Source organism: Haemaphysalis longicornis, unplaced genomic scaffold (genome assembly GCF_048455015.1).
Source record: "Haemaphysalis longicornis isolate Haplotype H1 unplaced genomic scaffold, Haemaphysalis longicornis Haplotype H1 scaffold_1, whole genome shotgun sequence".
NCBI lineage: Eukaryota > Metazoa > Arthropoda > Arachnida > Ixodida > Ixodidae > Haemaphysalis > Haemaphysalis longicornis.
This window is the reverse complement of record NW_027526203.1, coordinates 443,728,473-443,872,539: the sequence shown is the minus strand read 5'-3', so window position 1 is coordinate 443,872,539 and position 144,067 is coordinate 443,728,473. Positions and strand designations below refer to the sequence as shown.

The window sequence follows — 144,067 nt, the reverse complement described above, 5'->3', positions numbered from 1 at the left end:
CTTGCACAGATGAAACACCACTCTCATTTTATGAAAAGAAAACAAAGCTAGCACACAAGTAAAATTATTTTCTCTGCTATTCTAGACCAGCGGCAAAGGATGCTAAAGATTGTTTTGTGACTTGATGGTTATTTAAACTATTCCAATTCTGCACAGTTCAAGGGAAAAAAAAAATATTTGAAGCAATTATTGCGGGTACGGAATGGAGTTATTGTACGATCATGGCGTTGTCTAGTGGCGTAACCTGAAGAAAATTAAATAATTTTTCCAATATATATCTTGTAATGCCCATTAATTACTTGATATAGATATTTTAATCGGGATATGTGGTTTCTTTCTGAAAGTGAGGGTAAGTTAGCTCTTACTAACAGTTCAGTTACCGAGGTTCGTCCATAACTGTTATATATGAAGCGAACTGCTCTTCTTTCTATTTTTTCTACTTTATGAGTGTTAATTTGAGTAAATGGGTCCCAGATTACCGCGGCATAATCAAGTATGGGCAGGACTATCGATTTGTTAGCGAGAATACGGACGGATGGAGGTGAAAGTTTCAAAGTCCTTCGTAAAAAGAATAGTTTCTGATTAGCCTTGGAAGTTACTATGTCAATGTGTTTTGTCCAGTTAAGATCGCTTGTTATCAACAACCCAAGCTATTTGTAGGATTGAACCTCGGAAAGAATGGCATTGTTTGTAAAGTATTGAAAATTTAATTGGTTTTTCTTGTGAGAAATGGACATGTACACCGTTTTTTTTTTTCAAAATTGATTGACATTTGCCAAGCCTCGCACCAGGAAACAACCTTGTTTAGCGACTCGTTTAACAAAACTTGGTCCTTCGGGGATTCGATTTCAGAGTAAATAACGCAATCGTCCGCATATAGCCTAATATTTACAAGGATATCATTTACAATGTCGTTAATATACAAAATAAATAGAAGGGGACCCAGAACCGACCCTTGGGGACGCCAGAGTCACCGGCAACCCTGTGAGATAAATGATTGTTAAAAACTATAAATAGTTCCCTGTTTTTCAAGTAGGCCGATATCCATTAAATAAGTGGATCATTCCCGAGAATTTTTTCTAATTTGTATACTAATTTATTGCGCGAAACCTTGTCAAAAGCTTTTGAAAAATCCATAAAAATTGCGTCTGTCTGTTTGCCATTATTCATTGAAGTAGCGAATTCGTGTATTGTTGATACCAATTGTGTCGTTGTTGAAAATCCCTTCCTGAATCCATGCTGATGTTGATTTAAGATGTTATGTTCGTCCAGAAAATGTGAAATACTATGGTGGATAATGTGTTCGAGAAGCTTACAAACGGTTGAAGTTAGCGAGACAGGACGATAATTTTTGACACTCTGCTTGTTTCCTGATTTATGGATAGGCTTGACTCTGGCTGTTTTCCAGTCGTCCGGAACCTGGCCCTCGCGCAACGATTTTGTAAAAAAGAACATGGAGGTACTTCGACATCCATTCAGCGTATCTCTTTAAGAACGCGTTAGGGATATTGTCCGGTCCAGAAGATTTTCTGATGTCAAGGTTGACAAGCATTTCAATATGCGCTGTTCACTAACTACAATATCGGGCATTCGCGTCGAAATAGTTTCAAAGAGCGGTAATACAGAGTTATCACAAGAAAAAAAACGATTTGAAATGATCGTTGAAAGCATTTGCAATTCGAGCATTGTCGTGCGTGAGAATACCGCCGACATTAAAGACGTCACACTCTTTCGACGTGGGCGAAATGCTCCTCCAAAATTTCTCGGAACACGAGGTCAAGTAATTCGGCAAGGACTCCCCAAAATAACGCTGCTTATCTGTTTGAATGTGATTTTTCAGTTTTACTGAAAGCTTGGCGATTTGTTCTGAATACGTTACGTTCAGACTTCGTTTTTTTCTTTAGACGCTTTATTTGCCTTCTTAACCTCAGTGTCACCCGAGAAATCCACGGATTTTTTCGCTTCGGTTTTTTAGTTACCAGAGGCACAAATGATTCTATGCATTCCTTGACAATGTCCTTAAACCAGTTTCATAAATTATGTAGATCAGTTTCATTATTCGCAAAATCGTCAAAGTTGAATGAAAGGATATCTATAACAGTATCATCCGCACGATCGAAATTAGGGAAAGATAAAAATGTTAATTTCTTGTCGAAAACTGTGTCACTTAGAGTAAATAGCACAACATGATGATCGGAAATTCCAGGAAATATCTCAGTACTTGCTTTAGGTGTAATTGCCTGGTTAACGAAGAAAAGATCTAGGGTTGACTGAACGGTACCTTGAATTCTTGTGTAGCCTTCAACTAACTGAAGGAGGTCAAGACTGTAGCAAATATCAAGCATAGCTTCACCCGAAAGGTCGCCCTGCTTCAAGGCAGAACTTTTCCAATATACATTAGGTAAATTATCATCTCCTGTAATTATAATCCGGTCATCATGCTTAATATTCAACTTCAAATAATTTTGCAATTCGTTCAGCACGTCAACAGCAGCGTTTGGGGGCCTATAAACACCTCCTATAACGTAACGGACATCGTTGTGGTAAGCCTTACAAAAAAATACCTTCTACTCCTGGTATATATGCCATTCTACATATTTTAAGGTTTTCTTTAAAAAGTACACAAACACCGTCGCCTTTACTACCCCGGTCATTTCTGTATGCGCTGTAGCCAGACGGAACAAACTCACTATCGTAAACCGAGTCGCTTAGCCACGTTTCCGTCAAGACAGCAATAGCTGGATCATGAGAAAGTATTAATGCTTCTAATTCAGTGGCCTTATTAAGAACGCTCCTACAATTCACATTTAGTATTTTTAATGGGCCGGAGTGCTTGTTTTGTTGTCAATTCGGTTTTTTGTTCAGCCTGAAGCGTGACCCTTTTCCTTCATCCCATGCAAACAAGACGTCATCAACCTTGAGCTTATCATAAACTAGTCTGGCAGCCGCGCTGTCTTTCTTCCTCTGAACTTTTCCACAATTGCTTCCGTGTTTCTCGAACTCGTTTGGAAAAGTATTCAGACAGTGACAATGTGCTTCCCTTTTTTTAATGCACTCGACAAAACGTTAGTTTTTTCCCGGTAGTCAAGAAATTTTATGATCACAGGTCGTGGCCTGTCATTTGTTTTTTTGCCAAGCCTGTGACATCTTCAATGCCCGTTACCGTTATTTTTAATTTCTGTTGAAAAATATCTTCCTGTACTTTTGCTTTCAGATCCTCATACTTTTCTTCAGAGGGCTCCTCTAAACCGTAAATGATTAAGTTATTCCGGCGGCTTCTATTCTCAAGATCATCTACTTTGTCAATAAGCGTTGATACCTGTTTTTCAAGCTTCGATGTTGACAACTTCATATTCTTAACCTCAGTAGACAAACTGTTAAGTTCATTCAATTTCTGTTCGAGGCTGTCTATGCGATCAGCTACACCTGAAATTCTTTCAATCTTTACTTGCGATTCCTGAACGCATTCAACGACAGAAGTAAGCTTTTTTTGGCCTTCCAACAGTTCCTTCAAAATATCTTCGTTAGGAGGCCCTGGGTTTGATTCGATATCCCCACATGCCAAAACATCCCTTGATAACAGAACAACGCTGTTAAGAAAGCAATGAACACACAGTGGGCAGGGCAGCAGTACCAAAATTCGGTCGTCACTACATATACAGTAAGCAAGATGGTGACGACTAACCTGAAGCACAAAGCAAAAAGGATTGCTCAGCATGTTGCCTGCTGTGCTGCAGCCATGCCCACTGGCGAACGACGGGACCGGAGGTGCTCTTATAGCCCTTGAATACGGCACGTGATGTGATGTCACAGCAGTAGATAGCCACGCTGGAACGATGAAGTGAAGTTCAGCCGTGTCGCACGTGGTGTTCTTGATAGGCGCCGTCAATTGCAGAGCAGGCCCCGGTCCGTGTTCCGCGCACGTCCCTTGAAGATAGTCCAGTGCCAGATGGATGCCCATAAAAACCTGAAGCACAAAGCAAAAAGGATTGCTCAGCATGTTGCCTGTTGTGCTGCAGCCATGCCCACTGTACTGCAGTCAACAGAAAGTCAATTATTCAATTTTCGTTAATTGGGATGCTGACAGAGCTAATTATCATCTCACTTTGTGTATCCCTGGCCACATAACTTATTTGCACATGTGGGCTTGACGTGCCTCCCAGTACGTAATTTTAAGAAAACCATAAGGCTAAATTTTGAACACCCGGTATAACAGATAGCCTCCTCACGACGCCACCCTGCATACTCAACACGATTTTTTTAATGGCAAATATCACCTGACGTGAGTGTAGCTTGCCAGGATCGCGGGGATTGGCGAAACGGTGATGTGAAGGCATTTCTTACTTATTAAATGCGTTGGGTGAGACCTCCGGTGCCTGAGAGTGACCGCACGCATGCATCCCACCAGAGCAAGCCGCGGCCAAACTTTTGTCGATCGTCGCCACCTTCCTGAAAGCCTGTTCTCTGGCTATCACTTTCGTCGTGAATTTTGGAAGCCAGTCAGAAAGGCTCTCCCTCGCACCATCTTTGCATGAAAGTCGGCCATGAAGCCCCGCTCATGTATGCCGCCACTCTAGAAATTTGCCACCAACTTTGCCAACTTGTCAACTTTGTCAACTGGATGAGTATGCGCGAAATAATGTGTTCGCAACGATGAATAAAAAAAATCGCAGCCAACTAGCATCAAGACCACACTCGCAGCTCACCCAAGCTCTTGCGTAAACACAGGGTACATGTTAGTCGAATTTCCAAATGTGTGCCTAAGGCAGACGTCATATATTGTGCAGCGAAGGAACGCGCCATGCTGTCGGCCTCGCTTTCCGAAAGCGAGGAGCAGACCGTCAGCATTATCCCACATCGCCTTGCTTTGCCCAACTGACTGTAAAACAAAGGAGGCTTAATTTTGAATTCTTTCCGGCCTTCCGGCCATTTAGGTATACGGCGATAGCTTGCCGCGTAATGCCGCGATAGCTTGCCGCGGCGATAGCTTGCCGCGCATTTTTTTAACCGGAGAAAGGAAATATGCAGACACCTACGCAATCAATCTCACGCAATTACATTGCCTATTTGCCTAGTTACAGGGCGCGGAGACCCCAAAGAATGCAGCGTGATTGAAAAAAAAAAAGGCGTGCTAAAATTTCTCGGAGCACTAAAGTCTGCTTACGCGCTTCGAAGGCGAAAGCCTGGTGTGCTATTGGGACGGGTACCTTCGACATACACGTACCATTCTTAATCAGTCTTAATTCATTTTATTCCACATGAATGGACCCTAATCCATCTTAATCCAACTTAATCCCACTTTAATTCATTCTTTTTTTTTAATTCGCATTTTTGCCATGCGGCATATAAAGAAAAGATGAGACATTAGGTAGAATAAAAATACCGGGTACAAAAGCACAGGTAGTCAGGAAATTGATGACCCTGTACAAGTCTAAAGGTAGGCATGGAGTCCAGTCTCGTGTAAAAAGTTCAGCAGCGACCTGCATTAGCGGTCTTCGTGCACCCACCGGTTGAAGTCCCCCGGTTTATCCCACCGAAGACCAACCACTCTTAGCGCACTGTCCCGAGCTGTTCATGGTTCCTGTGCACGTCCACAAAAGATGATTGACATCAGCTTCAGCCGCCGAAGCCAGACACTTGGGACATGTTCCTGGGTCTTCTGGTGCGGGTCTCCAAGTCCAGGTGACTGAAGGTGTGAGAGCCACCCCAGCCCGAAGCCTCCTCAGAGAAACTTCCTCCACCCGGGAAAGATTAGGGGGGAGGGAGCAGACACACGGGGGAATTAGGGCACGTGTGTCCCTTCTCAGAAGAGATTTCATGGCTAAAAGGCGGGAGCGTGGATCACTAGGAAGAGGGCTAGGGGCGGATTCAGATTCAGGTGGGGCCGGAGAGTGCGAAAGATTGTCCGCTAATTGGTTGAAAAAATTGTTACCGTGCCCCTGCACCCAATGTACGCGTACCATTAGCTGTGCTGTCATTTGGAGGCTGTGAATGTGCTGGCAAATCAGGGGAGTCTTTTTAACTTGCTTTAGGTGCTTCACAGCACTGAGCGAGTCTGTGTATATATGCGCCTCTTTGATGTTAGGGAGGGCACTTGCAGCTTTGATTGCGTCATATACAGCCTGGAGTTCCAGTAGCAGCGGGTCTGGCGTGTCGGTGGAATAACAGCGCGAGCCTTTCAGTGCTGAGTGTGTAGAACTGACGAAAGCGGTCCGTCCTCCGTGCGGGAGAAGGGCTGCGTCTGTGTACAATACACGAACTGTGGTATCTGAGGTTGGCGCTGGCTGTTCACGGCGACAAAGCTTCGTTGTCTTGTTGGTTGTTATTGCTGTATAGCGCCATGGTGGAAGGTCGTCTATGGTTGAAGTCACGGGAGGCTCTTTACAGAAATACGAATGGAGCGCTCCGACCATAGGTATGTAAAAACGCTTGAGCTTTCTTGCTTCTTCACGCTGATTTACAAGCTCCGTGATAGTATTGAGCTGAGCGTGCTCCTGTAAGATAGGAATCGGAGTGAGTCGAGGAAGTGCCGTGATGGTTCGCATGGCCTCTCTGTTGATAGCCTCAAGCCTCGCCCATTGTTGTGCTGTCAGTCTGTGAAACTGCGCCTGGTAGAGTAAGCGCGGCTGTAGAACAGCGCGTACAAGTCGCCGAGCCACCTCCGTGCGCGCTCCTCCACTCCGCGTGGCAGTCCTGCGGATCAAGTGCAAGGTCGTCGAGGAGTCTTTCCGTGCCTTTCGGAGCCAATGGATACCTGAACCCGACTGGTGGATCTGAAGTCCCAGCACCCGCAGCTCTTCCTTGGCTGGTATTGCGGCTGAACCAATCTTAAGTTGACAGTTAGCCTTGGAGGCTAACTTCCTCCCCGCCTTATTAGCCACTTGTACATAGCCAGACTTCTCAGCGGAAATTTCCAGGCCGGCTGATTGAGCAAAGGCATGGAAAACATCCAGGGCTTGCTGCAGATGACGACACTGCAAGCCGAGGTCTCGGTTTGTAGACCACAGTGTGACATCGTCAGCGTAGATGAGAAATTTAACACAAGGGATGTCTTGTAGCTTCCATGCCAATGGTGCAAACGCGATGTTGAACAGTAGAGGCGCTAGCACGGAACCTTGCGGTACCCCTCGGTTCGATTCGAACAGGCCAACAGGCTTTCCGTCCACTCGTACTGAAAACGTCCTTGAGCATAAGAAGGAGTGTACCACTTTGGTGACATGAAGTGGAACCCCCAAAAACTCCATGTTTCTAAGCATTATTTTGTGTTCCACGTTGTCATAAGCCTTGGAAATGTCGGTAGCCACCACAGTTCGCACAAGGTGGCTGTGGGGTGAAACATGCAAAATATCGTCAGCCAGAACAGACAGGCCGTCCTCAGTACCCAGGTGCTGTCTGAATCCGATCTGAGCGGGATGATATTTTCTATTGTGCTCCAGCCACCAGGATAACCGAGTGGCCACTATTCGTTCAAATATCTTGCATATTGTAGGTGTCAAGGAAATCGGGCGAAGTGCACTAATACCAGTGGGAGGTTTTCCCGGCTTGGGCATTGGCACTACCACTGAGTGTTTCCACTCGGGTGGAATGACACCTTTAGCCCATACATCATTCAATGAGTAGAGTAGTGCTTCCAAGGCCTCCCCCTCCAAGTTCTTGAACAGCTCATATGGGATTTCATCATACCCTGGAGAAGAGTGCGCCTTGGATTCTTCAATGGCCGCGATGAGCTCGGCCATCGTAAATGGGTCGGTTATTCCTGAGACGTCCGATACATCAACACAGGGAGGGGCGGCTGGAGGTTGTCGGTAGTTCGGAAAGAAACTGACGGCCGCTCTGTCCGCAAACTCCTCTGGGCTGATGTTGAGAGCCAGGCGAATGCTAGCTGATGGATCCATCACGCTGCCACCCCGCTCCATGGCGTGGAAGGTTCGCCATAAGGCCTTGTTTCCAGTACCAGAGCCAAGACCAGCGCACCAGTCATTCCACCGGCGTCGTGACAACTGCTTCTCGTAGCGTCGAGCTTGTGCTGCGATACGGTTTGCCGTGACACGAGCGTAGAGTTGCTTCGGGTGGCGATTAGCATGGAGCTCTGCTCGGCGGCGCTCTGCCCAGAGTTTAAGGAGGTGCATATCGGGCGTCGGCTGATCCTCATTCACTGTTGTGCAGTATGTGAGGACGGACTGCAGCGTAGAAATGAGGTTCTCCGCAGTTAGCGAAAAAGCTCGTTCATCAGAGCGGACTTTGTCCCAATGAACAATTCTTACCTGGCGACGAAGCTTTTGCAACTTTTTCGCGTGCAGGCCAACCAAAATGGGCGAATGGTCGCTTGCCCAAGCATCTGGCTCCGGATTCCAGGAAGGGTTCCCGGGGCCAAGCCACCACGTAAGGTCCGGTGCATGAGACCGAGTTGAAGGGATGGTAGGTGCGGTAGAGTTAAGCAAGGAAAAGTTCATGTCCGTGAAGGTGTCGTGAACCTGTACTCCTCTTTTAATGTCGTGCTCGTATCCAGACAAAGTGTGTGGCGCGTTAAAGTCCCCTCCTACGAGTATGGGAGTGCCTGGGTACGTTGCCCTAAGGTGATGGAGCCAACCTAGGTTAAGGCGTGCTCTGCCTGGCCTTCCATAAAAGGACACAAGAAGGAGGGGTGTTTTGGCTGTGCGTGTTAAAACCGCAACCACCTCCTGATGTTGGTTACACCATTTCTGAAGGTTGATTGGTGTTTGAGGAACACTTCTAACGATGTATACTGTCGCTTTTCCAGGTGCATCACCACTGCGGTTATCCGGGATGGTAGGAGTATGATAACCGATGAAGTGGGGGAGAGGGCATAGTTTGTTTGACTCCTGTAAAAGGAGTGCCCACACTTGGAGTTTACCGGAGTGAATTTTGGTTTTTAGCTCTCCTAATTTGTTCGAAAGACCTCTACAGTTCCATTGTAGGATGACCGGTTGACGGCTGGACGGACACTTAGCCATGGCATAAGCTAGCTTGTATTAGTTTGGTTAGCTTGGATAGGGTTTCAAGTATAACGGTCCAGATAGCTGGATCATAAAGGCACATTTTGCGTTCCTTACAGTGAACGCGCTTCAGCGCGCTATTTCCGGAGAGCTGCTACGCGTGTCTTCCTTTGCCGCAGTGCCTCAAGCTGTTTCGATAGGTAGGCTATTTGAGTATCCAGGTCTTCGTCAACCGAAACAGCTTCATTCAACTCCCAGGAGTCTTTTGGCGTTTTCTTTGGAGGTCTGTGATTTTTAGAATCGGACCCCTTGAGAACGTCCGAATACAAACCACCTGTTGCATCGGGTTCCCCAGGCTCTTCTACTGCAGAACCCTCAATGGGTTCCAGGACCTGGAATCGATTGTACAGTGTAGCCCTTGCTGAACTGGTTTCCCGACAGCGAGCGCGGGCTGTGGCGCGCTGTTTAGTGGGGCACTTTGCCGATGTTATTTCATGGTCATCCGTCTCGCAAAGCCCGCAACGATAGCGTGGCTTGCCGTCGGAGTTTATTCTCTCTGTGTCCACAGTTGCCAACGGACAGTAGTTTTGCTGGTGACCTTGTTTAAAACAACGGTAGCAGTACATGGCTTGTGGCCGGAAAGGCTTTGGGTGCAGTACACAGCCATTGTAATAAAACCTTTCCGGTGTGGTAGAAGAACCTCGTACGGTGACTAGGTAAGTCCTGCTCTTACCCATACGTCGGAAAGCCAGCACCTCGTGTGCGGGGGACCGTAACTCACGTAGAATGGTCGCAGGGGAGTCATTTTCATCAAGGTCATACAGGACGCAGCGCTGCACATTGGGCCCAGAGGCAAAGTAAGAGTGCACTGTCACGGTACCATCGCTGGAGATCGGAATGATATACCACAGACCTTGTAAGCGTCATCCAGGCTGGCAAGGTGGACGGTTATTGTATTGGACACCTTATGAACCATGAACCCCTGATAACCCTGGGTGCCTAGGCACCGGTCTATCACTTGTTGAACTAATTTGACGGGGATAGTGGTGACGTCAAACCTGGTGGTCGGTTTAATGTGAACCCGGAATGAGCGGTCGGGGGGTGGGGTTGGGTAAATAGCGGTACGAGAACTGCTGCAAGGAGGAGCGGGTGCGGTGGAAGCATCTGGGGTGACCCTCACCTTCTTAGTGGGCGGCGTATCCTGTGCGGGGACCGTTTACTCCACCTTTATCCATCTCAAACCACCTTAACCCTACCTCCTACCTGTCTTTACACGATCATGTCTTTACACGACTAGCATGCTTTTGTTCGCTTCTGCAATGACAAGTCATACAGGTTTATTTCTTTAATTTTCTTCTCCATGGCCGTGGTACTGGAATCGCGAGAGAAGTCTCATCAGGCAAAACGGGCTACGCGTTTTGGATTGATCCGAGAGAGAATGAAAGAGACTTGGGAAGGGTCAGCCAAGGCCAGCTGTGCACCCCTCGCGTACGTGTTTCTCTTACACCGGCGGTGGGGTATGCGCATTGAAGTTTCGAACATACCACTGAGTCAGGCGGGCACACACGCAAAAAACCGACAGATAAATCAGGCTGCCATTAGAAAAACCAGAGCTAAAAACAAAATACCTTCAATTCGTCATATGAAAGCCGAGATAATTGTACGACTCGAGACATGATAAGTATATGTCGCTTACGATACAAGCCTGCGTGTTACCGGTGTTAGGGTGATGAGCAATTATCATCTATTAACATTTCTCAAATCTAAGCCACGTAAGCTATTTTCTACACCAAATAGGTTGTCAAGGTAGTTTAAGAGTTGAAAGGGGTCTGTAGGATATCCAGATATAATTCACAGTATCTGCGAAGTCATGCAGTCGGGACGATCGCTGATGCAAACGAGAAACAGCAACTTTTCCAGCACTGGCCTTTGCGCACCCTCGTAATTACAGCATGAGAAGGGTAATGAGCCGTAATTAGGGGTTGAATGTTGGGTTCGGTTAGAAAGGAAGTCTCAAATCCACAGGGGCACATCTTGATTGATGTTTACTTTGCTAAGCTTCATGGTTACCAAGTCGTAAGACAGTATTAACGGCCTTGGCGAAATCCCTGTGCCGCGTACATTAAGCGTAGTTGCGATGCGGCTGGTGAACGCAGCTCCCCATTCCCTTATCAGTCTGGTGTCGAACCTTCGCTTTTATACCTACTGCCTTGGAGCTTGTGTCCCTGGTTTGCCGGCGGCTCCTCGATGCTCAGTAAGCCGGCGCCGAGTCCTTCGTCGTTCGCCGCGCTCTCCCTTGCCCGCTACTCGCTGGCTCTTGCAGACACCGCTTCTCCGATTACTCGCTCGCCGCTGCATGGCTAGGCGCGTCCGCTACGAATGAACACGGAAGCGTTCTTACAGCTCTGGATCTCCCTGGGTCGGTGTCGTTTTTACGGCGCTGAAAACCCCTTTATCGGTGTTTTGCACTGCGGGAGCCAGCTGAGGGTACGCGTCCCTTCATCGGCGCCCTTGCTGCGCTCTACGCGTCTTCTACGTCCATGATGTATTCAGTCATTCTGCCTTCCTTCTCCGGCATGCCAACGTTGGCATAGGCACGGACGCACCGGCTCTTATCTTGTACAAAGAGGCACCGGCCACAGACGCCTCCCTGGAAAAAAAAGAAAAATAATCGACGAGGATGGGATTCGAACCCACGCGGGCAGAGCCCAATGGATTAGCAGTCCATCGCCTTAACCTCTCGGCCACCTCGTCTGAACGAACAGGTGCTTTCGCTGCAGGACGCCAGCCACGTAAGTTTGCTCCTTTGTGTTTACTTCCACCCGTTGCAGCGTCGAACCACACAATTAATTATTCGACACACATTAAAGATTCGGCGGAAAGCCCAGCTCTTCATCATCCCTGAAACCTTTCCTTTTATTTCGGAAGTTTTACGCACCGGAGTTAAAATGAGCCATGCGGAGAGCTGCGGCTTAGTTTTTACCACCAGGGTATCATCAAGCGGCGCCGAAATGCCTACAAACAGGTGCTTGTATTTCTTTCCCCAGCGGCGTAGTGGGGAATGCCAACTTGCAATCGTCCTCAGCCCACTGAAGGTTTATTTTATAAATTGGGCAAAATAAAAGATGCAAAACAGCCACGACGAGGATGGGATTCGAACACACGCGGGCTGAGTGCAAAGAAATAGAAGTCCATCGCCTTAACCTCTCGGCCACCTCGTCTTTTTTTCCCTTATTGCCTGCTTCGGCACATACAAAACACTAAAGTCACGAAAAAAAAAAAAAAAAAACACACAGTCACACGTATTCATAAAAGCCGCCAACCTGACTTTGGCTGACGTCATGCGGGTAAAAGCTTCTTAGGCGTACCAAGGATTCCCCGCCTGCAAGACATTCGGGAGGATTCAACACATATTTTTGATTTTCCACGTATGCACTCATAACCTCACTGAAACACGGTCTCGGGCTTCGGGCATCGATGTTCGAGTACCTCGCGGCCATTCTTGCCTTCCAAATGTATTCAACCCAACAAGCATGATCAGGTCGTAACGCATGTCATCCTCTCTTTCTACAGGCAAGTACCGTATGCCTTGAGTATCCACAGACAGACACTTTTTCAGGGTCCGTTGGAGCACATCCCACACGAACACATGCAACATTCCAACAATCGATGAATACATGCTGAACAAGTTTTTTTTTTTTTGACCAAAACATGTTTATTTGCATAATCCATATTCAGTATATAAAGAAAGGACACATGACTGTGCATACCGCCCGCCCTGCGGAAATGTTACTCTTTTTTTTTTTTTCTTGATAGGTATTTAGCTTGGGTAAACGAGCATAGCCTCAACTTAATTCTTGGCGGCGACATTACGTAAACCTTCTCGAACCTTCCTCAATTCATAAAGAACTATGCCTAAATATATAAAGCAACGCTTGTGTAAGTGTGATACGTGAACCTTCTCGTATCGCAGGAAACACAGCAACACTGCTCGACACATTTATCACCAACGCAAAAGAAATCCAGGCGTGTGGCACCATAGCCGCTCATATTGGCGATCATCTTCCCATATACTTATTAATGAATAATTTAACGCCGAAGACGAAGCAGTTGTTACCTAAACGTGTGAGGAATATCAATGAATGTACGCTACGAAACTTTAAGAGCAAACTTGAGCAAGTTGCGGGGGACGACTTATAGGCACAGTTAAACCAAGATGAGTCATGTGCAGCCTTTTATGAGACATTTGAAAAAGTATACAGAGACTGCTTTCCATAAGACAAAAGAAAGCAACCATCAAAGGCACGGAAACCATGGATAGAGAAATAATGATTAAAAGCAATAAGAGCTAAAGACGCAATGTAAAACAATTTCCAAAAAAAACTAGAAAACCATATGACCTCAGAAAATTTAAAACCTGCAGGAACAAGGCTAAATCAATTACACGCAGCGCTAAGAGAGCGTATACATGCACACCTTATTCAACGATGAAGTCATTTAAAAAACAGACGTTGTCTGGAAACGCCTAAGCAATTTAATAAACCCCAACCATAACCCTAATGGCGATGAGGGAAGTGTAAATGGCAACATTATAGAAGGTACAGAGTTAGCGTACACTTTCAATGACTTCTTTTTGCATACTCCGAACATACCTCATTCCCGCAGCTGTACGGATTATATGGGACGGAAAGACATTAATAGCGCATTTTTAAGCCCGTCACAAGCGAGGAAGTGCGTAAAACGCTCCAACTACCTAACAAAAGCAAAAGCTCTGATATTGATGAGCTGCAAATACAACCTGTGAAGCATGTATCCGGTATAATTGCTTCTCCGTTGGAATATATCATAAACCTAATCTTTTCATGTTGTATATTTCCAAAAAAAAACTTCAGATCGCAAAAGTCACTACTAGTTTTAAAGGCTGCGATAAAAATAAATTATCTAACTACAGGCCTCTATCTATCTATATATATATATATATATATATATATATATATAGTTCCAATTTTTCCAAATGTATTTAAAAGCTATTACAGTCGAACACGGATATATCGAACACGGGTATATCGAATTATTGTCTATATCGAACTCATAAATTATCCCCTTGAAAATTCTGTGTAAAAGTATAGGAATACGTACGTTTATATCGAACCGTAGTTTTCCCGACATCGGGTATATCGAACGCCGCGGGAGCTGGTAGGTGCTCTTCGGCGGTCGCTGCACCCCCGATTGAGGTTGAGGGGGATGTGGACGAATGCGCGGGCATGGCGAAGGTCGGGTACAGGAGGCGACTCCTCGATAGGCTTTTGATGAACCTCCGCGTGGGCACCGAACTTAAGGTTGACCTGTTGGGAGCCATACGTATGATGACAAGCGCTTGGAACCGCGTGAAGAAGGAGACCGTGGCCAACTGCTTCCGGAAGGCAGGCTTTGTGACGGCCGAACTTTCAGAAGCTTGGGAAGACGGCGACGACGACGACGAGAGCATGGGCGACACGTTTCGTGAGTTGTCGTCCTTTTTCCCGGCTGCTGTTCCAGCCGGAGTGTCTGCCGACGACTTCGTGAACGCTGACACCAATGTTCAGGCTGTTTCGAGCCTCGGTGACGAGGATATTGTAGCTGCGGTCGTACGAACCCAGGCCGATAGCTCTAGTGGTGAAGATCGTCCGGACGAGGAGGCGGCTACACGATCGTACTCCGCGGGTAAAGTGGCCGCTGCGTTCAGCTTGATTCCCCGTTGTTGCGGCGGCATGGAAGGAACTGGGCTGTCGCACCTGGACGGCCTCGAGAATATTGAGACCAGCGTCTTTAATTTCATTTCCAGGACTAAGAAGCAGGCCAATATCAGCGATTTTTTTTTCACGGAAATAAAGCGTCCTGTTGCGTCGTGAGTGCGGAATTAGTTGTCATTCTAGAATGCGCCCATCGGTAAGTGATCGTTCGCCATAGGTGACGTCTCAGAGCCCATCTTTTTTATATCGAATTTTTCATATATCGAACTATTTCGCGACCCCCTTGGAGTTCGATATATCCGTGTTCGACTGTACATATTAGGATGACTAGTTTCTTGAACAATCATGATATAATAACACCTTTCCAGTTCGGCTTCAAGAAAGGCAAGTCTACCGAATCAGCACTGTTAACTCAAAAAGACCTAATTTTAAACTCGTTTGAGGAACGTTGTTATACATCGTAATATTTACGGATTATTCAAAAGCGTTCGACTGCATTAATCATGAAACTTTATGCTTAAAGCTGGAGCATTACGACTTTCAGGGGTGCTTTCTGAAACTTTCAGCCATATTTAGAGCACCGGCCACAACAGGTTGTAGTTAAGGGCAACCACTCCGATACAACGCCCATTCGTTCAGGTGTGCCACAGGGCACTATACTTGGCCAATTCCTATTCACCGTTTATATTAACGATGTTGTCCGCATTGACGGAAACGCCAAATTTGTTATATATGCTGACGATTTAACCCTACTTTTTGTGGCCCAAATATTCCAGATATAACAAAAAACGCCGACAAAACTCTTGCGTGATTATATTCCTGGAGAAACAATTCTTCCTTAAAAATTAATATTAATAAAACAAAGGCTGTATTCTTCAGAGCCCAAAATAAAGCCTTGTGCTCATCCAAACTTATGCTTGATGCAGAATGCATTGAAGTTGTTCAATCGGTAAAAAGCCTAGGTGTAATATTTCAAGAAAACATGGTATGGGACTGCATCAGATCCGATTACGGCACCTTCGTGCAACCGGACTCCACCCTGGCCGCCCTCCAGACCTGCAGCGCTGGGTTCATGGACCATTTCATCGGCACCTTCTTGACTGTATACGAGAAGAACACTTGTTCGTGTACCTGTGAATCGTGAACCGTTATGCCGCAGGGCAAACTTTCGAATTGAAAAAAAAATTGCATGTTAACAGGCATGGTATCTAGGATTCGCTTTTTCGTACCACCCTCAGTTAAGATGATCATTTACAACTCTTTATTTCTATCCAACATTTCGTATTGCCACCTGCTGTGGGGTACCACTGCCGACTCAAACGCATCAAAACTGATGCTAGTACAAAAAAAGGTACTCCCCATAGCGGCAGATGCCCCTACGATGCGCACACAGCCCGAATTTTTAGGCCCTTATCAATTACACCTGTAAATGATCTCTATAGGATGCAACTACTCCGCCGGTACAGAACATGTCTGAAAAATAAAAACACGTACCTGAATACAATAGCGGATTTAAGTTTAAAAAAGAAAAACTACCCTACACGTAATAATGATATTTGGAATGTCCCCCACTGCTACACCAATTACGGCCTCCAGATGTTGCGGTACCAGCTTCCTCAATTACCGAACACGTCAGGTGTTCAATAACAAAGTTTAAAAACGTTGTTAAACAATTCCAGGTTCATAACCGTTTTCCTTTTTTTTCGTTTTTTTTTTCCTTTGTTTGCGCAAACCTACGCACAGATTGATTGTTGCTGACTATTTATTTTTTGCATAAATTAAACGTGAATGTGGCGGTGTACTTCTGTGTATCTGCATGGTACATTTATTTGCACTGTTGTGAGAAATTTACTTAGTTGTGTGTAATTTGCATAGTTGTGTGAAACTTACACGAATTTATGTGTCTCATGTGTTTGCTATTTTTTGCCTTGTATACGGGCCACTCTCCCAGTCAAGCCCATCCACGGCTCTTTGATTATGCCCCCCAGCATCGAGAACTCTTGTAGTTGTTGATGTTGGGATAAATATTTGAAAGATTTGATACCCGCTGTAGAAAATCGCTGTTAACGTAGAAACGATCCAGCAGAGTCTGGAACGAGCGGGGCGCGCCCCAGTCGCAGTCCCACGCCACATCAATTAAGTCGCTCTCTCGTAAGACTCACGTCGAAGTGCGAGCCGAGGCGTCGGCTTTGCCACGGCTCCCCGCCCTGTCGCCTAGCACTTTAACCTCCGCAAAAAACACCCGCCGCGGTGGCTCAGTGGCTAAGGCATTGCGCAGCTGAGCACAAGGTCGCGAGTTCGATTCCCGGCCGTGGCGGCCGCATTTCTGATGGAAGCGAAAAGCAAAAACTCCCGTGTGTACGATATTTCGGCGCACGATAAAGATCCTCAGGTGGTCAAAATTAATCCGGAGCCCTCCACTGCGGCGCGGCTCATCGCCTGCGTTGCGTCGGCGCGTTAAACCATTCGATCAATCTCCTCAAAAAACGGAATTTCATCGTTCAGGACGCCGGTCGCGGAAGTTCACTCGTTTGTATTTTTCTTACTTTTCTCCAAACTTTGAAGCGCCGAATCACATAAATATTCAATAAAAATTCTACCTTCAGGGGAAAGCGTAGCTCTTCTTCATCACAGGTCTTTAATTTTGGTGTTTTTTTTTTTTTGTTCTGGAGCAGTACGGAAGATAATTTTATGTAGGTTTAAAACTGGCAAATAAATGATTTTGCTAAAACCATGAAAATACCTTTTATTAGTTATCAGCGAACTACCACTTAGGCTTGGAAAAATTACAGTGCCTGTGCTTATGAGGTGCGCCGTATTGCTAATGGCTAGAGGTTCATTTTGACTAGACGTTCATTTTGACATCTTCCATTCCCGCACCGGAACGTCTACACGAAGACGTTCTTAATTATTCGCCCATAGGCGAAATCGTAAGCGAAGAGAACTTGCCCTCTTCAAGCAAACTAGAACAGGGCGCGAAAAACGAGGCGAAAGATTAGAAACACGAGGGGACAGAGACGGGCGCTGACCGCGAAAGTTGTTTGCGTTCCTTGAATAAATTTTTGGAAATTGCAGCAACAAAGCTCAGTTGATGTCTGCGCCTGCCTCGCATTCCTCGTGTCCGTCATTGAACTGAGCCCTTTGAGATTATTTACACAACGGACACATTTAACGTCAGATATATCTTTATAGAAAAGAGCCACGTAGCGCTCAGGAGGAAAATGTCGGTTACAGGCGTCCATAGAGAAATATGTAGGTGCTAGCATACATCATTATTTGCATATTCGTAGATTGCTAGCTTTGCTTTAATAAAATTGAAGGGCCATTCTGCCCTTCAGAAACGGGTGGAAAGCAAAGGTTCTACATGTACCATGTCCAACAAACAATAACATCAATGGACATAAAGGAATGCGCGCTAGAAGAGTTTTATTTTGTTCGAAGTGTGACAAGAATGACCGGGTAGTGAACGTCTGCACCGTGGTTTCAACCTTCACAGGAGCATTGATGACTTGCTTTATTCCAACATGCCGACCGCCGAGTGTGCAACGGCGAATGTTCATGAACCGATGTCGCAGCGCAACCAAACGCCTTCAAGAAGAATCGGGTTTTCGTATTTCAGGCAACGTTTTTCTAATCTAAGACGCTGGTTTCAGATGCTCACGTGCACGTTCTCCCGGCAGACCAAATGGGAAGGCGTCCCGTGCGTGGCTGCAGTGCAGCGTCCATTCTTTCCTGAAAAAAAAAAAATTGTTCATTCTTTGTTTTCTTTCATGCTCTCCACGGGCACGTGAGCGACGGATTGGTCACGCTCCTTCTCTTCGTTTCCACCTCCCTTTTTTGTTTTGTATTCTTGCTCTACGAGGGCACGGTAGCGGTCGCGTTCATTCTCTTCGCTTGCGCCTCCTCTCTGCAGCCGGAGGCCCGCGAAGAGGTTCGAAAAATGAGAATAAGGGTTTACCAGCCTCGCTGTAATATGGCTCGGCTTAATAATGTTGCGCCTATGTACGCAGCTTGGCCGTAAACCCATTCGACGCTCCGCGATGCCGGTGGCCATCCTGTCCTCCGCAAGAGGTGCGCCTCGCGCCTCGCGGAGTTTACGATGCCTGTTTTTTTTTTTGTTTTTTTTTTCTGTCTGCCTCGTGGACAGACGTGCAGAGAATCGGAAAACGAACTCTATATATCCGCGCTATAAACTTTTAAATTAGTTTTTTTTTTGTCGCTTCTTAAAAAGAACTTGATGTTTTGATAATCTGCTCACCATGGACGTCATCATCGTGGTTGTTGAGAGCCTCCTCATCGTAGTGACTATCATCATCATTGCCTTAGGCCATTGCCACGCGTAGGAGTGCACGAGACTGCTTCTCTTTGTTTTTCTTTTTTAGAACCGCTTTGTTCTTTTGCGCACAAGTGCTTTTTGAGAAAGCAGTGTCGCAGCGTGTTCCACACTTCAGCGTGTTCCACCACGGCTTCCCGCATCCAGAGTCTCACTCCACTGCCATTATCCGGGTGACAGCAGAGGCCGACTGTCGTCAAGATTGCCTCCATGGAGCCGCCTTGTCCCGACGACACACTCCAGAATATGAGGGGTGACCTCCAGGAATCCGCCATTACGGAAACGGCTGCCCCGGTAGGCACTCCCAATACTCAACAGTCGGATGCAGCGGCGGGCGTCGCGTCGCCGATATATCCTCCGAACTCGATGGGAAACTCTGCGGCGACCATAGCGCAGGCAAACGTAGCTGGGCAGCCCGGTTTGCGACGTCCGCGGCATGAGACTCTGTCAGCGGCAGCTTGTTCGGAGGATGACGGTGAGCAAGAGGACAGCGAGAGTCCCGGCCGCAAGAGGGCGAGGCTGTCGCCCGGTGCAACCGAGGTGGAGGCTGCGCCGAGCACTATGGACGAAGGCGCACCTCGTGAGCCTGAGGTCCAGGCGCATCTCCAAGGCGCTGAACAGGCGTTCACCGCAACACCCTCGCCGAGCGTCGATGCAGTCGAGCTTCGTAACAATTTTTACGCCATTGCTGACGTGCTCGAGGCAGCTCTCGAAGCACTGCTTCTCCCTGAGCTTGAAAGCCTCGGAGCATACGTAGACCCGGAGGCGAGCGGCTCGCTTCGTCCTGAGCTTCTTCAGAGCCTCGGGGCATACTACTTCGATCCTGAGGCGAGCGGCTCGACTGGAAGGACGTGTGCGGACTGCCAGCACCACTTTGAAGCACAAGAACTTGTTGTTGTGCTTCCCTGTGGCCACGAGTTCCACGCGTGGTGTGTTTGCAGGTTCGTCGTGGACGACCACACGTGTCCCCTGTGCCGCGAGGACGCCTCGGGAGAACAGCTGTGACCGCGTGCAAGCTTACGTAAGGCTACCCCCGGGCACACCTATACCACTCCGGGACGCCGGCGCATCAACAGCGGTGACTGCTTGAACGAACTCTTCGTTCCACACTTAGAGCCATTAAGGGGAGAGGAAAATAAAATTGTACTGAGGCTTTTCAACTACGCCTACTGTATTTTTATGGCGCCTGAAAAAGCGTCAATTCTTTGTCGCCGCTCAGCACCTTGAAGTTGTTCAACCGTCCCTACTAAGCCTGGCCAGGAAGAACACACACGTCTTACCCCCCCCCCCCCCCCCCCCCTTCTCCCCGTTTTCATTCAGGTGAAGCCGATTTACTCGGTGCCACTCAGGGGCGCCTCGTCGTCACAGCCGACCCCTATTTCACAACTGTTTTGTAGCGTGAGCTACACTGGCCGAGGTTGAGCAGTTTCGCGTGGCTCCTGGAGAGCCGTGCTGCGCATGCGCGAGGAGCAGTGACGTCACACGGCGCACTGAACGTTGCTCGCTGCCCGGCGTCTCTCACACACCCCACGCGCCCAGCGTCTTCGCCGACCTCCGTTCCGCACGTGGCGGCCCGGTCCACTTCATCATGCGAGGGGTGACCGGGTGTGGAACCGATGGTGCGTATACCGCGCGCGCGCGCGTGCGCGCGTGCGTGCGTGCGTGCGTGCGTGCGTGTGCGTGTGTGTGTGTGTGTGCGTGTGCGTGCGCGTGTGTGCGCCTGTGCGTGCGCGTGTGTGTGTGTGTGTGTGTGTGTGTGCGCGCGCGCGTGTGTGTGTGTGTGTGCGTGTGTGTGTGTGTGTGTGTGCGTGTGTGCGTGTGTGTGCGCGCGTGTGTGTGCGCGCGCGAGTGTGTGCGCGTGTGCGTGTGTGTGCGCGTGTGCGTGTGCGTGTGCGTGCGCGCGCGGGGGGTGGGGGGGTGTGGGTGTGTGGAGCCACTGCTAATTTTTTCCTTCGCCACCACCGATACGCCTCTCTCAAGTTGCGCAATCGGCTGACAGCGGCGGTAGCGCCGTAATCAGGTGATTGCGGAGAATCAATAGTAGCGCGAATAGGCGTCAAAGCGACCGAAAGCCGCCGCTGCCGTTGCTTCCTCAAATTCCACATCGCCAGTAGCTGGGAATCCTTCCGCTTGAAGAGCAACGTGCCCGGTTGGAGCTCCGGAGGCAGCCCAAAATTCTTCTTCAGATTGAAAGGCTTTCCAAACGGCATTTTCACCGGTGTTTTCATGCCTAAGTGTGCGCCCATCACCAGTTGCCGATTTCTGTGTGCCTGGGTTGGGGCTGGAAGGGCGGGGGCGTGAATGCACCGCTGGGCTTCATGCCGGTGGCATACACAACATGTGCTGGTGTGATATTTAAACATGGAAGTTTCATGGCTCAATGCGCCCTGTCAGCTGTACTACGTAGTTGAGCGGTTTGGATCTGGGTTGGGGTGTTACACAGTCAGTAAGATGCCTAGACGGAGACGGGAAACGGGCAGCCACATATTTGTCCGCTAGAATACTGCTCGAGGCCTTCCAGGTTTTAACTCGCTATGGGACGGAGGCATATGTAGCTCGCTTGGAGAAAGAAGAGCTAGAATTGAAGGAACATCGGCCAGAACAGAAGCGCGAATGGACGCGAAAACAACGGAAAGCCCCTGCCGCCGCCATTAACCGCCTCAAGTACCAGCTCTTCGAGTAGCTGCGATTCCCTCCCGGTAGAACAGCAACTTCTCCGCTTGGAACGCTGACGTGACCCAATATTATATACTTGCTCAGCTTAAAGGGATTTCGGAGCGGCATTATCGACCGTGTCTTTCACCTCTAAGCGTGGGCACATAGCCGGTTGCCGGTTTATGTGCGCACGAATTGCGAGTAGAGAAAAGGGGGGAGGGGGCGTGCACGCGCAGCTATAGGTTTCATGCCCTTACTGATGACATGCCCATTGTGATGGCGGGAGGTTTAAACGTGGGTGTCAGATGGCCCAATGCGGCCTTTTCGGTGTCGTCAGTAGTCGAGGGGATTGGGTTGGTGTGTTGCACAAACAGTAAGATGCCTATACCGAGGGAGGGAAACACAGCATAGCTAGAACAGCGCTAAGATGACACAAAGTGAAGAGCGACAAACACGGACGCTGAATCAGAACTGTTTATTTTTGGAAAGACAGAATATTTATGGGGGAAGAAAACCAGCATGGCTATCTGTGTGCCATTACGGCAAGCGGAAAACAAAAAACAGGCTGTGAAAGCTGGTATATTGATTGGTTATGAGGTTTAACGAGCCGACGTTACACAGGCGATGAGGCGCGCCGTAGTGGAGGGCTCCGGATTACTTGAACACACGGGTGTTTTCGCTCTTCGCCTCCATCAGAAAAGCGGCCGCCGCGGTCGGGGAAAGCTCGTATCTAACACGTGAAACATGAACTATTTCCTATATCGCCAAATAAAGTATTTCTTTATCGAGCAGGGCCATGGACGGCGTGCTTATGACGATCGTCTGCTATGGATGGAGAATGCCTCGTATATCTCACAAGTGCGCTGGCCTCTGCTTAACAGATAGCTCCATGTTTTTCAGCTAGAATAAAGCTATAGGGTCCTCCCAAGTTTCAATCAGCCAATTGGCTAGGAAGTATGCTCAATCGCATACCACACACACACAAAAAAAAAACGTATCTTCTTTCGTGCATTCCGTGGACTGCGTCCACTGCAGCTTCGCAGGTCATCCGTCTTCACAGAGGGGAAGGGCACTAGTTTTTTTCTCTCTCGTTGCTGTCTCATTTCAAGAACCTTTTCCGAGAGTTTTAAGATGTTGTTTGTGTTATAAGCTGGCTAGCTTCTCCATAATTCGCGGCGGAATCACAATGACATTAAATAGAGCTAATTTCTACGCTGAGTTTCGTTGCAGAGCACCAGCGCTGTTTCACCAGTATTGCAAGCTGCGCCGATTTATTGTTCCCTAAACCATATTTCCGTCATTCGTTTTTCCTCCAGGCCCCGACGGCATGTTGTGTACAGAGCCCGCACATTTTATTCGTGAAACATTTTTTGGGGTTGCTAAAAGTTCTCCCCATATATTTTACTTAAATATTTTATTGGTTTTCAAATAAATCCTTCAGTTGTCAGTCCCCATACGGTGTTTTGCCTCCTCCGTCCAGTTAAAAGGGTGGTTTACGTTTTACAAAATCACGTCCCAACAAGTCCCCCTCGGTCTCTAGCGTCGTGCTGGTACGTAAAGGTGAAGTGGAACCACAGTGAACTCTTGGGGAGGGGGGAATGGAATTTTTTCTACTTCCTGGGGTGGCTTTCGATGGGTTGTTGTTAGGTCATAGCACCGCTGCGAGGGTTGCAGACAATTCAGCGAACGCCGTTATGTAGAGCGCCACTTCATAGAGGCCGTTTTCTCGAACCCAGTTTCATCGAATGCCGTTTGGTAGAAGGATGTTTCATCGAGGACGTTCTATCGAATTTGGTCGTATACAGTATAGAGCAGAGCCTATAGCTAGGGCGCATGGAGAGAAATAAATGAGACTGCTATTTCTTTTGCGCTGTTATTCCATCACAAAGAACTTTGGCACGTGAATAAGCATTGATGAGTTCGCTAGATACTGGCATCTATATAAGTCTTTCAGGTAACGGTATTTCAAAATCGCGTAATAATGTAATTGACAACTACCGCTCGTGGGAAGCCAAAGCTCTGTCTTGATGTTACGCATACATCGTCGACAAAAAGAGAGAGAGAGAAAGAGAGAATAGTCTTTAATGATACTGGTGAGGTTAGCCTGGCCAAGGCGCCTAGCTTGCTACACCAGATGTATGAAAAAATGAAATGAATGAACAGATGATGATAATGACTGTGATGAAGATGACGCGCTCTATAAGAGAGTCCTGTTTAAAGAGTCTGATCAAGTCCTGTGCTTCGCAGGAAAGACAATAGAGCTTTTGTCGCTCGAGATGCTCGTTTAGAGTTCGACCAAGGGCCTAGCACGTCACTAAGAGTTAGTCCTCTAGAAAGCGGACGACCCAAGGACACTAAAAGGGACGTTCTATAGCTGCTCTATACCGCGTACACTCCCATAATACGTGGTCCAAGTCCTCACGCACGTCACAAAGTGCAGAAGGGGGAAGCGGCCTGTTTCATCTTGAATCGAAAATAACTTGTGTAAGCGACATTTAGCCGCACGTGGTGAAGAACCGCTTCGGCATGCTTGGAAAGTCCGTCAGGCATCCTAAAGGTCCCGTGCGGGTCTATGGAGTGAAGCGGTGCGTAATGTTGCGGCGCAACAGCCCACATGGATCGCTGAAATCTCCAGGCAGCCTTGGACGCTAGGGCAGAAGCATCTTTTCTGGAGAACGGTCGAATGTAGAGCGTATTGGAAGTGCCGAGTCGTGCGGTCACCATTCAAGAAGGGCAAGCCGGCCCAGAAGTATAACCATGCTCCTGAAAGCACATGGGAGGAGGTCTTGCCTGTGAATGAAGCATTAACACGGATTGCTACTCACACTACTAGAGCTTCTGTAGAGATCGTCCAGGTAACTGCCGACATTCTGTAGCCATTTTCATGTGCTGGGCATCTCGGCGTATCCTTCTTTTTTTTTTTTTTTTTTTTTTTTGCTACGCAGCATGTGTCCGGTTCCCTGGGCACTGCAAGCCGAAAAATGGCCGAAAAATGGCCCATGAAGATTCTTTAAGCGCTGTTCCGATTGGCGCCCATCGCCTAAGCTCCTGTTCACGCGTTTTATAGTTGGTTGACGACATTTTTTTTTTCTATTTGTACGTACACAGCAGCAACCATGTACATCCCGTTCAGCAACCTGCGGTCCACGGGTAAGTATAATGCGGCTCCCGGCACGACGTCAGAACCCCCTATACTTGTCACTTCCTATATATATCTGAAACCTGACATGGCACTGCCCTCAAATCGGGTTAGACTGGAACAAAGCAAGATCGCTTCCAGTTGGAATCGCCACACCCATACTCTTACTTAAGACCGATAACGTCTTCACTTCCTTTCTTTGCAGTGTAAGAGGGAGGGAAAAGGTGGAAATGGGTTGTGGAGGGAAGCTCGCAGAAAGAGTGATAGCGGGTATCCGGTGCGAAACATTGAAGGCAGAGAGGCGAAGAGTAGAGAATGGGGTTGATGCAGTGAAGGATAGTTCGGCAGGAGGTTGTGTGGTTTAGAGTAGGTGCACTGCCAGTTGTGAGTGGCCTCGTGGGTGAGGAAAGGCTGTGGGGGAGGACGTATCCTGCGGAGGCGGTGTAAGTGTTGGGTAATGTCCCGGTACGAAACTAGAGTGTCTCGGAAGCTGGGGTGCCAAGGGGCGAACCAAAAGAAGGGCCTGCTCGGTTGACAAGAGCTCGAGCTGTACGGTGGGCCGCTTCACCTGCTTCTGCGCCTGCGTGGGCTGGGGTCCACAGCAGAGCCACGCGGTGTGGGACAATGTTCTACGAGAGGTGATTTTGAGGGCGATTGGGGGAAGTAGTCCAGAGAAGTTTCGAATTGAAGATTGATGAGTCCGAAAGGACGACTCTGGGTGCGGGCGACTGCAATGGGGTGAGGAGGGTGATGGCCGCTTAATCGCGTTCATGAACACAGGAGGCCATCCGTTCATCGCTCGCTCCGCGCGGGTACGGAACGCCTCTACCAGCGTAGTGGGCGCTTGAAGGTCAGCTTGGGCCCGTCTCTCGAGGGACAGACATTGTTAACAATGCGGGACCGTATGCACATAGTCAAGGCCAGTGGCAATGTCCGATCGTCACACCAGTCGCAACGCCTACCCTTTGACCCCCGCCTGGGAAGCTGCCCTCCTACGACTCGATCCTCACCAAAGGCCCGTCTTCCCTAGACCTTCCTGGGTTCCCCGACAACATGCACAGACTGCGGTACTTTAACTAGACAGCCCGTCTAAGCCGTTTTCAAACGAATGCAACGTGCCTCCCTCGCTAAGTCGGAAGAGAGCAGAATGAACTTTGATTTCGCGACACAACATGACAACATCGGGTGGGAGTGGGATTTGCCGCAGAGGGTGGGGCATTTCTGGGAGCGCAACGCATTCGGAAATTGAAGCTCTATGCAATAAGCGCAAAGGACTAACTAGCGTGAGCCAGCGCGAAGAAACAAAAGACTACCGAAGAGAGTGTTCGTGTGTCTTGTTTTTTCGCGCCGTTTCACGGTTTCACCGTTTTACGGTTTTACTGTAGTTTTACTGGTTTCACGGGCCTGCATGCAATCCGTGTTGTAGGTCAACTTTTCTTGCCCCTATATTTGTAGAGAAATTGATGTTAAAGAGATTTCGCTTGTCACCGTCAAAGAGCAACCAAGCATTAGAGAAAATTTTCAGAAATAAAAACCCTAAACAAACCGAGAAACAACTTTCGAATCGTTCAAAGCAATCCAATCCACTAGCCATCGAAACAAGTGCCAAGGCGCCAAGCAAGGCCATCCTCCCTGTTCTGTGGCAAGGCGCTTGCATCAACGTTGCTTCGAGCAATCTGAAACGTCTTGACCGCTTCATAATTGCCTCCACATCAGGAAAGCACGCTCACATTGCACTCGATGGACAGTGCAGTAAGCGTCATCTTGCCAGCAGCAGGAAATGGCGAGAGAATGAACTTAGAAACGCCCAAGCAGTTTTGCGAAGTGCAAGGAAAAGCAATTATGTGTCACACAGTTGACGCGTTTCTGCAACACGACTGGATAACAGAGATCGTCGTAGTGTATCCCCCAGATAAACACGAAATGATGGTCGATACATTACGCTCCGCTTCCTTGCTGGAAAAAGTTACCCTCGTGCCTGGGGGTACGACGCGACATAGGTCGATATTCAACGGCATGGAGCACTTGGCTCAAGATCCTCCTGACATTGTAGTCATTCACGACGCCGTCCGACCCATCGTTCCAAAAAAGGCGAGTACGAACGCGCGCTTTTCCGTAAATATTTTTTGTAGCGCTGTGGAGCTTTATATAACTGCTCTTTTCGCAGGTTTTAGAGGAAGTGGTGCGCGAAGCGAAACTCCACGGCGGAGCAGGACCTGTTGTGCCCCTTGTGTCGACAGTTCTGAAGATCGGTAGCAAGGGATTTCTGGAAGAGTCACTGGATCGATCCAAATATGTTGCGAGTGAAACGCCGCAAGCATTTCAATACCCGTTGCTGCTGAAAGCGTATCAAAAGTGCACCGAGGAAGAATACAGCAGCGGCACCGAGTGCCTCGCGCTTTTGCAGAGGCACTGCGCAGTGGCGCCCAAACTAGTTCCGGGGACCAGCGACCTGTTTAAAGTTACCTACCAGAGAGACCTGTACGCCGCAGCTGGCGTAATTCAGAACATGTAGGACAACTCTGCTGCTCTAATTTTGCAGCGCCATTCGCATGGTCCCTTTGCACATGCCAGATGGCGAAAGCTACATGTTACATAGCCATGCAGCAGCTGCGCATTACTACATAAAAGGTGGTTGGTGAGGGTGGCAAGGTGATTACACTCAAACCTCGTTATAACGAAGTTCAAGGGGAGCCGTAATTATTTCGTTGTATCCATTATTTCGTTATATGAATTTTAAAAGTTTACGGCAATGTATGCTCATTTGGGCGCACAACTATAAGCATGCAAAGAAGGAAACCTCCTCGCAGCCTGCTGTACCGCTACTCGAGAACACTAGCGAAGGAAATTGAATAGAAGACAAATATTTTCCTTGCTGATTGCGCACACTGCCTATGTTATTCGGCAGCTAGAAAAAAGTCCATGATGCTGCTTTGTTTGGGACATCGGAAGCGAAAGACTTCCTTATCAGCGGTGGCCACCTCGTTGAAACGACGTAGAAGGTCAACCGCATCGAATGCCTGCGATGAAGCTGGCACGTCTAATGCGTGGGCATGGTAGACCACGGAGTCTTCGGCGTCGCTTGCGTTGGTTTGTGGTTTGTCGGGCGACATCTGCGACAATAGCATCGTCGGTGAGCTCCTTCGTAGTGACCGCGTCGGAACGCTGAGAGAGCCCATCTTCCTCGCCCCGCTACTCTGGTTGAGCCAGGAGGTTCGCTTGCTCGGCTGCACGTGGCGTGGCTGCACATGGCTATGAGGTCGACACGGAGTTTTAAAACAGCCAGGCCGAACTAGTGTCGAACTCCATGGAATACTTCACGCACCGTGGTAGGGTTTTTTTCCGTTTGGGAGACTAATATAGTTCGTTATATCGATTGACGGGTCAATTTTACTTCATTACAACAAGGTGTCAAATGCATGGTTTTCTATGGCAATTCAAAGGGGAATTGAATTTACTTCGTTACATCCATTATTTTGTTATATCCCGTTACGTTATAACGAGGCTTGAGTATACTATCAAAGCTACTGTGGCATATCGATTTTCGTTACAATAAATTTAATTGTCAGTTAGTATACACAAAAGGATGTTTGGCGAATTGGGGCCATTCCAACTTGATATTACTTTATTAGGTGCCCTAATTTTATTTCAGCTACAGTGGATGCTTGTTAAATGAAAGTTGCGGGACTGTTAAACAGCCTTTGCGGTGGCACAGTGGCTAAGGCGTAGTGTTTCCAAGCTCGTGGGTTCATTACCTATCTGCAGTAGCTGGTATGGGCGGACAAACCAAAATGTGCGCATGTGCAAGATTTTGCTGCACATTGAAGATCTGCAGGTGAACTAAATTAATCTGTAGCCGTCCACTGTGGGGCACCTCGTAGCACGGGAGCAGCATCGGTGTATAAAAGCAAAATTTGAACATTCTTTTTGCTTTGCTTGGCTTTTTTGACAAAACCTGTTGGGAAATAAAAATGTCACTAAACCGAGCTCCTGATAAATAAAACAGATATTACTGGCTTCTGGCACACTTTAGCGAAGTTGCCGTTTTAGCAATTGACAGCAGCATAAAAATGCGCAGTATAAAAAAAGCAAGTGGAAGTGACTGTTTTGCTATGACTCTTGCTTTCTCTTTTCAAAGGAGGCAAAAACCCTACTCATATACTTACTGCTTGGTGAAATCATGTGGGGTGACCAAACATCTCGGTTCCGAACATGTCCTGGGCGAAAAAAGGCTGAAATTGACGAAATCTTTCACTGAAGTCGAGTAGCTCTGCTTTTTGGCACACAGATTGGATTTTTGCAAGTGATATTTATGTTGGTTTTGTTTCCTCTTTAGGTATAAGCACCCTTGCAATTTACCGGATGTATAAAAATTTTGAAAGGCACCTCGGACCGCTCATGTGTTGTAATGTGAAAGCATTACATTAAATGTTGAGCAGTGTGGTGTTGGCAGTAGTGAATTGAGGTCGATTAAGAGGACCACTGGCTTATGCTCAGCAAAATAGCTTGAGAAGTAATTGTGTTCTCGTTATCGTCATAATCCTCTTTCCTTTGTGTCGTTTTCTCATATGTGGTAAATTATTGAGGTATGATAATCACCCCAGTTAGCCCAATGTAGGCATTGTAAGCGTAAACATGCTCTCTCACCTTTTTAGTTGGCATGCACAGGCTATTAGTGTATGTAGGCCTCAATACATATGCCTAACATGATTCTAAGCAAAGGCCACAACAATTAACCAGGTCCACCTTTCGTCAGCTGCAACCAAGGAGTGGCAATGGTGCATTGGGCAACCTCACCTTTCTCTTGTGATCTTTTACACTGTTGATCTGTGAAGTGTTGTGTATTGTCAAAGCCAGGAAATAATAATAGTAAAAAAAATTGGCTCTGGTGCAGAGGATGTGTGCTAAATTCGCATTCTGAAGGCTCAGAGTTTGAATCCCAGACCACAAAAGTTTCTTCCCTTGAATGTTATTCCACTTGCACTGTCTGCCATGTTTTTTAGGACCATTTTTTAGTCATGCTGACACCAGCCGAAACCCAGTGGGTAAAAGGACTAAACAGTAAAATAAAGTATGAAAATATTGCGTTACCACTTGCTTTTTCAGTGCATCATTGTTCTTACCCGCCGCAGTGGCTCAGTAGCTAAGGCGTTGCGCTGCTGTTGAGCACGAAGATGCAGGTTTGATTGCCGCGGCAGCCGCTTTTCTGATGAAGGCGTAAAGCCAAAACGCCCGTGTGTACGAGATTTCGGCGCACGTTAACGATCACCAGGTGTTCAAAATCAACCTGCAGCCCTCCACTATGGCGTGCCTCATCGCCTGTGTTTTGTCGGCGCGTTGAACCCTACAGTCAATCAATCAATCAGCAGCACTGTTCTTACATGTTCCCATATTTGCAAGCATTCTTTCAAATCAGCATGTTTAGTAATTTGCAGTTCATTCATTGTTATCGTGACCCATACAGCTTTTCTTAGTGCCTCATTTGTCTCACCCCTGCGATAACCTCAGTAATGTGATTAACATGAGGTTGCACATGAATGTGCTCGTGTACTATCGTGATTAATTGAAATACGAACGGTGCACGTAGTTCCGCATTCTAAGCAAGGGGCTGTGCCTGCACAGTAAGAATAAGTTGCCAGAGGGCTTTCCCTACCTTATGCTTGCTGTGCATACAAGGCCTGTTGCCAGGGGGTGCAACATGTACCGAAAACCCATGCACCGTTGTTCGTATTTAAATTTATCAGAGTAGTACCTGGAGTCAACACCACGAGTGACATTGGCAGAAGGCCAAGTTGAGCAAAATTTCACTTCAAATTTATCCTGAATGTGCAGCATGTACTTTCAAACAAACTGTGACATGACAGGTAGCTTCGTGAAATTCCTATCTAATCAATTGTTGACATTTGATTAATATGGCTCCGTAGCAGGCAACGTTACATTTGTTGGCATATGTGCAAACAGACATCTACTAGAAGTCACCTCACAGTGGCCGGCCAGCACAGAGAACCAGTCCAGCTCCACTCTACGCGTGCACAAATTGCACGCACAGCAGCTAGCTGGGTCTGTTCACATCACCCGCTTGATTGGCTGCAGCACCACTTCTACCTGACCATAATGGTTGTGCCGTTCGCAGTTTTATTTTGTGATTATCAGTTTGTGCTGGTTGCTCGCAGTGTGTCTGTGCATATTCAGGCATGACGTGGTGAACCTTGCAGTCCTTCCAGTGAAACCGTACAGAAGCGGTGTTTGCAGGAATTTGATATTTTCGGTGCAGTTGCCCTTTAACAGCAGACCGTCCAGAGCACAAAGTAGTCCGTTAGTGGTTGCAGTCATACTCTTTATTACATTGATTTGTTCTGCATTCCCATTGCAACCAGAACTGGCCATACACTTTGAAGCACAAGAGCACAACATGTGTTTAATACTAGTATTGCATCTGAGGGAATCCCCCCATACAGGAATGCAGAATGACAAGACATTGCCTACAGGCTTGCGAGCCAGGATTACAATATAAACTCTATGCACAAATAAAGCTCTGAAAACACCTGCACAAAAGTGTAAAGTCATAGTTAAAAATGTCCACAACAACTAGACAGTACGCTGACATTTCTATTCTCTACAGAGAAGACTACTCTTAAGGAGGGGGCCATACACATGCTTAAAATTCCTTTACGGTCACAAGTATAAACATATAAAAAACAATCACTTCACATGTGAGCCACAAAGTTTCTGTAAGAAAGCCGACACATTTCTTTTACGACAACACCCCTCCGCAATAGTGTTAAGTTGTTTTTAAGTTCGTTCCTATGCTCGTCCACATTCATGGCAGTAAGCTGATTATGCCTACAAATATTTACAGAAGTTATCCACAGCTCTACCTCCACTAAATTGTGGCAACTGCAAGCAGTCAAGCAAAGCTGATTGATGATTAAAGTTAGGATGCTGTAAAAATGGTACATGCACAATAAGTACGGCTCTACCTTATATAGCGCGGCAAAGCGTGAGCTTGAGCAAATACGCAGCGATATGTGCCAGGACACAAATGGTACTAGTACAGCACAATTGCATGCACAACCGCAGTTCAGTGTTTAAAAGGGCATGAACAAGCAATAGCACTCATCAAGCATTGGCACATACAGAGATCAGAGCTGGCATACATTCACACCGCTAGGCTCACAGTCACATGTCTCTTGCACCACTTGTTATGCAAAAGCAGCATAGCAGCAACTTTCCTGAACACAATTTAGTGTGCTAAAATAAACACGTCGTTAAATTCGAGACTACATAAAGTTGCCACTTGTGTACTTCGTAAAGATGCTTCATGCTGTAGCATGGGTGTCGGCAGGATTTTGTCTTGAGGGGGGCAACCCCGTTGCATTGTGGGGGAAGAGGGAGAAGGTGGGGGGAGACGGGGGGAAGTGCTGGTGGGGCACCACCTTGCCGACACCCGCGTAATGTAGTCTTGCCACTGTGCACACGTTGCGGAAAATGGCCGCACAGTGGACCCCCTAGTTACCGGTCCCCCAACCCAACACATTTCTTTCTTTCCGTGCATAGCTATGGCAGCTCCGGTATGAGGAGAGACCTTGCCTCTGCACAATCTGGGATGCTGCAGTTGTGTGCCAACAAACAGCATTCCCATGCACCAGACTCTGAATTAAAGAGTGCGCCTGAGGGGCGTCTCTCCCAGAAGCTCCCAGCCTCGCAGAGATCAACCTTCTGTGGCCTCAGATGCACTTCGTGTCATTTTTTTAGCAACCTCCTGGGGGAAACTCAAATTGCGGTTTGTAGGTGGCCGTTCAGGTTTCTTGGGCAATACTGGGGTTCCCTCTTTGCTGCCTTCCTTGACGGGGAGAGGGGGTTGTGGCTGGAACAAAAATGAAAGCTCTTTAGTGCATCTTGATGTTAGCTTATACCTTTCACACTTATGCCGTTGTGCTGCTGCATGCTGAGCTTCTTGAGTGCACACAAGAATTTGCCAGGCCTCGGCAATAAGGCTGCACAATGGTGGAAACATATCAGATACTATGGGGAAATTCTACGTGCACTAGACCATTACGGAGAAGGGCAAAGGTGAGATAGAGCAGCCTAGAAAAGATGTGCCCAAAAAAGAATAGGCAACTGCATCATGTACCAATGACCAATCTATCCCCTTTGAAAAATGCAAGCGAAGGATGGTTGATAGATGGGCAGAAGTAACACAAGGTAATAGTGTTAGTGTTTGCCACTTTAAAGGGCGTTAGAGTGGTAAACACCCTAAAAATGCGTGAAGTAAGGTACTGGACACACCGGCCACTAGCATGCCTAGCCTCCTTTCTATGACCGGAGGGGCTGCAGTCAGACAAATTACTTTCCGCATTCACAACAAGTTGAGGGGCCTGCGTCAATTCATGGAAATTTATACCACATTATTTTCTACTGCTTCACTACCTGTTTTATGTATTTTTATTTTTTAGTACCATATAATTATCAGGCACTCGGACATGAACACTCGGATGCTTTTTTTGTAGGCATGTTTCAGAAGCTCAATACACACTAAACCGAGGTCATTTGTGTTTGAAAATACACAGCTTGATGTGCAGTCAGTTTTTACTACTCATATTTATAACACAGTTCCAAATTAGATATTTGCACAGTTCTAGTAATGGGGACCTAATGCTCTCATACTACAATCTTCCACGCATCGCAGGCCATTTATCCTTCAGCCAGGGTATTCTGGTGAGGAAAGGAAACGAAGTGTGTAGCGAGTCCCCTCAAAGTTACGCACACAGCCAAATTAGGCAGGGCAGGAGAGGAACACTCGGGAGCTCACTCGATTCTTGGTCATGCCAGGAATGCTTAGGGAGGGCTTGCGGGCTGGCAGGGCCGGAGTGTCGTCAGTGAGGTTTGTGTAGTCGGCATACGCTTGCTTCTGGGGAAGGGGTGGCGGCCTGTCCACCTCTGGGGGCTCCGGGGAGCAGCTGAACGGGAACGAGGGGAAGCTCATGGCTGTGGCCAGGCTGGGGGTCGTTGCCCCTCCTGCAACAGGCATGGTCACGGGCATTTTTAAAATACACTGTCCACTCGTTATCTAAAGGAGCGCATCCAAGCTGCTTCAAAACTTGGACTCACGCCGCACAGCAGCGTGACTTCCCCAATCTACCGTCAACACAAGAATAACCAGAATTTGGCCACTGAATAATGCATTTGGAAGACCCAGAAAACTGTCATGATTGCCTGGCCTGTTACCTAGCCTGACTATTATTTTATTGGATTGTTTGACGAGTTGTTCTGCACATTAAACCGAAGGCCAATAAAAAAAAAATGCAAGAACAAATGCGCTAAAAAAAAAAGTGAAATGTCTAAGACTGAAAAAATAGATTCTCAAATGCAAGAACAAATGCGCTAAAAAAAAAGTGAAATGTCTAAGACTGAAAAAATAGATTCTCAACGCTAGGAATCCCTTGGGGTAGCGAAACGTATTCATATCCTAAATTTCATCATGAAGAATGAACTAAGCAAGCAGAAATATGCACAGAAAATGCAAATTTGCGTCCCTTGGGTGCACCTGCAGAAGTCCGTTACATGTTCTGTGTCTTAAAAAAAACACCCACCAACAATGCACAATGATTCCTCCACTCCTCGCGCAAGCTGCACAATAAAAGCAGTTTTTTCATCCACAATACTGACTATAGGCGGCTTTCCACGCGCCAGACCCGATTTGACTGCAAGTCACTTACTGTCCCGCAAGTGGTGCTGCCAACTTTGGTCTCTAATATGCTGAGTTATGCCACCTTCCTTGCAAGCCCACCCTCATCGCTGAAATATCACGCTGAACTGCATTGAGCAGATAAACGGCGCCACAGCCTGTTATGTGAAATCACTTCTCTGCACTTCCGACAGCTTTCACGTTAAGTGTTCCGGAACGTCTTTAATTTTTTTTATATAGATACGTTTCCAACGTAAGAAACATCTGGACGAGCGTGCGACGTTCGTTTCTTTTTGCAGTGGATCCCCAAGTGTCAGTACTGGAGAGTGGCCATCTAAGGTTGTGGAAGTAATGTTCTTGCGCCAGTCCCGTTTTTTTTTTTAAATATTCTCTAGTTTGTAGAAGAGAAGGGCGGCTGTCCTGCGATATCTGTCGTATCCTACTGCTCCAGCAGATAACAAGTGGCTTCTCCATACCACAAACCATAACTGCAGGATGTACTGAGATAGCAGCTAAGATGAAGCTGCATTAAATGACTCAAGTTCTGTGTGGGAGTGTGACTGCCATTTTGTGCCTTACACTGCTTTTACCTGCAATTTTTTTCAGTGTTTTGCAACAAAAGCTGCCAAGCTGACACCCCTCTTGCAAAATAATGGCACGCTAACACTAAAATAATCATCGTTACAGCTAACGTCATCACTTCAACCAAGAAGCTAAATGTGAACAATCACGACTGTCGCAATTGTCTTTGTTGATGCAGGGACAGTCAGCGCCATTGCACAGTATTCCCTTTATGGGTTGTGCAGAGTCACATCGGCTCTGATCTGGATAGTGGGGCCCACATGCGGGCAGTGCTTGTATGGTATCCATATAGCAAAACTTCACTTCTGGCCACAAACAACTCGCACAAAAACTTTGCAAAAGCAAAGAGGAAAGCACCACACGGTGACACCATGCTCATTAAGCATGCAGTGCCAAAAGTTGCCACCCAGAATCACCTTGAGATGGCGGTGTTGAAGGTGGGAGTCTGAACTGGCCACTGGATGGTCTGCTGTGCCTTTTCTCGGCCTCGGACCTCAAAGGCCGGTGGGGAGTGAGCTGGGCAGAGCACAAGCGAAAACACTCTTAAAATAAGGCACTACCTCAGAGGCCTCAAGGCTGCCTGCAAGTTTATCAAAGTAATATCATCAATGTGCACTGCAAAAAACTGGCAGTTATTGAGTGTATCCACAGCTCACATTGCCAACACCGTTTCTCATTTAACCTGAGATGCCATCTTGATTTTATTCGTGTTGCCTGTGGCAGAAAACTCAGAATGCGTGGCCATGCGCCTGCGAGAGACCGAGCCCACATTTAACCTACAGACGAGTCACTTTAACCAGAAAGCTCCTGGCACATCCCCTCCTACGGCCAAGAGAAATGTAAAGCCAAAACAAAAACAACTTTATAGAAAAAGCCGGCAATGTACATGATGACCCGGGAGGGGTAGGTTTTCTCGACTGAGTGCGGTGATGTTTTTTCAGTGCGTCTGACTTCCCGGTGCTGGTAGTTTTCTCCTAAAACGGAAGTACAAGAACTCCACAGTGGGATCGTGTAACAGAGACGCCAGTCTTAACACTAGGCTATTCTGCTACAAGGCTCCCGTTCGCCAGTGCGCTCGCCGTGCGCTGTGAACTCAATGCGCGAACCGCCTTGTTGGCTGTCATCCACTGCTTGAACTCCGAGGTAGGCACTCGCTGCACGGAGGTGGGGGGTGAACTCCCCGTCGTTTTAAACCTGGTCGTACTAGTAGGAATGGAAAAGTTGGGGCGTTGTTGTTAGAAGAAGTAGCCTTTGCAAGTTTTATTCTTGCATGACATGTTTTGAGAGCATCTGCACCGAAAGCTGTGCAGACAAGGAAGACACCTGATGGTGCTGGCTCATTAGGTGCAAGGGGGCCTCACAGAATTGTTCACAAAGAAATGTCATACCCAAAAGTGACTTCATCATCGATAGCGTTGCCGAAGGCGATCTGAAGGGAAATCTGCAGGGGTGGATGCCTGGACCTGTTGCAATTTACGACTCTGTTGCAACCTAACTTTCAGTCCATTAAAGGATGTGCTAATTGGTTTTTTTCTTACAAAAAATCAGAATGGCTGAAATTAAATTTTTCTTTAGTTTTCTCTTTTGTGTAACCAATAAATATATATTTTCCCTCGCATTTAATGACACATTAATTTTTCTGCCTGCACAGCAAAAGGTTACTGGCACAGATGTGCAAATATGCGAAACCTTGAGTACTTCACAAACAGTGCTTGCTATTCGATTCGCAGCGCAGTTTTACATACAGTTTGAAGTATTTGAAGTTTACGAACATTTGAGAATAATGAATAAGAAAGCATAAGTTGGCTCTGCCGCATGACCTGCAAACTTTCAAGCTTCACTGCATAGCATGCCCTTTGGAATTGGCTTTTTCGTACAACGTCAAAGCTGCACAAGAACGCCTAACACGTGTAAACCTTGTGTGAAACGAGTGTGTGCTTACGCTCTGGTGCATGCATGTTATAAGCCCATAAGAAATTCCCTGTCAATATAGCGGCATGAGTGAGAAATCAAGAGTTATTCAAGTTGAAAATTTAAAATTTGGGGGTTTAATGCACCGAAGCTACAGCTGGGCTTTGAATTGCTCCGCAGTGGAAGGTTCCAGATTAATGTTGGCCACCTGGGGATCTTTAGTGCACACCGAAATCTCGATTCATGGGCATTTTCGCTTTTCACCTCGTCTGAAAGGCAGCCATCATGGCTGGAACTTGTACATGAACACTTGGATGTGGTAAGTCCTGACTGTTTTTTTTTTTGTAGCTATGTTTTAGAAGCTCTATACACACTAAAGCAAAAATATCCATATTCAAAAATATTAGATTCAATTCACAATCAGTTGTTACCAATTGTGTTTCAAAATTTTCGATTCGATTTGCAGTCAGTTTTTGCTATCAGTTTTTGCACACCGCTACTCTGTGGGGAATAAAAACATAAATATATATAAAATAGACTGTTTTCGCCTAACTACATAACAAATTGCATATTGTGGAGTGCCACTGCAATGCACTAAAGCACTTCCATAGGGTGTCTTTGCCTACACCACTGCTACCACAACTACGTACCGTATTTTTGCGCGTATAACCTGCACCAAAAATGCGAAAATTTTAAGGATAAAGCAGAGGTGCGGATTGTATGCGAGGCATTGTCCTCAGTGAAGCTTCACAGCAATGCGCGTTGTGCCGTGCACCCCCTACAACAGCAATAGCGACTAAGCCAAAGCCACTCTTATCCCACTCACATTGTTAATTTTTCACACACAGCGCAACAATATAACCACCTGACAAAGAATATTGGGCAAGTCAGTTAAGGTTTTCCGTAAAGGAAAAGCGCCGCTCAAGAGTGTGAGTGCCAATACTCAAAAATACCATGAAAACACCGCTCCATACTATGATGATGACAGGTATGAGTTGGATTTTGTTTAGACTGAGGTGGTGGCTTTCGCCACCACACTGGATTTTTAGTGCCTAATTTAATGCAAACTGTTTTCAGGCCGCGTCCATAGGCCTGATGTTGCGGAGTGTCGAAGCGCAGCACATGACGAGGGCAGAAACACAGAAGACAACACACAAAGCGCTAACTTCCAACTTTAATGACAAAAAACCCAACCACCACATATATAGTGCACTTATCAGCCAACATGCCTCATTTGAATCAATCAGGATGTAGATGTAGACAACTGGACTGCTGACCTGTCGAGGATGCTATTGACAGTTTTGGTCTGTGCCCTTCCAGAACGATGCCGGTGTGTTGTGTGAAGGCCTTAGAACTACCGAGTTTTTACCTTAGGTCTACCTTCATTGATTGGGAAGGCAGGCCATACTTAAAAAGAAACAGGATCAACGTTGGCTCGTGCATAGCACCCATACTCGGTGATATTTGTACTTAGCTAAACTGGATACCAGCATAGCAAACTCCCTGGCAGGCACAAAAATCAGAAAGGTATTAGATTACCTGTTCCTCCGAGAGTCCACTGTTTATGAGCTCCAATCAGGTGTTGACAAAATTCTGGCTATGGTTTAGACAAAACTAGCACCCCTCGAAATTGCGTTTGAGCTACCTGTCCAGAATAGAATCCGCTTCCTTGACATTTGTTTTTCTTTTCATGGCAATCAGCTACGAACCTGGGGAGTGATAGGAAGCTGTTGCTTCCCTCTCACTCTGTCCATTCGAAACTTGTTAAAAGAGTTATCTGTGCTTTACCAATGCCCTTAAGTCTCGCGGGCATGAAATGGGCCCAAGCTTTGCAAAGCAGATGATCCGCTTCGTAGAAGCAGGGTACCCAACTCATGTCATGGTATTGGTGGCTGAGAGCATACTGGAAGTCACGCATGAAAGAACCTGCTGATGCGCAACTGCCAACGGAAAAATGCCAGGTGGCGGTGATCCCGTACCTGCATCGCTTGTCCCATAACCTCAAAAAGATGGCTTCTCGCTCCAACATAGAAGTTTTTTCTGCTCCCGAGAAGATAGGAAAGCTCAGCCGATTGACAAAGCCTAATAGCTCTGCGAAGTCTCATGCAAGACAAAAAACAGGAATAAATTTGTTGAGTGCACTGAGCGTGTTGTGCACCAGATACCGCTAGGTTGCAGCAAGTTTTTTGTGGGACAATCAGGCAGATGCCTGAACGAATGCTTAAATAGCTACAATTTTTGTAATCAGAATGGGGGCTTCTTTCTTGATTTACACTGCAAAACGTGTGGCGGTTCTCTTCCCCTCTTTGAGAAGTGTGCTGTTTTGGCCAAGCACTGTCATCCCCTTACACGTGAAATTTTGGAAGCGAAAACCATTGCTGACCTGGGTGAACGTTGCGTTTTGAAACCGTCGGTGGCTCTTGGGGCCAAAGAGTTAGGTTTTTTAAGGTCAAACCTGTGATTTTTTGTCTGGAGTGTCTGTATTTGGCGCATGCATTTCCTGCTTGCCCTTGCATGCCTCTGGCAACTTTCTGTCTGTGAAGGTTTTTATTGGTGTACTCGTATTCTGATACTTTTATCGTTTTATGACAATGTTATACTTTACACAGTTCTATTTGTGTCGTCGTGATATTGACTACGTCCTGGTTGGTTCAAATGAGGCATGTTGGCTGATAAGTGCACTGTATATGTGGTGGTTGGGTTTTTTGTCATTAACTTTGGAAGTTAGCGCTCTGTGTGTTGTCTTCTGTGTTTCTGTCCCTCGTCTTGTGCTGTGCTTCGACACTTCGCTATGTACTACCGTATTTACTCGCATAATCCTCGCATTTTTTTTTCGGAAAAGTCAATGCGAAGTTAGGGGTGCGAGAATTACGCGGGGAAAAAAAATACGGTGCACAGTGTTGCCAATTTGCCTTCTGCCAATTCCGCTAAATGCACCGGTCGTTTTTTGTATATGTAAGCTCAGTGTTGCCAACAGCAATTTCTTTTTATTTTATAATTTACAACGTAAACAGTATCCCGTCGATCAGTGATCCTTTGCTTTCTGGCGCGCGCCCTACCTCGTCGTCGTCATGTGCGTGCCCTACTTGTGAAGCTCGACAGTAACGCACGTTGAAGTCGGTGACGCCGAAGTGCCTGCCTGTGGCGCGGTTGCCGTGTTCGATCGCGTACTCTATCGCTTTCAATTTGAAAGCGGCAGTGTAGCTGGCGTTCTTCCCCATGGCAAAGCGGCACCAAGCACAAAACAAAGAGATCAAAAAGTTCTCAAAATGGCAGCGAGCTATCCACCACTGACGCAAGTGACTCACTCACTGCTGCTGCTCAACGACGGCGACACGACGACACGACAGCGGGCTGCGCGAACGTAGTCTAGTTGCGCGCACGCGAAACCGGCTCAAGTACAGTGTGAGTAGCGTGTTGGGGCGCCTGTTAAGGAGTAGCCATGCAGGTTGTTAGGGCGCCTGGATGGCCTTGGATACACTGCGCTCACCGCCGAACGGAGAGGCGGCGGGAGAGGGCGCGCGTTGGAGAGCACGTGCACCATGCGGGCTTCGCGAGCAGGCAACTTTCGCCGCTGCAAAGTTGGGAGTGCGAGGATTATGCGAGGAACCAAAAAATCCAAGTTTTGGTGGCTCACATTAGGGGTGCGAGGATTACGCGAGTAAATACGGTAACTCGCCCAAACCAATACTCTCTTGATGTTGCACAGTTTTATAAGTGGATTGTCAAGGCATGAAAGGCAATTCAGATGAGACGGTTCGCCAGAGTTTCCAGAAATGCTGCATTACAAACAGCACGGAAGAAACTGAAGAGGATATTGTTTATGACAGTGATGACTGCACCCCAAGTGGTATCTTTAGCGAGAGCAGTGACAATTAGTGATTGTGGCTTAGGCCATGCAGAAAATGTATTCAATATGCAAAATAAAGGTAGATTTTAAGCGTCAACAAACGTCATGTTGCTTTAGTAGCTTTTTTCCAGCCTTTCCTGTATAAAATGTGTGAGCAATACGCAGGGATATTTATTTTTTTCTATTTGGGGAGTGAAAGTGGGGGTGCGGATTATACGTGCGAAAATATGGCATGACCACTGCTGCTCCAATCTCTGCCATTACCACTACTGCTACCGCCGCTACCCTACTAGTACTGCTACTGTTACTATTACCACCAACATTAAGGCTAACACCACTGCTATATTCAAAATTAAAAGTGAGCTTTAGCCCACCACAGCAAACACCCTTGGCTATTAAGCGTGCCGTAGTGAAGGGCTACGGATTAATTTAGACCACCTGGGGATCTTTGATCAGTGCTGAAATTTCAACACATGAACTTTTGTTTTTCGCCTCCTTTGTAAAGACAGCTGCCACAGCAGAGAATCGAACCAACGATTTTGTGTTTAAAAGTGCAGTGCCTTAGCCACTGAACCACCATGGCAAGTGGGGCCGCTTTACCGTTACTCTGCACCTTGCTGCGAATTTCTGTAATGAAGACATTGTAAGTTTGCATATTTTGTGCCATTACCTTTCACTCAGTTAATAAAATGCCAGTTTAAAGCGGTGCATCGTGAGAGGGTGGCTGAAAAGTAAGTTGTTATATTCCCCCCCCCCCTTCCCCCCCCCCAAAAGGAAGGGGGGGGGGGGGGGGCAAGTTTTTGTGGGTTTCGTGTTCAAACCCCCCCCCCCCCCCCCCCCCCCCCTTTCCATGCAGCCTCTTGTCACCACACAACCGGCTGTGTTTTTAGCAAAAGATAGCAGCCTTAACATCTCCACCAAGGGTTGCGTGTGGATTTATACAAAGGTTAGCCCCTTTGTGTAACTCATGTTTTGAAAAAGTGTTTTTAAAGACAATAAGAAAACTCTTGACTAGAATGTCGCAACCAATGCACTGCAAAAAGTTCACCCTTGTTCATATCTGCATGAAGCTCGGAGGAAGTTCGTGAAAACAGGGCATGCAGTGGCGGTGACAGTGGGCCCACGCTTGCCTGTTCATTCAGCTCAATGATGGGTGCCTCCGAGCCGCCTTTGTCCGTGGCCAGCGGCAGGTCGTACCACTGCGACTGCGACTTCTCCTCGTGCTGGGAGCTGAGCGATGCGGCCGAGTTGCGCCGCAGGGTGAGCCCCGTGCTGTCGCGGCTTTTCTTGCCCCCCTTGAGGGGCGAGACAACCGAGTTCTGCTTCACGAAAGACGGCATCAGTGGCCTAGGTGCGTTCTGGGGCTTCCCAGGCACACTTGGCAAGCTGAAAAAGGCCCAGGCAGCAACAGTGAAGTGCTTGCATGGCTGGCACATGCCAACATGGAAGCTCACGAAGAAATAGCTGGCTGGTCTAAATGAATAATAAAGTGTGCAACCAAACACAAACACGTTGACTGTTGCAATGAACTACCAGCATGGAGTCGTCTTTACTGAAATTGAAAGACTGCAGCCTCTCATGCCAATGCTCGTGTCAATTTGAATGCTAATTTATTCAAATAAGTCGTCTAATGAGGAAAACAGGAGAAAGAGCGTTGATTCACCAACTACTTCCCCACACTTGTGCATAATGCATACAACTTGCACGACTGGCCAATGCCAACCAAATTAACTGACTGGAAGCTGCTGTGTTTAAAATTTAAACTGACATTGCAGTGTGGTGATACGGTGATTACCAAATGGCTGCAGTGCAATAACGTGGGGAAACAAACCGGAACGAGACGTGAACACTACCAGCAGCATAACAAGCAGCGGGGATGCCGCGCATCTCTTGAGTGGCTCTTGTAACAGTGTGAAAGCTTTTGTAATCGAAACAATTATGATTACGAACAAATCTCGCAAGCCGTTTTTATCATAAGGAACTGGGGGTTCAGGTGAGCTTAGGTCACCCAATTCTAGTTACTTTCAATGCCTAAAGCAAGAACAAAGCCGATGGCTACGCCTACGTGACACACTGATATGCCCTACTAGGCTTTACTAGCTTTGATAAGTGACTCAAAAGTTTCATTTTCTTCACTGCCTGTTTCTGACTATTCCCCCAAGTATCTAACAAGGCATTATTATAGCAGAATAAGCAGGTAATTCAAAATCCACCTCTTTAAACACTAAGTCCTGAGTGATGGCAGCAATGTTTCCCATTAAACAAATTTTGTAGTGAGGTATGAGCTGCCAGATCTTCAGAATGAAACAAGGTTGTATGTTGTCTTCATGGAACCTCTGGTAGCTTTAGAGTACCCATTTTAAGGCACCAGGCACCAATTTATGGCCTCTTTCATGTAGTTCATGTAGCATTAAGATTGTTAGACTGGCACATGCTTGCATTATTACTCTAGGTCAGGGGTCAGCAACCTGCGGCCCGCGGGGCACTATTGTGCGGCCCCAAGCACACTGTCATAACTTTCCCGCCCTCCCTCTGTCGCTTCCCTTCTGAAGGCCGACACGCCAGTTTTGACCTCAAATGGGGTTAGATGGAAGACAAGAACGGAGGATTGATCGCGTCCAGTTAGCATTGCCCCCCATCTTCACACTTGGCCAGATCCTGCAAAGCTCCCCTCCCCACCCTCACCTGATTTGCCATCTGGCGCTCCGTCGTATCAGCTACATCTCAAAAGGTTCTCTCCCCCCCCCAGTACCACATAAAATGCAACACACTACACAATTCCACTACTCCTGCACTACTGTTTTATTTAAACATCCCGTATCACTTGAGCAAAACAAGGAAACTACTGAATAAAAGAGGCCCAGAAGCTTTGTTTGCAAGCTTCAGCAAGTTTGACACTTTCGATACATGTGAAGAATACTTTTACAAGTTACAATGGCAACAAACCCCTAAAAAGCGATCTAGATATTTCGATATCACCTACTGAATTTGCAAGACCAGGGCACCTAAATATATGAAAATATATTTCAGGAAAATAGTTACCATTAAGTGTTCACATACTAATTGTTTACAACTACGCAACACTTTTCTGATGGAGGCGAAAAGCAAAAACGCCCGTGTGTACGAGATTTCGGCGCACGTAAAAGATCCCCAGGTGGTCAAAATTAATCCGTAGCCTTCCACTACGGCGCGCTTCATTGCCTGCATTGAGTCGGCACGTTAAACCCTACAATCAAACAACAACCATGCAACAGAATAAAATCCCATTTGCACTGGTTAAAAGGTGATCTGGAGAAACTGTTTGACTTCTAAATACACAGACATCATTGTCAGGTGCAAACAATTATTGCGAACAATATTCCTGCTGCAGGTATATAAATACATTATGTACCATCTGGCATAGAGCCTAAGATCTGGCGTCAGAACACATAACTGTAGTGACAAATGTTGTGGCCAGTTACTAACTTTTGTGCCATGCTGTACATACCACGTTGCACACTTTTGAAATCAATAAGTTTTCCATTAACCATAGCTTATGTCAGTATTACGAAGCTTAAAGTTTTATCTTCATGCACAAGCACCACAACACTCAGCAACACTTTAGCAGTGCAATCACATCTGCAAAAGCATAACAGTAGGTATCCTCAAGTCACAATACGTGAAACTTGCATGGGCCAAGTGAACAATCTAAACACACTGGCCTTTTCAAATTGCGTGCAGCAGCTTATGTCACCTAGACATCACCCACCGTTTCTACCAGCTAAACTCCTGTAGATGCTCAGCTTTACCTCAGCTACAGCATCAAAGCTAACTTAAAAATTCTGGGTCAACTGCTTATGCATGCAAACTGCATAGCAAGCCTTGCATGATTGCCTTCGCATTACTGGATAGATGTTTAAAAACACTACCCAATACCCACTACATAAAGTCACATCTGAGAGTGGTCTTGCACAGAGAACACTGGATTCTGCCAAAAAAAGAAAGAGGTAAATGAGCAATACCTGGACACAGAGGCCGTCTTTTTGTTACTGCTATAAACAAAAAGAGGGGGAGGGTCGGGGGCAAGAAATGTGTTAGTGAAGTTTAAGGCAGCACAGTTTTTTGTTAAAAGTGCACATAATAATGCCAGCTCCCCTGCCCCGTGAACGACACTTATGCATCTAGGCAGAAATGTTATAGTCAACAAACTTCTCAACAAGAAATGTGCCAGCAGGTATCAAGCACTGTGACGAGCACTATGTTATATAGCTGTGAGCTTGCATGTTTGGGCCTGTGTGCGAGTATGTGGCAGACACAGCGAATAAGTGAGGTCATGGTGTCACCTACTGCCGGGCTGAAGCTGCTGTCGGTGGATGGAGGGAAGTAATGTTCACATCACACACACTGCGCTGCCACCACCACTCCAGCATGTGGCTACACTTCCACACAACAAAAAAGACAACCAAGAAAATGATAATGAAATGTCACCTGTTGATTGAAGTTATGGCTGCGTGCTCGCAGAAATTCATCCTTCCTAAATATGGCACACTTATGCCCTTAGGTATCGTCATCGGAGCGTGCTACAAAAGGTGCTGGTGGCACTCACACTGCTGCGCTCACCCATCTTTAGTATCCTCTTAGATGTCACACACACAAGAAACTCTATCAGGCATCTCGAGTAAAACTAAACCTCGAGTTTGAAGAAGGCTGGCATATGTGTTTTAAAGTAGTATGTTGTAATAACAGGTGTCTTGAAAAGGCTATCCTCTTTTCTTTTTTTTTTAAGTTTGCAGCTATATGCTTACACTTTATTCACTTGACACCCAATCTTTACGCCCCAAAAAATGATAAAAGCGGGTGTGCATGCTACATTGGTCACAACTGTGCCCACTTGATGCATAGTGATCTGTTTATGCAAAACTTGGATGTGCTTGACTGCCCGCCTTTTAGCTTGAGCAGAGCAGCTGCCTGAATCAAGTGTTTTGGCATCTAGACTACAGGTTGCACTATCCCCGCATGACAAATTTCTATTCAAACAGCCGAAAATTTGAAATGCTCTTAATGCCTCCTTTTGGCAGCAGCAAGCCAAAGGTCCCATCAGATGATGCTACTCTGCTATTACTATTCCTAGTGCATGCAGCGAAAGCTGCGTACCATGCGGATGTGTACCATGTGTACCATGTGGCTGTCTGTCTGTGTGTAAAGAAGGGGGCCTTTCATAATTGCAGCCCCCTATTCCCAAGAAGGCAAAGCACCGTTTTACTGGGCACGCAACATAAAGACGCTTTTCCATATTGCAATCTTCTTCCCTGCTGGCAAAAAACATTCCCTTTCATAAAAATAACTGGGCGACTAGACTAGGCAGCCTGCCGGCCAAACTGGTTGCTTTAATGCTTAAAGGAGCCATGAAGAGAAAACACAAGTTTGGTTCACTCAAAAGATTGCCTCGTTAGAATCATACTGACACCACTTTTAACGTAAACTTCGGTCAAATAAGCTACATAATTATGAAAAAAGGAAATGGCCATGCGACCCACCAGCTCATTTCCCGCAACTGAACCTATGATGTCACATGAGCTCAGCTCTGCGATTGGCGGAGGCCGGCAGAAGCAGACGCAAATTAGGTAGAGCTTACTAACTAGCCGAACGAGCGATTTGCGCGTAAATTTAGGGCGCATTCTTTACAAAGGAATAAGAATGATGGGACAAACAGTGGAAGTTACGAAAGCACATGTAAACATAGAAGTACTGATGCGTACTGCTGTTCGTACTGCGCACAGCATGCTTGATTTAGCTGCACAGCACTACGGGGCTTGGGGTTGTCTCAGACGACACTGGCCGATTGACGCAAGCAACGGTGTCTTACGTGACCACATTTATCGAGCGAGCACTGTTTCAGGGAACGAATATTTTCTCCCAGAACAAAAATAAGCCACGTTTAAATACGGGCAAAAACAAACCAAACGCTTGCCACGGTATGGTGGCGCCATCTATGTTCGGGAAACGTAAAGAAACGCGGGAACAAACCAACACCGCTATACAGGGTGGAGACAACCTTTCAACGGTCCCGTGCCGCCGCGATTGGGCCAACGTGCTCATTGCGTTGTTCTTTTCGTTTCCCACGAGACCTAGCAACGCGAAACAGGCAATATGATTCAAAATTCTTTAGTAAACCGCTTTGCGGCGATAATTTTAGAGCGGTTTTGACACAATGACTTGCTTCGGCGGCGAGCGAGCGACCCAAAATGGCGGCGCCAGCGTATACTTGTCTCGACCCTGTACGGCGGATGCGTGAATGAAGGTATTCTAGGCTGCAGAGCGGTCGGTTCCTGTGATGTCATTGCAGACCCCGAACACAAACGATTTAGCGGGAAAATCAAAATTTTAACCTAAATTGTTTAATTTCTCAGTGAATAAAGCATCGTTTGTATCCGGCCAAGCGCTGGGGGCACTATAAAACACGAAATCTTTCGAATAAAACCAACTTGCATTTTCTCTTCATGGCTCCTTTAATACATCTTGATACGCAGCGCTACATTTCAGTATGGTTGCGAGCTGTGATGCCCGTTTGAAAGTCCCACCAAGTAAATTCCCCCCAAATTTGAGCAGGTTTATGCTGTGAAGCGCTGCTCTTTACACACCAGGAAATAGGTGACCAGGCAAAGGTCACCAGGCAATAGGTGACCTTTGTGTTATCAGTATCTGAGAAAATCTGCGACTGTCTATGCCTTACAAGTTCTTTCACCAACAGAAACCTAATTGTAAGCAAGAAAGAAAGGCCAGATAGCTTATTCGATAAAGAATCTTGAGAACCGAGACGCATCAGTAGAACAAAATTATGTTTTGATTCCAGAACTTGCCTTTGAATTCGGCACAAAAGTGGAAAAATATAGTACTTGGAAACATATGGTAAAACCAGCTTGAAGGGTTTTTTAAAATCAAGACGTCAGGTAACACTGTGCCAAGCACAAAGTTTGATTGAATAAAATAAGCAAACTAAGCGATAAAAACACTCTCAATAACCCTGAACTACTATAATGCAATATAAAACGATAACTATTTAGTGCAACCTTTCAGAATAAACGCCAACTAGCCACTTTTCTTGCTATACTTTGCCTTTTTAAATGAAGTGCCTCGAAACTGCATGCTTGCCTGGAAAACACTTTGTTCCTCGTACATCATGCCTTTTTAAAACCATGACAAGGTTTTAGTGTACAATACCAGACAAAATTTATGTTTCCTAATAAGCACTACATATTCCTGCAAATTCTTACATGCAGTACATCACTGGCAGAATTAAAAAAAAAAAGGGCCCATCTCCCCGCGAGGGGGACTCGAGTAAATGCGTCGCACAGGGGGTGGGTGTATTGCGTTAACGTTTAATGTTTGGGGAGTTGGTGGTAGTGAATGCGTTGTATCAGCAGCTTCTTGACGTAGTTTGAATGAGTCAAGGATATAAGGCGCGTTCGTAGCCTTTCATTCTGTGTCAGTTTTGTGGCGCAGTGGGAAGAGCACCATGTACCCCGTGTTCCGCCCACAGGTGGTGAATGCGTTGTATCAGCAGCTTCTTGACGTAGTTTGAATGAGTCAAGGATATAAGGCGCGTTCGTAGCCTTCCATTCTGTGTCGGCTTTGTGGCGCAGTGGGTAGAGCACCATGTACCTTGCGTTCCGCCTGTAGGGTCGTGGGATCGAAACCAGGCGCCGGTAAGTATTATTTTTTTATATAGTGTAGGGGGAGGGGTGCGGACCTGTTGTTGAGAGCGAGGAGGGTAGCGTGATGCGAGAGAGGAGGAGTGGGGGAGAGGGCGCACCTGGAACGGCTGTTGCGGACGCCGAGGCACGCCGACAATGCCGGGTGACATTGTGAGTTAAAGAAATGCTCTGCATTTAAAAATTGTAGGTATTTCAGACTGCGAAATTAATTGTCTGATAGCCCATAAGCATTGTTTTCAGGGGCTCGTCTCTTCGCATACACCTCTACATATGTTTGCCATACAGACCCTAGGGCCTTTTGTTAAATAACCCATACGGCCTATGTCTACCTTTGAAGCGCACCGTGTCACGCATTGTGGAACGGCAGACAGATTCCTGGAGGATTCACCAAAGAATGCTTAAGCATAGCATTAAAAATAGAAAAAAAGAAAGACAAAGTGCGAATGACATAGCTAGTCTGGGGCATGTGAACATCAGCAGCAAAATCAGAAACCTGCCCTGTTTGGGCCCTTCTTACCTGTCTGGTGCAAAGACAGAGCTGTCAGTACGCTCTGTTCGTGAGGCTGGAGTAAGCGGGGGCATAACCTTGTACCGCCTGATAAGGATAGGGTGTTCATTGAGCTCTGGAGGAGGGGCCTGGGGGAGGGGTGAAAAGGACAAGCATCAGTCGGCAAACTTCCATGGACAAAAGCATTCAATCTAAGAACCATTTACTTTGTACCTTGGGTACACAGTGCCTTGCACAGTGTGTCGCCATAATTAGGTGTTCCAGGGGCAGTGCTGAAAGTACCTAAAGGGCAACCACGTAACCACAATGCCTGGTCACATCTCAGGCATGTGAGCGACCCATAAAACCATATTGGGAATTCCGTAGCTGCTCCTGCGCTTCGACTTCCCCCTGACACAGACTATGACAACTTCGTTCATTTTAAAAGTCCCCTGGTGGCCGTATGGTTTCAGCCAAAGCATTGCTACAGCATGTGTTTGCTGATGGTTACAAACAGTCTTAGAGAGTTTGCTTTGTTTAGCATTGTTCAAGCTGGGACAGTACTGCACCACTTTTGACTGCCAAGCAGTATACCTTTACCACCCAAGAGATCTGTTGTGACCGTCGGTGTCAATAGAAAACTCCCGTGAACAAATAAAACAAATTACTGGCCCCGCCAGGAATAGAACCTGGACCCGTAACGAAGCGACAGCCCGGTGTCTTACCGAATAAGCTAAGCCCCACACGAGTAGACGGGAAGACAGACAGTGCACTCAAACAAGCACAGCGGCGGGTCTACCACCTGTGCTCGTTCAAGGCCCTCGTGTTAAAGTGCACACAGCGTAATGTACGATAACACTGTTTATGCCGTTTGGATTAGCGGCGGACGTAACAGCGTCTGGGGAGGGGTGACGGTAATGCATGAAACAAGAGTGAGGGGGAGGCAGTGAAAGAGAATACAATAGCCGTGCGTGCCGCCCTCCTCCTCATACTTCGCGAGACACTCCTCTCCGCTTTCTTTCTGCCATCGCTGTTTCTTTCTGCCATCGCTGTTGCGCTCGGTCGCCTCCGGTTTCACTCTTTCTAAAACCGCATGCGTGAATTCAAATGACGTAGCATGGGCAATCACTGCGGGTGTCGTTTACAGCTTCGCAGTCCCACCTACAAGCTTGAAATGGAGCCAATTTTTTTTACTGAGGCACAATTTTTAAATGCCACTCTCCCTATAGCTGCAACTTGCTGTTTTGATTGAGCACAACAGCACAAATTTTTAGTGTTTTAATGAATACACGAGGAAATACCTCTGGCAAATCAGGACACTCAAACCTGTCAGAATGACTGAGATTTTTAAATAAATTCTGTTAAAACATAATAAGTACTCACCCCTAAAAGAATTTTCACACTTCAAATTGAGCCAAAACAATCCAAACATCGATATGTTCAGAAACTAAAAACTCCAACGTTTGGGATGTCAGAAATAAAAAAAGTTGGAGATATCCGGCCATGTTGCAAAATTTGTTTTATTTGGCTTCTATTCTTTCCCCTAATGCTTCAGAAGTGCCTAGAATGTTTGACTCTTAACAAGTGCATTTTTAATCTTCTTGCGCAACAGCATATGCATGACACTTCCCAGCTAGAATTACAATTCTTTCCATGTTGCAGTGCAGGCAAATTTCGGAACCTGTAGCACTGTAAAAATTGAATGCTCGGTTCAACATGGTCCTTTACTTCAAGTTCACTGGATCTCCCAACTTTTTTGTGTCCAGTTGAAAAGATTGATTGATTGTAGGGTTTAACGCGCTGACGCAATTCAGGCGATGAGGCGCGCTGTAGTGGAGGGCTCCGGGTTAATTTTGACCACCTGGGGATCTTTAACGTGCGCCGAAATCTCGCACACACGGGTGTTCTTGCTTTTCGCCTCCATCAGAAAAGTGGCCGCCGCGGCCGGGAATCTCCAGTTAAAAAGAAAAAGAGAGAAGAAATGAATGGGGTGTGTGATGTTAGATGTACACCTGGTCAATGAAAAGATGAAACCAGTGATCAATTCCTTCACGAATGTTAAACTCACACAATACGACGTGGTTCTGTGACGATACTTTCCTTTCATCTATCTTTTAAAGTGAGATTCTCGTAAATTACGATAATAAAAATCAGGAAATCTAAGTGGTTTGTGCGTCTTATCAAAGAAGCCCCCCCAAAAAAAAGGCTCAATTAGGTGGCGACAAACAACTCTTTTGTCTTATGTTCTCCAGTTCTCAAAACCTCCTGAAAGCAGAAATATTTGGGTGACAAACAAGGTTGGTTCTATGAGAACTCATGTTTAGTTGAGCTTCTATGGTTCTCTATTTTCATGACTGGATGCAACAGCCAAGTTCAAATTTTCGTTATTCCTAGTCCCCGCTAATGAAATTGCATGTGCATGAGCCAACCAATAAGCAACAACTGCAAATGTGGCAGGCCTTCGTATTCTTATGGCTACACAATGCCGGAAGCTTTACATAGTGTGTTTGCGATAAGGTGTCTTTTCATATGTGGGTTTTGCAGACAATTTTGCCGACGACAGGCTCGCGACGATAAATATACCGAATGGATTCCCAACCATACAGACAAACCCCAACGCCAACAATACCTATTCAAACGGCATATTAGATACAACGATGCAAAAGTTTGGTATGGTCAACTTCACCATGGTTTCTTTAGCAAAATAAAACCACTCATTACAACGATTTTATTGCCTGTTATTGGTTATAAAAATTTGGTACAACTAGAGTGCGCGAATTTGAAAGGGAAAGAATGCACGAAACTAGAGAAATATTCGACTTCGTTATGACTCAAACTTCTCAGTGCATTCATCATGCTTGTGCTTCGAAAGACCCCATTTTTCTGGATTGTAGCAAACAAAACTTACTGCTTTTTATTTTATCTTCACTATAACACAGAGTATGTTTGAATATACACTGTTATTTGCTGTATCATTAATTAAATCACTTTATGCTTGTGGGGACCCTTGTTTCCCTATGCCTCGCCTGCACATGTTTTTGCGAGCTGGGAGCCGCCATTTTGGGCAGCCGGCGCGTCACGTCAGTCGTGACCTCTTCGTGACCCCGTGTGCGCGCCGAACCGGCTCGCCGCGAACGTGTGCACTAGGGCGCGGGGGAAGGAGGACCAGTTTGCCACCTTCCTTCGCGCCACCCTCTCCCCGACCTGGGGAAGATCTCCTCTCCCCTCCGAGCTGACCTGCGGGACGAACGGGCGCTCCGCCGGGGAGTCGACTGGGCGATTTGGTCGGAGTCGGCTGGCTCGGCAGTGCCTACGCTGAATGCCCCGATGACGGTGAACCCAGTTGGCTCCACGGACTCTGCCGAGAGATTCTGCCCTGATCGGTCGCCACGGGATGCCTCCCCTGCTCCCGCGGCCGTGACGACAGGTCTGAGTCCAGCGGCTTGAGCGAGCGACAGGAGCCACTGTCTCCCCGCGAGCGATAGTCGTGTTGTCTGGTATATGCCCTGTATCTGCCAGGCAATAAAGCCTCATTTTGGATTGCTGGAGCCTGTCTACCGCATGTGAGTACCCGAACCCGTGCGTGAGTCTTCGGATTCCGCAGGGCTAGTGTACGGCGCGTAGCGTTCTCTAGCGAAGCTAGCCGGGGTCCTCTGCTATCCCGTACGTCAGCCCACAATGCTTACCTTGGCTTTTTCTACTAAGTTCATTAAAATAATTATTGGCACAATATTGTAATGTATTTTTCTGTCAGTTCAGCATTAGCAATGTCAAATCAGCTCATACATAATATGCACGCTACGAATTCTTGATAAGTAGCCAATAAATTACTTTATAGGTAAAACTATTCCAGCAAGCAGTGGTTTGTGTGCAACCAGCCTAGACACTCATCTAAAGCCAGCCATACAGAGAAACCAGCCTCCTTGCCCTCCGTGTATAAAGTTGCTGTCCAAATACAAGAGCAAGTTATGTGACCATGCAACAGATCAAAGGCAATCCAAAACATACAAATACATACTTCCAACTAATTGATCGAAGATAGTAGCAGGGTTTAAACAAGCCGCAAAAAGCCTGCTTACTGCTTTGCCATAGGTTTCTTCAATGTGAGCCTTGAGCTTTAGATATTTCTCTTGCATGTGCGAGTGATACGGCTGAAGGCTCTCAGGGGCTTTGTCTCTGTGAATTTCTATGCCGGCTTCCAAAATTGGTATCTGCAAGAAAAACAAAAATTCAGTGCAAACATCCGTGAACCTGCACACGTAAAAATTGTCAGAAGTGGTGATTCGCTAACCATTTTATCATATTTGTTGGTTAACCTCTTCAATTAAAAATATAAAAGGCTGTAAGTCCAGATTTCTACCACATCAGACCACAGCAACATGTGGTTGCAACATGAAAAAGGCTGGCAGCATGTTCTCCCAGATGTTATCTGCACGGTTACGCAGAAGGCATGACACGCTGGCTTTTGTCCTTTTAACAGCAGAGCTGCTTAGGCCGACACAAATTCGTCCGGCGTACCCAAAAACCTCGAAGCCACAAGAAAAATTGTGGTTTCGGGAGGTCCCAGGAATCAAACGCGGGACCTTTACATCGTGACACTGGCAACCTAACCACTGGGCCACCCCAAAGGCCTGAGGAGTATGAGGTTAGCAGTGGGGGAAAACAATAACATGTGCAGCCAATTGGAAGGGAAAAAAAAAATTGCTTCCTGTGGTCAGAATTGAACCTGGGTCCCTCATGTCATGAAACCGGTGTCTATCCAATTGAGCTATCATCGCACTGCAGGCGCACAGCTTTTCCTCTGGGTTAGTAGCATGGGTGTTGGCTTCAGACTTGGCCGTGGGTTCTAGCGCATGCTAACATGGTCCACTTTGGGAAAGATGTGAAAGCCTGCGGACGAAACAATCCGGGCCTGCCAGTCATGAAGAACTTTCAGCGGCACGTTCGGGAATAAATGTGAAGTGATGACATATGGAGCGGAAATATGGTGCCTTACTAAGCAACTTGAAAGCAAACTTAACTTGGCTCAACAGCCATGGAACAAATAATGATCGGAGTAACACTTAGACACAGGAAACGAGCTTCCTGGATCAGCGAACAAACTAGAGTAGAAGATATCATAGTTCAAATAGTAACGAAAAAGAAATGGACTTAGGCGAAATGACAACCGGTGGACTACCAGGGTGACAGAGCGGGCACTGCAAGACTGGTCTAGAAGAAGGGGCAGGCCGATTACTCGATGAAGGGATGAAATAAGGAATTTCAGAGGCAAAGAATGGGCTCGAGCAGCACGGGACAAAAGCGGTTGGAGGTCGATGGGAGAGGCCTTCGTCCTGCAGTGGACCTAGCGGGCTGCTGCTGATGACAATGATGCAACAGCGGGGCCCATACGAGGGGAGAGGGGTCGCCAGGGGTGCCGAGGGCTGCTGTTTCTCCAGCCTAGCATCACTAGTGCAAGCTACACCAATTTTTCGTACTCTCTCCACTTTTGTGTAACAGCCAACAATGTTCTTTTTGCCAAGAAATAAATAATTTAGGCTGGCATTTCTCCCTGCCATTCCCATTTCATTTTTCCATTACATTCAAGCACCCGCCACAAACTGCCTAGAGCAAGCCGGTGCCCGACTTCAATCGATCGCTGCTGCCTTCCTGAAAGCCTGTTCTCATCAGGTTTCACTTGTGTCGCAAAAATCGGAAGCCAACTGTATGTGAACCTCAAGCTTCCAAGCAAGTGCTAGCAGCTGTCAGGCAGGATGCGTAGAAAGTACATGTGCGAGTTTGTGGCCGCCACGTTCTGGTAACCACCCCACTGCGTTACTAATCTCTGACTTCAGCTGCTGGCTGTTGTACTACACACATACATATAAATGCTAGAACCTATGGACGTGTGCCCTTCCTTGGAAAAAGTTTTGCGGACCCCCACGCGGAGACTCTCACGTCCACACACATGCACCTTCTCTGCACTTGTTCCACAAGGTGAGGTATTTCAACAACACCAAAACTGAAACAAAACCTGCTGTCCACGATGACGCTCTTATTTCAGTCATAAAGTTCACAAGCTGAGGTTTGTTTATTTAAAAAAAATGCATGACCAGCAAAAGTTCCTGCTTAAATTTACGTGTCCCTGCTGCCTTAGTGTGTATCAGAAAAAAAACACTTAGGCGAGCTCCACCAATCCCATTTCGCCACGCATTTGCGATTTGTGAAGTCAGAAATTGTAGTGCGGGAAAGTGTATGCTGCGTCAACACCTGTTTTTATGCTTTTGGCATTTTTTAAGTTTAAAAGCAACTTCTGCTGCTGTGAGTGGTAAACTTGTATTCATGATACTCTAACCTACCCAAATAGCCAACTTGGTAGAGTGCCTTTTAAAGTACCTCGCTACATATTCAGAGACACAAAATATTTCGGAAGAATTCCCATCTTACCTGACACGCAATCAGCTCTTTCAGCCTGCTGATCCCATCAGACTCCGATCTGTTTGCCTCTAGGAATTCAGGAGTGAAGAATGCCTGAAAACAAATTCATGTAGGACATTGCTTCATTTAGTCAACCATCAGAAAATCGATTTCACACATGGCTCAATAGTAGTATAACAATACACGACTCCTAGGGCAGTGAGAATATAATACCCATGTGAATAACACAATATTCAATTCAGCTATGAATCGAATAGCACTACTAAAATATTCTGAATAAATTTTTGAAATAGTATTTTGAATTTCAAAAACATGCATTGGCACTCTCTGCTGTGGGCGGCAGGCTTTCCCACCCTGCTCCAGTGACGTGCAGCTAAACGGCAAGAACAAGGTGCTTCTGAGCAGCGACTCTTATCTCCTACTTGGCATCAGGCCAACTCCACTCTCCGGCTTCTCTTTTTGCATCCTGATAACGTGGTGGCGCTCAAGCTGTCCCAGTAAACGCTTTCTATATAAGAAAGCACAGCTTCGTATTGTCATAGTCCGCCAGCCCCCGGTTTTCTGATTGAATGATATGTAATGGTTCTCTCTTTTTTTTTTTTTCATACGGGAAATAAGAAAAACAATGAATTTGTCTAGCTTTGCACTTCTAGTCCCCAAGATAAAGCTTTCTTGACCATGCACATTTTTTATTATGCACTTGCATTTGTAATCATGCACTTGCTTTGCTTTTAGTATCAACTCTTTTTTTTTTTACCAATATATTAGGCATGACATGCCCTTTTTGGAATCCATATTGAAAATACTTGTGGGTGCGTGCAAATACATGCGCGGCACAAGTGCTTTTCAAAAGCAAAATTTATGACTTGTTAGTACTGGGAAACAAAGCCGTGAGCAAGTGGAAAGGGGGGTGATAACACCATGCCATGAAGGTTTGCTGAGGAGGGTTTACGAATCACGCTAATTTTCATGCCTTTCGTTGCCCCATATACTCGGATATTTTTTAGTGCTGATTTGAAGGTTCATGAAACTGCCATTTGCATTTTTTTGTTCATAAGGGAATGGTGCTAATCATACAGCTGGTCCAAATACAGTCTAACCCATTTACAACAATACTGAAGTGCCACAAGAGTTATCCAGTAATTTTTTATAACCGGGATGGCAGAAAAAGTTCCCTTCGTAACCATCTGGTGGTTTTCACCCAATATTAACAAAGAAGGGAAATGCAACTGCATGGCCGGCCACCCAGACTAAGCCATCCGCTTCAAATCTTTGAATTTCTTTTTTAACAATTGGCAGGTTGCATATCACCAAAGTGGCACCGTTTTCTCTCTTTTTTAACATCAGTAATCAACAGTAGCCTAGATGATCCCCTTTAGTGAATCATCAGTTGTATTGCATGAGAAATAATGTTTTTTTGGAACGGTCGCTGCAATAAGGTGTTCCAGTGGCAAGAAGGGTGTGTTGTCAACTGTGGAGTGTTTCGGTGGTATTAAGTATGTCATTGGCTGCCGTGGGCACGTGGTGTGGGGGAGGGCGATTCTGTGCATGTATATGTAGCTAAGACATCTCTCCATTAAAACGAGTTGAAAGACGGCGCTTGTCCTGTTCCCTTCCTTCTTTGTGTACCTGTTATTTCGCGCTGTACCCCAAGGTGCAGGTGCACCAACTAGCCCAACTCGCCACCTTGCTACAAAATATTCTGCCTTCTCCTCAGTAAGCTACAGCTCACCTTTAGCTAGCAAGTCAGTAGATAAACAAGCAGATATGTATCATAGAAGAATATGAAAAGATTAACTTTTTTTTTTTTCCAAAATTGCCCTTAAAACTTTATTACTGAAAGGTTAGGGTATGCAGAAGAACCATATCAAGCCCTACAGGAAATGAAACCTGAGAACTACACACAAAACGGTATTACTGCTAACGTCCGACTGATCCCAGTGACGCAAGTGCTGGCTCTCCTCTACTTTTCAAGCCGAGCTCAGCTGCCGCTTCATCAGAGGGCTAATGTTACCTTCTCGTAGTTGCCGATTCCCCCGTTGACAGCAGCGTCCACAATGCCCCCCAGCAGCATGCTGAGCGGGTTCAGGGGCAGGCTCGGGTCGGCCCTGTACTGGAGCACGGTGTCCCGGATCTTGGTGTTGGTGGCCTCCATTGTCTCGATGGCGTTCTGCAGCGGGCTCACTTCCACCGTGTGGGTCTTGATGACGGCGAACCAGCGCAGGATGCCCGGCAGCATGTAGGCCGTCTCCAAGGTGGTTCGCTCGAGCCAGATGTTGCCAATGTCACTGTCCGAGTCCTTCTCACCTCGCCGCAGGGGTCGCGAGTACGTGAACTTGCTCACCTCGTTCACCTGCAAGCATGCGTGCCATGTCAGCCCTTGTTTCAGTTGCACGCCACGGAATCACATCTAATGAACTCAAAGAACAGCGCGGATAAATGATAAACAGGCCAGAACACAGCTACATGCCTAACTTCTTAAATACTTCCGGCGACTTATCTGAGTAGCAAGCCCGTTTTTTTTTTTTTTTTTTGAGAAGCAGTGTCACGCGATAATTTTGTCCAATTTTCACATGCACTCAGGTGATACCAATTTGCATCAGAAATCACAATTTTGTGACACAAATGAAAAAACAAAACTGGTTCTGAAAGGGCATTTCCTGAGCTGACCCCCAAATGGCTTTACCTGTCTTGGAAATGCCTTGAACACAATACTGACATTGTCGTTCAAATTGTACTATTTTGAATGGGTAGGACGGCTAACAAAAGAGTACATTGTTTTTACAGGGAATTTGGAGGGACCAAGGTGATCTGTCGTAAGAAGCGAATCAGGGTTCCACTCTAATAATTGCAACTTTATGATATCAAATTAACATTTGCGAACCCACCTCACAAAACAATGTTTTTCTCTCAATTTCTATGCTGCTTGTCTAAGCTGGAGGCAGCACACTACAAATATGATAGATTTTGTTTGTTGTTGTTAAAACTCAATGGCTTATCGTGATGAACTATAGCAGCAACATGCAAGTGCTTGCCACTCCTGCCCACTTGGTTTGTTCAGCATCCAGCAGCAGGCTCACCCTGTAGTACTTGAGGATCTGCTCATGCACAGGCTTGTTCTGGAAGCGCTGCGGGTTGTTCATCACAGGGTCCACCTTGTTGATCTGCAGGTACTGGGACTGCGACTCGGTGACGTCCTTGCCCGGAATGGTCAGCTTGGTCAGCAGCATGGCGTTGGGGAACTGGTTCAGCAGCCGGGTGCTGAAGTCGCTCAGCCGCTCGTACTCTTTTCCCCTGTACACAAACACCTGCAATGCCCAGCACTCGGGGCATCAATATGCCAGCACTAAGAAGTTACACGACTACAGATTTAAACAATTAATCTCTCAGACCACTGCGCTCAGGAATACGTACTATTGAGAAGAAAAGTTCATTTCTTCGTTATCTGGCAGCCAAGCATCCACTACACTCTGAGGTGTGACATATCGCTTATGAACATACCCCATTGTTCTGCAACCAGGCATTGGAAAAATAAACTTTGGGAACTGAGAACAAATTCTTCATTGCTTGGCAGCCAAGCATCTGTTATGTTCCTAAGGACGAAACTCTGACGTGTGACATATCGCTTACAAACCCCACCAAGTGGAGAAATCAACTCTGATGGTTGAAAACGCACTTTGCAGATCCAATGTAGACTCCTTTGCAGACTATTTGTACCAAATGTGAGATTAATTTCTGAGCCTGTAATTTCTTAAAACAGGCAGACACGAGAAGTATCAGGTAAGTAGGCACAAGCTTCCAATTGCAAAAATGCCCATGACATAGAAAAATGAATAAGCAAGTCCCTGTCTACATTCAGCGTGAGAAATTCCTTCGCCGTCATGCTAATCTCGCACCAGAGGAAAATAAGCTCATTCGATGAAGCTTACCCAAGGTTCAACAACAAATAAAACAAATTCAAATGCGTCACTTAGACTAGAAAACAGTAGTTCGACGTCACAGGGAAACAGAAAACCAAGGAGGGCAATGCAATTCTCTTGAGAAGAAATTTCAGTGAAAGTTGAAAGAAAAAGTTTCAGAAGAAAAGAGCTGTGAACAAAAAAATTGCACATATCACGAGATCATTTTACGCCTACATATAGGGACCGGGCAGCTGGACGGGTGGCGCCACCACTCGGCGCTCCCCTCGTCAGTGGAATGAGCCGGTGCATTGGACTACACAGCCTCCCGTTGTTTTTGTCGTGTTTGCTTCGGTGCTTTGTATGTTTTGGTGGCGTTGTGAGCAGACATGTGAGATGAAACGAAGCCTAGACAGATGTATTGGGTTCTTAGATGCAGTAATGACTACGTAAACTTGTCGGACGCGTCTAAAGTTGGGTATCGGCTGCAATGGCATGAGCGCTTTTTGCAGCGATCTGCGCTTGGCTTCACTCGTTTTCAGTACGAATAAAACTACTATTATTAGTATTATTTTCTTCTTAAATGCACTAACAGCTACGCAAACTTATTGGGTGCTTGTAAGGTTGGGGAAGGGCCACATTGACATGAGCGCTTTTTGCAGCGCTCTGCGCCTGGCTCCGCACGATCTGAGTAGGAATAAAACTATTAGCAATATTAGAATTTATTTTTACCACTTTAAATTATCTTCACCGCCACCTGCATACGAGATGAATTACCGTGTAGCCGTAGAAATGTTGCGGTTACACTTTCTGTAACCGTGAGCTTTGTACCTTCGGTTTTGGTGAGCGACACTGTGACAGCATGGGGGCCTGAAATGCCTGAAAGCCGAAGTGGAAATCCCACGTTTGTGGTGGTCATTTTTTGTGGTGATCAAGTTATTCACCAACTCAACCGCCCAAGCTACAAACCACCCCTCCTCCTCTTCCCGTTTTACCCCCTGCGTAGAATAAAGGCTGGCAGCGATAGTTAAAAAATGTGGCAGTGTTAACGTCAGCCGGTGTTTTTTAATGCTGAAGTATTCTTTATAGAGTACCTCAAAATATCGTGTAATGCCTGGTGAAGACACCAAAAACGCGCGATTAGTTGCCTCAAATATGAGTGGATGAGCCTGAGTCCTCCACCACAGATACATTTCCGACACGCTGAAAAAAGTTTAGATTTGGAGAGGGGGCATGGAAGTTCAAAATTAAACAGCAAAATCATCTAGCCCTCCGTCTAATGATTATGATGCTTGAACACAAAGCTTTCTTCGTGCGAAATCGAATGGGAAATGGTCAAAGTCAAAGACACTGCGATCAAAAGACCAAACTGCGTGCTGGTCAAATTCGACACTTAACTAGTCAAAGTTTAAATCCAGAAGGCAACCAAGGAAACCCATACGATAGCGCTTTGCGATAAACCATTATCGTCGTTAGACAGAGGTGTGCATGATTTTTCAAGCGTAGGTGGCAGCTTGTAAACCGACCGCACTGGTCATTCAGTTGTGAAGCTGAGTACAGGTTTCGGGCACCCTCCTTTCATCTCTCGTGTATATTGTAAGAAACTCTATGGCCGCAACCACTAGCAGCAGTGACGCGTATTCGAGGTGCGCGGTGATTGGACGATGGCCGAGATAAACCAGGTTTGGTTTCGTTTCCGCGCAGCAACGGCTGGCACACGGCCTCATCGTTGGTTGGGCATTCTTGATACCTCAGGAATCGGCATACTGCGATTCTGCCATGTTGCTCCTGTCTTTCGTCCTTCAGCCACGCAGGAATTGGTTTTTGAAAAACCATTTACCAACTAGCCAGCAACCATTACAATTCTTGTGAAGCAATGCTTCTCCACGACAAGCAATAACGTTCTACTGTCATGCGGTATTTATTCCATCAACGATTCCCGATGACTGTAGTAAGAGCATTTCTGTGAAATTAAACACGTTTCAGCCGTAGGTAATGAAGTTACGGAAGCGTCATCCGTCACAATTTTTGTTTTGAGGTAAATCTTCGAAGACACAGCCCAACTTTGTCTTTCGCCTGTGCACGACGTCGACGCCGTATCGTCATCAACTGACAAAGGCCAGCGCCGCAGCATTCCTAGATCGGTTGCACACACCGGCTTTGTGGGAGCATTTAGCGGCAATATACTCCTCGATTCACGAAACTGCATGCAGGCAAGAAAAAATTGCACGAAGCAACGAACTTTCACTTCCAGCTTGACTTCCAGCTTGGCGCATTGAGCGTCGTCTGCTATTTGTAAATACTGAGTATGGGCGTAAATAACACACATGGCATGCCTCGTAAACGTCACATCCGCGCTCAAGATTTACCGATCTCAAAAACGAACGTGGGGTTACGTACGCTTTGCAAGCTGTACCGCAGAAAAACGACAGGAAGCCATGCACAACTACGCTGCGCTGACCGCCACCGGCATTCCACTGACGAGCGGTTCGCCACGGGTGGCGCTGTTCGCTGAAACGACGGTGGTGCCATACAACGGCCGCCCGGTCCCTATAGGGACCGGGCGGCAATTGCATTGCACTGGGTGGAGCTGCCGTTTCGGCGAACAGCGCCACTCGTGGCAAACTGCTCGTCAGTGGAATGCCAATGGCGGTCAGCGCAGCGTTCGTATGCACGTCTTTCCATCGTTCAGCTGGTGCGGCGAGCAAAGCTAGGATAACTACAAGGACCTTTTTGGGATCGGTGAACCTTGAGTAGAGACCACCTTTACGAGGCATGCCATGTGTATGATTTACACAACCGAAAACGATGCTAAATGTGCCAAGCGTCAATGTCGAGCTGGAAGTGCAAGTTCATTTATCACGTATTCGTTGTAATACACACAGCACATTTTTCATGCCGTATTGTTGCCTGCATGCTGCTGGGCACATCGAGGAATATCTTGCAGTGAAATGCTCATGCAAAGCAGGTGTAGGCAGCCAATCCACGCATGCTGCGGTGCTGGAACTCGCAGTTGATGAAGAAACAGTGTCATACACAAACAGAAAATTTAGTTGGGGGTACTTTCCCAGATTAGCCCCGACAAAAAGCTGTGCTCAAGAAACTATGCTACATACCACCATTGTTTACGATAGAAACACGGTTAATTTTACGGCAATACATTTACAAAAGCCACTGTGATGCGTTAGCAAAATAAATACCGCATGACATTAGAAAGTCATAGCGCCATGTGGAAAAGCAATGCTTTATGCCTTTACTAAGACTGGGTTGCTGGCTACTTGGTTCGTGCCCTTCGAAAAAACAATTACTGCATGGCTGAACGAGAACAGAGACAAGACGGTGCCTAACAGCTGCCATTAGTTTCATATCCCAATGCTGTGGTTATGTTTTACCAGATGTTTCTACCACCTACGCTTGAATAAACTGAAACAGCATCACTTGCGCTGCACTGAAACCGTTACCACTAGTTGTAGGTGCAAGTGAAAACCCCACCATAAAAAAAAAATTTGCAGAAATTTTGAGAATTGTCTATTAACGCATAAAAATTCTTATTCCATGTTCCCGTTTGTTTCACCTACCGAGCGTTTGCTCGGCGGCATGAATTTCTCAACCCAGACAGCTACTTTTTTTTAGTTATTCCCGTCAGGGTGCTGGAATTTCGTCCGTCTTTGATTTTGCCCGTTCGTTGTTTTTTCTTCTTTTTTTTTTTTGTTTTTAGATAGACACATGAAAGCCCACGATTAGGTTCGTTTGCTGCATTTTCAGTATACCTTTTTAATTTTATTTCTAGCTACCTGCAACAGCCGGTGGTTGCTAATTTTACTATCAGTAGCCCAACTGGGCGACTTGTTTTGCTTATTATATTTTTTTTCTTCCCAATACCCTCCCGCTCAGATAAATGTCTACTCCACCTCTTCTTGCAGTGTTTTACATTTCCACTTTTATAACGATTAAATGTCTTGACACGGCATTAGACGGTTCGCACTGATGTACTTGGCACAGAATGTTTGCGCATTAAAAACCAAATGTTGATGTTAATTTACACACCTTGTCACATTTTCTAACAGCTTAGCAGTCTATCGGTGCTAGCCTTTATTTCAAACAGGAGGGGAAATGGGAGGTGGCGGAAAAGGGCTTGTAGCTTGAGCTGTTGGATGGTTGAATTACATCGACCCTCAATGAAATGACCACTACAAACAATCGCAAGCTCCTATGCTGTCACTTTTCGGAAATTGAAGGCATCAAGCTTACAGAAAAAAAAAGTTGTAAACTGCTGCAACATTTCCACGACCACACGGTAATAGAAGTTGTACGCAAGTGCCTGTGCCCGAAACCGCTGTGACCAAAATGGGTAGAAATATTTCAAACCGGTTAGAAATTAATACGTTTGCTGTTACTCCAAACGGGTTGCACAAGGCGTACAGGGCAGCAAAAAGCAGAACTGTGCATACCAATGAGGTTTGCATACCCCACCTTAGAAGCGTCCAACTAGTTTACGTAGCTGTTACTGCATCCAGAAACGCAACCCAACTGCCTAGACTTAGCTTTAGCGGGCATATGAGCTCACGACAACACCTAAATGTTAAAAGCACCAAAGCAAACATGACAAACCCAACAGAAGAATGCGCACTCAAATGCAGCGGCCCGTTCCAGTAACGAGGGGAGTGCCGAGCGGTGGTGCCACCCGTCCAGCTGTCCAGTCCCCATTTTGGGGATCGCGGAGACCTGGAAGAGGCCTCGCTCATTCCGATAGATTGGTGGTGACTAGCAGGCAACGTGCTTAGCATGGTGGTGCCTTGCGGCGAACTGAAAATTTTCATAATACTGACAATGCAAATGTCCACGAATAAAGGCTTGTAAGAAACTTAAAAAATTTACTCGCCTTGTTCTGCAGAAAGGCGGGGAAGTTTCGTCCGTAATAGGCGACGCGGAAGTACTCGGGCTCTGGGCGCAGCTGGCGCATGATGTTCTCATAGAAAGTGGCCACGCGGGCGTGCAGGCTGCTCAGCCGGGCGTAGTCGAAGGTCTCGCACTCGTACTGGGCGAGCAGCTCCTTGGCCAGGGTGACGCCGGCCTCCCAGAGCTTTCCCTTGTCGAAGTGGTCCAGGATGTCGTGGTAGAGGCGCTCCTTGAGCTCACGCTGCGTCTCACACTGTGGGTACTTGGCGCTGCGCAGCAGGCTGGGCAGGCCCTCGTCCGACCAGCGCAGCAGCTTGGCGTGCAGCTGCAGCGTGAAGGCCGCCTCGATGTAGTTGTCGCACTCCAGGTGCAGGTCACACAGCTTGTGCAGGTACCGGATGTACATCTCCTGACGGTTGATCTCGTGGTAGAACTCCTGTCCAGGAACGAGGAGGGAGGAACGAGGGGAGGGTTACCCGGGCATTACCCCCCCTTCCCCCACCAGCAGCACTGTGCCCACCCCCCACTCACCAGCAGGTTCACCGTGCAGCTCATGCGGTTCTCCTTGTTCTCGTCGGTGATGATGGTGCGGTACTCCAGGAGACGCTTCATCAGCCGCACAACTGTCTGGATGAACTTGATCCCCGCATCGTGAAGGGCAGCGTGGTTCTCGCACAGGTCATACAGGCTGAAAAGGTGCAAAATCAACACTCGTAAGCAGTGCGCTGGCAGCAAAAGCCGCCACTGCAGTTAAAATGAAGGTGCGGTGCCCGCCAAGGGTAAACGCACATTTGCTGAAGGAAGTCCTGGTACTGTTGGTCTCCTCGGCCACCTTCGACTAGAACGTCCAGCTTTGTGATCATTTCATTCTCGAACTGCGACGAAAAAAGGGAAATTGAGACATTTAAACCAACCTTTGCTTCCACACAAAACAATGAACTCCAATATTTCTGCCCCGCCCTTCCAACGAATGGCCAAAATTCACAAAGTTAAGAGAGACTTTAAGAGAGACTTCCCAGTGGAACATTTTTATTTACGAAAAAAAAGCAAAAAAAGCTGAGCTGCCATTCTAAACTAAGGCCTGTACTAAAAAAAAAATGTTTCTGTTAAAACGAAAAATTGCATCAGGCTGGAATTCAAATTTTAGTTGTTTTACGTGCCTAAACTACACCCGGGCTATGAGGTGTGCCACAATGCAGGGCTCTGGATTAATTTTGACCAGGTGGGGATCTTTAACATGCATTGAAATCTCAGCACACGGACATTTTACCTTTTTGCCATGACATAAGGAATGAAAGCTGCCTCTGGGGAGGACTTTTTCACAAGTTTAACGGTGTTATTTTAACTGAGGTTGTCCGGGAATAATTACAATTTGGCACGTTGAGACAGTTGAGCCACTAAAAATAATTTTTCTGCCTTAAAAAAGTATAGGCCTGGGGATCCCTACAATATTTTTTGTGACATCATAAAGATGGCAGAGACAGCACACAAAAACAAAAGAAAAACACCAAAAAGGATTTATCTCAGTCAAAAGCTTAGACTCGCTTTTGTGATGGTACTGCAATAATGTTGGCACAGTCATTTAAGAGGATTTGGCAAGGAAATGGTGCGGGTGACCCATTTAGCTTTGTCGTTTTCAGTAGATGTCAGTTGTTGCTCTGAACTTGTGTTCACTGCTTCTTGTCCTGCTTTGTCTTACAGCAGAGCAATTATGATTTCAATACAATGGCAAATAAAATGACTGATCTGTACGGTTTTATGAAACTTGCTGAAATTAATACGTGTTAAATTAAACCAAAGCATAAAAACAACAAAAAGAAAGGCCAAATTGAGTCAAAAGAATAGAAACGAAAATTGAAGGTAAACTCTGATGTAAAGTTCATTCTGAGAACTTTCCATGGCTGCCCTGAAAGTATATTAACGAATATTAGTTTTGAATTAAGTTTGTGCGTTTTATTTTTTATTGTTCTGAAACTATGTGGCAAGTCCTTCATTAGATTCAAATTTGATTAGGTTTGGTTTTTCAGATCACCTTGTGTGCACTTCGATTTAAAAGGCATTTAAAAGTAGACGGCACAACAATAGTATAAATGCCAGAAAAATATTTTTGGGCTACAGATAGCCAAACTAAAAAGCAGCTTTTGCCGTCATCTGTGGCAGGCATTCCCACAAAGTACCCTAGGCACTCCATTCCGAGAAATCTGCATATTTTACGTGCAAGTTTTCAACTGAGTCCTCAAGAAGTAATCAGTAGCCCTTGATGAGCTTATCGATAATAAACACTGCCTACCTTTCTCGTTTTTGAATTTTGTAACTATTTGCACAACCTCAATGAAGGTGCTGTCCTAGTGCACCTCACAGTGCACTCATAAATGAACAGTCCCCTCACAATAACACCAGAGATGGGCACAGGCAGATCACAACAACTGTAATGGGGGGAACGCACCTCCTGAAAGTTCCCCTTGATCTCCAGGTTGTGCACATAACAGTCATCTTGGTGGAACGAGACCGCCTTGCGCGGCGAGTAGAACTCGCATTGCATCATGTCAAAGAAGATGGGGATGGTGGCCTTGCGCAGCTCCCCCTCCGGAATCATGGTCATCTCAAGGAACGGACCCACCATGCCGGGCACAAAGTGGATCTTGTTCTGGCCTGGGGACATTTAGCGGAATCATGATACGTTTAAACACTGCCTGGATGCTGTGGGTACACTGCAGGCATAACAGCACTTCGTGTGGACGAGGACACTTAAGGCACTGCCAGTGCACCAAGTGTTGCTGTTCGTAAGGTCCACGTTGCTGCTAATAGGATCTTCACATGAATCAACAAGCAAAAGGATGGTGCCAGATAACAAAACTCTAGGACACTGATAAATCATTACCTCACTCATTAATAGCGCAACGAGTGGTGCATCAGGCAAACAATGCATGTTTTATCTTTACTACAGGTCCAGTCGAAGCAACTTATTGACAGTGGGCCTTCTGCAATACTGGCAGTTTGCTGTGATAAAGTAGAAAGAATGCTATCACAGGTGTCACAATTTCCTGCCAAAGTTACAGCTCGGTTAGTGAACCCAAAAGAAAATTCCACCCCACAGATACAGATCCAAGCAGCAACAACATAAAGCCACAGGAGCTCAGGAATAGAACACTGCTCAGCAAAGTGTAAACCACAGTGGCTTTAACTCTTACATCATTACAAAACTTGAAAGAATTGTCTTAAACTCAATATCGGAGAATCGCACTATAGTCCGTAGCATTCATTGTTGAATCGTCTCTGTCACACTTTATTTCAGGCAACCAGGTGGAGTTGACCAGATTTTTGTGGTTGGAACCAGCTGATTGCAGTTAAAAGTGCTGGTTTCTTTGTTTTGTTTCTGTTGTGTTTGGCACTCCACAATATGCCAAGAAAACTTACATAACACAACAACACTTCAGCATGCCGACAAGATAGGTTTTGCCGCAATACACGGAAGCAATGTGGGAAAGCTAACATTACAGTACTTTGTAGTTCTTTACGTAGTTCTTCATGGTGGGCTTGACTGAGTTACACCAAGCCACTTTAAGGTCGGCTTCACTACTACACACAGATGAATTGCTAGGAAAACATTTTTTCATAGGCAATATAAGCAGCCTTGTGTGAACATAACGTGAAAATCCTATGTATTAAACTTCAAAAAAGACCCCATGTAACCCTACAGAGCACAACGCACTATGCTACAAATGGACGCACAATTTTTGATATGCATCCTTAGGATGCTGTGCATCAAAATTAAAATGTTTGTTCCCTATTTGTTTGAGATATTTTTGAATTTGGCTTTTTAATGAGAGCTTGCTTCCCTCACATATTTATAGAATGAGTTCTGTTTTCAGTAATATTAAATCATTTGCAGAAGGGGCACTTAGTTCCAACACTTCACACTTTGAACTATTTTAGATTAACATTGACTGTGCAATTAAAAAAAAAAGCATAAATTCACTAATATTTCTGCTTGTAATAACTTTTTGTAAATGAAATCTACATTTTCTGAAGCACTAACCTTTTTGCCTCCAAAGTTCCCACAGCACTGTCTCTTACACTGAGCATCGTCATAAACAACGGTGCTTGCATGGTCCAGAATAAACAAGATTCCAGAGCTAGAAGCCCACAAGCAACAACCCAGTAGTGTATCCAACACAACATGTATGGTAGCTGAGGTGCAGTTTCACTGCTCTGAGATTCTTTCTAATTGGTAACAAAGCAGGCACTATCGTTAAGAGCAATGCTTTTCTGATAGTAAAATAAGTCTGGGTGCATAAAGTCTTTTCAAAGAGACTGTCCCTTGTAGTCTAAGAAAATGACCAACATTCTGCAAGATAATAGAAGCAATAACTTACCAAGATTGAACCACATCTTGCGTATCTCAAAACCAGTCTCCTGTCTCATGTCTTTGTACCTGGACAAAAAAAAAAAAAAAAAAAGGGGGGGGGGGGGGGGGCAATAAACGCGCAAATCTAGAAAACGCTTCAAGGCAGCCCTTGGGGCCCATAGAAAAATGGCAGTGAACTGACACCAACCTTGCAATTATCTTGTTTCGCTTGTTGTGAGAGAAGTTCTCGAGCTGCAGTGCATCTTGTGTGAGAAAGGCTATGGCACAGTGAAAGTAGTTGTTCCACACCTGTTGCAGTAATAAAATTGAGGATGTGTTATCCTTCCATACTTAAGGTATTGCTCCTATAAGAACAGCAACAAACCTGGTAATCAAAGGGGTTTGTGAACCGGTCTCGGATGGTGTGTGAAAAGTGGCGCAGCGCCTTCAGCATAACACTGTATTGCAGAAAAGAGTAACAATGCGGGTAAGAAAATGCAGAATAAAGCAGTTTTCCCATTTCGTTTAAATGGCACGAACAGAGAAGAGCAGTGCAAGTACCTGTTCTGCAGCATTATCATGTCATTCCAATCCTTTGGGTAGACATTCTTGCTCACTAAATCCTTAAAGACTAGCAGAATTTCCATTAGAAAGTCAAGAAGGTCCGTGGTTGTGGGAAAGCGGTCTAGGTAGGTCTGGTAGTGGTACTTGGACATCTGTCTCAGCACTGCAATCATGAGGGCTACAATGTTGCCCTAAAAGAGAAACATTTATCAGGACATCCACACGCCAAATGCGGACACAGACATTTTTCAAAATCCCGAGGACGTACCACAATGGGCAGAGATCGGTTGGTCCTGATAACAGTCTGGATCACAGTCCTCAGCACAGAGTTCATGACCACCGAGATGTCTTCGACGGTCTGTGTCCGGTCGTGGCCGTGAAGCACCACCATGATGTCGCTCAAAATCTTAACGCACAGCTCCAGCTCCTCCCCTTTCTCCATGAGGAGTTGCACGTGTTGGTTGATCACAGGCAGCAGAATGGCACGGCACTCTGACAGGCACAGAGTGCAGTGTTACACAGCCATTTCAGATGCGCCACAAAGACTACACCAAACTCGTCCTTTTAAGTACAAAGACTATGCAGTGTAGAGAGACAGTGGAGACAGCTGAGAAACTTGTTTACGTAGATAGTTTCTGCAGATTGTTTACATAGCTAGCTAAGCACGATGCACCTGGGAGCAGCAATTTGTTTTCTGTATCAAACATGCTCAACTCAGGTACTTAACGATATTCACGCAAAATAACTTTCTGATAACAACTCGACATTAGGGTTGCCACCCGCCCGGTTTTGGACCGGCCTGACCGGTTTTTTAAACAGCGGGCCGGTTGCCGGTCCATACTTAAAACCGGCTTTGGTACTTAAAACTAAAAACTTTGGCCCTTGTGCCGTGGCTATGTTCATTTTGATGTTTTATAAGTGTCAATTCAACAACTAAAACGACAAACATGTGTCGACAAGCTGCGCAGACACGCGAGCAGAGAAAATACGCGGGCGAGCGCGCTGCCTGGGATGGAAGGGGACCTAGGGGAGAAACAAAACAATGAAATGCTGCCGCCTGAGTGAAGCACATACAGAGCAATAACCAAGCTCTCGGTCACTTTCAGTAAAAATGTTATGTTGATTTCTCTCTAAGAAAACGCTACAATAAATGGCATTGCCTGTCAAAGACATGACGTCTTTTTTGCAACACAAATTAAATTTTCAAAAATCACGCCCCCCCCCCCCCTTCCCCCCCCCCCCCCCCCGAAGGGCCGGTTTTTTTCTTTGGGAAAGGTGGCAACCCTACTCAACATTAGACACATCAAATTCTGAGCATCTACTGCCACTGCCAGTGCCATAAAGTTGCCTGCTTGCAGCGCACGTCACATTATGGGTGCTGACTTTTCTTTTCTTTTTGTTTTCTTTGTGTTTTGTCGTTTGGGTGATTCTGAGTAGCTAATGCAGTTTAAGTTTAATACTTGATTATTTGCAAGGCAGTGGGCGACAAAAGCTGCAGTGTTGATGCCGCTGGCATCGACAAGTGGACATATGAAAAAAGGGGGAGAAGTACAAACTTCAGAAGAATGACAAAAAGTGGACCAGCAGAATAACAAAATGACTGCCAAGAGACAGCACTACAAGTAGGTGAAGACAGAAACTTATAGACGGAATGAGATGAGCAAATTCGGGCGCGAAGAAGGGATATTTGTTATAAACCAATAATTGTTGTAAATGGGTTGTGAAAAAAAAAAAAAAAAGACAAAGCAGAGATTAGAACATTTTATTTGCATGCAAGCAAGGTCGTACTACTATTATTTGCAAAGAAGAAGCCATGGTCGGTCAACTTTGTTTGCTTTATGCGAAACTGGCGCACATACTTTTCAAAAGCATCTATAGGTGCTCCACCTAGCTGAGCGAAAGGTCCTGGGAAAAAACAAAGTCCCTGAGAAACTGTATCATGCATTCGGCCTCCTGCAAAGATACTAGGTATTTGACTAGGCTGCTCAACCACGTCATCAGAGTCGTCCCTCACCGCTGTCCACAGCGCACGTCCACGCAACAATCACATCTTTAGTGAGGCATTCGGACATTTCCAAAACATCAGCCCTGACGCCCCTTCCGCGGAAAAATGGAGGGACAGTTGAAGAGGCACCCAGTCAAATTCAAAGCGGCGCGCACGAAACACAACAGGTGAACGAGCGAGCAAGCGGTTCGAGCTCGTCATGGGGCTCGTGAGCGGGTGCGGGGACGATGCTAAAGCGGCGGCGCTAGGAGGAGTGTTCAGAAGGAAAACTGCTCTTCTCCTCCTCTTGCTTCCTCATAAGCGGTGCAATCGACTTGTTTGCAAAGGTGGAAAAATAATGTCTGCAATATGAAAATTTATCAAGCTAGATAGTTAGCGATGAAAGCTGAGCTGGGAACGACCAAAGCTCTGTTGTGTTCTGTGCTTTTGTATCCTGAATCCACAGGATGAAACCAATGGAGGAGGTTTAACACAGTGCAAAAGAGACAAAGCTCCCTCATCACTATATTCAACTCGGGGTATAACTGCAACATCCTAAAATGTAGACGCAAATGCTTTTCCATGTCTTCAATGTTGTTCAATGTCAATAAAACTTCAAAAGACCCCAGCTTACCTGGAAACTTGAACAGCTCACTATGAACTATGTCGTTCACACACATCATCTTTTGTTTTGTCAGCCTTTCAGGTGGCAAGTTGTTGAGCAGCTCGGTAACAATATGACTGGAAAATGAGAACGCAAATAATGTCAGCTCATAAAAGCAGTTGTCCCATGCGCCAAGTGTCACCCACCTTAGTTGCTCTGCACTGAAAACGTGCAGGATGTCAGGTATTGTGGCCGGAAAGTATTTCAGGCAGGCACCCTGAATGAGCAGAACAGTGTCAGCCTTGTACAGCATCATGCCGGTAATGGACTTAAGTAGTTGCTCCAGAGAGAGCTCAAACTGTTGGGTGCCTTTGCCCTCGTTCAGACTGAAAAACAGGCAAACATGGGCATTAGCCAAAGGCCTGGCCACCTTTTAGGCTAGCCTCAGTCACTAAAAATTGCCAAAACAGAGAGAAAATGCTAGCACTAAAGGGTTATGCACAAAGTTAGTTTAAGTGAGCTTCTAGAATATATTTAAATACACGGGTGTTGCTAATTATGTTTGTTCACAAAACCTTGCCCCACTTAAATTAAACCTATGAGCTCCGTATTGCTGCAGCAGATGCTGACAGATATCAATCAATGTTTAGTTACTAAGTGCACACCAAATTCTGACCATACTAAAATGAACAAACAAATATTATCAGCTTTGGGTAAACAATCAGTCACACATAACTTCTGTATAAACAGTAATAATACAGTGACATCTGAACAATAAAATCCTGGCTAATACGAATTTAGGAATGATATGAACATTAAAAATTTCTTGGTGGAACTGTATTCTATACAATTGGCCAAATTCTAGCTACTACGAATGCATTTTAGAGCTGTGATGGACGATACGAGTGAGTGAACATTTCCACAGCAAAAATCCCGGGCCATCTCTACTAACGTGAAACCTGGGGAGGGGCGAAGCATGCAGTGTATAAGTGTATTCCTGGAGCCTTGGCGTTTTTGCTAACGGAGATGAAACCGTTAGAGGGTAGAGGTATACAGCTTTGCTGTAAATGTCTTTTGGCTTTGAAGCACGAAACTCTCCAGCGCGAGGCATAAACAAGTGTCCCGGTGTTTTTTTAGTACGCGTTACGAAGCGCTCTAGCGCGAGGTGTACACGAGTGTCCCGGTGTTGTTTTAGCACGCGGTACGTTCTAGCATGAGGCACAAATGAGTTTCCCGGTGTTTTAGTACCATGACTACATGAGACGAAGACTACGACGACGACGACAGGAGACGCCAACAGCCCCAGCCCCTAAGGGGCTTCACCCCTAATAATATTGTTCCAGAAAACAGCTGTGATTCACGGCCTAACTCAATCATTTCAAAAACTGCACTATTTTTTAGTGCTAGGAGAACTGTGAGAACATGCAGAGTTTCGTTTCATTCACTATCACACATAATTACCAATCAGTTTTAAAATGTATCACAAGGCCGCCACTACTGTAGCCATTCAGGGGCCGGAAGGGGTGTGAGAAAATGGCTGCAAAAACAAGATGCGATGTCAATTCTCTATACCTTACAACAGCACACATGCCTGCTATCATAAAATGATAGCGTTGGCAAGTTTTCTTACGCTCCCTAACTTAGAAACATGCTAGATAAATGTTTGAAAACGATTGTATTCACACTTATTTGGTCTCGCCTACGACGGCATCCTGACGGCTTCAGCCACATTTCATGGAGATGGCACAGCTGTTACTGCGACGCTTTTATGCAACAGGGGCAGGTATGTGAATTTTACGAAGACTCCAATAACAAATGGAGTTAATATTTTTGACTAAAAAAAAAACATAGGCGGAAGTCTCGTTTATGAAAGAATTCTGCTCCATTTGCTTGCTGACACACCCCTCTGACTGCTTTTGCCTTTGACACAACTCAGCACGGCCTTTGAGTGGCAAGGGCAGGCTTATGATGAAGACCATGCAACTCTGTATATTAGAAACCAATGTTGCATTCCGTCCTCAATCTACAAGAGCCCGTTGATTCACAAAATCACTAATTATTACAACGTTGACTACTATACCTCGGCTGCACATACGGTGCTAACGTAGCCACAGTTATTTTTATTTTGAGGACGGAAAGTTGGGCTAGTTGGTTAGACGATAATGGGTGCATTTTACTAGCGCAAAAGACTAGGGGTGTGCGAATATTCGAAACTTCGAATATTCGATTCGAATTTTTTGGTATTCGATTCGATTCGAATGACACTTTTATGGTTCGAAATATTCGAACCACCCAAAACTAAAAAAAAAAATCAGAGCGTGTCTCAGCAGCAAAGTGGCGAAGCATATACACGGCGAACGGTACGTGCTTTCGCAGACTGTATCGGTGTTTTCTGCTCGCGAAAACGCTCTGCGCACGCCCAACGCGCGCTGACACCGGCGACGCTGCGCGCGGCGCGGCCGGCGGCATCAACATGGCGTCGGCTCCAGCCGCGAAGTGGCGCAGGCACTCGAGCGACCGTTTCTAACCGCTCTTTAAAATGCGGCTCAAGGGAGACACGAAGTTGCTTGTGCGGTAAAGGAGCTGATAATGCATGCGAAAACGGTACTATAAAACATCACCCGCGCCGCTAGAAAGCGCCCGTAAAATATTTGCCGGGGTGCTAAGCCTAACCGTCTCCGGCGGAGCCAAGCCGGCTGTCGCAAGTAGTCAGGCTCCTCCATTCTGCCGCGCCCGTCATGCGTCATTTTCTGACCGAGGTAGGCGCTACCGCGGGCGCGAAATCGTCGATGCGGGCGTGAAAATACAGCGCTCGAAGAGCCGAGGCGAGCGAATCGCGTGCAAAAACGCACCATGCGGTTCACGCTTGACTGTTGCGGCGTGTAGCGAGCTTGGGCACAGCGAGTGAGGAGACGAGCGCGGAGCTCTACGTGCTCCAGAAAGGACTGCTTTGCGACATGGGGGTTAAAAAAAGCAGAAAAAATCACGAATTTCTTCACGCGAAAGTAAGAGAAGAAATAAACGAAAACTTTTTTCAGCGCTCAATTTTTTGGTCTGTGTTGGTTCATACGAATTTCGGATGATACGAATATTTTTCGCGGTCCCGCAAGATTAGTATCATCGAGATTTTACTGTATCAGCGCGCGGCAATGTGCACGGGCTCGGGCATGCCAGCCATTAGTGTCTCAAGTGAGCGGCTACTTTCGGTATCTGGTGGAGTTGTGACGAGCAGGAGGTTGTCACTGCTCCCCGAACATGTCGAACAGTTAACTTTTCTCCATGTTAACATTTAAGTGAGTTCAGACCTTAACCTGTTGAGTGCAATGGTATTGTGTAATTTCTAATTTTACTTTGTATGATTTGTTGTGCAATAAAGTTGCAGTTTTTGTGTCTCTAGATGGTGAAAACTTTAATTTTACAAAAAACAATAAGTATTCGCATTCGAAAAATATTCGAAAAATATTCGATTCGATTCGAACTTTGTTTTTATTATTCGAATTCGCTTCGAAATTAAAAAATTGATATTCGCACACCCCTACAAAAGACGGACCACACGAGAAGGAAAAACACAGGACGAACGCTAGACATCAACTGATGTCTAGCATTCGTCCTGTGTTTTTCCTACTCACATGGTCCGTCTTTTGCGCTATTAAATGCACCCATTATTTTTATTTGTTTGCACTCAATGCACAAGCTTCTCCCAATGTGTTCTTGGTGGTGTGTCCCTCTTCACCTGTAAACAAGCTAAATTCTTCACATGGTAAAAAGCTCACATCCTCCACTGAAATAATCATTTTTCTCTATTTTAGTTCCTTTACTGGATGCTTGGACCAACCGACAACAAGTACAGATTATTCCCAAATGTTGGCCATGTAGAATTTTCTAAGTCATCAAGGACTCAGAAGACGCGATGACTGAACCCTTTAAGAATTCATCCATGCGGCACTAATTCGAAGTCATAAAAACTCCCAGGAATGCAGCAGTTTACCCACCTGAAGCCAGGACTTTTCAAAAATCTACTCAAACTAACAAAGATATTATTGGGAAGCATAACTTGGCTGCATACTTATTTAAAGCCTTTCATTTATTGCATACAGCAGACTATCACAGTTGTTCTGCTGCCTGAACCTCACAAAAGCTTCACCATATTATGTTTTGATAAATCAAGATCTACTGCATACAAACTATTTATTTATTTGCGATTTTTGATTTCACCCACCATACCTGCATCACCTCCATATGTACCTCTACTATAATGGCATTGTGTGCAACAATGAAAACAATTTTTTTTTTCTGCTGAAGTCACATTCATCAAGTGTGCAGGTCAACAAGGAATCAAAACTTTCTACCCACTATACAAGTGGTGCACTTACTGAGCAAAAAGTTTCCTGGAATGAACGATGAATTTGAAGATGTACTCTATGCTCTTCATTGCTCGAAACAACAGGCTTCCCTCAGTCTCTTGAGTGTTGGTGTTGATGTTGTCAATGTAGTACTTCAAGACTACAATGAGTTTGCTGAAAAGAAAGACGAGTCAGTGTTTAGGACAGGGAAGTGCACCAAACGGCAGGACAAGAAGAAAAGAGTGGGCAGGGAAAACAGTAAGTGCTCAGAATTCAACCAGTCCACTAATTTTATGGAATAAACTAAATGTGCCACACTAACATCTACTTTCTCGCATGCGGAACTTCTTTTTAGCGATCAGATTGATTCGGAAGAGCGGCGACAAGCTGTTGCTACTGTGGTCTGCGCCGGTTCGAGCCGCAGCGATATTAAAAGACTAGGGTGGCCACAACTCATCTGAGTCTGACAATTCCAACATGTCGACTGCGCGGGCAAGTGCAGACCATGTGCCATCATAGCAGACGATGCGACAAATGTCCCTGACATCATGGGTTTTTGACTGACACTAGCACCAGCAGTTTTTGCGGCCATATAACTTTGACACAACGCTGTCCGGCCTGCATTTGATTGGCCATTTGGCGCGAGACGACCGAATTTGAAACTGATTAGAATAAATGTGTTATAATTAATTCTATACTGGCGGCTCACCACTTTTGGTTCGATTTTCATAATTACTGGGCCAACAGGTATTCTTTACAGCATAAAAACAGAAAGCGAGAAATTTAGTGTCAGTACTCCTTTAACGGGAACGAGGCACTTGTATGTGGCAGGTTGTTGCAATATATCTGATTTATCATAAAAGTATTTCACTTCTGAGCTGCAAATAAATTTTGCAAATGTATCTAATACAGAAATACAGATGCTCAAAAGTACCTCTACTATCAATACTTTTAATACCTGCCAGCCCGGTCTACACCATGCTGCCTCACTTGATTGTTTAGAGGGACCATTGAGACAACATACAACTTTGCTTTATTCAAAAGATTTGGCAGTTCACAGACCCCTACAATTCTGTTTGGGATGTAACAATGTTTTTAATTGGGCTATCACCGTATATATAGCCTTCGAAACTAAGCAGAGCCTACCAACAGTACAACAGTGCAGTCATAAGTTCTGGGCAAGCTTAAAGCGATGAATTTTGTATCATATTTAACCAGAATAAAACAAACTAAGCCCAATTGAACTCTCCATGTTCCAATGAGAAAACAGTGGCCTGTGTTCTCAATATTTATTCGGATTCTGACAGCGCATGGCCAGACTAGAGCGAACAGGCAGGTCTTCGGGTTGCTTTGTTATGGCAACACGTCCTTGTCTTCAGCTGATACTTATGACTGCTTTTAACTACACCTGCCAATCCGCACAAGCTGGTCTGTCAATACGCCTGGGGACAACAATTAAAACGTGAAGGCAATGCCTTAAGAAGTTACCACGGCCATCTTCGTCTTTATCAATAACCTCACTTATTTAAATGCAGTGTGCGTTAAACTTGACACATTTGTCATTACAACGTGGCTAACTCTTGACTTAGGCAAAGTTGTATGCTGTCTTCACAGTCCCTCTAAGTAAAATGAAGTGTCACGAAATGCTGCAAGGAAAATGAGAAAAGAAAGCTGGTTTTCTAATTGGCAATTCAAAGTGATTAGGGCATATTTTGCTGCAAATCTTTGCAGAGGGCCAATGAATGCCAGTGTTTTAATCTCAAACTAGGAAACTAGTTATCCTTAGTGTCCTTTCACACATACAGTCGAACACAGATACATCAAATTATGGTCTATATCGAACAGTCCGAACATCCCCTTGGAAATCTCACGCAAAATTATAGCGCTGTTGTACGCGTGTATCGAACTCCCGATCATGGGCACAGCCAATATATCAAATGCTGCACCGCCAAGTGCCTCTGCAAGTGCGCTTCTACTGACGGGTGGATGTGATGATGATGACTCCTCAAGGGCGCTGACCCGCTCGGTGAGAAGGAGGCGGCGACGTGGCGTTTCGATGGCCTTCAACACCTGCTTGCACGCTAGCGTGGGGGCAGCCGCATGGCAGCGAGAACGCGGGGAGTGATTGGTTGCCAAATGCAATAGAGGAGGGGAAACCAACCTGAAGCGCAAGGTTTCTGGCATTTATTGTGTGTTTGTGCGGTTACCAGTGCAGGCTCGCCCAGGGGGATTGATAGGGCGTGGTGAGAATTTGTTTTGTCCGCGGCACATGTTTCGGAGCCATAGTAACGATAAAAACAGAAGAATTTGGATTTAGCGACGATAGCGGACATTACAGTTAAACCTCAATGTAACGAAGTCGGTAAAATTCGTAATTTACTTCGTTACATTGAAATTTTGCTACATTGAAATTCGCGGTAAGTGTTCATCCTGTGAAGCGTTTCCTGCAAAAGAAAACGTGGCGCGCATACACGGCTGGCGCACTCTTTCTGTTTCTACCGGAGCTTAATCGTCTACGCGGGCATTAGAGTGAACCTCATGGAGCGTTTTCTCCCCGCAAAAGCGCGCCCCGCAAGCCACAGGCGCGCTGACGCAGCCGCAGAGGCAACCCGCGCGATGTGAGTAGCTCCGGCGACCGCTTCCGCTCGCTGAAACGCAACTCGTGGGGCAAACGAGAGGGGCATGCGAGAAAAAAAAGCGGGTTACGTGGGCGAAATTTTCACTGTAAAGCGCCATACGCGCCGCTTACGAAAGCGCCCATCAAAAATCCTCGGCATGCCCGAGCGCTTCGAAGCTCCCGCCATAGGTTGCGCGCCTCCCCATTGGCGAAAGTGGTCAGGCTCCTCCCACTGCCGCGTGCAGCGCGAGTCACTTCCTGGCGCAGAAGCCGCCGCCGGCGCGCAATCGCGGACGTGGGTGTGAAAAAAATGCGCGCACAAGGCTCATAAAGATTCTCAAATGCCTGCTGGAACGATGAAACCCAACAAGCATGAGCGAACTCGACCGAAGGGGAAAACGGCGGCATACGGCGGCGGCGGCCCCGCAAGAGGCAATTACGCTTATCACCGCGGAGGATGTTTGATGCGCGCTTTCGTAAGCGGCGCGCATGACATTTTACTGTGAAAATTTCGCTCACGTTATCCGCTTTTTTTTTTTTTTTTTTTTCTCGCGTGCTCCTCTCATTTGCCCCTCGAGTTGCGTTTCAGCGAGCGGTTGGAAGCGGTCGCTGGGTGGTCTCCGCGGCTGCGTCAGTGCGTCTGTGGCTTGCGGGGCGCGTTTTGAGTTTTTGCGGGGAAAAAACGCTCCATGCGGTTCACGCTGATGCCCTCGTAGACGATTAAGCTCTGACAGAAACAGAAAAAGTGCGCCAGCGTGTATGCACGCCAGGCAGTTTGTAGGCAAGGGGCTCGCTCACAGGCCCGTGGCTCGCTGCATCCGCGGTATGGGCGGCCCGTATTGCCGTTCGCCTTTTATTGAGATCCCATTTCGGCGCTTGCGTCTCACAAAATATACCTCTACAACTTAAATTTCGTGCCTAGTTCTCCATGAAACTTCGTTACATTGAAATTCCGGCAAACGGGACTTCGTTACACAGAGGGTGAAAATACACGGTGTGCATACACTTGAAGTTACGAAAAATTCCGTGGTTCGTTACATCGAGGGTTTCGTTACATTGAAGTTCGTTACATCGAGGTTTAACTGTATTAGAAGGGTACAGGCCCATGAAAAGATGTCGGCTGCAGGGATATTTGAAATTCCTCACAGCATTTTTGAACACGACACTGCACATAAAACCTCAAGGAAGGCAAAGGCAGCACGCCACGGCCGTTACAGAGCGTGTCATGTGCAAAGTGGTTTTGTTACGCGGCTCCAGATGAGAGGTGTTTAGATACCGAAGACAGCAGCGCTGAGCGCATCGAGAGTAAATTTAGAGAGCCGTCAGCATTCCCATGTGCCATTCTGAATGACACAACGGCACACGAGTTCGTAAGTGCTGACGACGATGTGAAAGGCTGTGGCAGACATCACCGATGCTAAAGAAACGGACCCTACTAGCGGCCCTGACAACGTTCCCAACCGCCTCTGCAGCCTATAGCTTGCGTCAGGGTTCAGATTCGCCACTGTTGTGGCACAGTGTACAACACCAGATTTTCTAATTTGGATGGCGTTCGTAAGCTTGAAGACAGTGAGGTGAACTTTCTGACGCAGAAAAAGAAGCAAGTGAATCTCGCAAGTGAATCGAAAGTGCGGTGCTCATCGCGCACTGGTTCGAATTTTCCGTGCTGTGAGGAACAAATCAGTAAGCAACTGCTGGTCACAATCTCGAAAATCTGTGATGTGCAGAGTTACCAGATAATCTTCAGACCGGCATATTTTATATTTCGAATTATTGATATATCGAACTATTTCGCAATCCCCTTAAAGTTCAATATATCCGTGTTCAACTAGCATAAATTTCAGAAAGCTTCAAGCGGTGTAGCTGAACTAAATCAAATAATCTGCATTTGGTAATTACCTATCCTCAGAATAAAATATGCTGGCAAAAGATTGTTCCAGAACATAACTTTAGCACAAAAGAGGGAAAAATTAAAAACTAGAAATTCAGAAATGTCACACTTACTTGTAAGCAAGTGTTGCACTGAAGGTTTCTTCAATGTACAAGTCTAAGACAGGCTTGAAGTGCTGGTACTTCCTGTCAGAAATGAGGCCGATGATGAAGACCTGGAACAGAATGCAGACATCGCATAATTAAACAGGTAAACAAGATTAGCAGCCCGTGAACATGCGGAATTCCAAAGTAATCTGAGAGTAAAGTTCGCAATTTTATTCCATTTACGACCCCCTTTTACTGCTCAAAGCATGCAAGTTTTTTCAAACATATTCCAGAACTAAACATAGTTGTGACCTGAAAGTTGCCTTTGCTGCAAGTCACGTACACCATCCCAACCCCACTACACAACACACACTTTGGCATCGCCATTTTGCATGACCTACAGGTTGTGAGAGAAAGGTAAAATAATGAGTAACACATGTATAAAGCTAAAGACTGTGTTGGCACTAGTTCGTCGTTAAACATTAATGAAAAACAAATTTCCTTCAAAGTGCTGAAAAAGGGCGCTGTACCAATAGAAGGCGAAGTACACACACATACATGTGCAGCGCAGTTAACGTGTATGTGCATGCCCTTTTATCTTTCCCGGCTTCATGTTAAAAACTAAGCAGCAAATTTGTTTTTCAGGAATGCATAGAAATGGTGTACGAGCAACTTGGGTACATTAAAGGAGTCCTGACACAAAATTTTTAAAGCGAGATAACTTGGGAGGTAGATTGGTGTGAACAAACTACATCATTTGCAAAACATCAGTGGCAAATACAGCTTTGAACATATTTAAAATCAATTTTAATGTGTGCGTAACGCAACCGAGCAGCCAGCAGAGGTCCTCGCGAGATCGGCATCTACTTGGATGTGGAGTAAATAAACAACATCCAAACACGTCACGAGTTTGTGTTGGCCGTTTCCGTACCGCCAGCATTCGTCGCTGGCTCGCTTTGATCAGAGGTCAGAGCTTTCACTCTCGAGCTACAAACGACGCGATCGTTGGCGGTAGAGGCACCGGGATTTAGTTCGCTCATCTGGCAGCTGGCTGCGACCTACGTTCTACAGCGATTTTAGGCACTCTATTTTTATTGTTTTTTTTACAGTGAATGCGAAAATGCGCTGAGCACACGACATGTGCACTGAGGGAGCCGCATGTACCACCACTGTGCAGGCGGCAACGGCCACGGCTGTGAAGTGGCACGGGCAGGCACAGGTAGCTCGAGTCAATCTGCACTCGCAGCGCCTGCATCACGTCTACGGTCGCTTCTTAATTAAGCGGCTGACGAAATCAGTACATAGGGGCACTAGCAGAAACTGCCGCCAACGTGGAATCGACAGTGCTATGGCAGCTCCGCTCTGTGATATCCATCCAACAGTTGCATCCTCCGTGTGAGCAAAGGAGCTGGCCGAGCGAAGGTCCGCCTGTGCAACATCACGATCTCCCACAGATATCTCCGCTGAAGTGCTCCCTTGTGATTTTTGTCGAGTATATATTCTCTATCTCAAATGAAAGGACATCACTTAAAGCACCTTAACCATAAACAGTTTTGCTGATAACGCCCTAGAACTTTTTAAATAAAATTTTTAGATCTATGAGCCGTATGTGTCCTCACAAAAACGATGCTGGCAACCATGACATACAGTAGCGCGGCAACATACTTTTGTCTGTATGCGAAATGAAAAACGATATTTAAAAACTTGTCCCTAGCTAAAAAAAAGTGTGAATCGCAGGCTTTCTTACTCCTTTACGCGTTTTTTAATTCAACAGTCTCTTTTGCACGAAGGCGCCATCTGTTGAGATAGACGATAGGTAGAATCTGGCTTCATGTTGTGGAGGCGGGAAGTTCGATTCTCCCTGGACGCGGTGTCCTTTTTTTTTTTTTTTAAGCTGCCGTTTGCGTATTTGAAAACTGAAATCGAATATTTTGGCAGAACAAATGTCTCTGACTCAGGCAGAATCATCAAAGCTCCTTCAATGGGTCTGTTTACTGACCGCTGCCATTGATTCTGAGCATGGAGCCTCAGTTAGCCACACTGAGAGCAACCCAGCGACGCCGGGCAGCGTGTCTTAAAATTTTTCAAAATAACGTTTAAAAACACATATACAATTGAAAGTTATACAAATACTTGTGTTAAACGGTTTTCAATAAGTAAGTAAACGTTTCAGCAGTTACAGTAGTTGCTAGGTTTGCACGTCACGTGACCAGGACACATATTGTAATGTCAAGTTTCGACACTATGAACCGCCCCGCCCCCCTTCCGATTTCAGAAAGTTTGCTGCCAAATTAAAATGATTTCTGCTTATTTGTTTATAAATTGCTTGTGGTTACCGGGATATATAAAATGCTGGCTTTCATATGAACTAGAGAACATATACGCGACAAAAATCGGTTGTCCGTCCCTTTAAGAAATTTAAAGCTCATTTAAAGGACACTGAAGGGAATATATTGGAGTCTTATTTGTGACTTCATTGTGCAGTATAACCCATGTAATCCATTATTTGGCTGTTTCGTGGACATATAAAGCCTTAGTTTATCTGTAATTGGCAGCAGAAAAGCAAACACCACGCACCGTTCATCATCACCACACCAACTATACCATAATGAAGCCACACTGGTTTGTGGCTTTCGAATGCCCTTTTCACATTATAAAATTCATGTAAATTAACCACAAAAACTCAGAACATGGCCTATGTATCCTAGGTATAATCTAATTAAATAATTAACAATGCTTACAACTCATAGCAGTGCCTTTTCAAAGCTGCAAATCGAGTTACCATAAATGAGCTCTAAAAAGTTCATTCAGATTGAGCAAACGAAAAGGTGCAATTATACAGTCAAAGTTTACTTCTAAGAAGGCTTTTGCACACTGAGAGCAATTTTTTCCTTATTATTAAAAAAAAAACTACACAGAAACACAAATAGGCTTACCAGAGCTTCAAAGACGAGGTTGTCATAAAGGTCAGAGTCTGAATTTTTCATGAGAATGTTGAACAGAGCATCCAAAATGTCTTGCAAGAACTGAAGAACAGAACATCAGCAAATTAGCACACAGCTTAAGGAGTATGGCACACGTATGGGTGCAGAACAACAGTCAAAAAGTATCGCACAGTAAAAAGTTCATTAACTCTTTCATTACCACACCTATTCAAAATCGTTCAATTCGAACGATAACTTGGGAGCCCTTTTTCAAAGGGTTCTGGTTTTTCTCAAACAAATAAAGCAATTTGGGGTTAGCTCAGAAAATGCCCTTCCAAAATCAGTGTTGTTTTCATTTTTGCAACAAAAGCGTGATTATGACACGCATTTTCATCACCTGAGTGTGGAAATGGGGCGTGGTCGTCGCACGCCACTGCTACAACAGAAGGCGTGCTGTTCGTAATTACTCTGCATCAGTGTTTGGTTTTTGTTATCATGGCACCAATGGTGAATCAGAAGATGACTTTCAATCGTCAGATTTGTCGTCTAAAGGTAATAATTACTGAAATTAGCTGGAAATATCAGGCAGTGCCTGTTTACAAAGTTATTCTATGATTTTAGGCAGTTTTATTGCCTTTGCGCATGTTGTTCTACGTTGTTCCGCAGTTCTACTGACCACATGACCATTCGCAAACAGCTTACAATAGTTTTGGTTTCGTTTCTGCATCGCAAAATCCATATTTGACGCTACTACGTAGCTACCCAACTTTGAGCCGATCAGCTATGGCACCTCACTGCCCGCTACTGATCCTCGAAAAGAGCATGCCGCCCATAATTATATGCACCCTCACCCGATTTCTACGATAACAATCTAAGATGAGAGTCAAAAGATAACACCCAGTCATCGGATATCAGTTCAGAAAGGAGAAAGCTTCAAACTGGCCTTGCACACCGCCAGCTGTTTGCAGCCCGTTTCGTTTCCATACGAGGGTATCTCCGGAGCTGAAGTGTTACTTCTTAGTAGACTGTCTCTTCTGACAAAGGCTTTAACAGGTTTGGTATAGTTTCTTTTCAAAAATGTTAGGTGGCGCTGCAGTGTAGGAGGCTCATAGTGCTGAATGCTTTTTGTCGCGCGACAGCTGCCCTATGAAAGCTTGCTGGGCACGATTCCAGCGCATCGAACCTTATTCTTGTAGGCAGAGCTACGATAGCGAGCCAGAAGATGATAATAAACTGCAAATTTATATTATGACAGATAACTTACAGTAAATAAGCACAAACCACCAAGTTTTAATTTAAACTCCATACAGATTTCTTTACATCGCGTGCTTGTCTTGAATATTGTGCTGGCCGTAAATGCAAAGTCAGTCACTGACAAGGTGTTTTGATGTAACATGGGAACAAATTTGGGCCTCTGATAATGTCAAACCGCCAAATTTCTTCCAGAGAACTATCCAAAACTGTGCATTTTGAACTGGAGGTCGAGCTTCACTGCATGGCGCAGGCACCACGCGTGGTAGCATTTTTTTTTTTGTATCCGACAAGCTGTTCCGCATGAGTCGACATTTTTTCTAGGACGTGTTTTTGAAATGTTTCCTTACAAAATGTATATTCGAAATTTTTTCTACACTGGGTGGTTTGTTACACACAATTACTTTTTTTTTTCATTTTATACGACAACTGGACAAAAAAATTTGATTTCGATAATTTTTTTCGCAACCTTTGTGTATAAAAACATTTTAAACACTGGTGTTTTTGGAAAGGGCACTAAATCAACTGCATTTTATGCCACTGCAATATGTGCCTAACCAATGTGTTTAGCACAAAAAAAAGTTTTCTTTCACCCCTGAAAATCGGTCAATTTCCCGTAGTAACAAAAGAGTTAAAAATCTGCCTTGAGGTCCACTGCCACACTGCCAAGTTATTTCTAGAAGAATGCCCCTCAGGAAACATGTTTCTTTTTGACGAGTGCATTTGTGAGCGCTAGAGAGTAATATAATCCTGGTGGCAAGAAATGTTATGCACTGGCCAGAAATTATATTCCGACCCCACTCAATGTAATAAGGTGCTAGCCTCGCCAAAAATGACAACAGGTAGGCACTCTGAGTGTATAATTCAAGAGCTACGCACAGATTTCGCACAATTTCACGTTACACATTGGTAGAAAGAGGGCACGTACAAACTTGCTTCTTCGTGACTCATTTGAAAGAATGACCATAAAGCTGCAGAGATGAGAATGAAAACCACACACTAAAATAGACGTGCTTCACAGTACCTTCACAACTTCTTCACCATCAACTTTCATCAATGCATGAAGGTTCTTTTCCAGGTTATCAGGAAGCGTCCACCACTTCAAGAGGCCAAGCAGGTCCACTGTGACAAGCCAGAATGAAATTGTTTGCTGTTTTCGAATCTCAGCATAAGTTAACCATAGAAACAGACCCCACAACTGCTAGACCATTTCCCAAAAGTCTATATGCTTGCATTTGACAGCAAGACATTTGAAAAATTTCTGAAATTGCAGGCACAAAATCCTGCTGAACTAAATTTTCAAGAATTTGCTAGTGTGCCAAACAGGTTACAAGACCCGCATTATTACTAAACAACAGAACACTTCACCCAATATTTTCAGTCGCACAGCTTCAGAGCATTTCCGTCAGCCTTCACACAGCATTTATGTGTACAAGTTCCAATCTGGGTTTCATACATGAAAGCTACACCTGGACTAAGAGACCACCTTGGCATCTTCAACATGCACCCGATTATTGAACACACAGTCATTTTTGCTTTTTCGCCTGCGTTACAAAAACTGCGGTTAGGGCCAGGATTGGACCCACGTCTCCACGCTAACGTGAGCAATGTCTTGGGCAATGAGTCACCCTGGCGGGTCTGAGCAGCACATTCACTAAATACCTGTCAGAATTTCCAGCTGAATTAACCAGAATGCAAAACTGCAGGGGGTGGCTGTAAAACTCTCAAGCATAAAACAATGCAGGAAAAAAAAACGACACTTGTTTTCCTACCCCTTTCTACAAAAATGGAGGGGCCGACCAGGTTGTACATTTATGTTAGAAATGCTGTGGTGTTGCACTAGTTGTGCTTAAAGGGGCCATGCAGACTAAACACAAGTTTGGTTGATTCGAAAGATTGCCTCATTACAGGCACCACTTTTAACGCACGCTTCGGCTAAACAAGCTACATAATTGGGAAAAAAGGGAATGGCCATGCGACCCACTAGCTCATTTCCCACAACAGAACCTATCATGTCATATGCCTAGCTGTGTGATTGGCTGAGGTCGGAAAAAACAAACGCAAATTAGGCAGGGCTTATGAGCTTTCTGAACGAGCACCTAAATGTAATGCATACGCATTTTACAGCCGTAAGAATGGTGGGGTAAACAATGAAAGTTACGAAAATACACGTAAACATACAAGTACCGATGCACACTGCTGTTGGTACTGGGCGTACTATGCTTGTTTTAGCTGCACAGCAGTCTGCCAATTACGAATTGTCCTACACGACACTGGCCGACTGGCGTAAGCGATGTTGTCTTACGTGACCCTGTATGTCGAGTATACCCCAAGTTTCACGAAACGATTACGTTCTACCATAACAAAAACAAGCCAGGTGCAAATATAGTCAAAAACAAAGCAACGGCGGAAAACCGTCAGCCTTTGTCCGCCGCTCAGTATGGTAGCGCCATCTGGGAGGACTGACAGTAAGTAAGGCTGCAGAGCCTAATGACACACTGGAAGTTCCTTTGATACTCACCCTTGTGACTTCATGGCAGACATTACGAAAACACACAATTTGGCGGGAGAATCAAAATTTTAACCTAAATTGATTAATGTCTCAGTGAATATGGCATCAATTGCTGCCAGACATGTGCTGGTTCACTATAAAACCCGAAATCTTTCGAATAAAACAAACTTGTACTTTGTCTGCATGGCCCCTTTAATAAACTTTAATTTCATGAACTACAGGCTATGACGTGGAAATTTCCTATGTGGTGGATTACAGTGTATTTTTACACTACAATTTAGTTTTAGGTGTTGTAAACCCCACGAATGCCGTAAACAGCAACCTACGACGAGAAATACGTATCACATTTAGTAAACCAGAATTTAGACTTTAAACAAGATAAACACTTACAACCAATTCATTATAACCTTGTCATGAAAAATTATTCCCTTCCTAAAGACAAGTTCAGTCTAAAACAAATTCTGCACCACAGCAACTTCTCACTGGAAGTTTGGACTTCCTTCAAATACAGCTAGTGTTTCCAATAAAGCTCCTACGCTGATATCGACATTTGGTACACAGCCTCAGCTATGTCTGTGCAGACAGGGACACACAACTGCCCAGCTGCAAGAGGAGAATTTCACACTCATTTCAGCGCACGGGAAAACAATATAAACAAAAACGTGAAAGCTTATGCAGCGTACTAACTGTTGCCTCTGGACGTAAGTTTTCTTTGCGAGATGGTGAACAATCAAACTTCACCCAATTCTAGCTCTTGGAATGTTAGTGCTTGGGCTGTCACAGCAATTTTATATGATTTCACCAATAGTCTGTCACAGCAGCTCTAGGATATGCACATGGGCCTCTTTTACTTAACTCTTTCGTTACCGCGGGAAATTGACCAATTTGAGAGGTCTAACAAAATATTTTTTTTGTGCTATACATATTGGTTAGGCACACATGGCAGTGACATAAAATGCAGATTATTCCACACGCTTTCCAACGACACCAGTTTTAATAATGTTTTCCTAAATAACGATTGCGAAAAAAATTATCGAATTCGAAATTTTTGTCCACGCGTGGAAGAAAATAAGAAAAAAGTAAGTTGTGTATAATAAACGACTCGGAGTAGAAAAAATTTAGAATATACATTTTGTAGGTAGACATTTCAAAAAACCCGTCCTAGAAAAAAAATTGAGTTGCGCAGTTCAATTTGTCAGATATCAAAGAAAATGTTAGCCCGCGTGGTGCCCCTGCCATGTGGTGAAGCCCAACCACTATTTCAAAATTTGCTATTTTGGACGGTTCGCTAGAAGAAATCTGGTGGTTAGGCATTATTAAAGGCCTCAATCAGCCTCCGTGTGATGTAAAAACACCTTGTCAATGATTATGACCGGCACAATATTGAAGGCAAGCAAGCGATGTGAAAAAATCCGCTTGGAGTTGAGAACCAAACTCTTTGGTGGATGCTTGTTGACGTTCTGATGATCACTTATCAGTCAGAACTTTCATTTGCGGTTTATTATCATGTTCTGACTCACTATGGTAGCCCTGCTTGCAGGAACAAGGTACGATGCACTAGAATCATGCCCAGCAAGCTTTCACCAAGCCGCCGTCGGGCTGTGAAGCAAGTTCAGCACTACGAGCCTACTACATTGCAGCGCCACCTAACAATTTTGAAAAGAAACAAATACAAGGCTGTTGGAGACTTTGTCAGAATAGAAAGTACTACTAAGAAGCGACACTAGACCTCCGGAAATACCCTCGTATGAAACCGAAACTGGCCGGTGAACAGCTGGCGGTGTTCAAGGCCAATTGGAAGCGTTCTCCTCGTCTGAACTGATACCCGACGACTTGGTGTTATCATTTGACTTTCAGCGGAAGCTCTTATTGCAGAAGCAAGGCGTAGATAAAGTGGAAGCGCGAGCGGAATGCTTGTTTTGAGGAGCAGTAGCGGCAACGGAGGCGCCATAGCAAATGAGCTTGTAGTTGGGTAACTGCGTAGTAGCGCCAAATATGAATTTCGCAATGCGAAAACGAAACCGAAACTGCTGGAAACTGGTTGAAAATGGCAGGCACACTTGCTAGACATGTGGGGGACCATCAGAAATAAGCTTTGGGAGAATAAAGCTGCCCTTTGCCCGAACCAAAGATCATTAGTGAATAGCTGGGGCAATTTTCAAGTAATTATCACCTCTCAACGCTGTCGGATTACAAAGCTGACCGCATTATGTATTTGGTATTTGACTTGCCAGGAGCCTTTTGACAAAAAAAATATTATGGTAATGCAGTCTAACCACGGCCTGCATACTTTTTTTCTCAAGTGCAGCAGCCACGCCCCCTTCCTCAAAAACACACGCACCTCAGCTCGCAAAAAACGCCGTCAAAAATCTCAATGTCGCCGGAGCGGGAAAATTTCAACTGATTATAAAAGGGCAGTGCCTAGACTAACCACTGGCCGCATTAGGTGTACGAGAAACAACTACAACATGTTGAAATAGGCAATAGAAATCATCGATCACCGGTGATCGATTTGAATAGGCGTGGTAACGAAAGAGTTAAACAAGTCGCATTACAGTGCTATATGCTGTTCATGGGCAGCTCACCCATTCCTTTTACTCCAGAACTACCAAACTCACATAGCTGGTATACGTATAGAAGAGTTGCGTTTGACTGCATCCCGGTAAATCTGTTATCCCAATTTTTAACTGGGGCTGACAGTAGAACGAGCCGACAGAATGACGTGTCACTAGCGTTGGGGAAAGGCAAACGTTACAAAGTACTAAAAGAAGCTGTCATGGACCACCAAAGCTGGCACTCACCATTTTGTGTCAGCTTGGTTGAGCACACCAGGGTGGAGATCTGGAAGGAGTCCTTGATGGCAAGACTGATTCCACCCGCCTGGAAGGATGCCAGCTGGGCTTTGTTCGGCTGTGCATTGGGCGTGGCCGAGTTCTGCATTATGGTGTTGAACTCTGCTCTTGTGGCCGGCAGGTTGAGGTAGCTGATGTCCAGGTCAGCATGCCGCTTGTGGTCCAACTGTCGAAAGTTCTTTGTGTCATTAGTGCCCCCCAACGGTCGTGGAAATTAAAGATGTGTGCTAAAACACACGTATTCTATAAAGAGGAACAAATTTGATCATAAACTGATCAACTGATGGCCTCTTATGACACACACACGTCTGCCTCCCCGTGCACCCTAACAAAAACGTTTAACGATGAGGACAAGTTTCTTTTTCATGACACATCACATATCGCGGAGGAGTCTGAAGAAACTCCTCTCCTCAACGCCACTACAGTTGAACCTTGGTTTAACAATGTCACCGGAATCCACAAATTAATTTATTAAATCAGGAAACCTACAAAATCGAGAAGCATTAAGATTATGGGCAACTGCTGAGGAATCGAAATTTATTTATAAATTCAGGAAATTCATAACTTTGGGTTTCATGAATTCAAGGTTGAATTGTAGTACTGCTCTAATGAAATCACAAAGGAGGACCATTTTCATTAGTGCACATATTGTTACGTGACGGCAGGACACAAGAAATGAACCATGGAAGGTGCAAGCGATGTATTTACACTATGTACATCATGTCGGCCATGAGAGAGCCCACACAGCTGGCTCTTCTTCTGCGAAGATTGGCCCTAAATCTAGTTGGCCCTAATCGTCTTACCATGACACATCCCCCTCATGGCCATGACAGCACTAACTCCGGCTATGTGTGGCACACTGCATCGTCTTCCTCTAGGATCCTATCTTGCACTACACGCCATGTCTTCTTACTTCTTGTAACATCCTCCTTGTGACACTTACCGTCCTAGACAAGTGTCCCATGACCTGATCCTCAGCCTAGATTTCCTTTCTGAACACGCAGCCCTCACTGATTGTGCAACAGGGGTCCTCCACCTTGAGCTCCCTCTTGCTTCAGCCGCTACCGACGTGTTCATTTGCCTCTGCAAAATATGACCTACGTCCATATGTATGCATGCGTCGTTGTTCCTGATGGTGTCTACATAGTGTCACCAATCACCGATGTGCTGCTTACGCAACGTGTCACCTTTCCTCACACCATTGAAACGGTGACCAACAACCACGTGCTTTTCCCGTTCCTAAACTTTGTGTTTTCTCCTGAAGCTCTTCCCCGAGGAATTTCGCTGGCTGTCCTGTTTCCATTATCGAGCTTCGAGGTTTCTTCGCTAACTTCGGACGGCCCAGCAGGTCTTGCCACCTCCGCGCTAAAATCTGACGAATTTGCGTGCATGATTGCCCTAGATCTGTCTCAGACACACGCTCAAGAGTTGTCTCATCTTTCGGCATCCTATGGAGACATATTTTATTTCAGCAACCGACCTTTGGGCCAGACAACAACCGTCAAGCATCGTATTCACCCTGGCAATGGTAGCCCAGTTCACAGGCGACCATGCTGCATTTCTCAAGTGGAGCGCTGCGGTATTCAACAGGAAGCGGACAAGATGCTTAGCAAACAGCTGGGCAAACCGAGCACCGAGCGTTCTCTTCGTTGTCATTCACAAGCGATCACCCCACGCGCTCCAAGGTTTCTTGTCCTCATCATCTGCGATGCTTCCTCCAAAAGGGCATGTCACAATATTACACCCTGCGATCAAATGCATCGGACACTGCACTTGTGTGATGAGGAAATAAAAAAGGAGGGTGGAGAGTTAGCTGCTCCAAGGAATACAAGAATACCGTATTCATTCGAATATAAGGCGAGGTTTTTTTTTCCAAAATCCGTAGTCTCAAAGTCATACCCCGCCTATATCCAAAGCTCAGTATATATATATATATATATATATACGGCATTTTTTGGACTCTCGAAACTGCACCCTTGCTTTATAATCGTGACCGCCTTATAATTGAATAATACAGTAGTATTTTACAATTAGCTTCATGTGCTGCACGACTGTTTACATGATTTAAATTTATATTAAACATTGTGGAGAAATTGCGAAGCTGTCTTCATGCAAAATGAAAAGGCGGAAGGTCCAAGTCAAAGTCGCTGCGATCGAAAGTCCAAACCATCTGCGCAACTAACTCCGAACTCAGACGACAACCGAGAAAACCCTCACGAGAAAGCTTCCTGTTCAACCATCGTCGTCGTTAGACGGAGGGGTGCATGACTTTTCCACTCCTTATCGCACAACATGGGCACAGCTTGATGCTTATTGAGTACGTATCGAGTGCACTGCTCGTTTTCCCTAAGCTGTCCAGAGGAGGCTTCCAGTCATGGCTGAGAAGACAGTCCAAACGTTTTACTAAAAATACAAACTGAAGTGCTTTAGGATCACAGATTCTTTGCTGTTCTTGAACTTTCGACGAGTGCACAGAAACAGCACTGTGCAGCCACCGGCTGTCAAGCTAGCAGAGAGAACATGAATATTTACCACTGCGTATTACCAGACAGTGAGATACGACAAGCGTGGCTAAAGCGTCTCCAGCTCCCAGCGTCAGACAAACAAAACTGTGTTTACATTTGTGGACGACACCTTTGCTACCGGCACTTACAGAAGGAATCAGGAAGTGACGCAATGTACCATACTCGCCAGCAGAATGTTTTTGAAGCGAACTGCAATGCTGATGTCGCCTTTTCCTTTCTTTCATGCTACAAGGAGCTAGCTGGAGAACTTAGTTGCATGCGATAGAGATGTCACTCCCATACCGTTCATTCACGTGTTGTAATTTGCTACTGTACACAAGATAAACTTGTCAATGTTCCTAGCTAGCCGAAGCTCTGTCTTCGAGTGTTAAAATAGCTCAGAAGAAAAAAGCAGTAGTACATGCTATTTTGATACGTTATAAACTCCATCAATACTGGTTGCTATAACAAAACTTTTACTGTACTAGATAAGTTGAACAATGCTGTGTGAGATCCTATTTGCCCCTTAGCACCAGTGGAAGTTGCTTCAGGACTCCTTGAAGTTCACACTATTGATAGGCACGTACCTAGCCAGAAGAGGTTTGGCTATCAGAACAACATTTTTAGCAGGTTGGCATGTCGAAACATAGCCAAAGCTTTATTGGAACTTCCCCAGGAAACTGAGGTGAGGAATTATTTCTTATATTCTATCCATACATGGTACAAACACCCTGACCTACACATATTGCCCAGTAAACCTCCTTCTTAATATGAAACCCTTACTCTAGCCAAGCATGTCTTTGGCTGGTCCTTGACACAAGTTTGCAACCTTGAGATATTCAATGTGTTAGCACAGTAACCCCACGATTCAATAGCACACTAACCTCTCAGTGGCAGCCATCAGTAGACTGGTTAACGTCTGGCTTTTATAAAGCTGATTCTTTGGAAGCCCTTATGGTGTGCACGGGAGAACAAGACACGAGCGCTTCCAGAAACATTTCTTACCCTGTAGACAAGTAGCTCATGCACTTCATCATTCAATGTGGTGCCGTTTTCTTGCATCAGCTTCACAAATGACATGGCAAACGGTTTCTCAACTCTGTCTTTGGCTGGACATGGGAAAGAAAGGCACGGGCATTTGGAGCTTCCATTTGCATGCAGGCACGGGGGAGAAACTAGAAATTCTGTATCACGATGACAAACCTTCGTTTGATGACCGGTGCTTGAATGTGAACAACAGATGTGCACTGTAGAACAACTCAATGGGAACAGCAATCTGGAGAGAAAAATAGAAATGCATTGCTAAGTGAGTGCACAATGCTTTTAGCAAGTACACAGAAAATAATATCATAAGAAGAGGAAAAGAAACAGACACCGCCAGAAAATGCACATGCAGAAATCTTCACGGCTTTGCTTCTTTCTTAGCATCGTGGTTCACAGTTGTGGATCAGGAGCACCCCCATAAAACGATGATAAAGATGACAGATGAAGCCTCACAAATTTGGGGGAGGGAGTGGTGCACAATGATGTCAATCTAATGTTTTTTTGGGCACAGGGTATCCCTCTAAAGTTGTATTGCTGCATTTTACTCCTTTTTTCTTGTTTGCTGTCACGTAAAACAGATACAACAACTAGCCCAGTCCCAAATTGTAACTGAGCTTTGTTCTAAGCCCATCTCACACCTGTTTGGCTTTCTGGGACAGCTTGGCATCGTGCAAAGATAGCTTAGGTGTGAAAAAAAAAAAAAGTAAGGCTGCGGGTTACGAGGAAAGGCCCGAAAGTGCACTGCTGCAAAGCCAACATTTTGCATCGCTGCCACGCCTTTTAAAAAAAAGAGGGGGAGGAGGAGGCAAGGAAAGGGAGCATCAAAATGTTAGCATTGCCGCTTACAGTGTTGAAGCTACATGAGGGTCATCAGGTACACCTTTGTGAAGGGCTGTAAATTAATTTAGACCACACGGGAGTTCTTTTAAGTTTGCCAAAATCTCATCCACACAGGTATTTCACCTTGATCATGAGTAAAGCCTCTGCAGTCTCAAATTGGGTTAATAATGGCGTGCTCAGCAGCGCAAAGCATTAACCGCAAAGCTGCCATATGGTAGATGGGGATGGGGGATTGAATAATGAAAGCCCCCCACCCACTTTGTGTGCATTTCACTTTTTCACTCAGCTGCAATGCTGTGCGGGGGGGGGGGGGGGGGGAATACAATTTAGCAGCACATGTCGTCCGTAAAGACTTGAGCAGCACACATGTTGCGTTAAAGCTGGCCTTTTAGTTTTAACACTTTGTGGACACTAGAATAGCTTTACGGACCTTGGTCTTCAGGCCCTCATTTGAGAACAACTGTTCTGGTAGATAGATGACCTAGGTAATTTATTTTTTCCAAGAGAGCAGTGTAAGGAGGTAAGAAAAATTTCAATTAAAATAAACATCTTTAAGCAGTTGTAATCCATATGCTGCTGTGTGCCAATGGAGGCACTATACCCAACCGCTGCGAATCGAACTTTCTCGTAGGAAATTCACAGCAGGCAAGCTCACATTAACAAATGCCTGCCAGACAAACGTGCGAAATGAGTAGCTGTTATTACATTTTGAGATTCCTTTGAAGAGGGAAGGAGGGTGAGGGTGTGCATAGTTTTTTCGTGCACCTATGTTGCTTACTAAAAGAAATCCCCAGACTAACTGTAGATCATACAAGCTTAAGGACTCCATTGCTTACAACACATGCAGGTGCAAATTAAAAGTCCTGTTTCACACCTTGAAGGTTTCCATCCAACGTGGCCTGTCTTCATGGTAGTAGATCACACTGTGATACTCATCCAAGCTTTCGGAGCCTGATCCAATGCTTATAACACCCTAGGCATAAAAATGTTCACAGTCAGTCAAGTCTCATCGTGTTCATATTATGTACGTATAAATAAATTAAGAAGTACGTGGTAAATTGATTGATTGTAGGGTTTAACGCGCCGACGCAACGCAGGCGATGAGGCGCGCCGTAGTGGAGGGCTCCGGATTAATTTTGACCACCTGGGGATCTTTAACGTGCGCCGAAATCTCGTACACACGGGCGTTTTTGCTTTTCGCCTCCATCAGAAAAGCGGCCGCCGCGGCCGGGAATCGAACCCGCGACCTCGTGCTCAGCAGCGCAACGCCTTAGCCACTGAGCCACCGCGGCGGGTAAGAAGTACGTGGTACTTTAGAGAGGGAAACAAAATGTCTACAAGCAAAATATGCTGAAAATGCATTTAGTTGCTACAGCATTCTTGTTCCAGCAACACGACTGCAATAACGTAGTCCATGTATTTCATTAGTAAAATTACTTGCAGCATACCCTAGTTTTAGTTTTGCTTCTGGTAGCGCACCACGTAGAACAAGGCAGACAAAGCTAAACAGGTAACACTGAAATAACAAATAATGTGTCAAGAAAACAACCTTATTAGCTCTCCCAGCTTAGAATACCCAGAAACAATTTCCTTTGGAGGTGTTCTTTCTCTACCCTGACTAAAGTTTTTACCCTGAGCAACTGTGAGAAGAGTAAGGTTACTCCTCTGTAATGTGGAATACAACACGTTCACAATGGGCTCAGCTGTTTGATTATCACTACTAGATGGCTCAGAACAAAATCAACGAAAGCTGCCGCCTGTTCCTGCATACTGCCACTCCATTTGCATTGACGCTGACGCCGCGTCTCGTGTTACAGCCCTGGTGTCTGAGCCCCAGGCACGCTTGGGTCTGTGCTTTCTATTTGATTCTCCTTCTCTCCCTCATCCCGCGGCTCACTCCCTCCAAACCAATACTGTATGCTTAACTCCAATAAACTGTTTCGCCTCGGACTCCAATTTGCAAACACCTCAGGCTACAAGTGGAAAATAAACTTCCGTTAGGAAATAAGGCATGCTCTACATGCCACAATGAAGACAAGAACAAAACAAGAACTCACAGGAATGACAGCACCTTCTGAATTGCACACTTTCACAGTGACCTCAATGTTTCGGTCAGATGTCTTTGCACCTTTAGAGAACTCAGCTTGAACCAGTGTCAAGTACAGGTCGTTGCGCACATCCCCTGTAAAAAAAAAAAAAAGAAAAGAAAAGAAAACACACAACAGTAGTAGTACAGGAAGAAGAAAACAATAGCTGAATGGAACGCCCTAAAATGGTGGCATGCTTTGAGGAACACCCAGCTACAATCACTTACAGTTAATTTTAGCATGTTACATGGTCTGCAACAGCAATTTTTTCACAGCACATTTTCAACACTGCCCAAACACACTTTTGCATTATTGGTAGGTTTAGCTGTATCTAACCATAGCTCTTGTAGAAAAAAAAAAAAAAAAGGGCTTAAAACTACATAACTGCTTGATGGTTAAATGTAAGTGATAAGCATAAATTAGGTTCGGTAGAGCCAATGTAACTACATAATTGTTTTCCTTTTTTTTTTGCTAGACATGTTTAATTAGCATTAGAGATTATCTGAAGTTGTTCGGCAGACTGTTAAAGAGACTAACAGCTCAAATAAATTTCAGGCGTGTGTGTGCGCGTGTTGGCCAAGTGAAAGGGCTTCAACTGAAACACTTCACAGCAAGATGACCATGCTTGACAATGTCATGAAACTCCATAAATTATTTTTTTAGCTCCACTAAGTTCTGCAGGCTGCCTAGCCAGACGCTGAACCACAATGCAGCTTTCTGTCATTTGTAAATTAAAGTACAGTACAAGAATATTATTTGAGCACAGTGTACATGAACCAACCCACTGAATTAAAAGCTTGCTAGCTTCACAGTGCAATTTCTAAAACACTGCACGACGACCTTTCAATACATCCAACATCGTTAATTAACTCGAGGGCACCAAAAGAGAAAGATAAAAAACTTTATCATCCCTTCCTAAAGAAAGTTGAGAAAAGCGAGAAAGCTTTCTGACATAAAAGCGCCGTCAAAAGTGTGTTGAAACCTTCGCTAAAAGTGCGTCCAATAGATCTTCAAACCTTGAAAGACCCAAACCGCAAACCAAAAACAAACCCATGCGACGGTTTCTCGCACACTAGGTAAATGCATCTACAAACAACCTAAATGTATACCGATGCGCGGTTTATGTGATAATGGTATAGCATTGTACTCCTCCGTCATTATCGATATGTGCTGTGCCCTATCTAGAAACGTTTCTTTTTTTTTTTTTTTTTTTTTTGCGAGTTTCAAAGAACTGTTTTGACACCATAGAAGCCCGGTTTCAAGCATGCGCCGTGTGTCCAAAGATCTTATCACAGTTTTTCGGTCAACCAACCGGTTTGAAATATAACGAACGAAATGTTCATTTATTTTATTTAACACATCTTTCGAGCAGTTGGTGACACAGTTAATAGCTGAGTCTTGTCATCATGGCCATAGCTAAAAGGTGTTCCAAAGTTTAACTGTCCATGTCTGCCGAGAAAGATGTTTCTCCCTCATTTTTTTCCTTTCTGGCAGCTTCTTTGTCAATGGCCAATCCCTCATTTCCTGGAATCCTGAACAAAGATATTTTTCAGTACTTTGAAATAATCACTGCCAAAGCTTGCACTCAGAACACACTGCTGTTCCACCAAACCCTGCCACAAAAGGTGTGAGGTGCACCCTTGGTGCCACTGTCAGGCAAAGCAGCAATGTTTATAACAAATAACCCAACAACTTCGTTAGCATGCTCCTCATAGCCCACAGCAGCAAATATTATACAAAGCTTTACAATCCTTTTCAAGTATACAGTCCACGTGAAGGCTCCCAGTGGTACAGTCCGAGTTAACACATTAATGATCTGTCTTTGTCTACTCAACCTATACAGGCATGGAACTAAGCTATACTGAACTCCAACCCATGAGTGTGAACGTGAACTGCACGCTTAATCATTTCTCCCATCCCCACTTCCAACAGTAGTGGGCATAGTCTGCAAAAGCTACGAAAAGTTGATGTCTCCACTCCCATTTCTCACAAGGTGCCGCACAGTGACTGAATATGCCTTTTGGCAGGTGGCGCGAAGAGGAGTGAGAGGAGGTCACCACCCACCGGGCAGGATGACCTCGGGGAAGCCCATCTTGCGTGCGACGGCCGTGGTGCCCGAGACGAGGTGCGGGTTTTCCTCACGCACCTGCTTGTTGTCCCCGTGCAGCAGCTTGAGGCAGATCCAGAGGCCCTGGCCCTTGTGCTCCTTCTGCGACACCTCCTTGGCCGCCAGGGCCTTCTTGATGGCCGTGTCCAGGAAGTCCCGCTCGCCGCACCTACAGCAAACACTCATGATTGCAGCCACTAACGCGTGACACACCCCCTCTTCAAGACGTCTCTCGTGATGCGTGCTCCAGCAATGAATAAGCCTCCCCGCCCCCTTTTTAACGCAAACCACTCCTTTGTTTGCCCTCAAACATTGCTGCAAGGTGGCATTTTATGTTCTATTTTGTTCAGCACCAAGATCGGTGCAGCACTTACTGGTTATTTAGCGATTGCATAGAAATTATTTTCACCTATAGAAACCCTGGCCTCCTGCCATGATGGAAAACAAACACTGTGGAACAAATGCCGCCTGTCTTAACCAAAATGAAACACTTTGCCTGCCGCAAAGCATTTCACAAACAATTTCCCATTCACAAATTCGTGAACAAGGTACTTCTTATGAGCACTAACTTGCAAATTATGTGAATCAAAAAAAAAAAAAGAAAAGAAAAGGAGCATGAAGGTCCTTCGAAAGGAAAATACTAAGATTAGGAAAAGTGTGATGTCGATGCACACCATCACAGTGTACAAAAGAGCTCACTCAGGTGGTCTGCATATGCATTTTCTATCAGCATTACACTTGGAACAAAGTAGTCCAACAAACTGAAACTCATGCCTGCCTGTGTGACAACAGACCGATTTCACCATCAGTTTCACCCTGCCGGTACTTCCCCAAAGCACACAAGGTCTAGTGGTTTTTAGCATATAGCAAGGGCAACACTGGCTTGAAGTGTCAATATCAGAGGCCTGTTGCAAAAAAATCAATGCGGTTGCTACAGCAACACAGCCAAAGTTATCTGCCACACTGCCTGTCATGTTAGCTCCACAATGACTACGAAATCAAGAGAGGGGCTTTTGATAGCAAGTAGCCTTTAGAGGCACTGCCTACCCAGAGGAAGAATTTGCTGCATGAACCACAAAAGCCACACCTTTTGAGAACAACATGGCCTAATGATTCATGCCAGTCCGAGACTAAAAACTGATTGATTGTAGGGTTTAACGTGGCGATTCAATGCAGGCGATGAGGCGCACCGTAGTGAAGGGCTCCAAATTAACTTTGACCATCTGGGGACCTTTAATGTGCGCCAAAATCTCGTACACACACGCGTTTTTGCGTTTCGCATTCCGAGGCTAAAAACTGAAAATGCTATACTGTTGCATGAGCAATTCCAAATACGAACTTTTTTTCCAGGTATCAGTGCTTTTTTTTTTTTTTCTTTTCAATTCTATGATGGAACAATGGTACTGTCCAAATAGCCAGTGGTTCTAGTCTGGCAATCAGCCAGAACACAGGTGAAACATTTCCATGGTAAACCATAACTTTACTTACTGAACATAGGGGACAAAATGTTGCTTCTCTTCATCACTGTCAATCTTTCCACTGATGATGTCAGTTATGTCCATGGCTGGAAAGTACACCACACATAGCACTTGTAAGGTATGGTGCCATGTACTACCCCATCCACTGCAGTTTTCTATGCAAATACGCCATCAATTAAATGATGGGAGATCACAACACAAACGTGAGCAACACAACTCACCAGCAACGCCAAACGGCCGGCGCATGCCTTCAGACTCGGACACCTTTTTGGAGTACAGTGTCGACCTCTTGTGATCATTCTCCTTGAGCTCCATCGCACCTTTGAATGGATTTAAGAAATATATTCAATATATTAAGAAAAAATACAGGCCACAGGCACCCACAGGAATAGGTTGAGGGTTCAAGAAGGGCGCTAGTCACACTTCTTAACAAAGACTAAGCGCACTTTTTTTTTTGTTTAAAATGCTCTCAAATGTAAGGATTCTCCACTCTTCCTTTATTTGTTCTAGCAGCTCCCCCTTCCACTTCCTTGCGCTCCCCGGCCAGAGCCTATGCAACACCTCTGCTCCGAGCATAAAACAGAAATCGTCCCATTACACAAAGAAAGAAGTGCGGGTATCTTACCGATACGGATGATTTGGCAGATGAAGTTGACCCGTTCACGACTGAGATCTCTACTTCCCAGGTCCTAAAAGATAATAAATAAAAACAAATGTAGCAAGGGCAAATTTTTGCATTCCACGTCTGTAGAAGAGTCAGCAAACAAAACTTTCTCAGGCTTACAGTAAACAGCACTCTCAAGTTGTTCAGCTGGTCCAAATCCTTAATAAGACCGCACTTGGCCCATTGGACAAAGTAGTTCTCACTGAAAAATTGAAACACAAAAAAATTACACAGCGGTAGATTAAAAAAAAAGTTCCATATTCAAACTTTGTTTCAATAGCCAGAGCTACGCACTGCTCTTTGACCACACCTGATGAATTTCTGTTCTTTGGCATCATAGAGCGTCATCAGAAGGTCTGCGTCGTCTCCAATGCGGCAGACAAAGTTCTTCACCACGACAAAGAGGTTGTGACAGTAATGGCTGGATGCTTTTGGGGACCCGATGTCCAGCTGTGCCTAAACCACGACAAAAACAAAAAAAGAAGAAAGAAATAAAGAAATGCAAGCTAGTATTACACGTCTTCCAGACTTGCGATGAGCCTTCATCAAGTTTCCTCATAAATTTATTGCATAAGTTCATAAGTTTAAAGCACTGTTTTCTTATTATGAGCAGCCAAGCTACTGTGACAAACATGCACCCACAGCACAAGGTGCACTAGGTAAGGCTGAAATCATGAACAGTTGGTTGAACTGTACAGGAGGTCAACAACTTGTATCAGCAATCATAAACAGCTTTAGGACACGAAGCAAATTCACAGGATCACATTGTATTCAGCCTGAGCACAATACAGGTGGTTAGGGTGAAGAGTATGAAAGGCTTTGAGAACTGCAATCTTTTCAAATGTCCTAAAGCAGCACCTGACTGTGACAGCAACACAGCTTACCAAAACCTTAGGTTAGCAACCTCACCAACTAAAGAAGTTGGAGCCAGCTTCACGAGTTTCGCAGTGGCTTCGTAATTTTAGCTTCTGTCGTCCACCACTGTGCAAGTGCAGTTACTACCACTGTCATTACACTGTTAGTATCGCAACAAATATACTATGCCTATAAGTGGTCACAATGAATGTAATAAAAATGGTACAGTAGAATCTTGATAAACGGAAATCGCTTAAATGGAATTGCCGCTTAAACGGAACAGTTGCCTGGAATTTGGTTGGTGTTGTATTCAGATAACGTAAAAAAACTCTCGGTAATCGGAACTAAAATTTCCGCATCACCGTGTAAACGGAACCAGAAATGGAACTTCTGTGAAATCCAATGGCATGAGAATGAGCTTTTTACGGTTCCGGCTGTTTCGTTCTTGTTTTTTTTTTTCTTCCTCCATGCTTTTTTAGCCTTGTTGGCCTCGTAAGCATCATCTCGTAAGTGGTTAGCCGCGTTAGCGCAAGGAATGCAACATCGCAGTTCTTGTTCCAGTCGTTCGGTCTCGATTCTAGACGCCTAGACTACAGGGCTCACCTCCTGTCGCCTTGTCCGTGCCATCGTTGTGCTATTCGTCCTTCATTACCACGTTGCCGTCTTCTACATTCAGTGGCTCGTAAGAACTCGCGAATTTGAGGCCTCTAGCCTCCGTGAAGATGCAGTTGCAAGGACTCAAACAAAAATAATTGCCGCATTTCGTGGTGCACAGCGACTCATTGTTGCCAAATCAACTTTGTGAATGCTGTGCCTACGCTTCTTGTAGTTTTCTTGCTTCCTGAAAACTATCAGCTACAGTCACTTTCTAGTGGTTAGAGTTCCATGAAATGCCCTTAGAAGTGTGTACGCACACAAATTTGCACCTTAGAACATCTCTCTCAGTAAACGAAACTCCTGTTAAACGGAACTAATTTTTCCGGTCCATTGAAGTTCTGTTTATCGAGAGTCTACTGTATTTGACCACACAGAACCAAAATCTTCAGCCAAGTGAAAAGTGACGCACGAACAAAGACAGAAAGAAGAAAACTCGAGATTTTAGTACAGTCGAGAGCCCGCTTATAACGAACACATCGGGAAACTGAAATCAGTTCGTTATTTCCACTTTTCACTATATCTGGACACAAAATCTATGTATACAAATGGTAACGGAAAATGAATATTGTTCGTTATAGCCACTATTTCATTAGAATCGAGTTCAGTATAAGTGGACAATACTGTGTATATTTTCCAAAATGCATGGAGTTGAGCGTAGACCAGACAGCGCAAAGCCTTGGATGATGATGGAGCATGCGCAGAGGCACACAAGCTTGACTGCCACTCAGTTACAACAGGACCCAGTGCCACACTTACCGAGGACATCTGTTTGATCCTCTTGGTGGCGTCCACGTGTGCACGATAGAGGTCGACGGTGCTGGTCACGTCCGGGTTCAAGATGTTGCCGCTGCTGTGCCGCACAACCAAGTCCAGGTCGAGGATCCTGCACACCATCCGACAGACACTGGCTACAGGAAACTGCACCTCCAACAACGGCAAAACAACTCAAAGCTTCGTTTGGCGTGGTTTCCGACTTACGCATTGCCCATTTCAATCTTGGCTGTGACCTTTTGTTTAAGCTCTCGCAGTTCATCCTGTAACAAACAAGCATGCAAGTGAAAATTTATCTCTTAGATAAGCATAGTGGGGAAACTGGCAAACTGAATTTGGTCAACAAGTATCTTTAGGTTGAACTGTGTCGTTTCAAAATCTAAACCGTTTGCTAAACCGATTAGGCCTGGTCTACAGTGGGAATCTTTGCACCGCACCCAATATGCACTGCGGTTACATAACCAAGATCTATTAAAGTTGTTAGTTAAATGTTTGCACCGCTCCCAATATGTACAGCGGTTACATAACCAAGATCTATTAAAGTTGTTAGTTAAATGTTTGTGTGCCCGGCAAAGGTTGTCACAAAAAATCCTGACGTCTGTTGTGTAAGAGTTGTAATGGGGAGGCATAATAGCGCAAGAGTAATTCAACTTAAATTTACAAAAGCACCCGCAATGACATTCGAACTGTAATGAGTAGTGGGAGAATTTTTAGTTAGACCCACATTATGTTTTGGATTCACACTAGAAATTCCAAATTCCAGAAACATTGGAATGCCAACTTGAAATGCCTACTTCATGAGCCCCAATATCTATCAAATGACTGTGAATTTAGACAATTAGAGTGTTGTTCCGGCAGAAATTAACACCAAAAGTTATGCACTTTTTTTTGCACTAGTATCCCCGATGTGTATGTAACCTTTGCAAAACCTATGTGATAGAAACAACTCTGGAAGCACAAAAAAATGTATGCATCAATTTTGTCTGCCAGGATGCCATAGCTTGTGAAAACACAGAAAGCCGAGAGCCCTTGCAACTCATGAGCAACTGCATCTGAAGCTGTCAGAAATTCTCTACGTTGCGTGAGTTTGTACAATTATCTTTGAGAAGGTAAGCGCCTAGCTAAAAATTTTGCTTTCACCAACCCTCCAGAGCTTTGCTTTAAATGCAAAAAACTTTAGTCATTAAATTCATTGAGTGGTTACCAGTGCTGTTTCCGGACTGTAGTGTACTTCCTACAAGCACAGGAAATATGGCACAGGCAGGAATTCCTGGGATTCGAAAAAATAATCCCAAACATGGCTAACCACTCTACCTTGGCGAGTTTTGCTTACAGCAACTGAAAAATGTTTCTTAATTTATGCAATACTTTTAGCTTTTCCAATATCTAAGACAAGTTAAACATTTTGGATGCCAAATTGGACACCTGTCTTTTCTGAGCAAGTAGCACTAAGTGAGGGACCAAGACAAAGATCCCACGATGGCAATCTCGTTGAAATTTAAAGCAGATAGAGGTCAAAGGCATTTGATATAGTGGTCTAAAAAGCAGGCAGAAGACCATTTCTTAACGTTTTTTATCTCAAGTTTTTGTCATACACACCAAGTCTCCAGTTAAACTAAACATTACATTTTAAAAATCTAGAAATAAATAGAAAACAGACTGTTTCATTCATGCTCTGACTTCACTTACGTGGAGGCCACTAAGAAACATGCAAAGAAACAAAGAAAGAAGTTAAACACCAGCTACAAACATTGGTACTGTCAATGCTAAAGTGAGCAGACACACAACACAGCAGACGCGCAACACACGCAGAAAAGGGCACGTACAACTGGAAGAGTCCCAGACATAATTTTCCTTCTGGAGTCCATTAGTTCATACATCATGTTCCGAACAGAATCAAATTCTGTCCGGTTTGTCTGAAAAACAGAAAAAGGGAAATCAGTTGGGGCATTCAAGGTTGCATTGTCACAGCAGATAAAAGGATACAGTACAGGTTGGACATGGAAACAAACTTGTATTAAAAATTACGAGGACACCTAAGCCCGTGACTCCTTATGAAGAAGGGATGGCGAAAGCATCAGCGTCCATTTGCCAAAAGTGTTCTCTCATTATCATCATCATCATCATCGTCCTTTTCCATTTGTGTATTTTTCTTCCCGAGTGGATTGCTATGATTTGGCACATATCCACGTTTGAATCACCAAGCAAAGGGGGCACTTAGCCTGAACGTGCTTTCCTACCCGCCTAATTTCTACGTCTGCAATTAGCATGTTCAAATTACCACCCGCAGCGGATTCAGTGGCTAATGCGTTGTGCTGCTGAGCCCAAGGACATGGGATCAGTACCAGCTGTGTAGGCCGCTTTTGAGATGGAGGCGAAAAGCGAAAACACCCGTGTGCCGAAATTTTGGCACACGTTGAAGATCCCCAGGTGGTCAAAATAAAACCAGAGCCCTCCACTACGGCGTGCCTTATAGCCTGGGTGTAGCTTTGGCGAATTTGATGCTCAAATTACTCGTGTAGGCCTCAGTAAAAGTCTCCGACACAAGTTTCCAAGATGAAGTCGTCAATACATTCACTATGTCCACCTTTATTCAGCTAGATTCACCAATCTGTGGTGGTAGTGGGACTGTGTACTCGTCTCGTTTTCGCAAAGCCCCCGTTTGAATCCCATTCAGACCCAAACTTATCCAATTTTCATTTCTGCTCAATTAACTATCTTCACAAGAGCTTCATTGAGTAACCTGGCATTCATCCAAGCCCTGTTTGGCCATTTCCTGTGAAGTCTGTGAGTCAAGGTCACCAGATTTTCAACCTATGGAGTTGAATCATTAAAATCACACAGTACACTCATGCGCTGGTCGGTGCCACTATTATCTATGCACACACATAATAACTGCCAGAGGTAGCTTCTGATGAACAGATAAAAAATGCAGTTTTCATTAAATTACTAATGCAAAGAGGAAATCCACAGCCAAACTTTTTGAAGTGAAAAATTTCTGTCAGTCACCAAACTGACGATTTTACAGGGTGTGACTTTTGCTACATCTCAGTTTCACCTCGTGTCACAAAGTGAAAGATGAACCGAAACCTACAAGGTAGAGCTGCTTCCAAATAGGGCCCCATTCCCGGAGAACAGCCGTGATCTCCTTGATGATGGAGGGCTCCTTTGGAATGACCACTTCATGGGGCCTGGCAAAAAAGTGTTATCACGTTAGACAACGGCAAAAGAAAACGGTGTCCGGGGAGTGGAAAAAAAGCATTCACCCAGTTTTGTCGATGATGGAGTCCTTGACAGCAATGTAACTTTTCGGAAATATTCCTTTTTTTGTTTTACTGCTTGTGCAGCACCCATAGTACCACTCTGAGGCGCAAGAGCACAAAAAGTAAGAAAACACTGTTAGTTTTTCCAGCAAATGTAAAGGCAGCGGGACCATGAATGCATCTGTTGCTAAACAGGTTTCGTTATCTGCACTAGCGTTATATACTTCAGAAAAGCCTGTGTCTTGGCTAGTTAGTAGCCTTGCATTGCAGGTTCACTGCTTGTTTTCAAACACTATATGCGAGAGGAGTGCTTAGGGACACACACAATGCAAAGGAAGGTGTGTCGTCCCGAGCCTCGCCTGGGGTGTCCCAAAACAGCGTGGACCGGCGACGACGACTCTTAGTTACTAGCACAAGAATGACTGAGGAAGTGCGCAACGGTAGATGAGCTACTGGCGGCTGCGAGCGAACAGTGTAACCATAACAAGATGGGTAGAGCCCGACACCTCCCAGGGGAATAATCTGAGGCAGAAAGCAAGAGGAACCAAAGTTCATAAATACCTTCAAGTTCCTCGTAAATGTACACAGAATCACCGACATTCAGCCGGAGTTTATGGACCCCTTCTTCTGTGAAGTTGGCGATTGCTGTATGTAGAAGGAAAAAGTAAAGGCTTGATTTCGTGAGGTTGACATCACGCACTTACTCATGCCTGATCGTGGAGTCCCCGCCACGAACAAGAAATAAAAAAGGTTTAGGAGCGAAGCACGCAGGTTTCGGTAACGGTTTTATTATCACGCGGCCGATGAATCGAGCAGTACTCTTCAATGAAACAAGTGCCTGCTCGATAAGCCATGTTGAGCAAAGGACCGAACTACCTGTTGCCGCGCGCAAATCAAAGTGCGGATTCGACCGCGATGACTCATTACAGGCAAGATTAATTTCAATGCACGATCACGGGACATGCCAGACGAGAAGCACGTATCAGCATACACATACACTCGAGTCAAATAACTTGCAGACGCCGCCGCGGAACCGAGGCTAATTCCCAAGGCGATTTAGGCGAAAGGGAGGATGTTTGATGGCAGCAATCAGCCTTACCCACTCCATATTTTGCTTTATCCGACACAGGTGTCCACTTGGTCATACTGGTGTGGCACTAGGCACTAATCACACAGCAGGAACACTTCACCTGGACAGAAAACTTAGCGTCATTTCCATTCCGCAACGATACATCGGTCACCCATAGCAGCATCCGCTGCCGTGCGCTGTGCCGCTATGCTTTCGTGCGGCGGCTTACCGCACCGAGAGGGCGCGTGAATGTTTCCGTCAGGAAGTTATTTCCGGCCGCAGCGTTTACACAAGAACAAAACAAAACAGTAAGAAATTTTTGTAGCCTTTGTTTCTTTTTGTTTAAAAATGAATGCCTATTTGTGTTTTCTATTTTATTTTAGGCAATTAAGTACTACAACTACAGTTACAAACAAAATGTACTGCATGCGCATCAGTTCTTTTTCCGATTTGGCCCGTTGGGCGGCACTAGTCGTAATCAAATGAGGGCGCGTTTTTTAACTTTAGGCAGCGCCAAGATACCTTCCTTGGCATTTCCTTCACTTCCTCTTCTTTCATGGCGTGGCAAATTTATGATGTTTTCATTTTTTGCCCATCTCGGGGCTTCCAAAAGGCGCACGAGCGCGCTGTGCGCGCAAATAGTGCGCGTACTTCGAAAGAACGCTCCAGACGTGTAAGGTAAGGTAAATGTATCCTTTACGGGCTCGTCGCGATCGAAATGGCTACCGGAAGCATGCGAGTGATTACGCACGCGTTTCGCGCAGCGGTGAGCTATTGGAATATGCTATGCAGCTTGAATGCACGCACCTTGAAAGAGTCTAGGCGCGACTAACGTTAAGCTGTTACCAGATGGGCAATGTTAGCGTCTACTGAGCCGATCGTAACCAACTTTGGAGTGGCGAAAGCTTGGGTGCTCGTGAAACACAAATAGGTAGGTGCCACTTAACGTCCTGATTTTCGCGGGCCTCAAAATTGGCGCACATCGGTTCGTGTGCGTCACTCCTGGGTCGGTTTTCTCTTCGCTTTGCATAATGCAAGCGGACGCTATAACGAGCTCGTAGGAAGCAGATTGCAACTTGATGCACAAAGCCCAAACCCGAGCCTTTGTTTTCTTTACGTTAACTGACAACTTCATCTGCCTTACGCTTCACTGCTTCGCGACCACCGGCCCTGCCACAACGCTGCGCAAGAGGATGTGCGAAAGGAATTCCATTGTCCGTGCTTGTTGAGCCCTGCAGCATGAAGCGGCGTTCGTTTGATGTTTATGTACTTTGAAAAATAATTGTCTTTCCAAAAAATGTTATTACCGTTCCTGACTCCTCGCCGCCCGTTTTCGCAGATCGCGTCAACGATGGCCACCAGCTCTCCTCCAGCAGATGAGGACCTGATTGAAATGATCGTTGAAGATGAGACGGTCTCCTTCAGCAAAACTCTCCTCATGGAGTCCAGTCCTTTCTTTGAAGACACTTTCAAAGATGGACAAAGGAGAAATAAGCGGGTAAGTTTAATTCTCTCTGCATGTTTTGGAAGTTTGAAACCATGGCAAATATGTGATGTTTAAATGCCAGCACAAGGATGGCTGCGCAAAATTTATTGATCGCGCAGGTACAGGTACAGCTAGCTGACCAGGCACAGCTAGCTGACACATTCAAATCTAAGTGTTTTGTGTGTGTGTCTGTGCAGGTAGTCATCTCTGGAGTGAGTGGCCAGACGTTCAAAGACCTCCTGGAGTACATGAAATCTGGAAAGCTGGAATTATCCTGCACTAACGTAGCAGACATATTCCATGCTGCCTGTAAACTTCAAATGCCAGATATTATTCGACAGTGCATTGAGGTGAGTGCAGGAACATGCCGCACTGCAATGCATGCTTCAAAACAGTCGTATCATTCTGCCATGCTTAAAATTGTACAGAGGAACTCCAGCCGCCTGCTTTCTTATATGCCTCGTGTGTTCACTTGAGCTTAGGTTGGTGAATTATGACTCAGTGGTCTTTTAACTGAGAGTTTCATCATCTGATTCAAGAACGGAACGTATGGCTTGTGCGATGTGCTGCTACAGGTTTCACTTGCTGTATTTGGCAACCGCCCAGCTTCGGTAAACATAGCTTAGTGTCAATCTAGCTAGTGTAGCACAGTTAGAAAAAAGTGTGCTAAGAACTGTGCATTTGTGCACCATTCATAACACAAAGGATGCACACACTGGTGTGGACACGGCAACTTCCAGTCCCTGTTTTACTCTGTCTTTTGGCACGAGGTCAGCATACTGACTGCCAATTTCTGGCTGCTCCACGAAGTATGTGACATTATTGTGAAGCAGGTATAATTTAAAACGCAGTGTCTAGTATTACATCCGACATAACCCAAAATTGAAAACTAAAGTTACGTTTGACGGAACTTTTAAGCCAGTGTCTCGAGTTATGTCCGATGGAACTTTAAGCCAGTGTCTAAGTTACGTCTGACGGAACTTTAGGCCAGTGTTTTGAGTTACATCCGGCATATAGGGACAGTTTCACAGAAGATGGTTGGCTTACACTAACCAACATATTGAATGTCAAGAAGCAAGCACACAAGTGGGAATGCAACTACTGCACGCTCCCACTGAACGAAACTGGGTGCATCGCATGACTGTGTTGGCATTTCAAAGAAAAGCTCTCAAGCCAGCCGAAGGTCCTGCAAAAGATGTTTAAAAAAGCATTAGATTGTCGACTGTGTGCATTTATTTATTTACTTATTTATTTATTCATTCATTTACTTTTTCTATTTATTTATTTTTGTTTATTTATTTGTTTATTTATTTATTTATTTATCTATTTATTTATTTATTAGTAATACCGTCGAGGCCAATGGCATTATGGAGGAGAGTGGTTACAATCATGAGTACAACAAAAAAGCAGCAAAGGTAGTAATCAGGGCCGTACCCAGCAGAGCACGGCGCGAACAGTTTCCTGGGGGTTCGAACCCCTCCCGAAATCTTTTCCAGGCAGCACGTAAACAATACTTACTGTTGCTTTCAGCAAAACTACACCCTCCCCAAAATTCATAACCCCCCCCCCCCCCGAAAAAAATTTCTGGGTACGGCCCTGGTCGTAATACAAGAAAAAATACATCTTTACACAAAATTAGGCAGAAGCAAAACAAATGCAGCAAGCAAGCATAACTGCACACAACAAGGAATGGTTTATACAATGTTGACTATGGCATTTTTGAAAAGCACATGGTTAACAATGGTTGCTATTGGTGAGGGAAGGTGATTCCATTCTAATGATGTCCGGGGACTAAACGACTGGGAAAATGCGTTTGTTCGGCTCGATGCTATGCCGACCTTGTGAGCATAGTCAATGCGAGAAAAAACGTACAATGGAGACAAAATGAGTTCATCGTGCAGGTGTTGGTGATGAAATATTTTGTGGAACAACGAAAGTCGGAAAATTCTACGTCATACTGTTAGGGATGGTAGGTTAAGGGTAGATTTCATTGCAGTTACACTGGCGGTTCGGTTAACGTTCGACAAAATGAAACGTGCAGAATTATTTTGAACCATTTCCAGTGTGTTAATGAGATTGTGAAAGGAAGGATCCCAAACTGAACAGGTGTATTCTAATTTAGACTGGATAAGCATTTTGTACAACAGTAATTTAAGGGATGATGGTGCCTTGGAAAAATTACATCTGAGGTAACCGAACATGCGATTTGCATTGTTAATAATATATTCAGTGTGAACGGACCAGGTGAGATTGTTAGTGATGTTAACACTGAGATACTTATAAGAAGAAACAGAGTCTAGGGCGATGCCATCAAGATAGTAAACAGGTAATGTATTATTTTTCTCAATACACGCATGAATTTATACTTACTAACATTAAGTTCCATTCGCCACTTTAAGCACTAAGCCGAAATAGAATTTAGGTCAGTTTGAAGGTTGGTTAGGTTATCACAGGTTATTTCCCGGAACAATTACACTACACAATCGTTGGCAAACAAATTTATGTTAGATGAAACACACGACGTCAAATCGTTAATGTATATTAGAAAAAGCAGAGGGCCGAGAACAGAACCTTGTGGCACACCGGATTGAACGAAGGTATTAGAATTTTGGTTGTTAATCGAAACAAACTGTGAGCAATTAGTTAGGAACATCTCAAGCCATGCAAGAAGTTTCGTTTCAATGCTAAGCTGATGTAACTTGTGTAGTAGTAGTTTATGGCACACCTTGTCAAATGCTTTCGAAAAGTCTAGATATATGCATATTAGTTTATGGCACACCTTGTCAAATGCTTTCGAAAAGTCTAGATATATGCAATCAGCAAATGATGATCGATCAAGTATGGCATGAAGGTTATGTGTGAAAGATACCAACTTGGCTTCACATGAGTAACTTTTGCGAAAACCATGCTGTGATCACGTAAAAAATGAATTTGATTCTAAGAAATTAACAAGGTGGGAAAAAAGAACATGTTCAAGTATTTTACAAGGGATGCTAGTAAGTGAAATGAGTCGGTAATTAAGCGGTGAGTTTTTGTTTCCTGATTTATGAAGTGGAATCACCTTCCCCACCGTCCAGTCGGCAGGCAAACAACCGTTGTCAAGTGATTGCTGAAAAATCTTTGTTAAAATGATGGATGAATAGGCACAAGTGCTCTGCGAGAATTTATGGCTGATATCGTCACAACCAGGAGCAGAAGAAAGTTTGAGCGATTTAATTACCTTGGCTGCACCTCTTGGTTCTACAGTGAAACCTCGTTATATCGAACAGTGCGTGAACCGTGAAATAGTTCGATATAACCGAAATTCGATATATAAAATTTGATCAAAAACGCGTCAAAATGCAGCGCGATTCAATCACTAAAAAGGCAACGACAAGAATGACTACTCACATGAAGCGTTAAATTGAACTATTTATTCCCAGGGAAAAAAAACTGCAGCAGCGTTCACTGTTTCTTCGCGTTGACTTCGAGTTGACGCGGTGGATGATTTCCAGCTTGGTCGCTAATGTCAGTGACGTTCGTTTCTTCACGTTTGCCGCCATCACCACTCCGCACCGGCTGACACAGTGCCTTGCAAACACAGTCACGTAGCGGCGCGAACAGTGTCCGCTAGTTTAAACCACGCACGACGCTGAAGAGTTCGTTAAGGCGTTGAGGCTTGAGCTTATCGACTGAAACAAGACAAGACGATGACTGAAGCTGATGAACAACGACTGAACCAAATGGTGAACCGGCTGAGCCTGAGTCAGCCAACTGCGTATGCCGCCTAGCCTGAATGGCACTACCGGCGCCTCAGGCATGCGTTTGAGTCGCAAACGCCTGCTGTGCCACCGCTATTCTCCTCTGCGTTGCGGGAGAGCCTGCCGCCTGTCTCCGGAGCGCGCGCTTTCGGCCGGCGCTGAGTTCGATATATCCATTTCTTAACCGACCGAGTTCGATACAGAAAATTAAAAATGCATGTAATTCTTTTAAAAAATTGACAATGGTTCGATATAAGCAATAATTGGATATACCCGTGTTCGATATAACGAGGTTTGACTGTATAAATATTGGAAACATATCGGGGTAGTTGAAAATTTCAGAAGGGGGTAAGCAAACATTATCGAACAAAGAAAAATTACGCACGAAGGTTTCATTAAAAGTGTTAGGGCATGCCTCCGGAGGAATAGCGGCACCATCGCTGTCGGTTAGGTGTATGATATCGTTATCACGAGGATTGATGGTACGCCAAAATTTTTTAGTGTCAGTAACTAGCATATTGGGTAATACGGTATGCAAAAAGGTTTCTTTCGCTGATCTTAGTGCCGCAACATAGTTATCATTAGCCACTTTGTAAGCCGCCCAACGCGCATCATTCCTTGAAAGTTTAGCTGATCTGTATAGACGTTTTTTCTTGTTAGATAAACGTTTAAGGTTATTTGTATACCATGGCTTCACATTGAAGTGAATAGGAATGTACTTGTTCGTGAGCTCGCTAACTTTTTTCGTAAATATGCTCCAGTTATTTTCCACAGTTCGATCATGCTCCAGTTATTTTCCACAGTTCGATCAGCAAAATCTTCTAAGAAAGTGTCAAGAAACTCGCTTAGTTTGTTGTTAATGGCCTCGAAGTTCGCACGGTTATAGTTAAAGGAGCCATGAAGAGAAAATGCAAGTTGGTTTTATTCGAAAGATTTCGTGTTTTATAGTGCCCCCAGCGCTTGTCCGGATACAAATGGTGCTTTATTCACTGAGAAATTAAACAATTTAGGTTAAAATTTTGATTTTCCCGCTCAATCGTGCGTTTTCGTGGTCCCAAATGACATCACAGGAACCGACCGCTCTGCAGCCTAGAGTCCCTTCATTCACGCATCCACCGTACAGGGTAGAGACACGTATACGCTGGCGCCGCCATTTTCGGTTGCTCGCTCGCCGCCGAAGCAAGTCATTGTGTCAAAACCGCGCTAAAATTATCGCCGCAACGCCGTTTACTGAAGAAGTTTGAATCATATTGTCTGTTTCGCGTTGCTAGGTCTCGTGTGAAACGAAAAGAATAACGCGTTGAACCCGTTGGCCCAATTGCGGCGGCACGGGAATGTTCAAAGGTTGTCTCCACCCTGCACAGTGGGTTGGTTTGTTCCCGCGTTTCTTTACGTTCCGTAACCTAGATGGTGCCACCATACCGTGGCAAGCGTTTGGTTTGTTTTTGCCCGCATTTAAACCTGGCTTGTTTTTGTTCTGGGAGAAAATATTCGTTCCCTGAAACAGTGCTTGCTCGACAAATGGGGTCACGTAAGACACCGTTGCTTGCGTCAATCAGCCAGTGTCGTCTGAGACAACCCCAAGCCTCGTAGTGCTGTGCAGCTAAACCAGCTAAACCAAGCATGCTGTGCGCAGTACGAACAGCAGAACGCATCAGTACTTCATTGTTTACATGTGCTTTCGTAACTTCCACTGTTTGTCCCATCATTCTTATTGCTTTGTAAAGAATGTGCCCTAAATTTAAGCGCAAATCGCTCGTTCGTCTAGTTTGTAAGCTCTACCTAATTTTCGTCTGCTTCTGCCAGCCTCCGCCAATCGCAGAGCTTAGCTCATGTGACATCATAGGTTGTGTTGCGGGAAATGAGCTGGTGGGTCGCATGACCATTCCCGTTTTTCCTAATTATGTAGCTTATTTGAGCGAAGTTTACGTTAAAAGTGGTGTCAGTATGATTCTAACGAGACAATATTTCGAATGAACCAAACTTGTGTTTTCTCTTCATGGCTCCTTTAAGGACAGGTTTACTTTGTTTCATTGTTTTTGGACATAATGAATTTAGACTGAACGTAAGTAAGGAATGATCGCTCAAACCTGGTAAGTGTGTGAGGTTAGAAACCAGGTCAGGCACGGTTGTAAGTACTAGATCAAGAGTGTTAGCTGTTCCATTCGTTATTATTGTTGGTTCCTTGACTAACTGAGTTAGCGAAAAAAGAGAGCACATATCTAGGAATTCTTGAGCGAAAGTAGATAAAGGAAAAATAATAGGTTGTTCATCAGCTCATTGTACATTCGGCAAGTTAAAATCCCCCAACAAAAACAGGGTGACGTGGGATACCGTGAAACAAGTATGTTTAAAACATCATGTAGCTCGTTCACAAAATCAGATGAGTCAGTAGAGGGGCGATAACAGGCACAAATTACGAACTTTCGGAACCCTATTTCAACAAGGGCGCACACAATCTCGAGGTTACTGATAACGTGGATGCACTGTGATGAAAAATCTTTAGTGATACCCAACAAAACGCAACCGCCTCACCGTATCGTGCACGTGTTAACACGTGCACGATACGGCCAGATTTAATAATTAAAATTTCTCTAGATTTATTATTTTTTCTGGGAAGAAATAAAAGGGTACTAGGGCGGTCCCTTTACTACTCCTAATCAACTCTTAATTGTATTCAAAGAGGAGCTGCAGATGCTACAAACTGGCACTGCGCCTGTTGCAAGAGGTAATGTTTTGTGGATTCCCGTCTTCTCCTTTTCTTTCGTGTGTTGGATGAGGAAAGGAGTGCATGTGCATTCGTAGAAAAATAATGCTTTTAATTTAGAAAAACTGCGATGACTCAGGTGGAATTCGAACCCACATGGGTGCAAGTAACGCGCTCGACCACCTAAGCGTAGAGGTCTTTTTTTTTCTGCAACGCTTTTTTTTTATTTATTGCCTGGCTTTGACGATACACAGCACATCGCAGATCAGCAAGGTAAAAGATCGCACATAGGGGATAGTGTGCAACGGGTAGCTTGCTTGGCAATCATGGGGTACGAGGTTCAAAACCGTCCACTCGGTGAACTCATTAAGGTAGTGCAGCACTTGCCTTTCCATTGTCGAGTGCAGCATGTGGCGCCTGCACTTTTCTCTTCAATTTACTGACGGCGCAGAGAGCGCAGGATGAGTTCACAGCTTTCCCTTCACTGCTGAGAGGAGATGCAGCGGCACCTGCGCTGAATGTGCAGGCCTAATCTAAGTCACCTATCATTTACCATTTCGACACCAGTTAGGCTGTAAAGCAGCCACATTAAATATCTGTTTTGTGACAACATTCATGTTGTCTTCGAGTTTGAAGTCACATATTGTACAATGGACCATTGCAATAATGTTGCGTACGTTGCATAGAACGTGACTGTATTTGGTATCGTCAGCTGTGAACTTTTTTTTTCTTGACTTTACATCTGACGTAACTTCAAAATATACCATTTACAGGTACGTCGGACGTAACTCTAGACACTGGCTTAATTAAACTTCCGTCGGACGTAACTTTAGTTTTCAATTCTGGGTTCTGTCGGACTTAACCCTAGACACTGGTTTAAAGCTCCGTCGGACGTAGCTTTACTTTTCAACTTTGGGTTACATCGGACGTAACTCTAGACACAGCGAATTTAAAATTGATTCATATAAATGCTAATCCCTCAGCAGTGACAGCATCATTTTCAGTTGAACAATGTGGTAGGTAGTACAAACGACCAGTCTTTTAATAAAGCCAAGTTGTTTGGTGTAGTTCCTCATGGTGGTTCCTTAAAGAGGGATTGATGAGCGCTTTGCTTTGTTGAATAATATGTCCTTGTACTACTCTTCACTGCACGCCTGATTAGATAAGTAGGGACTGTGCTATAGTTATAGAAGACCATGCCTACTACAGCTTTCTTTTTGGGCTTTGTGGCTGCATGTAAGTGCATGCGATAAATACAATCGCTCACTCAGTTTTGCCGCAGACTGATCTAAAGTTTTAAAACCATGCCTTCCGATATTTGGAGTGCAGGGATGGGACAGAATCAAGATTAGATGCATGCATGGTGCTGATCATTTGCTCTAGCTTGCCGATTTTCACTGTGGGCACTGCCATCGTTCGTAACTGGTACTAATGTCTCTCTTCACAGATGGAAGCACAGGCGAGTGCGATTGGGAGACAAATTATTTTGTACAAGACAGCAAAGCGCATGAACAATCAAGAGGAAACGGACAATGCCTTCTACTCTCTCGCTTCAAATTTCATGCTCATTTCACATTCGCTCGAGTTTCTGGAGCTTGACGTTAAAGATGTGTGCGAATTATTATCATCAGATGTATTAGGCTGCGATGGGTAAGCCCCCTTCATTAGCCTCTTTGTGTAATGTATGACAGCCGTAGAAGGCATCTGTTTTTACTTAAGGGTGGGGCTATATATAACAGTCTTGCTGAAAAAGATGAATGCAGAAGATTTGATTCACAGACTCCGTCATCTTTCCTGCATATTATTTTTAGAAATGTGATAGAAAAATGCAGTTAAAAACGTAGTCAAGGTAGGGCAGTGCAGCAAGATGCCCTGCAAAAACACAGAATCCTGAGACTTGGTATGCGTACTAAAACAAACCTAGGATTGTGAAATTGAGTAACCTGCCCATTAGTGTCTCCAGATAATATCATTAACCAAATAACTTGGTAGAATTCTCGTTTATGGGAATTTTCGTTTGTTCCTGGTGGGTTCGGCATCCAAACATCCATACAGTTTGCGTTATCATTGGCTAAAGCCAATGATAACGTAGTAATGTACGTGGAACAATTTCTGCAAAATGTGTAGGTAAGGTGCATTCACTGGTCCAGCTGGTGCGGTTTCAGCTCCAGTCATCTTGTTTGGATTTGTGAAAAAACAGTACCGTTTTTGCGCAAATACTGCCTAAAAGACGGTTTTTTATGGAGTATCTGCTTAGAGTAGCGAGGGTTAAAAATGGCAGTATGCTGCTTTCAGCCCTCCTATTTTTTTCTGGCATGCTTTGCTCATATCTCGCCACAGAATGTGCCTTGCACTACCAGGCCTTGTAAGCTGAGTAACCGCGTTTTAAAAAGGCTTTCATATTTTCTGCTACACAACTGCATTCAATATGTGTCAAGAAAAATATGAGGTTCTTACTTACCCTAACTAAACATATATGCAGCCTGACACAATATAGGTAATGGCCCACAATCCTCTGTCACATAAATTTGGCATTAGCAGTTTTACTATCAGCCATACTGAACTGACTAATAGATAATTAAGGTTACTGATTAGTAGATGTTTGATACTTCTTAATCAGTCCACAGTCCTAAAAAAACAGTATCTGACACTTTAGTTTGTTTATAATATTCAGTTAGTGCAGTGGTTCTCAACCATTACTGCCCCGGGGACCCCTCTGGGGCTTGCGAAAGTGACGGGGGACCCCACGATGGAGCATATGGTGATCGGTGTCGTAATGTCAAACAATTTGTACTTGCAGCTTACGTTGCCCACACACTTATCCGATTCCCGCCTTTTCTGCTTGACGTTAATGACGATGCGCGTCACAATGCTGAACAATTTGCTCTTGAATCTATAAGTCTGCCTTTTCTGTGTCTGTTTCTTTTCTTCTCATAGCTGGCGTGCTGTGCAAAAAGCAGATGTTAAAATATGTGCTACGCGGAGAAACTAAGCGTACACGTAATGTGGCGAAGCCACCTTTTTGCACTGCAAGAAAGAGCTAGTTAGCAAAATCGAGAAAAATATGGCGGGAGAGGGGGGGGGGGGTGTAGCTTTGAGCGAGGCTTGGCGGACCCCTCAAATGTTCTCGCGGACCCCCTGGAGTCCGCGGACCCCCATTTGAGAACCACTGAGTTAGGGCAATGTTGCATGATGTGTTCAGGGTATTCAGGGTTGCCGTGAGCTCTGAGAAATTCCAGTCAGTGCTTCAATTTTAACAACAGAGCTGTTTAGGCCAACACAAATCCATCTGTTGTAGACAGAAAACCCCCGAAGCCTCAAGAAAAAATTGTGTTTAGAGAGGTCCTGGTAATCGAACTTGGGACCTTTATGCCGTGGAACCGGCAACCTCCTGACCACTGGGCCACCCCAAAGGCATGAGGGGTACGGGGTTAGCAGCGATGGGAAATAATAACGTGTGCAGCCAGCTGGAAAGAAAAAAAACGCTTCCCGTTGTCAAAATCGAACCTGGGTCCCTCGCATTATGAAACTGGTATCTATCCGGTGGAGCTATCATCGCATTCCAGGTGCACAGCATTGCTTTTGTGTTCGTAGCACGGGCATTGTCTTTGGATTTAGCTGTGGGTTCTGGCGTGTGCTGACGCAGTCCACTTTGGGAGAGTTGTGAAAGCGTGCAGATGAAACAATCCAGGCCTGCCAGTCATGAAGAACTTTCAGCGGCAAGTCCAGAAGTAAATGTGAGGTGCTGACATATGGAGCGGAAATATGGTGCCTTACTAAACAACTTGACAGCAAACTTAGGTATGCCCAACGGTCCATGGAACGAATAATGATTGGGTAACACTTGGAAACAGGAAACGAGCTTCCTGGATCAGCAAATAAACTAGAGTAAAAGATATCATAGCTCAAATAAAGAAAGAGAGATGGACTTGGGCTGGCCGCGTAATTGGACGAAAGTCGACAATCGGTGGACTACCAGGGCGACAGAGTGGACACCGAGAGATGGGTCTAGAAAAAGAGGAAGGCGAATTATTCAATGGAGGGACGAAATATGAAAATTTGGAGGCAAAGAGTGGACACGAGCGGTGCGGGACAGGAGCAGTTGGAGGTCGATGGGAGAGGCCTTCGTCCTGCAGTGGACCTAGTGGGCGGCTGCTGCTGGTGATGATGCAACAGCCGGGTCTTCGACAAAGGGAGAGGGGCCGCCAGCTTTGCTGTTTCTCCAGCCTTGCACCACTAGTGCAAGCTGCGCAAATTTTTTCAGATGATAATCATACATATTACATATAGCAAACTTTTCAGAACTTTCAATATTTCAGCATTCAATATTAGGGGATGCGTCATCATGCTTGAATAATAATAAAAAAAGAATATTTGTAAACCATTGCCTGGCTAAAGTTTCTTCTTTAATCCTCTGAAAGCCTTGTGACAGTTTCTGTCGCTATTCATGCACCCACCCCCAAACTCTGCCAACTACCAAAAAAAAACAAAAAAAAAAAACAGAGCTTAATGTTTATACATTGTTTGCCTACATTTGCCATCAGTAGATAAATGAAGACTGTGAAAGGAATTCGATGCACTGATGTAACAAACCTGCCTTTAATGCCATCGCATAGCCAACTGATGCAGAGGCCAGCATTGTACATGGGCCTACAAGCAAACGCTGGCACTAACACCTCCTTTGCGCTATTTTTTTAGGTCCCCCTCTTATGCTGCTTTTAAACGTTCGAGGCCTTGTGGCACTTAAAAGCAGCAGCTTTGACCATGGATGAGTGAAAAATACCGTAGTGCCACCTTGCGGTGCCCACCGAAACCCCCCAGGATCGTAATGCAGTGCCCCAACAAACGGCGTGTGAGCAGGAGGGAAAAGTTTCACCACTTACAGGTGCTGCTGGGGGTAAGATGGCATCAGGGCTAGGGTGTAACATGCCTTAACACATTCCCTCTTGATACACGTGTGGTGTATGTGTAGCCGTATATCTGTGCTAGGTGCACTACAAAGTCTTCCTCATCACCAAATGCAATAATACTATCGCGTTCCACGCTTTAAGACGAAGCTTAAATCCTCCAATTTTTTAACTGTAGTAGGTGGGAAAAGTTTTCATTAAGCAGTGTAGTTAGATGTCTGGGTGCTACACCAGAGCTATTTTCTGCATTTTCTGGCTAGTGCAATGTGAATTTGGTGTGGCTAAATTTAATGTAAAATGTTTATGGTGTAAATGTGATCTCAAAATAAATAACACTCAAATTTTTCCCATTCTTAGAGCCAGTAGTTCCCTACAAAACGTTATGTCCCGTGATGTGCCCACTGAGTGTATTATTGTGCTCTGCTGTCCGCAGTGAAATGGATGTGTTCAAGGCAGCCTGCCGCTGGTTGAACTACGACGAAGAAGCAAGAATGGACCGTGCGTCGAAGGTGATGCAGTGTGTGCGATTCCCCCTGATGAGCCTGATGGAGCTGAGCCACTGCGTTGAAACCAATACACCGGCTGGTCTTCAGGACGTTCAAAACGTCCGCGTCATGATGCTTAGCGCAATATGGTGAGACCCCTAGGTTACTCTGTAGTTGCGCTTTTGTATTTTTATCATTCTAAAGATTGCACCTTGCCGTTTCACCTAGCTTCTGGGTTGCTAAGGCTGCTGGCAAAGAGTCGGAGGTTCTACACCTGGCCCGAAAGCCTCGCCATTACATCGAAAGCAATTTTGGAGTAGGTACTTTTTTGCTTGCAATGCATGTTCTTCCAGTCCATTTCCAATTTTATTTCCCTAAAAACTCTCGTGGGCATTGTGTCGAGAGGAAGAACAAGATTACACAGTTCGCTCTGATGCAGTAGAGAAGTACAAAGTCTCAAGACCAGCTCTTTTGTTGAAGGAACAAAAGAACAGGAAACTGCAAAAACACAAAACCAAGTGCAACTGCAAAGTATGAGAAAGTATTTTTAAAAAGCTAAATAACAAAGTTTATGTAGGCAATACAAATAACGTGGCATAGACCACAAGCACAGAGTTTAAAGCTAGTATGCACACGGAAACAATTCAGCACTTTTCTTGGCAAATTTTTCAGGGTTTGTAAGGATGGTAACATGCCTTGGAAGGGCATTCTAGTCACTAATGAGGAAAGAAAGGTGAAGCAGGGCAGCAGGCAAAAGTTCAGACTGCACTTCATTTGCATGGTCTACACGTGACTTTATTCTTGAAGTAGCGAAATCGTTTTCAACTGAACCTTCTGGGCACATATGCAACCAACAAGAAATGCTTGATGAGTGATGGGGTGTGCCGTACCATTTGACACTAGGTAATCACAGTAATCTGGAATAAATACTGTAGTGTACTGTACTACAGAGCAGTGGCATTAAAGAAGGAATATGCGTACTGCACATTAAGGAGATTGCAGATTTTTGTATGTATCCATGGAGCTCTTTTTGAACTTGCAAAGCAGGGAGAAAAATTGGGATTTGCAACCTTTATTACAACTTTACAGTGCAGTGTCCAGTGAAAGACACAGTTGGTTGTAGTTAACCGCATTCTTCCATCTTTTTGCCCTGGATCCTTATTACTCTTGTCAGTCTGTAGACATATGCACGTAACCGAAAACCACAGGTGTAGGAATTGTTATGAAAAAGATCTAGTGAATGTAAAATCAGAGCGTACAATTATCAGTAGCGTGGGTATTTCACTTGTAGCAAACTACATGTGAACCCATCTGGGAGAACAACAAACATGAAGGTGCAGAAAAGAACAGGACAAGTAGGTACTCAGAAAGCTTTTTCTGCACTTTGCAAGCTCTGAGAAGTTTTTTTGGCAGTTCTGCACCAAAGCGATGTGGAAACATGACTTGCTTTGGTGAATGATATGGTGAGTAACCTAACCATTATTCTTCTCTCTTTGCCGGATCTTTATGCAAATGTGAAGATGCCTTCAGGCGAAGAGCCAAAGGCATTTGGAGCTTGCGGAGGAAATGAGCAGTCAGCCCTTCTTTCTGCGACGCTGGCCACAGCAAAGGCTCGGATGCTTGCCAAAACATTCTCAAGTCCTGAAGTGTGCACTCGTGGACCTGAACAAGAGGACATGTCACAGAAGTTCTGTGGACTGGACCCGGATGTTGAGCGGATTGTGATCTCATCAGCCTACACCTCTTCTACAGAGTCCAGCAGCCCCGCAGAAAGCCCGACACCCACGGCGTGTGAGTCTAGTTTCAACAGCACGCTACCACTGGACGGCTCCACTCTGACACGCCCCGCTACCCTGGAAAGCAGCGAAGAGCGCCGGACCCAAGACTGCTCCTTCTCTCAGAGCGACTTCTGCTCTCCCAGTGATGACAAGGAGCAGCTGTCGAGCCTGTCCGCAGACTCGGTCAGCTTGACGAGGCACAGCGATGGTGACCGTCTGCACCAAGTTGAAGTGGACCCACTGAAGAAGAGGCTGCTGCTCGACAACCAATGGACAACAGCCCAAAGTGACGTGCAGGACACAAAATCGCTGGTGCTGTGCAAGCGTCCAGATGTTGGCGTGTCAGCCATTAAAAATCTACCACAGCGGCCAGTCACAGCTTTGGCCACCATATCCGTGCAAACTGACCTTGGCCTGGCTGGAGCTTCATGCAAGGTAGGCTGAGGACGGGGGTTGTTAGCAAAGAGGCACGGGACAAGGAGATACGGTAGCAAAGGGGCACCGGCTGTGCTCTCTGTCTGCGTTGCCTTTGCTCGCGTGTCCCCTATGTTGTGCTGCTTTTCCCAGTTAACGAAGTGCTAGCTTTTGTTCATGGTTCAAGAGAATCGCAAGTAATCCTTCGATCTGAAGCTGAAAAAAAAAAAGGGGGGGGGGGGGGTGCAGGCAATTCGTGGCATGACTGGCAGCATAAGTAAGAGGCATTCTTCCATCTCTTTAGCAGGAGTGGAGTTAGTCAGAGGCAGTTATCTCTCATTCTGAATGTAATAACATCAAAAGCTTCCAACTTCCAACTTTTTTTACCTCTTGCATGCAATTTGTACGACAGGTGAAAAGCATCTGAACCCAGTGCATATTTAAGTCTGCCTAAATGGCTTATCCGTAGCCCTCCACCTTGGTGACACTCATAGACCAATTGTGCAACTCCAGCATGTAAAACATAAATCTGAAACGCAGCCTAACTTTTGAAGCAGAAACTGTGAGCAGCGAAATATATGACAAGAATTGCACACTGCCATGCATGTTCTGTGCGATAAGAAATCGAATTGCCTTGAAAACGTGTAACGTTTAGAGCATGTGCCCGCTGTGTGAGCATTGGTCTTCTTCTTTCTTTCTTTTTTTTCTTGAATCTCTTTTAGGATGGTGAGCCAGGGACATTGTTCCTGATTGGCGGGGTTGAGCGCAACGAGAGCCCGTCAGACTGCCCTATCCTAACTTACAACATCAAAATGAACCGTTGGAGTCAAAGAAAGACACTGCCAGTTCACCGTTACGGGCACAAGGCCGTCTATCTGGATGGCTTCATATACATCATAGGCAAGTGTTGCTGCAGCTGCGTTTCGTCTGTTTTGGCACTGGCCCTCTTTTGCAATCTAGAGATGTGGTTTTCCCAGGTGGCTTTGAGAACTTCAGCCCCGTCAACCTTGAGAAAACGTCCAGCCGCTGCTGCTTTTGGTTTGAAGTGAGCTCGGGCAGGTGGGGAATCATGGCGCCCCTGAACCACACAAGGGCCTACCACGGCCTTACTGTCCTTGACAACGACATCTACGTTGTCGGGGGAGTGGACTGCAACAACAGGTGAGCACCTCTCTTCCTGCTCCAATTGCGAGAAATGGACAGTCTGGATTCCTTACCTTTGCCTTCTTGCATGACCTGGAACATGCACAGCTATGTACAAGGAAACTGAAAGCGTGAACAATGCAAGACTGATTAATAAGCCACTTTGGCAATCGTGGAGGTTGGTCGGTTCGTCTTTATGACCGTAGCCAGCCATAACTGGTCGTGGCAAAGCGGATGGGCCTTCCAGCCTTTCCACGCCCTCTCCCTTCATGGAACGAAAGAGGCTGGGCACCACAGTTGTGCTAAAGTGACCAGTGCATTCCTTCCCCAAAAAGCACAGGCACAGTGAGTCTATCCCAGTTCTAGCTGTGCACCCCTGCTGCCATTGCTGGCTGGGCTGATGCGCAGTCATCATCTTCGTGCTTCTAAAGCAATGCGGCGAATAGCCACTTGGAGCTAGGATGCATTTGAGCGTGCTTGACTTAAGCAGGCACTAAAGTGTAGGAACAAGCCGACCTCCACTGGTAGATTTAGCATGCTCAGCAGCGGCAGGTGTTCAATAAGACGTGCAGAAAACATGAGCATTATTGCCACATGTTGGTGCTGTGACTTGTGACTTGACAAATCATTATATAGGTGTTTCCCCAAACAAAGTGGTAATGCAGGTGCCTGCAAACGTAAAATTAATGTAACTAACAACTTTTTTGGTTTTTAAAAAGACAGGGTGCAGCTTGTAGATGTCGGCAAATAGCTCGTATAAGCACTGCAGGTGGTCACCATTATTTTCAGTTTTGATTGAGCCTAAATAAAATGTGAATTATTATCGCTTTTTACTGTATTGCTTATTACGCAAGAATGAACGAAGCGATTACACCAATTGGTGACTGGGACTCGAGTGTTTAAAAGAAACCCTCACCCTATTGTGTACGCATACTTTCCAGCAACACATCCGGTTTCCGGGTCCAATAACTGGAGCCTTAACAGTGGCAGTGCATGTGAAAAATTCACATTATGTGCACACAGGTGCATTTAAGTGCATTCACTTTTGGGAGGACTGTGATTCATCTAGCATTTCAGGCACTTGACCTGTCAGCTGAACTTGCGCTCTGGCATAGATGGACGACTCATCGTTTATGATGGCATCACTGTCAGTGCCTCATTTAGAGCCGACTCTCCCATGCATACCATTGAGGTTGGCTCCGTTGAGATCGCACTCTTTTGCTCTGCACAGTCATTGGCAAATGTGTTGTCTGTACTTAAGCTGGCGGGCTTAAGGTCATCAGGAGTGCTTAACCCATTGAATGGCACCAAGTGGAGCAGTTGCACTGAATAACGCCGGTTGGTCTTTCAGTGACATACGAATGCGACCCTCCTTTTGGGTCGCACTCAGTACCTTGGTGCACACGATATGGTCTGCACCCAGATGTATACCCTTCAGAGAGAGGGGGGCGTGACGGCAGTCGAAGTCCTAGCTTTATTTTCCTCAGTCAGCTTTGAACTCGTGTTGTGATGGCCGCTCTGGCTGCAGGTGGGCTGCTGCATTTTCAGCCCTGTCACCTAGAGACGTTGTACCATTAGGAGCGGCAGACCGTAACGCGTGCAGTCGCAATATATTATGGCATTTGATGAAAAGATCCTTAGCACGTTCCTTGCCAAGCGTCCTGCCTCACCATTCGATTGTGGGTAGCCCATTGCGTCTGTGTGACTGCCCACAGATGACACAGATAACATTGGCCACAGCTTTGATATTGTGCAAAATAATAAATCTAATAGCACGCACTATGTAATATGCTATTCAGTAGCGGGCTGACCTGACAGCATGCCAAAAGCTAGAGCCCGCATTGTTACCAAGGTTAGGCAGGAAGAGAAAGGCAGAGGGTTTAGTAGAAAACTTCATGGACCCATTTCAATACCTTCGCTAATATCTTTAGTACGTGAACCCTCATTTAAGAACCGTTGGGCTATTTTATCAAGCAAGAAATTGTTCAGCGCTGTTCCATAACTTGTCGGGCTGGCTCTCTCGTGGAGCTTTTTCCTCGTAATAGAGGTACTCCATGCATTCAGAGCTGCAGTGTTTAGATAAGGTAACAATATAGCGAGTACGCATTCTGAATCGTACAAAACACAAAAGCTTTTTAGCCATGCTCTTTTGACCTGCATGAATCTCGATGAAAGTAAAAATGCAGTGAAGTTATAGCTTTTCAGCTTTGTGATAGTGGATTGTAGTGATGTCCCTAACTGCAACCATCTGTGTGAAAGGGCTGGTGTGCTTCCTCTTCGAATGCAGTGTATGTATTCTATGTCGAATTCGCATTCAAACCTGCGCAAATGCTGTAGAGGTGCACAGCAGCAGTTATAGACCGAGTAGTCCATTTTATGTGACAGAACTTGCACTCACACAAGTGGCTATACTTTTGCTTTCCTTCTTTTTTTGTCATTCAAATATGGGGATGCAATGCTGCAAAATGGTAAATGTTTCAAGCTTTTCAGATCGAGCAATTTTTGTCGTTTAAGAATGATTGAGGTATTGTATCTCTGACACTAATAGATCTGAGCATTCGTGTACAAGAAGTTATGTTTGAATTAGCTCTGTAGTCACTGAAATAAAGCAGTTCTTCATAGCAGTGTAGTTTCAGAAAGGTAGCGTAAATCTGGTAGAGCTGTTTAACTTTGCTTTTCACCGGCAATGCAACCCACCACCCACCAGGCTACCTGCGAAGACTGCCCCCAGCTATGACTGATCTACCACATTGTATGGGAGGGTCAGTTAGCACACAGCCTCCTCCCTTCCTTCCCCTTCCCTCCCATGAGCAGTTGGTGGACAAGCTGACCAGCTAAGACCCCTACTTCCAGCTTTGGCTGGTGAAAGGAGCCCAGCAGGCCATCCTGGCTGAAGGCTTTGTGGACTACAGGCCTTGCTATAGATGACTGCACCATCTATTCGCCTGCCTATTGCATGCTTATTTCTCCTTCTCCTCCTCACGACCGTTAGGGGATGTGTGGGAAATGTGACAAATTCAAATGCCCAGCATAAATGCTACATTACTGAATATGCTGTTTGCCAGGCTCCAAGGAAATATTTGCTTACACATAACTGCGTCACGATTTATTGCATCTTCGTCACCATTAACTTTTTACCGACCAAGATATTAACTTCACCTCGCTAATGACAGGGTAAAAAATGAGTGAGGTTGCGATCTAACGTGCTCATAAGAACTGAGGCAGTGGAGGGTCGTCTCACTTCTCACTAGCAAAGGGGAAGAACAAGGAGTGAAATTGTGATCCCGCTCCTGGTGATACGACGACGGACGAGTGTTTATATTAGAGTAGAATGACATGACGTTATTTTGAGGAATGAGGAGCGAATCTTGATCCCTCTCTTCAAGAGGAGTCAACATCAAGTTTCCCATTCGATCTTAGCGAGGGGTGTGTTTTTGTGCATTAATGATCACACCTGTCGCCATGTTATATGTTCAGGAATACCTTCAAATAAGAAGTTAATGTTGGATGTATGCAGGGAGCATTGATAGGACACGTGCAAAAGATTTTTATGTGTGTGTCTGTGCAGGAGCTTATTGGCCCCAAGTTGGTTGCAGGATCATGATGTAGCTCCTTGTTCCGCGTCCTGCCTTAGGATCAGGGCCACAAGCCTCTGCTCATCTTTTGACTTGGGACCATTCTCGTATTCCACTGGGGATTAGACGCCACTGTGTCTCATGAGGATCAGTATCATATTACTGCTCCTCATTCTGCATTCAGGCTAAGTTGGATCAAACACCACTTTCCTAATGAGGACCATGAGAAGCCGAATCCTCAAGAGTGAGTTGCATTGAATCCCACTGAAAAGTGATCCCACTGATCGTGAGAAACCGTAACACTTAATCCTGACCGTAATTGGGGTCCCTGTTTTCATTTATAACCTGAGCAGCGAAGTGATGAGCATGCTCCTCATAAATGAGAAGAATGAAAAGTAAGATTGACCCATAGTCCCGCTGCGAGACATCAGTATGTGATCCTGTTACTCACCTGAGACGGGCACAGACGCATGCAGATTAAACTATTTGACAAGTGCCCCGTAATGCCTGTACCATAAAAAAGCAACCCAAGTAAAAATTAAAGTAGAAAACACGGGGTGTGGTCTGGCCTTGTTTTGCTAGAAATACAACTTGTGTGATGCATCGTCAAAACTTGTTCCCATCAAGTACACGTGTGCTTTACTGCCCTTTCAGGTTGCTGGGTTCCCTTGAGCGCTACGACAAAGCGAACGATGAGTGGACGGTGCTGAGCGGTGAGCTGTATTCTCCGAGGATGGCGATGGGCTTCTGCAGCCACAAGCAGCAGCTTTGGGTGGCCGGCGGAATAGTGCAGATTGGTCGCAGAACGTGTTCCACTGCCTACGTCGAGGTCTACAATCCCGAAACAGAAAGGTAAATGGCCGCTTTTCATTTCCTTTTTGCATGGTTGGAAGCTTAGGCTTTGTTACACATCACAGTGAAGCCAACTTGCAGTAGCTGCGGCAGTGTGCCTTTTAAAACCACAGCTTCTTAGTCGGGGCTTCAGCATAACTTGTGGGGCATTCTCAAACCATGAGGCATGTCCCGTAGCACACTGATTTTCCATTGGTAAGGTAATGATGCAAACCTTGAACACAAAATGAATTAATGATTGCATGAAATAATGAAAGTGTCTGCGCGGGCTGCTGCTCTGATCTCATGCTCTCCACTGGCAGTGTGGAGCATGGTAGCAGAAGGGGCAGAGGCTGAAAGGCAGGGGTGGAAGGGTTTTCCAGACTGGTATTTTCCTCTGTTATTGTTTCTCAACATTAACTTGGATGTCCTTTTCGTGGTGAATATCGTGATATGCCCCTTGCCGACACCAGTAGCATTCACACCAAGCTATAAGGAGGTTGCAGTGTTTCTCTATCTATTCCCACTATGACCTTACATGCCTGTAATATTCCTGTTAATTCTGTGAGTGTGCCCAGCCATTTTGGTGTGAAGAGGTGGTAGGCATATTGCAATTGCCACAGAACTCCTCATATCTCTCCCCCTCGAATATCAATTGCTGTGAGAGCCACGCTGTTCTGCAGCTGTCATATTGTGGTCTGGTGCCTTTGGGTTTAGTCCTGTGGTAGCCGTTTTCGTGGGCACTGCTCCTTCATTGCTGATGACGCCTGTGCATCAGCTAGCTGTTTGTCCAGGTCTCGGAGCTGGTCATAAAACTGAGCAGATTGCCGTTGAACTGTAATGGTCTGACCAGAATTGACAGAGAAAAGCAGTAAAATATCACTTGTGTTGTCTTCTTGGTTCTTTGTCAGCATCTAGTTATCGTTTATTGTTTGCTCTCTGCATAATGTTATGCAGCTATTCTCTTTGGCTAAAAAAACATTACGTTTTACATGGCAGGCAGTGGCTCATATAAGCTATAGGAATTGCGTCTTTGCAGTGTTTTTTTTTTGTTTTTGTTTTTGTTTTGTTTTTTTCAAATTTGAGGTTTTATTTTCACAAATATATTTTTCCCCTTAGAGTTGGTGTTTTTCAGTAGCTAATGTAAGGGCTGGACACAAATCATCATTTAAGGATGCTTAGGTTGTACAGCACTGCATGCCTATAGGCTTACTAATAATAATGATTGCACAAAATGTAGTAATTTATGTCACACAATTTTATGGAGAACATGCCAATTCACGTGGGCCAGAAAACGCACACTTCGTGTTTGCACTTCACGCGGGCACTGCTCGAAAATCGAGGCATGCTCTTGAATATATTGACCATTCCTTACTATGCGCTCTCCACTAGCCTCGAAGGTTAATTTCAGTACAACGAGCGTTGTAAAGTCTCTAAAGTTCCACTTCCAAACATGGGAGCCCTGCAGAGCTCTAGAAATGTGGAGAAAAAAAAAAAGCAGTCGACAGAAACAATGTGCTGAAGTTTTTCAAAAGAAAGGGACATATTTTTAGTGAAGCTGAGGTTTTCTGTATACAATGGCCACTCAGATACAGTATTTCACTTCTTACCAATTTGGGGCAAACTGCTGCGGTGTATACTTTTCAGTTAATCGATACATACCGAAGACATAGAACCAATTCAATTCAATTCAACGGGAATTTAAAGTCACACTACATACACTTCTTGATATTAAAACTCCGTGGCAAAAAATATACGGGTGTATGGTAAGTTGTGATTGCCTGAACTGCTATTTTAGTATAACTTTTGTTTCAACTGGGCGACGTGCTATACATTTGCTAGAGCCAGAGGCGCATAGAGAGGTCTCTGTGCATTGCAACTGTCGTGGTCATTGTTTTGACCATGTTGCACGCTGTGTGGGGCGAACAGGAATGAAAGATGGGCACCAAGATCAGTGCATCAGTTCAGGAAAGGCTGCCAACCCATGGTCCATCCAATCCAATGCAAAGTCCCTGTGAGCTGTAATTGGCACTGCCCTGACGAAGCTCTTATTCAAGCAGTGGAAAAGACCCCAAATTGAGCAAGGTGAATCTGCCTGCGGTGCAGGTGGTCGTTTGCAGTGAACTTCCTGCCATCGCCGCGGAGCTGTCTGACGCTGGTGGAGTGTAGTGGCCAAATGTACGCCGTGGGTGGCCTGCTTAGCCACCGGTCGGGCAAGAAGCGCTCCTTCACCACGCTTGAAGACACGCTCGTGTTTGTGGACGAGCGCAACGCCTGGCTCGACCGGGCGCCCATGCCTGTGGCCCGCCACAGCACCGTCGGAACTGCACATGGTAAGCGCCGTGCACTGCAGCTTGCTTTTTCTCTCACCCAGAACTTCATACCTCAGTTCGTGGGACCCGTACATTACTACTCCGTCCAACCGTGTGTTTTGCTAATCGGAAACACGCAAAAGCACATGAATTCAGGGACAAAATCACATCCTGATAAAACAGTCGGTGATCTTCACTAACATGCACGACTAGAGAACAGTGGTGTTAGCACTTATCGTAGCTTGTGAAGAGCTCACCCGCTTTGGGTACTGTGAGACTTACCACTGCGGGTGGAGGCTGACGGCACCTATCATCTGCCCTGTTGTCATTACAGAACCTTCATCACCACTCATACGCGTATTACTTGGCACTACCTTGAAATGAAATCATGCAGTTATGGCTGTACTTACACGGCAGTGCAGAACAACAACAAAGCACGCAGGGAAGCCAAACAAGCCAAACAGTGGATCCATATCGCATTATAAATCATGACTGAGGAAACCGTGTGGTGGTGCTATCCAGCACAATCCATAGACACCAATGCCACCACCGCTTAGTTGTATGTTAAGCCTAGCATATATGACTGGAGAAATGTGGCCTGTGCTACGAAGTATACAATGCAAACATACCATTTTGTTTTGCATTGCGTGATGTAACCACAGCGCAGGTCAAATTCTTGAGGGAAACCGTGAACCGCTTTGTTAGTCATCATATTTGCTCCTTTGGATGCAGCACTTGGTAATTCAGGTGCATTGCGGCAAAGTAAACCCACAAATCTTTTTTGTTTCTTTTTTTAGATTGAGTGGTGAATCACCTGTGGTAGTGAAACAACCTGCGCTTGGTGATGTTAAGAAATGGCAGTCTGTGCCTTAAAAAAGCGTGAGTTTGGCTAAAGTTGCCAGATTTGTTTATTTTACATTTCCAGTCCTTAACCGTTATCTTACGGTTCCTCTAAAAAAAACTGATTATTGTACAATCAAGATGATGGGATCACAACTGGTATGACCTTCGCTATGATACGTATTCAAAATATTCCCCTACTGAAATGCATTGTGCACAATGTAAAATGGATTTTTATACTGTGATAAATAATGACAGTGGGCTTGGATGGTAGGAATACAATACTATTAGAAGATGACTCTCCATGGTGGCTCAGTGGCCAAGGCGTTGTGCTGCTGAGCCCAAGGTCGCGAGTTCGATCCTGGCTGTGGTAGCTGCTTTTCTGATGGAGACGAAAAGCAAAATGCCGTTTGTCGAGATTTCAGCGCACGTTAAAGACCCCTAGTGGTCAAAATAAATCCAGAGCCCTCCACTACAACTCGTCTCATAGTCCAGGAGTAGCTTCGACGCATTAAACCCCAATATCAATTATTCAGTTGATATACCACAATATGGCTGTATGTCTTGTGGAATATATAGGGGTTCTTCGGGGCGACCTAGCCAGTAATCCGGTATAGGCCACCACTCGGCGTAAGTCACCATGCTAACTCTTGGTGTGTCAACCACGCGGGCTCCCGAGCCTATGGCAGCTCAGCGAGGTTCACCAATACGAGAACACAGTAGACAGTAGTGCCGAAGCACAGCCGTTTATTTGGGAACTCCCAAAGCATGCAAGCACAAGGCGCGACGGCGTTCACGAATCATGCCGTCCGGCTCATGATCGCGAACGGGAGGTAGGCACTCACGGCGCGCGACAAACGACATATCCCACTTGAGATACATGTCCGCCATCATGCCGCGCTGTTCTGTCGATCCTGCCCCGACCGGGCCTCTGGCGAAGCTCCCTCTGTCTTCCGCGTGCACACGTTCGTGCCACCCGCACGCCTATGCCCCGCACGGACCAGTGGTGCCATCTCTCGGAAGAAGAAGGGGGGGGGGGGCGACGAACCAATGGAGCGCCAGACCGGTTTCAGCACAATGCGTCGCTCCCGAAGCGCGCGCAGGCTCGGGATCGCGGGCCGCGTTCTCCACGATTCCTGCAGTCTTGATCGCTATAACATACACTCTGTACCCCCTTTGTCCACTAAGATGACTCTGCATAACATGGCTGAATTTTATTGCCAGATATTGGTAGTGAAACCTGAATTTTGAACTGATTAAAATGGTGTCGCTGCTTCAGCAGCCATTCCTGCAGCTGCACCAGATGTAGGAAACTGGAAAATGAATTGCAGAGTTGTATTGCAAATTTCTGAAAGCTAATAACAACACTATGTGTCTGTGGACTGGGCTGACACAGTTCACTGCTCTTTTGAACTTGGAAGTGGGCTAAATTGTGAAATTGCAATTGGTGATTTTTTATCGTGCCTGTTAGCCTGCTCTTTAAATCCTTGCCACCATTCCCTTGTGGCGTGGTGGTACTGTTTCATCTCCGCTGTGCTCTGTCTTGCTTGCGGGGTCTTTTCTTGGTACTAACGATGTATAAAGTTTATTTTGAATAAGCACTGGCTCCATGAATTTCCCCGCACGCACGTCCAGAAATCTGCAGTATGGGATCCAAAAATGGCTTTTGATGTAAAACGAGTTGGGACCGAAATTTGTGAAGCGCATGATAGCAAACGGGCACAGTTGGCGAACTAGCTTAGGGAGTACCAAGGTGTCAACAGCTTCTTACCAAGAAAACTTCATTTCAGTCTAGAAGCATGGAGCTAGACAAGTTAACAGTTTTTTCCATTGTCCTATATGGAGCTTTGCATATCGTTTGATCAGAAATTTAGTGGGGACTCGAAGACTGTCTGTACGCATCTGGGATTTCTTATTTAGACAGTGTTGGCCGGAGAAGCTTGAGTGCGATTGCTTCATTAGGTTGTGAATAGATGCACAAAGATGGAGTTGACCCAATGAAACAAAGATGAGAGGGGCTCCATAAGAGCCTCTTCTTGCCACTTAGCCGCACGCCACCGGGGTATTGAGGGAAAGCCTGTGCCCACTAGCAATGGAAGACTGCATGTTTGCAGCAGGCAATCTCAGGCATCCATTCAGCGCCCAACTATATTGATTGATTGATTGCAGGGTTTAACGCGCCGACGCAACGCAGGCGATGAGGCGCGCCGTAGTGGAGGGCTCCGGATTAATTTTGACCACCTGGGGATCTTTAACGTGCACCGAAATCTCGTGCACACGGGCATTTTTGCTTTTCGCCTCCATCAGAAAAGCGGCCGCCGCGGCCGGGAATCGAACCCGCGACCTTGTGCTCAGCAGCGCAACGCCTTAGCCACTGAGCCACCGCGGCGGGTAGATTCTACTGTAGTTCAAACTCGTTGTGAAGAACATATTTTGCATGCTTTTTTAGCAGAAGATTTCTCATTTTCAACAATGTGTAATTTCCAATGTCCAAATTCATTGAAACAACTGTCCCTTTCCATTTTTTTAAACTTTATACTTTGAAAATATTCAAAGTTTTTAAGGGGTCAGACTGGTTTTGCAGCTATTTTTATTTATTGATGAGCCAATTTTAATGCAACTGCACAGCATTATGGAGTTTGTCGTGCTTATTTCAAACCTGCAATTACATTTCTTGCAAGTTGATTATTTATTTAGATAATCAATGATTAATTGTCATTATTTTGGGTCGACCACAATTACAAAATAACCACTTCATACAGAATGGTGATTACCCCATTGGCTAGGCAGACAAATTACTAAAGAATACAACATTGGAAGCACTTTTTTTGATTGAGCTATTTTTGATCATTTTAAAACACACTGAACTTCACTACTCCTGCGCTCTTCCAGAAATGGCTCAGAGGTGGTGTGAATTGAACACAATAATAATTTTCCAAAGCCTCCATTTGAAAAATCTGTTTCCAACATTGTATTCTCCACACATTTAGATATCAAAAGCAAAAAAAAAATACAGTTGTACCTGCTCTGGGTGCTGAGATATCCGAGGGCGAAATGCTAGCTTAGCGTTGCAAGAAAAGTCTCGTTTCACCATCGCATTCTGCACGAACTGAGCTGTAGAGTGCACTTTAAAATGCTATTTACAATAAAATATGGTGCCTTATGATGAAGTGAAGTGAAGTGAAAAAGACTTTAATGATCGCCGGCAACAGGCGTAATGTCTCCACTACGCCCGGACGTAGCCACTCGTCGATCCTGGTGGCATTCTACTAAGCAACACTTTCGTTACTCACTGCGGGGGTGGACCTGCGTATGGCGTCTTGTAACCACGGCGGAAGGTCAATCCTGGTTGAAGCTTCGTGTGGTCGCACTTCACAATCCCATAATAAATGGGCGGCTGTTGCCCTGGAGTTACTGCACAAAACACACTTGTCGTCCGTGTAGAGTTCTGGTTGGATATGTTTCATAATGACCGGGGTCACTAATGAATTTGTCTGTAGCTGTCTGAACGTAGACGCTTGTTCTCTAGTCAACTCGGGGTGAGGCGGTGCCAGCACCTGAAGAAATTTGCAGACTGATAAAAAAATGGCCATGGTGGCCGCAAATGCCATTTTCCAGACAGCGATTTTTTGCTCTTTTTTTTTCTTTTTTTTTTGGCCCCAAAGACTCATCTGCTCCCTTAAGCAGTGCTATTCGATTTGAAGCCAAACCGAGTACTATTGTGTCATTCACTTTGATATTTGCACTTTTTAAATATTTTCGCACCTCCAGGCTAATTTTATCTGGTTGTTGTAAACTATCTTTCACTTACAGAGCAACTAACGCCAGCAGAGGAAGGCAACAGGGAAGGGAATTAACCAAGGTCAAATTCCGATTCTGACTACATATATTTCAAAATGAATTTGATATGTAGTTCATTTTGCAGAATTTTCTCCACAATGCATATAAAGTATAACCTCATTATAACAGACCATGATAGTGATCACGATTTCAGTCTGCTGTAAAAGAACTATCAACAATCCAAATACTCTTACTACAGACTTTGATGGAATCATAAGTGGGGTCTGCTATGAGTTTAGTCTTCTCAACTACTAAAGAACAAAACAGAAAAAATGAAGGTATGCCAGTCATTTTTTTTTTTTTCAAAATTTAGTTACAACTGAAATAGCTTAGAACTTGAGGGCAACAAACCTTCAGGATGACTTGGGTTTTTCAACGGTGTCATCCTCCTGCGACGCTACGAAGCACTTCACAAAATCACACACACGCACGAGTCTTCTTACATTTGCTGTGCTCCTGTTGCATGGCACCCACTCCATCAGTTCATTCTTTCATACCATTACTGCTACTCTTTCACTCCTTCAACCTGCACTTGCATTTCCATTGTCTCCACATGAATGTAAGCAAAGTGCAAGTGAAGGTCTTGTTGCTCAGCTTGGGGATTTAGCCACCTATATTGTATGGGGCTTACCTACATTTGTTTGTTTCAACCTTGGTAACTTTCATATTCCAATGAACTGCATCCGTCTCAAGCTTCCGTGTATTTTCTACCAGCCCGAGCTCCCTGCTTCTTTCTCTTTTTCCTATCGGCAGCTGTCCTCGTTGGTTTGGGTAGTGGAATGGTCGCTGACTGTGCCCTCAGCTTTTGCTTTGCAATTCTTCACGCCTTTACAACATACAAACGTCTGATGTGTTGGCTTAACATCGTTAAATTTTAAAATCTATCACCTGGCTGCTAGGACATGACACTTATGCATACTGCATGTCTGCACGGATTTAACAGTGCTAGTTTTCAGCAAGCAAAAAGTTTCACTTGAACTAATTCACAATTATTTTTAGTTGTTTCAAATTGATTCTCACCATTGCAAATTAGAAACACACACTGCAAACATATGAAAGGAAAGGTTGTCTACACTGGACAACAGTCCACTGTGAGGTGCAACAAGGGACTTCATAACCTTTTAATTTAGTCTCTTATATCCATCTGTATGTTATAACAAAATCCACAGTAAAAGAAGTTGTAACAATGGCACAGATACAAATATTAACCAAACATATGAAATTGGTATGTTGTATCAGAATACGTATCTGTTGTAAGCAGATCTCTTATAACGAGGTTACACTGTACCATGTAGTATACCACATTTTGAGCACTAAAAAGCCAGGTACATACGGATTTTTATACCTCTGTTAAAAGAAAAAAAAATGCGATTTACATGCAGGGGAGTCAGCAGAACAATTTTTAATGACATAAATGGGTTTTATTTTTGTAACTATTTAGCTAATTTGAATAAACGTTGACAAATATTTTGCATTGTTCCCCCCTCCAACCATGTCTGATGTTTGCTCCCTGTATACCCCAACCATTATTACACCGTCTACTCATATCTATGATTCTTTAGTTAACTGCCTTGAGAACAGTGAGTGCAGACGATAACCTCCTAGTTGCGACTAACGGCAAAGTCAGTGTTTCAGATTTGAGTGCCTGGCCTATGCCATCCACACGTAAAAGAACGGAACATGAACCTCATCCTTCTCTTGCACTCTTCTGCAGATGGAGTGATCTTCATCGTTGGTGGGCGCCAGGCAGAGAAGCCGGACTTTCATTTCGACACCATGCTGGCATACGACACCAAGCTGAACGAGTGGACGTCGCTGGGCAACGTGCCTCAGAACGTGCGCGACTACCACTGCGTGCTGGCTCCGACTGAAAAGCCGTCGCGCAGTTTCCGTGAGCTCCTGACGAGCCGAGGAGACCACAGGGCCGCAAGCGCAATGGCCGGCAAATTTCCGCTGGCGGCCCCTCCGGACATCAAGTCCTACTCTCAGGGAGATGTGGCGGTCAAGCGGCTGTAAATGTGACACACCTTTATAAATTCAAATATATGGCAAAATTGTTCCAATTAAGTCGTGCCTTCTCTCTGGAAATGCTGCACACATACACAAATTCAATGCAAACCCCGAAGACACTGAATTGAAAGTGAACAATACTGAGCTGGGGATTCTGTGCTTTTAACTTAGGCTTGCAGTAAGCCCAGTCGGTCTGGTTGTGGGTGATGTTGCATGAGAACAGGCCCCAAATGCAATCCACGTACTAGTGCAAAACTACTGATAGCACTGTTGGTACTCTTGATGGTAGTATTGATAATTGACTGTCGGTAGTATAGAGCAGTAGAACTCTCTGCACAGTAATTTTGGTAGTCACCTGCTGCATAAGTATTGATGCAGCAAGATGTCGAACCTGAAAAAATAATAGTCTGATTCAGGTTTAGGCTGAAAATATTCTGCTCTGATTCAGTTCCACTTCGGAATGTTGAACAGGTTCATGAACCAGTTCAACACCATGTTTTGTTCGAGCTGGCATTCTGTAAATGCTTGCTGCAGGCATACTTTGCATTTAAATGAGCTCTACAAAACGAAAATAAACGATTAGTGTTAAAGTTGAAACAATGTTCAATGTCTATGTCTACTATGTAGCTGTTCTACTTAGCGCAGAAACACCACAAAAAAAAAAAAAGGTATGATGAGAAAATGGATGACGAGGTAAAACTCGCATGAATACAGGGCAGGCTTTTCTCACTTTGCCACTCTGCGACCCGCCAAAAAATAAAGGCAGCTTGTTGCAAGCACCCTCCACACTTCCCCCTTCCCTCCTCTTGCCACTAAGCACGAGGACGCGAATTTGGTTCCCGGCCACAGCAGCGGCTTTTCTGATGGAGGGAAAAGCAAAAACGCCCAGGTGTACGAGATTTCGGCGCACGTTAAAGATCCCCAGGTGGTCAAAATTAATCCGGAGCCCTCCACTACGGCGTGCCTCATCGCCTGCACTCGTCGGCGCGTTAAAGGAGCCATGAAGACAAAATACAAGTTGGGTTAATTAGAAAGAGTGCTTAGTCCCGATAATAATGATACCAATATCATTGCAATCTTCGAACAAATAACGGAGATATTAAAGAAAACGTGTGAAGCAGTCGCGATCCCCTAGCCAATTTCCCGCAACTTTTCTATGACGTCACGGAACCTTGTTTGTGCGATTGGCGGCCGCCTAACTGACCTGTCGCGACGACACATGACTGGACGTCTGTAATGGGGCCTCTAGTTCCATTTGACCGCATCACTTGAATGCTAACATGCAGTTAACGCCCTGAAAATTATGTTTTATTGTTGGCCCGTATGACGTCATTCTTGCTCATAACACGTCACTGTGGCGCAAAATTTGAAAGTTTTTAAATACTTCTTGCTTTTTTTTCGTTAAAAAAACATCTTTCGTGGCTCTAATGGTGCTGAGTGAGATACTGAATCCTAGTTCTTTCAAATTAAACGAAGTTGTATATTCTCTTCATGGCTCCTTTAAACCCTACGATCAACATCATCAACTTACTCTTGCTCCCAGAGCACATTTTTGAGATGTCTCAAGCCTTTCAATTGCTGTGCATGATCTGCGGCTCAAATGTGAGTCTTCCTAAAACTGATATTCATAATAATGATGATTATACTTTGAAGTCCGTGCATTCTTGATGTCAATTCCTGTAAATGCGTTTTATTGGTGTTTCCTTGTGCAGTGTAGACAGGAATGTAGTGAGTGCATTGAAGGCAAACGCTAGGCAAAATAGTTGGTGCTTAGTATTCCCTACCTGCCACTTCTGAGCATGTGTGGGTATAAATTTCCACCGAGGGCATACAGATGTCCTGGTTTTACATTCTAATTAGTCTAAATTAACTGCCTAATAATGCAGCACTTGGTTGTTTAGCAGTTTAACCAATTCTTCAACGCTACTAGGAGTGTGTAAAGAGGAAGGCTGAGGAATGGCATCAATCAAGCTTTGGTTGTTGAGAAAAGCTGCCTGCACCGTTTCGCCATAATCTGGTAAACATTGCTTTCTTTGCTAGTTCCCTTGGGGGTGTTCCCTTGGGGGTGTTCCCTTGGGGGTGTTCCCTTGGGGGTGTGGCTTGACTAGTTTGAAAATTAACATTTCAGGCTTAGATTCAGTTTTGGCTCGACACCTTGTGACACACTACATTCAATTTCTGACTAACGGGAAAATATTGATATAAGTAATAGTATCAAGAAACAAATATAGTGATGCTGTCACTATTATTTTATTAGACAATGAAAAACATCAAGAGTGCCCAGCAAAGGTTGTTTTTGAGTAGGCTCACTTGTAGATATAAACATCCAATGGAGCTGGTATATCTCTAAGCAAATTATCGTCCTCAGCACATCGCGCTCACACTCATATCCCCATACATGATGGACCTCCCTAGTGGCAGTTGTCCAGCCACAGTGATGTCCTGCAATACCAACTTTGCATGGGCCGGGGCGCTCGCACCGGCTGTGACGAGGTCCTGGCTGCTTTATTGTCACAACTTGTTTACATGAGCTTGCCCTTTCTGCCTCGCTCCTGTCAAGTAGGCTACAGCAAAACACTTGGTGCAGAGCTACCCTGCCATGCGTGACGATGATGTTTATAAGCCTCCCCTTCGAATGCCATCTTGCCTGTGTAAGGAATCAATCTACTGCTGTTAATCTTTCTTCATCTATATAATCCTTTATGATTGCACTTTGTATCTACCTAACTGTGGTTGTGATGGCCCTGTATCGGCCCCTTCCCTGCTTCCTCTGCAAAGATACTCCAGTAGCTTTCTTCTAATGTCTGCCACAGACCAGTCAATGTTTCTCTTAACAGTAAAACCCAGTGCTTCAAGGACGTGGACGTTCCCGCTCCCCCATTTCGAGAGCTGTATGGATGGGTACTTTGGCATTCCATGACTAAGTGCTCGATTGTACCCGTGTCTAAGAGCCTCACTTTGTGGCAAGTATTTGCTCACATAGGTTCTTGTTCGCAAGCAGCCAGCTCAGGCCTCAAAAAGCTACACGCTTCCTTTAGTGTTATCATAAACGGTTTTTGGATTCCCCGTTTGTTGGCTTTGTATGCTCCCAAAGACTTTTTCATTTCCGTTCTTGCAGCTACCTAACCGTCTTCGCTTCCTTTACTCTCTTTTCAATGGCTCCTGATAGTTTTGTGAGGCGGTAAAAAGTGCTAAAGAACGAGGGCACCAGGAAGAACACTTAGACAGGATGGACATTACAGACGTCAGCTAGGGGTTTTGTTGTCGAAAAAATAGTAAAATACGTATATAATTGCGCAGAAAACATATACTACTTAAGGGGTAGCTTTCACAATAAGGAGTTCGATTTCTGTATCATATACCATTTTTGCTTAGCATCCAGAGCCAGAGAAGGGGTGCTAACACATATATCAACATCATTACTAGTTCTACAAAATGCCCGATTTCTGCATCATATACCATTTTTGCTTAGCATCCAGAGCCAGAGAAGGGGTGCTAACACATATATCAACATCATTACTAGTTCTACAAAATGCCTCAAAAATCTCTTTCGCTTGTTGCGTTCCAAAGCTGTACAGGACCCTGAAAGTCAAGCATGCACAAGACCTGCCGGCAGTGACCTGCCAATTGTCCTTCCCCCATCAATGACTTGGCGGCAGTGCAGTGCTCCCTTAATCTCTCACGAATGCAGTGACCTTGAATAGAAAAAGGCCCAGCCTGTGGTCAGGGGATCCGTTCATGACCTGTCCCACTGTGTCCGTCAAAAAAGTGGCGGGAAAATGCGGCATTCAGGTTGTTTTTTTTTTTGGTACCAGGCAGGCTTGCACGCTGTGGTCTAGTGTACAGGATGACAGGGGGCCCCAACTATAGCCCTGCTAGAGTAACCTCTACCAAGCCATTCCACTAGCCCCGTACCAGAATCCAAAGGCTCGTGCACGGGCTCGAGTACTCACGCAAGGCAGACAGACTCCGATTTTGGGAACAACAAAGTTGAGGCTTTATTGCGTGGTAAATACAGGTAATACACCACTCGACACGACTGTCACTAATGGCGAGGACAGAAACTCCGCTCGCTAGCTCAAGCCGCAGGGACCCATACCTGGATATCTGCCATTATGGCTGTGTGAAGAATTACCCCCCGGCAACAAATGCTGTCCGAAACTTCAAGCAGAGTCCCGCGGAGCTAACTCCAATATCTGTCATCATGGCCGAGAAAGAGCCCTGAACCAATCAACACCGACAGAATCTCCGAACCAACTTCCCATGAACACGGTGCCCACAGTGCCCATGTCCAAACATGGCTTGGTGGAAAGGGGGGTTCCCTCAGGAAAGACAGGGTGGGAGGCCAATGAGTATCCATCCTCGGGCGTCCTCTTTCGCAACTCACGTGGTATTGCGAGTACGGCGGGCCACTCACGGCCAGCGAAGTAGGTAGCATGCACACGCCTTTGGCTATGCTGTTGGCCTAAATTGGCTGGCCCCATGACAGGTGAAGCCCAACTACAGTAGCCCAACCACCTGTGCAAACTGGGTATGGGGGCCAATGTGTGCAGTATGGTGAATAATGGAACTACAAAAGTGGCTGTGCAACAATTCAAACCTCACGTTTCGTAGATTAAGTCGGTGTGGTGTAGAGGATCCACTGTCATGCGGTAAAGCTACGTCAGCCAGGCGGGCTGCAGCGATGTGGATGGCGAGGGGACTGTAGGCAGGGTATTCCTTGTCACCGTTGCCCACACTACTACTGAACCCATTGAGAATTACGCTTGTGTCGCTCGCCAAAATCGCCCTATTATAGATAAGCACATCCACGTATCAATAAAAAACCGGGACATCTCCACTAATGTGAAACCTGAGAAGGAGCGAAGCATGCAGTGTATGTGTAGACCATTTATAACGTAACCGCTTATAGTGCGGGACCAGATATAACGCGGGTTTTTGTGACTACCGGTTTGCCTCCCATAGAACTCAATGCATAAGCACACAGCTTAAAGTGAGGTAGAAGCACAATACCATTTATAGTGCGGTTTTTCTGCGGGTCTGCCGATCAACTGGCGCAGCTGGGGCATCGTTTTAGGGTAGCAAAATAGAAGAGGAAAGGATGAAATCGGCCATCTGACGCAGCGCGCACGCCTTGCTCTCCTCTAACTTGGACGCGCGTACGTGATAACTACAACTGACTTTGCTTCGACATGGTAAAAAGCGCACTAGACGGGGACAGAAGAAAAGACAGTGACACGGGGATGCGCTTTTTACCATGTCGAAGTCGTATCACCAACTAGCCCAAATTTCTGCGTTGAATGACTTTGCTTGACGCACCTCGGAAAAGGCGACCTTCTTCCCTTACGCGCGTGGCAAGTTGTTTCTATAAAGCGCGAACCGCATGGCCCACTTTCGCACACGATCCATGCACGTCGGCGTTGCGTGTGCGTTTTTTTTTCACAAGAAGCCTGACGACTTGCACCAATGGGGAGACGCGCACCTAATGGCGGGAGATTCTAAGCGCTCCGAGCAGCCGGCTGGCCGCGCCAGAGATGTTTAGGCTTACCACTGCGGTATTTTTTCGATTTCACAAGCAACGTGGACGGCATTTTATATTCCATTTTTCACCAAGATTATCAGCTCTTTTCTTGCATGAGCATAGAGTTCCTGTATATAGCCCCCCTAGGGCATAGAGTTACTAAGAAACTCTATGCCCTAGGGGAGTAGAGTTGCGCGTCCATGGAGGAAAGAAAAGGTTTGCGCGTCCATCCGCCATCTTGAGTTCCAGGTCGTGCGGGAAAGTCGGAAAGCCACCCGTCTCGCATGTACGAGCTGCCGCCGGGCAGCCGCGCCAGCGGCGAGGAGGAGCGGCGCGGAACTGACTCACGGTATGCAACCGCCGATGCTCAGTTAAGCACTGAAAGCGAGCTTTCCTGTCGAACTGAAACCCGTGTGGTAATCAGACGCGCAACTCTTGCGCAACGCGATATACAGGAATGAGCATCTTCGCTTGCGCCTCGTGCGGCATTTCAGCGAGCGGTTAGAAGCGGTCGCTGGAGCCGCCTGCACCACTTCACCGCCTCTTACCGCGCCGCACAAGTTGTCTCTTATTGCGCCGCTGCACACCACGCCAGTTGTATCTGCGCCGGCGTCGGCGCGCCTGCGACGTGCACTGCACGTTTTCGCGAGAAGAAATCGCTCCATGCGGTTCACGCTTTAGAACATTGTGCAGATAAGCCACCGCCCTTTCCCTTTCCGAACATCTGCAAATAGCGAGCCGCAGCCGCCTTCGGCATCTTGAACACAAGGTGTGGTAAAAAAAAAAAAAAAGATCCTGCTGGCGTTTTTGTCCCATTGTCCCGTGGCATCTGCTCATAGACGCTAAAGACGCAGCTATGGTCCTTCAAAACAAACACAACGGAAGTTAATACCGTGCTCGCCATTTGTAAGACCGCGCTT

The 144,067-nt window shown here is 45.4% G+C and overlaps 3 protein-coding genes and 1 non-coding gene across 7 annotated transcripts; 2 read left to right on the top strand and 2 right to left on the bottom strand.

Moving 5' to 3' along the window:
* Positions 1 to 11,629: 11,629 nt before the first annotated feature.
* On the bottom strand, positions 11,630 to 11,711 carry Trnas-gcu (transfer RNA serine (anticodon GCU)). The gene has a single exon. It is a non-coding gene; the product is annotated as a tRNA-Ser (tRNA).
* A 14,753-nt stretch (positions 11,712 to 26,464) lies between these two features.
* On the top strand, positions 26,465 to 29,504 carry LOC144155878 (D-ribitol-5-phosphate cytidylyltransferase-like). Its single transcript, XM_077687574.1, has 2 exons — positions 26,465 to 26,907; positions 26,984 to 29,504. The coding sequence occupies exons 1-2, from the start codon at positions 26,557 to 26,559 to the stop codon at positions 27,329 to 27,331; spliced, it is 699 nt and encodes a 232-aa protein (XP_077543700.1). The 5' UTR covers positions 26,465 to 26,556; the 3' UTR covers positions 27,332 to 29,504.
* A 1,628-nt stretch (positions 29,505 to 31,132) lies between these two features.
* Positions 31,133 to 107,813, bottom strand: Mbc (dedicator of cytokinesis protein myoblast city). The gene is made up of 43 exons (XM_077687573.1): positions 107,589 to 107,813; positions 107,051 to 107,134; positions 106,493 to 106,589; positions 106,321 to 106,417; positions 105,053 to 105,142; positions 103,434 to 103,489; positions 103,212 to 103,338; positions 101,254 to 101,399; positions 101,064 to 101,145; positions 100,905 to 100,968; positions 100,501 to 100,599; positions 100,290 to 100,365; positions 98,759 to 98,970; positions 96,665 to 96,789; positions 95,482 to 95,580; positions 93,927 to 93,999; positions 93,729 to 93,832; positions 90,169 to 90,385; positions 85,880 to 85,977; positions 83,617 to 83,706; positions 80,708 to 80,808; positions 76,117 to 76,260; positions 71,950 to 72,129; positions 71,774 to 71,880; positions 69,424 to 69,647; positions 69,153 to 69,346; positions 68,977 to 69,049; positions 68,800 to 68,900; positions 68,620 to 68,678; positions 66,690 to 66,895; positions 65,033 to 65,118; positions 64,775 to 64,931; positions 64,227 to 64,679; positions 58,526 to 58,753; positions 57,460 to 57,798; positions 55,455 to 55,538; positions 53,108 to 53,239; positions 49,059 to 49,177; positions 44,849 to 44,878; positions 41,978 to 42,233; positions 35,503 to 35,602; positions 33,629 to 33,834; positions 31,133 to 32,683 (listed from the first exon to the last, which is right to left on the bottom strand). The coding sequence occupies exons 1-43, from the start codon at positions 107,632 to 107,634 to the stop codon at positions 32,528 to 32,530; spliced, it is 5,817 nt and encodes a 1,938-aa protein (XP_077543699.1). The 5' UTR covers positions 107,635 to 107,813; the 3' UTR covers positions 31,133 to 32,527.
* Positions 107,814 to 108,049: 236 nt separating this feature from the next.
* Positions 108,050 to 137,856, top strand: LOC144155875 (uncharacterized). 4 transcript variants are annotated; one of them, XM_077687571.1, is made up of 12 exons: positions 108,050 to 108,236; positions 108,898 to 109,056; positions 109,242 to 109,394; positions 116,939 to 117,141; positions 120,832 to 121,032; positions 121,112 to 121,199; positions 122,404 to 123,096; positions 123,798 to 123,975; positions 124,053 to 124,236; positions 128,448 to 128,645; positions 130,731 to 130,957; positions 137,331 to 137,854. In XM_077687571.1, exons 2-12 carry the CDS (start codon positions 108,910 to 108,912, stop codon positions 137,630 to 137,632), a joined length of 2,574 nt encoding a protein of 857 aa, XP_077543697.1. In that variant the 5' UTR covers positions 108,050 to 108,236; positions 108,898 to 108,909; the 3' UTR covers positions 137,633 to 137,854. The 4 variants fall into 4 exon arrangements, with proteins under 4 accessions (XP_077543697.1, XP_077543695.1, XP_077543696.1 ...); XM_077687569.1 differs by lacking the exon at positions 108,050 to 108,236 and adding an exon at positions 108,254 to 108,324 and having other exon boundaries at positions 137,331 to 137,856; XM_077687570.1 differs by lacking the exon at positions 108,050 to 108,236 and adding an exon at positions 108,259 to 108,489 and having other exon boundaries at positions 137,331 to 137,853.
* The last annotated feature ends 6,211 nt before the right edge of the window (positions 137,857 to 144,067 follow it).

Coding starts and splice junctions, on each gene's coding strand:
- LOC144155878 (XM_077687574.1), top strand. CDS start 26,557: ATGGACAGTGCAGTAAGCGTCATCTTGCCAGCAGCAGGAAATGGCGAG. Junction 26,908..26,983: donor GACCCATCGTTCCAAAAAAG/GCGAGTACGAAC, acceptor CTCTTTTCGCAG/GTTTTAGAGGAAGTGGTGCG.
- LOC144155875 (XM_077687569.1), top strand. CDS start 108,277: ATGGCTACCGGAAGCATGCGAGTGATTACGCACGCGTTTCGCGCAGCG. Junction 108,325..108,897: donor CGCACGCGTTTCGCGCAGCG/GTGAGCTATTGG, acceptor CCGTTTTCGCAG/ATCGCGTCAACGATGGCCAC. Junction 123,976..124,052: donor TGGCTTCATATACATCATAG/GCAAGTGTTGCT, acceptor TGGTTTTCCCAG/GTGGCTTTGAGAACTTCAGC.
- Mbc (XM_077687573.1), bottom strand. CDS start 107,634: ATGACCAAGTGGACACCTGTGTCGGATAAAGCAAAATATGGAGTGG. Junction 96,790..98,758: donor CCCCGAGGTCATCCTGCCCG/GTGGGTGGTGAC, acceptor TTTTTTTTACAG/GGGATGTGCGCAACGACCTG. Junction 71,881..71,949: donor TTCAGTGCAGAGCAACTAAG/GTGGGTGACACT, acceptor CTCATTTTCCAG/TCATATTGTTACCGAGCTGC.